This window comes from Hirundo rustica, chromosome 3 (genome assembly GCF_015227805.2).
Source record: "Hirundo rustica isolate bHirRus1 chromosome 3, bHirRus1.pri.v3, whole genome shotgun sequence".
NCBI lineage: Eukaryota > Metazoa > Chordata > Aves > Passeriformes > Hirundinidae > Hirundo > Hirundo rustica.
This window is the reverse complement of record NC_053452.1, coordinates 85,405,397-85,515,781: the sequence shown is the minus strand read 5'-3', so window position 1 is coordinate 85,515,781 and position 110,385 is coordinate 85,405,397. Positions and strand designations below refer to the sequence as shown.

The 110,385-nt window shown below is 39.5% G+C and overlaps 1 protein-coding gene across 1 annotated transcript; it reads left to right on the top strand.

The window, feature by feature from the left end:
* Positions 1-15,522: 15,522 nt before the first annotated feature.
* Positions 15,523-85,638, top strand: CD109 (CD109 molecule). Its single transcript, XM_040060416.2, has 33 exons — positions 15,523-15,627; positions 15,924-16,084; positions 30,331-30,359; positions 33,972-34,202; positions 34,342-34,467; positions 41,000-41,039; positions 41,541-41,625; positions 43,946-44,042; positions 45,077-45,221; positions 46,045-46,154; positions 47,898-48,137; positions 48,467-48,568; positions 48,659-48,721; positions 50,182-50,358; positions 51,213-51,365; positions 52,104-52,178; positions 52,632-52,692; positions 53,202-53,337; positions 54,161-54,278; positions 57,003-57,116; positions 57,316-57,534; positions 58,222-58,366; positions 59,076-59,252; positions 63,284-63,365; positions 64,638-64,866; positions 65,393-65,558; positions 66,641-66,831; positions 69,202-69,357; positions 69,443-69,508; positions 73,741-73,877; positions 77,997-78,153; positions 78,566-78,668; positions 80,588-85,638. Exons 1-33 carry the CDS (start codon positions 15,557-15,559, stop codon positions 80,776-80,778), a joined length of 4,353 nt encoding a protein of 1,450 aa, XP_039916350.1. The 5' UTR covers positions 15,523-15,556; the 3' UTR covers positions 80,779-85,638.
* Positions 85,639-110,385: the final 24,747 nt, after the last annotated feature.

Sequence of the window (110,385 nt, the reverse complement as noted above, 5' to 3'; positions counted from 1 at the left end):
GCCTCTCGGTGCGGGTCTGCTGCGGCAGCTACGGGTGGAGAAGGGAAGGCTCCAGATGCAGGCACTGGGTCTCTTTGTAACCACCGAAATGCCATTTAACAATGAACTGCAGTATTTGCAGCGCATGGTCTTTTTGCTCTGTGCGTGCATGCAGTGCAGAACTCCTGAAGTGAGGTTTTAAAACCATAGGATGTTAAGGGGTTGGACAGGACCTTAGAGATCATCTAGTCCCAGTCTCCCTTGCCATGGGCAGGGACACCTCCCACTAGACCAGGCTCCTCAAGCCCTTACCCATCCTGGCCCTGAGCACTGCCAGGGTTGGGACACCCACAACCCCCCTGGGCAACCTGTTCCAGTGTCTCACCACCCTCACAGTAAAGACTTTCTTTCTATTACATGTGAGGAATGACAAGATTTGTCTTTACAAACAAGCCTTGAGTCTGCTAGTAGGTAAAACTAGCACTGAGAGATAAGAGAAACAATGGGAAGGATTCTACTGATTGGTGAATGGAAAAGAAGATACTTGCGTTTACAAACAAACCATAAGTTTGTTTGTAAATGAAACTGAATATTGAAAGATGAAAGCAACAATGAGGAAAACCCATAAATCCCATAAAAATTAAAAATTAGTGGGGGGTTGGTTATACATTAAAAAGGGGAATCTTAGGTCTTAGGCATTTCAGGAAGTCTGTACCTCTCAAGTACCTCAGCCAATGGGGAAAGAGAGAGGGAAATGTGGCCGGGAAATTAGGATAAAAAGGAGGCTGCGTCCTCTGAAAAACTGAGAGACCCCAGGGGAAATGCCCCATGGCCTCTCCCTTTATTCGAATAAAGTAAAAGGACTCCTCTGTCTCCTTTTTGGACATAAACCTCTGGTGTTGGTGGATTAATTTTCCTAACATACATAACCTAAATTTCCCCTCTCTCAACATATACCCCTTGCTCTTTGTCCTGTTACTACAGCTCCTGACGAAGTTCCTTTTTGGCTTTCCTGCAGGCCCCCTTCAGATACTGGAAGGCTGCTATGAGATCTCCACACAAACTTCTTTTCTCCAGGTGAACAGTCCTAACTTTCTCAGCCTATCTTCACAGGGAAGGTGCTCCAGTCCCATTACAGAATATGTGTGAAAATGCACCAGTGTAGATTAATAAGCATTGTGGGATATGTAATAGAGGTTTTCCTCTTGGAATCAGTGTTTTCCAACCTCAGTCAAAGCTAACAACAGAGTGGAGATCTTCAAGTTTTACAGGCTCTTTCCTACGAGACGCACCTCCACTCATCAGCCTTGTCAGGGCTGAGTGCTGAGTCATTTTGGTGATGCTGCCAGTCATCCACTGAAAGCTTTGCCTTTGCTTAGGTGCCTGTGCCATCCTACTGGCATGTAGGTAACTGCCTGGAAAGACCTGCGTACTGGAAAACAGAGGAACATAAAAGATTCCTGGCAGCATGTTCAGCTGTATCATAGCTAGGTAGATATATGTGTTTGCAAGTATCAATAGAGCAGCTGTGGCTGTGTGCCTATCATACAGTATTACGTCATTATATGAAAACATGAAGCAAAGCAGTGCTTCTGTTCTGGTTCTGACATTTAGTGTGAGGATCTTCAGTGAGTCTTACAACTTACCTGGAAGCCATTCTTACAGCCAAAATTGTGGGAAGAAAACATAATGACAAAAGAAGTATCAAACATACTTTGCATCATTTTATGAGAAGTGGTGATTTTTTGTAGTACTCAGACTTTAGCTTTGCATTTCACACATGCTATACTCTTCTTGGCATTTCTGCATATACCACCAGAGACTCCAGTGCACCAGCACCCAGCCCATGAGGAAGGAAGTGTAGGGGTGTATGGGCCAGGACTATGCGCAGCATGCACAGGATCACAATTGTGATCACTTCCATCCACAGGCTGATGCCCAAGCTCTCATCATAAAATGAGGAGGACGAGGGGCTGCAGTGCCTGGAATGATAGACGAAGCTTCTTCTAGAAGTCCCCTCTTTTTTTAACCTCTTATTTCTTCTTTCTAAGGCAAGTTGTATTTTAAATCTACCTACACTCTCAGTATAGGATAGTGCCAAAACCCCTTTCCTTAACAAGTGAGAGGAATGACAGACTTGTCTTTACAAACAAGCAGTGGGTCTGCTGGTAGATAAAACTAGCACTGAGAGATAAAAGAAGCAATTGGAAGGATTCCACTGATTGATGAATAGAAAAGAAGATATTTGCCTTTACAAACTATAGGTTTGTTGATAAATGAAATTGGATATTGAAAGATGAAAGAAACAATGGGGAAAACCCATAAATTCCATAAGAATTAAAAATTAAAAGGGGGGTTATACATTAAAGGGAAATTTTAGGTCTTAGGCATTTCGGGAAGTCTGTACCTCTCAAGTACCTCAGCAAATGGGGAAAGAGAGAGAGGGAAACGCAGCCCGGAAATTAGGATAAAAAGGAGGCCGGGTCCTCCAAAAGTTGAGAGACCCCAGGGGAAATGCCCCATGGCCTTTCTCTTTATTTGAATAAAGTGATTCCTCTCTCTCCTTTTTGGACGTAAACCACTAGCGTTTGTGGATTAATTTTCCTAACACAAGGAACAGGGATTCCTCTGCCTTGCTGTCTCCTGGGATCATTGCACCAAAAGCAGCTTGATTGTGAGGCTTCAGCCCCACAGCAAAAGGTGACACCCATGAATACAGATTCAGGAGTGTGTGAGGAGCACTTAGCTTTGTCACAGCAGATAAGGATGTCATTCCTTACACCCTGGAGGCTGACTTTCGTGTATAGTTGTGTGGAAACAGGCGTGGTTTGCCTCTGTCCAACCCACCAGGCACTGCTGGTTGTTGGTCTGCTCTGTCAGTATCATACTTGTGATGCATCCTCCAGATGTGGAGGATTTGAAGTATTTTCAGACTTTATTTATTTTTATTTCTAAAAAGGACAGTTGTTTGTATTCAGACGCTTTTGCCCTGGTTACTTGCATTGCTGGATGCAGCTGTGCTCTGTGCTAGGCTGGGGAGGAGGTGGACAGCACTGCTCAGCGCCCTGCTTTCCTTGGCACTTGACTCCACAACATAAAAGAGGAAAACAGCAGAGGTTTCCACTTCCCTCTCTAAATCCCACCCTGACATTTCAAATCATCCGTCTAAAATGACATGCTGCAGCATGTCTCGTATAGAGCAGTAGATGGCTCTCTTTCCTCTGAAGTCCGGTTGAGAAAAGAAACACTGGGTTTTAAGGGAAAATCCAGGCCTTGTTCCCTCAATGCCATGGCTCCTTTGGGCAAGCTCTCATGTTCATTCAACAGTGCAGACGGGATACAGCTGTGATGATGTAGGCATGCATTTTAAACTAATGACCTATATTCAGTGGCTTAGAAGATGAAGAAGGTGGCAGAGGAAAATAGATCAGTGATGCTAACTTAAATTTCCTCATGGAGCAAGATAATACCTCTTCTGTCAGCCTATGAAGTTTTATAGGATATAATAAAAAAGTTGTTTCTGGGTTCCCACTTTTTTTTTTTTTTTTCGGTCTTTCCAAAACTACTCTTAGAAGATACCTTTATTTATTTGTACTTATTTAATCTGGCTTTTGAAATGTTTTTTTCAAGATAAACAGAAGAAAGGAGCAGAGAAATACAGATCGTATCCACAATATAATAATAATTTGGTTATTCTCAAATAATTGAAAGTAACATAAACAGAGTTCAGTGAGTGAAGAGTTGTCTAAGTCTCCTTATACACAGTACAGTATACAGCATTTTAATGTTGTAAATGCCTAACAAGGATATTAGATTTTAGAATGATAATTTACAAAATAGAAGAATATAAAGATATAAGACTGTTTGGACAAGAAAAAATACGCACATGCATCCAAGAAAAACATTTGTCCAGTTTCCCATAAGAGAGCAAGTTGCAGTCAATCAAAAAGGAAAAGAATTAGGATGCCTTAAGCTGGGCAGTTCTCCTACTGTAAAGCTGAATACAAAGTCATTACTTAATCATGCATAAGATGATGCTGACCAAATCAGAAATGGCTCATGTGGCTCTGGCAGTACAATGTGTTTTCATCTGTCTGGAAATACTCTGTCTGCTGCAGATGCCTCCGGGATCCCTGTCACCATGCATAATCTTGCCTGGGGGTTTATATTGGGAGAGGAGACCCATCCTGCCTGCTTTTCTTATTGTTTGTTAGCAGAAGCATTCCATGCTGTTCAATTTTTGACACTGGCCATGGAAGCAGAAAGCCTGGGACTTTCCTCAATTAGCAGCATTGCTTTCAAATGGAAGAAAGGAAGGCGTGTGTTGTGTCCTCCACCAAGTACTCCTCTGGGTTATATGGCAGCGCTCAACTAGATTCAGAGAAGCAGCTTAGGCTTTGTATTGCCTAAATTTTAGTGTTATATTAGCCAGTGGAAGTATAGATTGGAAGTATAGGTAACCTTAATATCTAGACTCCCTCATTTATAGGTATTCTTTCTGAAGGAAATGGGAGTGGCAATGGTGCTTGACACTTCCTATTAAACAACTGGCCTCTGTTCAGCACACTCATCTGTGCATGGAAACATGGTCTCATATTTCTCCTCCATCAGTGGCACTTAGTAACTGTAGTGCATGCTGAACTTCAGGCAAGACAAGGCACTGGGGCTTTGTGGAATCCTCTTTGTTTTTAACTGTAGTTGTTTCCTTGTGTATAGAAGCCATGAGTATCTATAGGAAAAGGAGTAGATTCCCCTCAAGATCTGTAGACTAGTTCTGTATTTTCTGGGTTAATGCCTTTAAAAACTTCACTGTGGAATACTAAGGGATGTTGGATTGCTCACTATGAAGGGCAGTTATTTTGTCTGTGGACTCATAAAACCTGAGGAATAGCTATGGTGTGTTGGACCAGTCAGTGTTCACTTCCCTGCTGTACCCTGTCTCACTCAGCAGTCAATAGCAAATGCTGAGGGAAGGCCTCTGAATAGTCTCTGAATGTTTGAATACACTGACTGGTGACTCAGGCTATTTCTGAACAGGATGTGGTACCTCTGTTCTAAACAGTCCCTGACATTTCTCATATAAGAATTTATGCCATGTGAATCCATGTAAAATTCAGTATTCATGTTCCCTGTGGCAAGGAGTTCCACATTTGAATTCTATACTATGGATACCTTATCCCTTTATGGTCTTTCTGAGAAGAAATGCTTTTTTTTCTGAATCCCTAGTAAATACTTAACCTCTTCCTGTGCACATACCTACCCATAGAAACATTAGCTTTTAAGGAATTTTACTAGTGGAGAGTCATGTTGGACTTATTCTTTCAGCTGTGTGGCTCAGTCTTGCAAAACCATGTCTTTATACCTGCCTCGTGCCAGGTTAGAATGAGTCTTTCAAGAGTTTCCACCCCATTAGTGCTGCATTATAATGTTATAATGCTGTAATGTTGAGATTGTTCAGATATGTGGCAAAAAAAAAAAAAAAAAAATCTGAATTATCCTGTCATAAAAGATGGAATTATGAAGATAAAATATGCTGGTATCTCACATATTTTCTCAAGAATGTTGTCCTGTTTCTGATGTGAAGTTCATTGGTAACTGGATTTGTCAAAGCCTTGAACTGCCAAAGAACATGCTGCAGCTCTCACTAAAGTGTTTTCTTTATTGAATGCAGACTCTGTAGTGAAAGATAACGGTAAGACTTTAAAAAAATTCAATTGGCAAAGACTCAGTCTTAGAAGTGCTGATACATTAAATTATGCACAATAAGTGAGAGATTCTGAAAATTAAACTTATCTTGTCAGTAACTAAGTAAATAATTTTTTCAGAGATCTTAGAAATCTGAATGGAGCCCGTCATGCAGGACAGGATGCTGTGCTTTTTATGCTCAAGGAACCTGATATGCCAATCTAGGTAAGAACCTGTGAATTAGGTATTTTATCATTGCCAGTCTCTTGCATTCACTAGGCATTCTCCTAGTCAATCCAGGAGGTTTCAAAATGTGTGTGACAGTGTGATATCCCTTAGACTGGTTTGGGAAATAGAGGATGACTCTACTCATTTATTGCCATCAGGTGTTTAAGGAAGATGTAAGTTTGAATATTCTCAGATGTTTGGTATCTAGGTGTGCCTAGCAAAAAGAAACAAAGCTGCCTGCCACAATAAAGACACTTTTCCTTTGACAATGATTTGAAAAATTGTTGAATTTCGAAAGAGTAATTGTGGTGTCTTTTTACTAAAGCATTTTTTTTAAACATTGACCAAAATCTGTTGCTCAGTGCTTGAAAATTAAACCTAAACTCATGATAATGATAACATTTTCATAACAGAATATACCTGCTTTTTATTCAGCAAATGTTGGCAGCTATCCCTAGCTATTACACCTAGAGGATGTACATAAAAGCTTTGCATAGAAATGCTGTAGTAGTATTACAAAACAAATGAGAAATACAGAGGAAAAGGAAGAGTAAGAAGCAAAGAGAGGGAGAGGGAAGGAGAAAAGGAGGTGGGCCGCATTCAGCTAATTTTAAAATGCTGAACCTATTTGTATAGCAGTGCTCATGCTGTCTCAGCTGGGTTATATGCAGCTGAGAAGCCTTTTTGTAACTCTAATGTGCTGCACGGTGGCTGGGCACAGAAGCTGCTGCAATACTCTTTGGCTGTATGGCCAGCCATCGCTCAGAGATAGCAGCATCAGGGAGCCTCTGGTGCCTCACTGCAAGCCCTGCCTTATCCTCCTGTGGAGTGGTGGAGCCTTTGGAAAGCCCTTGTCTTTTCTCTCCTGCAAGCTGGCTCCATGTCCATGCTCGCCTCAGGATATCTCTCTGGGATGTTTTTCCAGGTAATTTGCAGTTGTTAATCCCAAGAAGATTTTGGTATATGACTTAACAACTGTCACTCTCTACACTTCAGAATTTGGAAAGTGGTACATATTTTTAAATTCAGCCTTTAAATTTCTCACTTAATAGGCCAATGCGCCCATTACGAACTCTCAGTTTTTTCATGAGGCTTACTTTTTATCTTACCCTACACTTCAGATAGCTGTAGGAAAACTGTTATTTCTGACTAGCATGGAAAAGTCTTCTGCAGTCTTCCATAATTTTGTATGTTCCTTAAATACCCTTCATTCTGTTTGCTAGGGAGCATGTCTCCAGAGCTAGAACTTCTTAAGATATATAAAATATGTCTATGCTTTCTTTGCGGTCCATGTCAGGGAGCAAACCCTGACTTGACTCAGTTGTCAACACATCCATGTTTCTCAGAACCACTTTTGGAACAGCCTGGCCACGTACAAGCTGGATCAAATCCTGGCTTGGTGCCTATCACATCATATTTTGTAGCTGGGTGTGCACATTACTGTACTGCCATACCTCGCTGAGAGAGGACCCTCTGCTTCCTTACCCCCAGGTCTCATTCTGTGTTTTATACTATGCATAATAAGTCTGTGTCCTCTTGTTGAAAGTTCTTTTTAATAGAGAAGGTGAAACAAGACAACAGTAATTCCTGCAGTCAATAAAACAGCAATCTGGTTGTGGTTTACATAATGTCAATTAAGATGAAAATGTGTGAGCATTGCAACTAAGCATAAGTAAAGTGCAGTTGGAAAATTTTAACAGGTCTTTCAGACATAATAAGAAATGTAATTGACAACTCCTGAGCTCTGTGTCACCCAGCCATCAGCTTATTCGTCTCAATCCATGGAGGTTTTCAAGACCTTTCCAGATCAAGCCCCAAAAAACCTTTTCTGACCTCATTACTCATCCTGCTTTAAACAGCAGGCTGTATCAGACAACCTTCTGAGTCCTCTGCCCTGGATTTTCCCATGGTCTTGTGATTCTTTGACCCCCTCTCAGAACTAAAAACATCATGTGCACAATGTGTTTAAATATAGTTAATTTGTTTTTTAATATCCAAAGTAACAAGCTGCCAAGAAAGGAAAGGAAAGGGAAGGGAAGGGAAGGGAAGGGAAGGGAAGGGAAGGGAAGGGAAGGGAAGGGAAGGGAAGGGAAGGGAAGGGAAGGGAAGGGAAGGGAAGGGAAGGGAAGGGAAGGGAAGGGAAGGGAAGGGAAGGGAAGGGAAGGGAAGGGAAGGCTCCCAGAACTGCTGTTAGTGATCAGCAAAATCACAGGGTAGGTCTTTATCATAAAAACATGGCCAAGAGACCTTAGGAAGTTGTCCAATATCGAACATATTTCAGATGTATGACAGCAATGTCCAAACATTGGTTTTTACAGCAAGGTTTGGAAAGATGCAGCTCTTTCATCCACACCCTCTTCATTTAAATAAACATGGCTGCTGCTGTGGGTGGCTGGCAGTGGAACAAACAGTCGCTTTTTGGACAGTGTGAATGAATACCCTATAGTGGCATTACTCAAGGGCTAAGTTTATTTAGGCTGTGGAGTATTTGGTGACTTGAAACATGAAACCTTTACTCAGTTCCTTCTTCATCGCTGAGATCAGACTCCTCACCCTCCCTTCTTTCTTGTAGGTAGTATGTAGTAAGAGTTAGTCCTTAGGGAGAGATAACTGGTGTTTACCTGTGTCAAAACTAAACACAGTTTTGTGCAAGTTTTATAAATAGTTAAAGTGTATTTTAAAAATAATTCTTAATAATTCTGTCTATAGAAGCCATTTTAGCTACTATAGGGACTGATTCTGTAAGGGGCAATTTGTGTAATACAAGGTTGACTCTCATGTTATGTCAAATAGATGTCAGGTAAAATAAAATAGAGTTTTTAAGAGACTTTACATATATAATTAAGGTTGTCATACCTCTAACTATTTCTTCTTGATACCACAGTGGAGTGGGTTGGAAAGGGAAATATTTCTTGGTTTTCTTTTCTTTTCTTTTCTTTTCTTTTCTTTTCTTTTCTTTTCTTTTCTTTTCTTTTCTTTTCTTTTCTTTTCTTTTCTTTTCTTTTCTTTTCTTTTCTTTTCTTTTCTTTTCTTTTCTTTTCTTTTCTTTTCTTTTCTTTCTTTTCTTTTCTTTTCTTTTCTTTATTTTTTTTTAATTTTATTTTTAGGTTTAAAAAAAAAAAAAAAAAAAAAAAAAAAAAAAAGACGAACTAAACTTAAAGGTCACAGTTTTAGCTTTTGAAAAATTTCCAAGCAGAAAGTTTGGGTTTTATTTTTAGAATGAAAATGAGTTGTCCTGCAAGAGATCACATCCTACAACTTCTCATTTTAACAGCTGCTTCTAATCCTGTCTTCTTTTCTTTTTTCAGTGTTGACCTTTTCTGGATGTGAAAAGATGGAGGAAATCAGGACTGAAATAGTATAGTCTACACCACTGAGAAGTGCTTTTCTTTCCCTCTTGACAATTCTATTTAATTTCCTTGGGAGTAGATTCCTGCTCTGTCTTTTCTAGGACACATTCATCTCTAAAGGATTTTGGTCCCTTGACTCAAGAGCAACCTCACAGATTTTTGCCAAGCTGCCTGGAGATCTCCTAGCCTGATCCCTCTGTTACGGAATACAGAATTTCAGCAAGCTGACCCTCTATTTAGCCTCATTGCTTGGTTTAGACTTTTCAAAAGGCATTCAGGTTTAATGGGAAGGCATAAAAAGAAGCAGTAACCACAGCTTTTCCTTAGTAGTGTGTTCAGGAAAATCTGTTGACGGTATGTGCCTCATCTTCAACTTGCATTTGATTGACTTTAATTGCCTGAGCATTAGTTCTTGTTACACTTTCTACCATAGATCGGCACCTGGTATTTTCTTTCTATGAAAGAAACCAGTGTTATGAAGGCTCCTCTCAGTCTTCTCTGACTGATGAATTAAAATAAGTATCTATTTATTCTGTTGTTTTAGGGCATTGTCTCCACACCTTGATTTACTTTTGTGTAAAATGTGAGAAATTAGTTTTGTCTACACTATGAGTTGCTCTCAGGTGAGTCTGCTTTTGAAAGGAAGCTGCCTCTGCCTACAGGGATACACTGGTCTATAAAACAGACTGCTGTACTAACATTCCCTTTTTTATGGGTACATGAATGAAATAAAAGCTATTACAGAAACATACATTCACTAAAAAATCAGTTACTTTTTATGTCCTTAATTTAAGGTGAAGTTACAGTGTATGAATGCACGTTCTCCAGAGTGCTGTGATATACTAGTCTATGACATTATGGAAACACTGGGTTTAGAAGTTCCTTTTTAAAAACCTGTAATTGAAATTTACAGTTTAATTATAGGCTATAGTTTAAGATAATTAAATCTTCAGGGAATTCTTATGTTGTTTAAAATTGAATAGTGTCAATTCACACTAAATTATTTAATAAGAATAAGGTTTTTCTTGGCTGTTTCAGCTGTATTTGCAATAAATAGGTCCTCATTTTCATTCCATTATGTTCCTTCTGCACTACTTTGTTCAAGAGGGCCAGGGAACATGATTACTGAGGATTATCTTTGCTGCTGAGGAATTCCTATGTGTATCATTTGTAGATTTGTCCCTCAGACTTGCACATTTGCCGTAGTATAATAATGCCTAAAAGGCAGTGCTTCATTTTGTTGGGGCTTTCCAAAGCCCATATATAACACTACGTACAATGTAATATATATGTGCTGATTTGTTCGCATATATTTTTATGGGTATTTTTAAAAAGTGCACAGATATTTTAAAATTAAAATATTAAGAAAATTTAAGTATATAATTCCAAGATCTTAAGATTTTTCTATGCTTAAAAAAGAAGAAGCTTTTATCCTTTTTGGACATAGTTTACTTGTTCTTATGCTAGTCTTTGAACAAAATCTAATACCTTTAAACAGTGCCTGATTCAAAACTTGGAAAAATGAATGTCTTTCGTTGAGTTCAATTCATCTTACATGCTCTGGAGATAACAAGGTATTTCAACTACTTGTCTTGATTTCCTGTTTAGAAATGTAATATAAATTGGTGCTTTAAGTATGAGGATTAACCTGATTCATTTAGAATCTTTTGAATGTCTGTTCACTCAAATGCAGGTATTTCAATGAGTCATACAAATCTGTTCTGAAAAGTGCCTACTTCACTGTCCATCCAGTGAATGTAACCAGTTATAGACAATTGCACAGTTCACATTTGATCAAGTGAATCCTACCCACTCTGGGTGCAGTAACAGTTCAAGCTGGAAGAGACTTTATAAATAATATTTTTCACCAAGGGAAATGTCTTCAGCTAATAGGGAAAAAAAGTCCTAATTGTAGTGCAGACCAGATTTTCATAAAGCTCCACCCTGATAGCTCAGGGCAAGTTTCAATGCATGGCACACCCATTGACAGTGTAGTGTAAAAGCTTATGACACATTCCATCATCAGAAACAGCATCAGAGGTGTTCTGGGAGAGCTTTATAGCCTCTGATCCTGTCGGTACTTTCCAGCAAACACAAAATTTTCAGGCTGCCATTCAAGCAAGGAATGTGTCCTCCTACTACCATAAATGATCTTCCACCCACTCATTTTCAGTATTCGCTTTAATTCTTGTCCACTCGCTATGAATGATAAAACAGACTATTGCTTCCTTCCTAGTTCCATGAACTGCTGAATCGCAGTTTCTGCTAGGACCTCATCCAAAGCCTACTGAGATTGATTAAAAGATTTATCCATCCTCGAAATGAGCTCTGCTGCAGGCCTTGAGTTCAGTGATGCATAGAGCAACTGGCTAAGCTTTTGAAGAGAGAATATTATGCTGGAAGAGGCTGCAGTGGTCTTCTGATTCAAATTTCCACGTAACATTCCACATAATCTGAAATCCTTCAGATTTCCTCGAATTTGCCTCATTTCATGGAAACATATTGTTTATACCACAATCTGGAATGCCTGCTGAATCCAGTTGAATATCAGACCATCCAAGTTCACTGTCTAATGCTAAAAGCAGACACAGGGTATTGACCATTCTAGTACTCACAGTTGCAATTTTTGTGGCAATTTCCCCCAATATTTTAAGAACTGTAGTGCTTAGGTTTTTACATTTACCACGACAGTAGTTTTTTACATGTGATGTTAGAAAAAAGCAGACTTGCTGTGCATGTGTTTCCAGCCAATCTTCATACAATTACTAGAGCTTGCTAGATGCTGAGGTCCTTCTAATTGACCAAGGCCGAAGTTGCTGGCTGGACTCATTAAGGAATCAATCTGTTTTTTTGTATTTACTTAAACACACTTTTATTTAGAATATACTTGGGCTGCATCTCAGAGGTGTGATTTCTGCTGGTACTGGTACATATATTCAGGCTAGACTTTAAGTTGTATAGAAGCAGGTGACAGTATAGTTGTTAGCATAGATAGCACTGTAGATAACTTTTGCAGCCTTTACTGGCTCTGTCTGTCAGACACCATGGAGGATTAGCAAAATAAGGTTTCTGGATAGAAGTGATGGTGGTAAAAGTGGAATTTTCATAATGAGGACATTTCACAGATGGGTGTACAACTTGGGTCTGGTAATGCTTGTTTAAATCCAAAATGTGAACATTTAACAGAGAGGGAACTAGCTTCTCTGACTGGCATACTGAACACAAGAGCAACCTGTTTTACCTCCCAAATTGTGTCTCCACTCTATCCACTTGACCAGCTTGGAGCAGTTGAAGATTATTAAATCCTTTCATGCTAGGTTATACTCCTTCCAATTTATTCCTAATATGCAGAAGTGAGGTCCAAAACAAAATTTCCCTTGCATGGTGATCTTTTTGCACAAATTAGTCTTTCAGGTGTTTGTTTGAAATGGGCATTTAAAACCTGCTTAGGCCTGAGATGCTGACAAATGGATGTTTCTATAGTCTTGAATGTGTAGACCAACTAAGGTCTTTTGTTTAGTTAAAACACAGATGTCTTAGCCATTAATTAGTACTAATGTGAGCTGTTCCTTCTGCTTGTTCTGGATGGACAGGAATTTTTTAGCTGAGAATGTTGCACACTCTATAACAGAAACCAGTGGGTATGCAAAAGCTTTTTATGACTAAGTGCCCCTAAGTTTAAGTTTGACCAGTTTAGCACAAACTGAAGCACTGCTTGTTTTTGAGTTACCAGTTCTGACCTAAATCAAAGAGTGACACGTAACTGCATAACAAAACCCTAGTGTAGACAACTGTCAGTGGAAATGAGCAGATCAACAGAGTGCTCAGGAATGTAACAGTCCTACAGCCAGTAGGGTTGTGTGATCAGTTATGCTCACCTGAAACCCAAGTCCAACAGAACAAATAGTTTAGCAGCTAGTGAGCATGAATGGGATAGCAGTTTAGGTAAATTCTGTCTAATTGTGCTAATTTTCTGATTACTCACAACCCATTTTTGTTCTTTGTGTGCAGAGAAATGTGCAGAGTAGGGTTTGGAGAGTTGTGGATTGCAGAGCTGGGAGGGGCTGAATGGAGAGTGGGAGAGGGAGCCATCACACAGTAACACTGCTCCTTGTTCAGGTAGAGTAGTTAGTGTTTGGGCACCAAAGGAGGACCACATTTTATGAAAAAATGTAGGATTTGAAGTGGTGTTTCGGGGAAACCAGAGTGTATATTACAATGAAACTTAGTATCTGCAGAATACTTTTGAAAATCAAGACCTTGTTTAGATGTTGATAAGACATGACTCTTGAAATTATGTCTGAATGGGCTAATGTGTGTTCAAGTTTTCTGCTACCAGAGAACTTACTGAATCCTTACATACCACACTTGATTTCTAAATGTTGAACAATGAAAATCTTTGACATGCTACCTACAGTGTAGTATATTCTGTTTGGAAATGCAATGATGAAAACATCTCTGAGTGAACAGATACATGTGTAAGAAATGGAGCTTGTATGTTATTATAGAATGGACTGTAACATTTCTGTTCCTCCATTTCTTATCTGTTCTAAATCTTTTCAGGACAGAAGGAACCCTAAAATGACAATCCATTTATTCTCTTAATTTCTACTGTATAATTCCTTTATTGGCATTTTTGTAGAAGAGGTCAAATACATATACCAAAGTATCTTAAACTAGCAAGCCTCTAGGAGAAGAAAGGGAAGATGGAAGCTACAATACTGTTGCACAACTGGGCAGAACCTGTGACATTTGCTAGGATTTTCACTAATGAACTTTTGGGCTACATTCACGCTAATGAATTAAACAGTGCCAGCAAATGTTCTTGGGTCTGGAAATTAATTGTCTCTACCCTCAAGCTGACCTTGGCATGGCTTTGCCCTGGCTATGGTGTTCTCTTGAACAATTTGTGGTGCAGTTTGGGGGTTAGCATGGACTACACCTGATAGGAAGTTGGGATGTGACCACTTTGTTTTGGAGACTGAGAGAGCTGATTAGTAATGATAGGTATGATGGAGTGCCAGTGTGGCTCAGTACCAGGACATGTGTACTGTGTGTGGCTTTGCCATCTGAGGCTGGGGTTCTTGGGATGCAGTGCTACTTGTAAGCTCTTCTTCCCAATCACCAAGAAAAGGAGTGGCAGTGACTGCTCATCTTCCCTGGCTGTTTCTCACATGTAACAAGGAGTTTCTAAAACCAACAGCAAACATCTCCCAAACTTTGCCTTATCATGCACCTTTTGCAGGTGAGGAGCTGTCAAGACTTTGCAGGCATCAGTTGCTTGCTGTACTATCACCTCCCTTCCCCAGTCTACAGAAGTGACACCCCCTCTTCTGTCACCACAAAGACTGATGCTCCAAAAAAAAAAATCAGCAGAGGTATGAAAATCTAGAAAAGCAAAATGTAAAAGATATGAAGAGACTGCACGACTGCCTGGCATACAATTAGAGCACAGTGTTTACGCACATTGCTGTTCATATCTGATTTTCAAAAGAACATAGTGTGATGCTTCTGTTTGGGACTATAACTGACTGCATTGGGCTGTGTACCACAATGCAGAGGATGCCACTCCAGCACTTCTGAAGAGGCACACATCAAGAATTGGCTATAATTTCTAAATGTATTAGACTTGTCCTGCAATGAAAGACTAGATGTGTCTAGTCTACACAGTTAAAATGAACATGCTAAAGGAACAGAATCTCACCCAAGCCGCTTCAGTGCACTTTTTGAACTCAGAAGGTAGGTTAGGATTTATAAGTGACCTTCTTTGGCAAGTATTGGGCACCCAGGACAGTTCGGCCAGAGCTGCACTACCAATCGCTTCACATTTAAGTAGCTACCTCTCCTGACTCGCCTCTGAGCCTCAGGCCAGTGCGCCCCTCTGCCCGCCCTCCGGGTCTCTCCGAGTCGATAACGGGGCACCTCTGCACAACAGGCTGCCGCCCTGCTCGGAGCTGCAGGCAGAAATCATTGCTTTCGATGCTGCTTTTGTATGGTGTTGGGTTCTGAGAATCCCACCCGTTTCCCAGCTTCATCAGCCCCAGGCTGTGGGAGCGAGGGCTGAGGGGAGGCGAGACACACCCGGGGGTATCTCTGTGTAGACAGATGTGTTGCCGCCGGGCCGCCCACCCCGGGCCTTGCCCCGGGAACGCCCCGCGGGTGCTCTTGCGGCTGCCGCCGGCGGAGCGTGCCTGGCGCTGGGGCAGCGGCCGCCTCTCCCTTCCCTCCCCCGCCCGCCAAGGCGCCTCCCGCCCGGCCACAGCCCCGGCCCTGCGCACAGCGACGGGCTCACCGGGCAGCGCGCACGGACAGCCATGGCGCGGTCCAGCGGCGATGTCCGCTTCTTCCTCCTCCTCCTCCTCCTCTGCGGCTCCGCGGCGGCCGGGTACGTGGGGCTGGGGCACCTCACCTTCCTTCCCTCCCGGCCGGCACGGGGCTGCGCGGGCAGCGCGGCGCTCCCCGGGGCAGCCGTGCCGAGAGCGGGCAGAGCAGCGCTGCCCGCGCACCGCCCTGCGCGCCCGCGGCAGCCGGGGCTGAGCATCACCTCCAGCCTCCGCAGCGGAGAGCGACAGAAGAGCTTGGCAACGTCTGCCGTACGTCTTTATGCGGACGCGGTTCCTTTTTTTGAGCGTGTGTTTCACTCCCTGCCCTTTTCTCCCTCTGCCCGTTTGGACTTTCCAGACCTACGTTCCTTGTGGCAGCTCCCTGGAACATCAGGCCTGGAGCAAACTTGACTGTTGGGGTAGCTCTGCTGCCGGACAGCCCAGCACAGGTCACCGTAAAGGGAGAAGTGATCAGAGATAACGAGACCATCTTGAGCAGGGAAATGGTCTTTGAGAAAGGTAAGAAAAGGAGTGGACTCGGTTTGGAAGTATTTCAGTTTGCCTTCTCACAGAAATATTTTGTTCCTCCCAAAATATCACAGCTTCTAAATGGTACTAAAATAGGAAATTTATTTTACCAACTAGGAGTCGCTATGGGAAAATAGTCTTGTACACTGCTGGCTCTGTTTGGAGTTGGGCAACTGAGCTGGATACGAGTGATTGCATGGGTGTGCTAACTCTCTGTAAACTCTGAAAATAGTCAAATTGTAGCAAAGTGTGATGGATGTGGGATTTCTGAGGAACCAGGAAGTACTCTGGTCCATGTAGTGGGGCCACTGTGGAAATAGAGGTAGAGAGGTAGAGTTGCTTACTGGTAGCTCCTTAAGCTGCAAAGTGGAAGCATGTGGGAGAATGGAAGGGGTGGAACAAACAAGGTGATACAGCAGCTGGAGCTGCTTCTTCACGCCCTAAGAAAGTAGTGATCTGAGAGCCGTAGGAAAGTGAGAATGACTGTGTCGGACACTTGGAAGAAACAAGAATTTTTAAGGATCAGGAACTGAATTTGGAGATGTTGGGGATTGAAGATAAGTAAACATGAGAAGAGACTGATTTAATCTATGCCACCAGGCAGGGGTAGTGGATGTGGTGGGAGTTCTGAAGAGCTGAAATATCCCAGCCAATGTTCCTTTTCAGAAAGGTCACCTCGCAACAGAAGCATAGATATATCCTACCTGAGATTTGTCTTCATGAGAAAAGAATATTTTGTATGGATAGTCCATCTCTCACAATGCTCTTACTATTAGGCAATATAAATGAGATCTAAACTCTAGCTTTTTATTTGTTAAACGTAGCGAGTCTGAGGGCAGCGTGAGGTACTGAAAAATCTGCCCTGATCTAATGCTCTTTCTCCACTGCTTGTGTAATTCTTCTGTTAATGTCTTGCAGTTAGCGTAGATGCCTTGATTGGAAGCATCACACCTTCGTTTCAAAGCCTTCACAGCCTGTAGAGAAGATTGAGGCTTTGTGTGTGATGGACTGCATTTGAGCAGATAAAAAAGTTTTGATATAGAACCAAAGCAAACCTAAACCAGCCAGCTTTTGTAGTTTTCTTTTGAAGGCAAAAATTTAAAAAAGAAAATAAATTGTCTTCTCCATTTCTTCCTCTAACTATACTGGCTTTTATTTCCTGCTTCTGTTCTGCTTTAACATAGAGTTCAGTGAGCCTTGCATGAGTTTCAACCTGTCTGCTTTTGTCCTTCTCAACATTAAAAGCCAGACAAACAACTGATAATTCCAGGCTTGTGAAAATATGTGGCTGACTCTATCTTCTGAACACACAAAATAATGCTTGACACTGGGAGCTGCTGAAGTTGGAATGAACGGCGGGTTATCAGGAACAGCTATGGCACTGTATCAGACTGGATACAGTGAGGAGAAAGAACAAATGCTGTAGTGAATTACTAACTTTAATATTTTCCAGTCTTTTAAATATGTCTTTAAATTTTTATGCCTTTTTAATTGATAAGTGGAACAAAAAAAAAGGTCCTGAGCATACCATGTATTTCCTCTTTCAAAATTCTTAGCATTTCATATGTGGCCATCAGTTTTTTTCGAGTCAGGTTATATAATCTGTTAGTCATTTGCTTTCTGTGAACAAATGTGTAAGCAGAACCCTTAAGGGCCAGGAAAGGGAACTGCCCTGTAAAAGAGGATGTAGTCTTGAAAAAGGTGCTACAGGTGTGGATCAGTTCTGACTCAGAGAGAAGCAAATGCAGCTTGTCACAATAAGAACATGAGTCTTTAAAATTTTCATTGAAGAACCCAACAATCTTAAGATTAAATATGAAGGGGTATTGTTATAGCTGAGCTTAGTCTGTGACTGAAGGAGGGCCAGAGGTTTTATCAAACCAGCTGTTGCAGTTGAAGGAAAAAACCCAAGCGTATCTCCAGGCACACAAAAATCTTCTTTAAATTACATAATTGCTGCATATATTAGTGCCCAGAAAATGCTGGTATACCTGTCACTGAATACCTAACTAGTTGGACTGCACATTTAGTGGCACTGTTGCCTAAGCTGGCTCAATTATGCTCGTCAATTCCTTGCATGATGACAGCAAAAGCAGGGGATTAACTGCTCTGAGAAACTGATTGGACTGAAAAATAAAGTTTTTATTTTGTTTGAATGTTTTTTTAGGCAGACAGATTTCCTGGTTCATTGTGCAAACATTTGTGCTGATTGGACTGAATTGGAAATTGGATGCTTGAGACAGAGGACAGGCTGAGGACACAGTTTTTGTTAGGGATGTTTAATCTGACAGGCCAAGTTCATTCAAGTGCCTAAGTGTGAAAGGTATTACATACCTGTCTGTCAAATGCTTCTGCAATTGCCTTAAATTAACAAATCAGCCTGGTTCTCTAGCAGCAACTCAGTATGATACATATAGTGATCAAAGTTTCTGAGTTAGCTCCATGAGAGGACCTTATTCTATTAGAGGCATGTATTTTTAATTTCTGTAATATAATTCTTGCTCTGTATAAAAAATAGAGTGTTTGCCCTTTGATGGCTGATAAAACATTTACTATTCAAATATTACTGGAAGTGGAATTTTGATATCTGAGGTGATTCTTGGATAATTGTCTGTTAGAGAAACACTTTACCAGTGGAGGTTGGTTCCCATTATTATTGTGCTTTTTATATAACGAAAGAAAAATAAATATTAGTAAGTGGCTAGTGGGCATTTGGAGCAAAGGAGAAAGTGTGCATGCACATGTATTTAAAGATATTTTGATCTTGGCACAGTATTCCAGAATCTAAATGTACTGTATAGGAAGGGAGATTTTTTATGACCAATATTTTGGTGCAGAAATTAAGTTAATTACATTTAATATAATTGTTTGCAAGGGGGAGGTTGCTGCTACAGGTAAACTGTGTGAGCAAGCACAACCAAAAAAATAGAATGCGTCACCAGAAGAGGATATGTTTCCATTGCCTAGAGCATATGCCAGGAAAACACAAAGCACTAACTAAAGCTGTTTTTGTGCACTGTACCAAGCCTTGACACACTTTCTGAGGAGATGCAGTACCACAAAGATCCTCACCCTGATTGAAAATGGCTGCAGAAGGTAACAATGGCTTGTGTGCAATTGGAGCTGTTGGGTTTTCTGTGTCAACAATAGCAAAAAAGAAATTATGGGAATAACAGACAGACAAGTTAAATTCCCTGCATAATAGCTTGCTCTTCAGTGATTGCAATGAAGAGTGACTCTTGCCATGCATATTTATCCAGTCATTGATAATAAAGATGTAGTATGAATTGGCAGGAAGTGTTTCCTTATAAGAGTTTACTACCCAGACGTTGCTCTGTGTGTTACTGTATGAGACACCTTATACCTTAATTGTGAGAGGTTCTGAAAGGTATTTTCTGTGTTGGTGCTAGAATGATTTCAAAAGAAAAAGTAGCATATAAATTGGAAAAAAAAAGGTATTCAGAAAAGTTTCTGTGTGTAATGAGGTGTCATCATTTGCCCAAGAGCATGAATGTTTTTAATTCTAAGGAATAAAATTCATTAGTTAAAGCTTTTGTTATGTAAGGTACAATGTAAAGTATTTAAGGCATGGTGAATGAGAACTATTTGAACTTACTGAAGATTTAGGTTTACAGTAACATGTGTAGTTTGTAAATTACTTGTACATGTTAATTAATTTGTGCTGCTTTTCTGTATTTCCAGAGAGGAATACACTTACTTGTTAACAGAGGTTACTGAGCTAGGCCATGGTAAATACCCTGCCAGGATTTATGAAGCATGGTAGTTTGTGAGAATGTTTGTCAAGCTCAGGCATGTAGTGATCCTCCACAGAGACAATGGAAAATCTCCTTTTACCAGAAGGCATGTTTTACATGCTTAATAAGATGATTCTGACCACGTCAGTATGAGAAACAGTGAGAAACACTAGGAATAGTAAGTTGTAAAGTAACAACTAAATGGGAATGAATGGCCTAAAACTGTATGTCGCTGTTATTAAACTTGAGTTTTCCCTGTACCTTATGTCAGGATAAAATGAATTCTTGGTGGCTATACTGTCTGTGCTGAAAATCTGTGGGGTGAAAGGTTTTTTTCTGGCAGTTTAGTCGAACATCTCCTTTCTACCTAATTTTTCATCAGTGCCTAAAAAGCCAAACAGTGAGAGAGCAGGAGTTGTGACAGTGATTTTGCATCCATAACCTCTGTATCCAGAAGTATGTGTAGCTGTGCCTTATGAAAAATAAGTTGTTAAATAGTCAGCACATGCACATAGCCTATGCCAAATCAGAATGAAGGAAATGTTTTTTGGGAAGGAGGTGTTGGGGCTGGACCCAGAGACAACTGAGCTGGTAGAGAAGAAGCCTCTTATGGACTTTCATATTGCTGGAGTACATAAACGAAAAACTCAAACTCAAAAAGATCAAAGTAAAGAACAAAACCCAGTAGGTTTCTGTGCCTGTTGTTGAATCCATCCTGCTAACAGGCCCATGAAGTTGTTTGCAGAAAAATGGGATCAGTACTTGAGCTTTATTTTATTGTTTGGATGCTGTTTGAGATATGAGGGAAAGAATCCTGTGACTCAAGGCTTATGTGTTTGTACATGGGGTTTTTCTGGTCACTGTGGTCTTTGTTAATATCCAGATGAGGAGGGTGGCAGATTGAGCAGTACAGGCTGTTTCACAGTACCTTCAGAAGGGTGGGATGAAACAGAAATGCAGACACTGGGGCAACTCATACAGACAAGGGAATATTACATGTCCCAGTGTGCAGTTCCCTGTTGCCACTGTGAACTGGAAGGGCTTTGCAGCTTTTAGGAGGGGGAGGAGAGAGAAGAACAAACTAAAGGTTGTGAATTAGGGAAAAAAGAAGTGATGACGATAAACAGGAATTGGTAGGTAACATGCTATCAGAAACAAGAAGGGAAGAAAAGGGTGAAAATTCCTTAGGGATTCATACTGAAAGGATAAGTGCATGTTACCAAACAGAGCAGTAAGAAAAGAAGTAACTAAACATGATCTAAAGGTACTGGAAAAACAGTGGAAAGAAGGAAAACCGTATGTAGAAACTGTACATGAGATCGGATTACAGAGGAACTTGATGTAGCATGGGTAATGGAGGACAAAACTGGTAAGGCCAAACCATGAGTAGGAAAGAATATGAAGGACAGTAAGGCAGGGTTTTTAAATGCAAGAAAGCTAGCAAAGCATGGGGCTTGCTACTCTGATGAGAAGGGTTGCTACTTCTGTGGCGTGGTACTCTAGTGGGTAGTGACGCTGAGAGGCAGTAAGTGTTCAGTCTTCACTAAGATCAACTAACTCTCATAGAAAAGGCTTTAGATTAAGATATGCAAGGGGAGGAACAATTTAAAGAGTACTTTGGTCAAGTAGAGGTTTAGGCTTGGTGAAATTGTGTGTAGAATATTTAGGGAATTGGCTGAAATCATTTAAAATCTGCTAGTGGAGTTTTAAGAGCATGAGTGAACAGAGACATTCTGGAAGACTGAAAACCTGCAAAGAAAATGTGTTGCACCATGGGTTGGCAAGGGTTGTAGGTGGAGAAGAATCAGGATTTTGTTATATTTTGATTTTACTAGGGATTTTGATGGTCTGGCATGGCACTCTGACAAGCCAGCTGGGGAAGGAGGGACAGCATGAAATTCTTGTTTAATATGTTTGTGGCTGGGTGAAAAATAGTGTTCACCAAGTAAGTCTAAGTGATTCACTCTCAAACTGGAAATGAGCTGCCCTGAAACTGTATTGGTCAGTATGACTGACGTGAATGAAAAAGGGACAATGTTTATTAGATTAGTGAAGGGGTGGTAAGGACACTGAGAGAGAGGATTAAATTTTGAACTCATTTTGGCAATACCAGGAATGATTAGGGGAAAACTGGATTGTGATTCACTAGAACTAGTTCTGCTTTTGTTGATGAATAGAAGAACATTCCTTTATTGGATGGGAAACAAGGTGATGCAGTCTTGCAGAAAAAGGGGTCTGTGTGTAGGGGGTGATGGTTTAAAAGTAACAGAGGGTGAAGGCTTTTAAGTAATATTGTGGTGCTCAAAAAAGAAGGTAAACATTGTGTAGAGGTATACACAGAAGTATTTTCTGTATGCTATGAGAAAGTATTCTAGTAATCTTCACAGCCTAATTAGGCATCCTGGGGAATGCTGTGCTTGAATTTTGGCACTCATCATGGAGCCCATGAACCAACTGGAGAAATGCCAGGGAGAACAGAGGGAAAGATCTCCCAGGAGACAAGTTCAAACCTGACAGAAGAAGATGGGCCTTTGCATGAGATGAAAATAAATTGTGGAACTCCATGTCCCAGTTGTTGTGGATGGAAAACACGATTGCACAAATTCACAAAACAAAAGTCCACAGAAGATTGGCCCAGTATAAAGACACGCAGATTATATAGGCTGGGAAGAGTACCCAAGGAAGGGTCACTGTGTACCTGTTCACTTTTTAAGCTTTTCAGATGTCTGTCCTTGACTGTTGCTGGAGATGGGACCTTAGGCCAAACAGTATTTGGTTTGACCTGGGAGTCTCTTCAACATTCTGGAAAGCATCTGAGGAGAGGTGGGAGGAACTGGGATGAAGTATCAGGAGAAGTGTGCTATAGACCTCCTATGTACTATTAGGTACATTAAAAGTAGCTTTAAAGAGAAAAGGGTGGAACCTACCAGTAGATGGGTCTAAGGTGATGTCCTTAGTGGTGTCTAGTTAGAAGATCCAAGCTGAAGTACTGAGTTACAGAAATATCTGTGGAGGCAGCAAGCAGTTGGGAAATTCATGAGTTTCCGGTCATACAGGGGTGACTTCTCACGTGACCCTTATGACTGTCAGCATGGGCAGTGTTGCTGTTTCCATGCTGTGCTATCCGTGACTACCTGTTGGTGAAGGCAGAGTTGAGATCCTGTCAGCAGAGATTGAATAGCAAGCGTCAGGAGATGATGCTGGTTCACCTAGATTCACTGCAGTCCAGATAAGTATGTGCATGGAAAACATGGTTATAGTGACAGACCACTTCTTCAGCTTCCTGGAGGTATAGCTGTGAAGTCCAGGTGCTTATTTTGTGTGGTTAGGGATTTATATTGCCTTTATTTACTGATGAAGGAAGTCTCTGGTATTATTTTTATATATTCATATAATTCTGTTGCCTCAGAAAAGTTACGTGGCTTTGTCATCACAAACTTTGAATGTGTTCCAGAAAATGGAGGAAAACAAATATGAGAACAAATCTTCTTCCTTCATTCCTTCTAAGCAGAAATTTCAACAGATTCTGAATGCGTTATTTGCAGTGAATGAGTTTGAGAGGTGACCTGACTTTGAAATTTTGCTCCAGTTACAGCAATTGATGTGATGAGGGTGATGTTAATACTGCCAAATGTCTGTCATGTACAGGCTTAGCTGTATTTTGTCCCAGTGTGATTTTCCTGTGTTTTAAATTGTAATAAAAACTGAAGCTGCTTTAAATTGCCTTGATAGTGGCTTTGTCTATGTTTATTTCATGGGTATCAGAATGGATAGTAATGGTGTCATATAGTGCTTTGAAAGCAGGATGTGGAGATGTGAGTCTGTGTGTTTGTATATAGTCACCGAGGGGATGAAGTGTATTTCACATTTAGTTGTGTACAAGGTTTAAGTCTGAGATTATTCTGAATTGTCTGTGTAGTTCACAGACTGGATGTGATGTTAAGAAAAGTTCCTGTGTAGTATTCAAAAATTGCCTCCCTAAGAGCTGTAAATTTATAAGTCATGGCAGTATAGTTGTTAAGGTATGGTATGGCAGTAGTAATGTCACAGGCATGACAAGAGGTCCACGGATGGCTCTCAGGTTCGTCTCGGGAAAAAGAGGCTGTACTTGAGTTCAAGCAGTGATAGTGCCTAGATAGCTCTCAGGAGGCCTCTGATTAAAAAGATTATTTAGTTTTGGAAATACAAAGCTGTTCTGTTTTCCTACCCAGCATGCAGTCTTAGATAAACCAGAGAGTGTTTTCTAAGTATTGTGTTCTTGCAACTGGCTGATCTCTGACTACTCAGCTGTAAGCGGTAATAATAGTATAATCCATGGAGTTGGTTGGTTGACTCTAGATGACTGAGTGAAGAATTAAACGTCTAAATGATGCTTTAAGTTTAAAAAGGACCAGTCAGCAGGAAACATGCTACTTGCTTGGGGAAGGGATCATGGATGTGGGAGGGCAAGGGAAGAGTTGCCCAGCCATCAGCAGTATCTGTTGGTCTGAGAGGGTGGGAGATGGTGGATTTCCTCAAGGGTTGATGTGCCCATGCTGATGAGGGAAAAATGGCTGAATCAGTAGAAGGGACAAGCAGAGGGATACCATGACTCCTTTGCCATGTAAGGTAGAAAGACACAGGGAATGCTGCGGTCAGGGGGAAGAGAAGAGGAAGGACAGTGCCTCTTCTGTTCATACCTTCTGGTAAATCTTCATCTGTTCTGTCCCGCCCAAGAGTGTCTCTGGATGTGCTATGGTTGGGTTTCTCCCACTCTTCTGATCATGGAGATTGGGGAAAAACTTCCGTATTTTAGGTGAAGAAGGGTTTTTTCCTAGTCGTCAGGAAGGTATCCCTACGCTTCCCATTGCAGATTGAAGCTAGAACTTGCTAGCAGCTGCAGAGTTTGGTAAAACACTGCTTTAATCGCAAAAACATCTGTGCATTCTGCTTTTCTTCTGTCCTCCAGGGCTGTGGTGCCCTGTCTCTTGACTAGACCCTTAGGTGATAAACTTTGGTCCAGTTTAGATTATTCCTCCTGTCCCTTTATGTCTTTCTCTAGAGGCAGCATACTTTGCCTCTCTCTCCCCCTCTATAATTTCTAAGTGCTTTTAGCCTCCAGATTTGCAAAAACAACTGAAAAGGACAAGGGGTGGAGGAAGTAGGGAGGAGGGATAGGAAGCGGCTGTGGAGGGAAGTGTACGTCGTGCTGGGTTTAGGAGGCTTTTTGGAGCAAGTTCTACCCCTTTGCTACAGTCCCGTTGGCCTCATTTGGCTTTGGATGTCAGCCCGAATGCTGACGTCCCCTGGCAATCCTTGGTGTGTGTTCGAGTGCTGTATTGCCCCTCCTTCTGTCATCCCGGCCAAAGGGAGCCATAACTTAACAGCGGTGGCTTAAGCTCTGTGTTTTGGGCTATTTGTGTAAATAATCAGTGCTAATTTGGGTGATAGGTTTAGCGTGATAGATGAGGAGTATAATATATTTAAAACAAACTGTGAACTCAACAGATTTGCAGGTCTTCTTTGGAGAATAAGTGTTTTTCACTTCCTGGACAGCTTAGGCCATGGTATTGCTCCTTCCTTTTTTTTTTTTTTTTTTTTGGTTTTTTTTTTTTTTTGGGTTTTTTTTTTTTTTTTTTTTTTTGTTTTTTGTTTTTTTTAAGAACACAAAAATAGTATATATTTTGGATGGGAATAAAAATCTGGAAGGACATTGAAGAACACTCATTTTTATTTATATGATGTGAGTTTTTGAAATTGACTCAGTAGAAAATAACTCCATTTGCCACTGCAAAGAAAATGTTTTTCTGTAAACATTTCTTAAGCATGGATATATATGATCGCATATGCCAGAGCAAAGATGTGGCATAATTTCAGTGAATCAATCTGAAGTGATTCCAGTTATATTTTTTTTCTGTTCTTACACATTAGTAAGAAGGATTGACGACATAGGTAGAAAAGTTTAAATAAGAAAATCTGTTTGTAGCAGTACCTGCCACATGAGCTAGAATATAGAGTCAGTGCTGACTTTATGGAAATGAGAGACTGAAGTACAGCTTTACTGATATATATTGGCATGAGCTCTAGTTCACTGTGCCAAGCCATACAGTCATTTTTCTAGAATCCCTGTCCTTTTTTAGGGGTGGAAGCTGAAACATATATGACTAGTCCTAGTCGTCTCATCTCAAGAAGGGTTAGCATAAGTTTCTGGGTTTGGGTCAGGCCCACGCAGTGGGAAGAATTTAAGATGCCGTTGTTTGTGCGGGTCTCCATAAGTCTAAAAAAACCATGCGTGTGTTTATGCAGATTTTCTTATATTTGCTTTATTAATAATACTACTATTAGACTGACAAACAGGGTAGAAAAATAATTTAATATATTGCTGACAGGTCACTCTCATGTTGTCGATTCCTCTTCTGCTGGACAATCCTAAATGCCAAGTATTCTGAGGAAAAGGGGGCAGGACAGTGTGGCATTTGTTTCCATTGCCTTTCCTTCTAGTTTCTCATTGCAGTAGTTATTGAATGAATATAGTACAAGGCTCAGGAATTCTGTGAAAGAAATGGTTTTGCAAATGATGAGGAGAGAGGTTTGGGTTTTTCTTGTTGTTGTTGTGGGTTTTTTTTTTTGTTTGTTTTGTTTGTTTGTTGTGTTTTTGGTTTGGTTTTTTTTCTTGAAGGCTCTTCAAGAGCCTGTGAATTCTGTTGGGAATTTTGATAGCTTGTTTTTCTTCAGGATTAGTCTGGAACAGTCCACTGATATTTTCATGTCTCCCCCTAAAATAAAGTCATGATTTTCAGCTGGAAGTATTCCCTAACCAATCTCTTGTGGTAGCAGGGACCCATGCTCTTGTTTGCTTGTTCCCTGCTATGTCTCACTCCAGTTGTGCTGGTGACTGCTGCTGCAGAGAGCAGATGGAATGAGTCAGGAGTGTTTTGTGGTTTGCAGTGCTTGCTGTAGGTGGCTTAGCTGTTCTGGGCTCCTTTCTAAACATACTTCTGCCAGGAGTTAGTTACCTGTATTTCATAACTGGAGGGATTCTTTGCAGGGATGTGTTGAAGAAGACTGAAGACTGTTGCCATTTCTGGGGATGGCAGACTTGACTGATCTTGTGAAAGTGCTACACGCTGCATTTGGGTTACAGTCAGCTGCAGGATAGGAGGGCTTGCAGCAGAGCAGTGATATGTGCTACCTCTTGGGCCATAGTTAATTCCTTATGAACCTGAAATTGCTGTATGATTAAATATAACTTTAATTCATCAAGTGAACAGAAAAATTGGTGAATTTCCACTATTCAGCATTGACATAAAGGAAATGTTTTGCCTTATAGCTCTTGCTTGAGGACATCCAAAGTCATCCCTAGGCACAGCTGAGCAGAGCTCCAGGGAGTTGACTGCAGCTTGATAATCTCTCAGAATATGGGAAAATCTTGCATGACAGGGAAATCCACTGCAATGCTAAAGAATTTCAGATCTGCTCAGGCTGCTCAATTCCTAGCAAAATAATTGGGTAGTGACATAAATTGGAAGATTACCTCATGCCCTGGAGCCTCTTTTATGATTCTCACTGGCTGGGAAATAGACAGCGCTCTGGGCTTTATCACAGCAGCCAGAGAGGCTGTGGCTCCCTAGCACTGCCTCAGAAGGTAAATCCTTCCTGAGTTGCACAAATGCAACTGTGATATAAATCTCCCTCCTCCCCAAGTCTTTCCCCATCTGCATTACATTTTTACCTAGCTCAGACCTGATGTTAGATCTCCCAGGCATGGGAACGGGAAAGAAACCCTGCCATAAGATAGCTGGTTTTTTGCATGCCACTAGTTCTCAGAACAGGTGGAGGCAAGCAGGCCTGATGAGAAAGCTTTGGAGTGCCTGCCCTGTTAAGGTTGCTTTGCAAGGTGATGGGTGCTGCACAGGACTATGTGCAGCAGTTCCCTTTGTCACTCTGCCCCTGTGGTATGTGGGTACCAGTGTGTTTCACTGGTAAAGATGGAAATAGAAACCCTGTGGTGTGGGCTATGGTACAAATATCAGATGTGTGCTTGGTGTCTCCCAGTGTACTGAAGTTACTCATGGAGCCATTGCTGTAATTAGCTGTGTGGATTAGATTAAAGCTAGCATAGCAGAATTTAGCCATGTGCATATCCACTCAGACACGTGTTAAATGGTTTCTATTCCTTGTTGATAACCAATTGCCAGCAGTGACAAAGATTATTTTTTTTCTCTGGTATTAGGGGTTGTGGTTGTACAGACCCCAGCTTTGGCACAGCCTTATTTCACAGAGGAAAAGAAACAAGAGAAAGGTTAGGTTTTTAGTGTATAGCAGAGAAATTTCAGGAGGTAACTTTGTACCATCTCTGTTGCTAGTTACCATGCATCTTGCTCCCTCTACAGTGAAATATAATAATCTAAGAAAAATTCTTCCTATTTAATGCTAACTCACTCCTTCCTGAGTTAGGAAGACGTAAGTTTCCTTTAGCTAAAATTATGTCTCTTAGAACATTTATGTCTCTTAGTACAATTGAGCATGGGGTTGTTTGGGTAGATGTTGGGAATAAATGTATCAGTGCATCTAGAGGTGTTTACATTGCCTATGGATCAAGTACTCTCCAGGACTTTGTAATGCCTCTCCTGTGTGCCAGGTAGCCTTAGCCAAGTGTGGGGACTCCCTGCCACTGTGAATTGGGGCAGTTTGTCCTCTCTGCTGGATACTCAGAAAAGTATTTTGCCAGACACTCCTGTCTGGAAAACCTCAAAGGCCAATGGGGTAGGTCAGAGTTAATGAATGGAAGAGATGCTTCTCAAGTGGAGAGAGGGATGATATGAAAAAAAAAAGTAGGTTTAACTGCAACATAAACACATTATGGAAAGAACTGTGTTCCTTAGGCCCAGTACTGCCCATGCCTGTTAAGGTTTTGAATTCCAGAATGGAGTACTGGAGTGTGCTACCCACAGACTTCATTTGTGGGATGTGAGTCATTTGGTTTAACACAGTCTATAATTTGAATAGATGGTACATACTGAGTAGTATTTTTCCTTTAGTGCTCTGGCAGCAGTCAGGACAACCTGTATATTCAGTTCATTGAGGTTCCTTCTGTTTGCTGTTGTCAAAGGAAAGAATTCATTGACTTCTAAAACTAACATTTATTGAAGTTCAGAGGTCAAGTGATTGCTTCATCTTGGAATGCCTTTAGGTCCAGGATCAAAAAAGACATTAATAAATAATGATTTTTTTTTTCCTTACTCTTTGTAACAGTTGAGTAAAAGATAGGTATAAACCTGTGATTTTTTAGGAAATACAAAAAGTTCTAAGTGAATAGAATCAGCAGTGTGCCTTGGCAGCCAAAAGGGGGAACCACATACTTGAAGGGTGCATCAAGCACAGCATCACCAGCTGATCAAGAGAGGTGATTATCCCACTGCATTCAGCTTTGTTGCTGCCTCACCTTGAGTACTCTGTGTACTGGGCCCCACAGTTTTAGAAGGTCCTTCAGTGCATCTAGGGAGGGCCACAAAACTGGTGACAGGGCTCAAAGCTGTGTCCTGTGAGGAGCAGCTAAAGGCTTTTGTTTTCTCTAGTCTGGCTGAGGGGCACTCCCGTTGCTATCAACAGCTTTCTGAGGAGGGGAAGTGGAGACAGAGGTGTGATCTCTTCTGCCTGGTATCCAGTGGTAGGAGGTGTGGGAATGCTTGAGAGCTGCAGCAGGGGAGCTTCAGACTGGACATTGGGAAGCATTTCTTTACTGAGAGGGTGGTCCACTGCTGGAACAGGTTTCCTAGAGATGTAATTGGTGTCTGAAACCTGTCAACGTTTAAGAGGATTTTGGACAATGCCGTTAATAACACGCTTTAACTTTTGGTGAGCCCTGAAGTGATCAGGTCCCTTCCAAATGGAATGTTCTGTTCTATTCTGTTCTGTTCTATAATTCATGATGTAATTAAGATAAGAGCTGTGACACTAATGGCCTCATGATGTAATGATATCCAGGAGTTTAACAGGATTCTAAAAATATTTGAGGCCACATTATCTAAAATTGTTAAAGCAATATTAACCCAAACATACTGATAATGTTAGTTACTTTTCCCCACGGTGACATAATTCCATGAGATTAACTCTGGGTGCTTCTTTGCGTAAGAGTGATAAATCCTATGCATGGTTTCAAAAATTTTAGTCTTTACCTGGGCTGCTGAATCAATGGAAAATAATAACTTGGGTGGCATAGAGGGTTGAATGGATCGTAAAAGTGTTTCTGTCCTTGTGAATGAAAACAAAAATGTTTGAGCAGAAAACATGGACAACAGCCGCCACCAAACAGAGAAGTAACTTTTCTGTAGGTTGGTGTTCATACTTTTGCAGTGTTGTGAAAGCTATCTCACATCTTCCATCAACCATGTAAGGGGAGGAGCACTGCTCTTCTAAGATAATGTTGATGTTTTGGTAAGTTTATGGTAGTTAATCTCACAGATTTCTGACAGTGTGATATTTCTTCTTTTTTTTGTTCAGATACCTTTGGGACTCTTGTTCTTCCGGTAGTAAGTATTTATTTTTTCCCCTCCTTCCTCAGAAATGTTGACTCCCTGTGACTTACCACCCTTTGGTGTTGATTATGTGTTTTGCATGTGATCCCAATTGTTTGAACAGTCTCATTTGAGTGTATTTACTGGCCAATAAATTAAGGGTTTTTCAGATCAAATGCTCTGCAGCTTGTTAGAAGTAATTACAGGACTTGGGAGCTGATTTCCAGCATTGACACAAACTATCATAAAACTTGAATACAGAAATTTGACTTGTGGCTTTTTTTATTGGCTGATATCTACATTTGTATTTTAGATACACCATGAAGGCTAATAACAGCTGAAAATAATGTGCAAAGCAACAATTGAGAAATACTAAAATAAAAATATATTTGTATACAATCTTTGCAAGGCTTTGGAAATGAATATTCAGTGAAAGTACATTTGAAAAAGCCCAAAAGTATATCTTGAAGTGTGTGTTCTATACGAATCCTGAATTTATGATCCTGGATATTCATCTTGAAAACCCAGTCTGTATTTATATCAGGAAAAAAGTTTTACCAAAGTCATCTGTACATCTGGGTATCCCTTTATCCTGTGGGTTTAAGTTCTTATCTCTGATAAACTCTCTCTGATTAAATAATCTGGAAGTATTTGAAAGAGGGATAATCAATGACAATGAGCAGATCAACATTACAAAGATTACTAGGTTGAAATACATCTGTATGAACTATACATTAGCAAACGTAGAAAATTCTGTTCATTAAAAAAACAAAAAAACCCCCAAGTTTCCTAATGTAATCTGGCCAGGTCTTAAAATGTTCAAGCACCTAAAACTAGGCAGGGTACTTTCTTCCCTCTCTCACTGCTATCTGAAGTGATGAAAACTGACTCATTTTTTAACTGCAAGATTTTCTGTTCATTTGTGTGGCCATGGTAGACTTAGATTTTGTCCAAAGTGTAATTTGCTGGTAGAAGAAGGTGGGTAAAAGGTTTCTGGATTCAGCCTCATCTTTTCCAGAGGAAACAGTAGCTGCTTTGTGTGAGGTACTCATGATGGTGGTTGGTGTAGTCAGAAGTACGTGAGATGGCCTTTTTCTCTCTTGTGTTAGGCCTGCCAAAGTGGGGATAGTAATACCATTCATTTGGGATGTTTTGACTAAGATAAAATATTTTCACAGCAAGTTCCTACTACTTAGTGTTAAAAGCTGCCTTGCTCATGTTTGGGTTGACAAACAGCCCTTTAGAGAAGGAGTTGATGCGGCTGAGGTAGTCACTAATGCTGTAGCAATCGTGGAAATGTTGTATTAGTGGAGTTTCTGGTGGCATAGATGTGTGAAACAGAAGGTGGGTTACATTGCACCTCAGCTGTCCTAACACACTGCCATGGCAATGAAAACCTCATTGCCTCTGGCCTTTACATCAAGAAAGGTAGTTTTGTCACTACATTTTGGGAAGGAAAGATCTTTTGAAATACAACGAGCATAAAAATCTAGAGGAGGGAACCCATGCTATCTGTCATTATTTGTGGTAGGAAAGGGATAGAGGAAAATAGATGGGATCTCTAAATTGCATTTACAGAAGATTTACTTTTTTAAAGAAGAAATTGAAGACAATACTTGCAAGCATGTTAAAATAATGCTGTAAGAGTACAATTCACTGCAATGATGAAACAAAATAAAGTTATTTTCCCTCATTTTGATTTTGAATTATTATAATATGTCCTGGACTTCTTGTAGCTAATCCTATCTACTTTTTTAGGGGTAACAGCTTATTTAGAAATAGTAATAATCATAAAAGAATATTTGAGGTAATAATAAGGTAGTATTTGACAGATGCAGTAGCTAAGGTTGTTCTTCTTATTTAAGATATTGCAGAATACTTGGCATGAAATTTGGAGGGTGTTGACATATGTGAATCATTTGTTCTTGGCAATGTGTGTACAAAAAACTGCAGCTGAAGAAAATGCAAAATCCATTTCAGTGGGGAACTTTGCATCTAAAATTTAATTCTATGAATCCAGATTTTAAACGGAGGATGTCTTCTTCCCATGGCATCATAGACCTGCTTATGGATGAAAAAGAAGCTTTTTATTTTTGATTTTTTTCTTCCTCTGGCTTGTTTTTTAAAACAGAAAGTCAACAGAGAGGGATGGAATTGTTGATTCCTCTTTACTGGTAAATACACAGAGATGGAAATGTATTCTCTACAGACATTTGGATCTACCTAATTTGTCACTCCGTGACATTTTGCCATGTTTGTGAATCCCTGTTACCTCACGGTGTGCTGTTAAAATGAGCTTTGACAGCAGTACAGCCTTTCTTTATAGCACTTGGTAGGATACTTTTGAAGTGCTGTGCCTGGTGAGTTAACAGCTGTAATTTTCATTACAGTGCAAGAGGAATGCTTCAGTTCCATATGTTATGCTGAAGAATGCAACGCTGTCTGCTTTAGTTGTCTTAACTTCAGAGGTTTAACTCCAGATTTACAGTTTTAACTCCAAACAGAAGCATGTGACTCTTAAGCTTTTCAGCAGGGCTGCTTGTTGGACTGGGCTGTGTGCAGTGTTAAAACCCTTCCCGTTCTCCAAAGAGACATTCTGGCGGTGCAGGAGCCAGCATCTGGGCTGGGATGTCCCTGGGGTCAGTGGTGGTCTGCGAAGGCGCCGCTCAAGTAAAATTCCGGTGTGCTGCAGCATCTCTGCTTTAAGCCTTTCAACCCCTGTGACTGGGATTCCTCCCAGCTAACTTTAGGAAATGAAGTGATGCATCTGAATTATGAGCTCTAGGTTTCCTCTGTGAGCTGGAAAGGCACAGAGAGAGAAAGAGAGAGGAGAAACCTGTGCATGATTACTCTGATCTTATGTGGTCTAAATTTCCTTGCCGGTGATATCTGCCTCTTCTGCCAGCACTGAAGGAGCCTTCAATGTCTATCCAAAATAAGTTAACCATATAAAATTTATCTTCCTTTATTTCTTAATGTTTTTGGAAGAATAATTATTGTGCTTTTTAAATGAGTCACAGTATGTGCTGTAATTATGAAAGTGAAATGAGACAAAATCGGTGAGGTTGCTATTGAAAAGCAGAACCTCACCTCATGAGAAATAAATTCTATATTTGATTTTTTTACCCCACAGGACATAAAGCTAAAGACTGTAAAAAAACAAGAGCAAAAATGTTCTCTTACTTTCCTGCTCATCTTGCTTACTCATACCCTCTTCAGATATTTTATTATTGGAAAATTTATTAGCAAAAAAGTGATGAAGAAAAATATTAGCCAATTATATCAAACCAAAGTAATTTCTAAATAACTGTAAAGAGGGAGCACAATCTATGTATGTCTAAGACTGTGAATTGCATATGAATGCATAGATACTTTATTGTGGGAAACCTGATTGCTACTTAAAATTAGATGGAAATGTGTTGAAAAGATGCTTCTGATAAGGCATTTTCTGGTAAATATTGAAATAATACATCAAAGTCATTAATAAAATCCACTTTCTCTTTTTGAGAATTTACATAGGTTAACAAGTTCAGGTACGTATAGTTCTTTATGTCAAATGTTTTTTAAATAATAATGTCTTCAAGAATAGTTTTGATACCTAACAGAGAGTCACTATTTCTTTTTAAGCTGCCTCTGAACAGTCCTTCTGGGAATTATGAATTACTGGTGGAGGGCCGTGCTGATGGCCGGCGCATCTTCTCTAACCGTACCAGCCTGATGTACATGCCAAAGAGCAGCTCTGTATTCATCCAGACTGATAAGTCCATGTATAAACCAGGACAAGATGTGCTCTTCCGGATTGTCACTGTCTATCCTGATCTTAAACCTTACAAAGTGTCTCTGAATATATATATCCGAGTAAGTATCCGCAGGAGTTTAGATGTTAGAGTGTGTCATATGTTCCAAATGTGTGACAAATGCAGATAGTATGTGTTGCTGCCGAAGTCTTGCTAGCAAAGCCACTCATATTTAACATGCAGCTTGACTTTTCTCCTAGGATCCTCGGAAGAAATTGATTCAGCAGTGGTTGATGGAGGAGGGTGATTTGGGTGTAGTTTCCAAAAAATTTCAGTTATCAATGAACCCTCCACTAGGAGACTGGTCCATAGAGGTGGAAGTGAACGTGAGTATTAACATTACCAAGTCACAGAGAGATTTATTTCTTCTGCTAGACGTGTATAAATTTGTGTTTATATTGGTGACACCAGTTATGAACATGGATCATGAGATGAGCAACTCCTTCCGTCATGTCAAATATTGTGCAAGATACTATGCAAAGATAATATGCAAACCTCACAAGATTCTCAACAGTATATGCTTTTGTAGGGAAGGATACGAAAACCCATATACATACTTTATCCTAAGGTCTATGTTTTGATTCCAGAAAAAAAATGGCATTAAAAAAAAGTGAGGAGTTGTAATATTAATATAAAAGAAAGATCTCACAGAGTAGAGTGTGTTTTTTCTTTCTTTTTAAGTGAAATGCCCTTACATTTATTTTGCAAACAAATACGTGACAGAAACGTGTTGTACCACGCTGAGCAGCCAGTCAGTGTCTCAACGGTTAAGGAACCAAGACTCTTTACAGATCTTTTCCTAGTTTTAGGTGTATTTCAGCAGCTCACAGTGACCGATGAGTTACTGGGGAAAAAATAACTTTGTAAAATAGAAAGGATGACTAGTAATACAGAACTGTTGCAAAACAAAACTGGAGGAGTCTGTGTGGCATGTTGCTATTGGTAGTAGTTCTCTCAGGCCAATCCTTCAAGCTGTTACACTCCACATACACCATGGAACATGTTTCAAAAATAGCTGGAGGTTTAGCTGCTCAAAACTCTGTGTGTCAGGGTTATTCAGCCTGCTTTTAAATACCTATAATTTGGGAACTGCATTTCCTATTTGGCTTGCAGTGGCTGTTCAGAGACATTTAGCAAGTGTAAACAGGACTGCTTAATGTTACATAATGAGGGAGATGATGGGTAGAAAGGAGAAAAACTCATGTGATCCTGTATTTCTTGGGAGTAACATTTACCAGCACCAGTTATAAGTTTGATAGATTTCTATAGGCTTAGGTATCTGAGGGTGGCTCACAAGTGAGCGTCAGGACTGGATTTTTCAAACGCGTTGTCATGTGGGTGTGGAGTTGTTGCTGTTGTCTGTGTTGGGAAAAATGTATTAAGTTGTTCCTGTGCTCCTCCCTGTGCTCTGCCACTCCTTCCCATCCCCTGACTGCTGTTCAGTAGCCTCTCAGTGAGGCTGAAGCAGCTGTAGTCAGGCTGAGATCTGAAGTGCAGTGGGGAGGTGAACCAAACTCAAAAGCATCTGTGTTTTTCTTTGCCTAGACCAGAGCAGTTCACTGATCCAGCTGACAAGCCATCCCCACTCACAGCTATTGTAGGTGCTTTTCAGCGGCTGGGGAAGTGTGGCTCAGACATGGAAACAAAGGCTGGTGGCAGTGGTGGGCTCCTTCAACCGATCCCATGCCAAGCAAAAAAGCGTTTGTGAAATGTTGCTTGGGGTTTCTGCAAAGGCTTAAGTAATGCTGAAATTAGGAGATAATTGATGAAGAAATTGTGGCAGCTGTTTTCAGGATCTGAATGGGTGCCACTCCCTCCTGAAACAAAACCAAAAAGAAAAAAAAAATTGTAAAGTTGAAAGAAAAATGCCTTGTAAGTTCATAAGGGCTAGTGAAACAGCTGTGAGACAAGTGAAGTGAAACCTTAATAGAGTGTAGTTGATGATATTCTAAATTTTAGTCATGCTACAGAAGGTTAATGATCTTGGAAAAAATATGTCAGAGTGGGAATGTCTCTCAAGTCATGAGTAACAAGGAGAAAGTAAATAGGGAACGGTTTGTTCCTGTCTATTTCAACATATAGCTAAAGGGCATCGGGTAAGGGAGGTAAAGAGTGATTTCAAAATGACTGAAACATCATAACTGAACTGCAGAGTATAGCATTAACAGTTATTGAGAGTATTGAAAGTTTAGGTGGGATCAAAAAGTGTCTGGACAAATTCAAAGTACACTCTGTTGAGAACTGATAGTTAAAAGGGCCTTAGGTGTCAGCTTGAGACACAGTGTCACTCCTGGCTACCCTAGCTGATGCAGTTCCCTTGGTGTTCTCTATTACTTCGTGGTTGTCTTTTTGGATATTGCGTTCTAACAACGCAGATTGCGGGAGTAGCTGAATAGAAGGGAACCAAACTTGTGATTAAAGGAGATCAGGCTAAATGGTTCCTCGTGACATTTAAACTTGAATTGAAAAATACTATAGGGGAGAAAAAGAAAAGTATATTATACTAAAAAAATAGTTTTAGACCTTGGTGTCCAGAAAAAACTGGCTATTCTTACAGTGCTTATCCTTTGGGAATGGAACAGCAACCCAAAGTCCACACAGGAGTACTTATGTTTACTTTCAGGCCCTTTTTTGTTTACACCTGCTGCATTTTAATTTTCAAATTCCACATTGAATATAATGACAAAGCAATATGTGTTATTCCTACAGCATGCGCCTACACAGCATCTTCATTGGATAAGGGTATCATATGCAAGATACATTAAGTGACTATTGCAATATTCACGCTATTAGATTAGGTCTGCCTAGTGTGTTGTCTCACAGACTTACTTTTCTGAAAGTATGTCAACCATTGGATTTATGAAACCCACAAGACACCTTGCAGAATGAAGGAAAAGAACTTTTCTGTTGGGAAACTCTACTTTATTCCCTTGGTTGCAAGGGAGTTTATGCTGTGAATTAGAAGATCATATGGGATGGGATTCAGTTTGAGCGTTAAGGTGTGTAGGGGTCACTGTGTTGGTGTTATAGTGGAGATTTAGCTGGTGTTCAGTGAAAGTAAGTGAGTGACTAGATCACTCCTAATGGATATTCCTAGCTACTAGCTGGATATTCCTTTCTCTTCTGCAGCAGTTCTGCTGTTCAAGGAAGGTGTAGGTTTTATTGTGTCATATATAAAGTTGCATAGATTCACCTCTCTTCCTGATAGGAGAGGTCACTGGGAACTTAAGATTTACTGCTAAGGAAGACTTAGTATATGACTGGGATTTTAATAGATATGCCTTCCTATCCTTAGCTAGTACTGCCAGCTCTGGCTCTGCATGGCAACCAGCACAGCTCATGGATCTGTTCAGGCTTTAGGAACATCTTCATACAGCAAACCCAGACTGATCTATGCATGACTTAGCTATCCTGACGCCATGACACGGACTGTCTAGTTAAATAGCCAGCCTTTCTTTCTCAGTTTCCCTCTTGTCTTTAAGGAATTGTTAAGTGATTAAATAACATTTCCTTTCTCATGATTACAGATCAGTTTCCAAGTGTACTGAGTCTTGATTTTTGGAAGTGCTTCCTCTGAATCCTGTTTTAAATCAGGTTTTGGCTGCTTGCTGCTGTTAAACATCCTGTAGTATTTTTAATAAGAGTTCAGGTGTTAGTACAGCTGTTCCAGGAAAACTCAAGACAGAGTAATTACAGTCTGGTTTCCAAGTCTCTACCTTGTATTTTAGTTGGATATCTTATATTTCCTGTTGCTGCAAAACTTCTAGTTGGTGAGTTTTAGTAGCATGCATCTCCAACCAGAAGTTGTTTCTAGTTAAACGGCATTTTGTAATCTAATTTATGGAAGTTGCTATGTATAAATTTATGGTCAAATATTGAGGAGTAGTAATATTTTAGGTGCAAAAAGGGCTTTCTAAAATATTTTTAAGAGTATTACATTTTTTTAAAGCTTCAGCTGTAAATCAAAGTTTCAGAATCAACCAGTAATGATTATATACTTTACATGTTGAATTTTTCAGCTTTTGAGGTTTAATGTATATTGTAGTGTATCCACAGCAAATTCTGTCATGTTTTACTGCTAGGTCAGTTATGGATTTCCCATTTGATGCGTTAAGTTTATGCTGTATATATAATTGCTTAAAACATGTGTCACACTTCTTCAAAATCAGACCATACATAAAGCCTTTGGCATTGCCATTCAGTAGTTTGCAGATCTGCACAGATATTCAATCAGGATCTGTCAGTATAAACACTGGTGGGACTCTGAATAGTTTCTGGAGACTGCGCTATTGAATTTGAGCAGAATTTAATTTTGGAGTTTGTTTCTTGCATTTGAAAACAAAGCATGGAAGTGATCATGGAGTGCTTCTGTTAGTTCTGTCTAGACAAAAATCTGTTTTATTTAGCTGCAAAGCCAAGGCGGAAGAGTGCTCCTGACAGGGCCTGTGAGACAATGAGGTAGCCCCAGGAATGCAGCTGGTGCCAGCGCTGTGCTTTTCCAGGGCAAAGCCCTGGACCACACCCAGAGTCTTTCCCCATGCTCTAACAGCGATGCCTGTCAATGTCAGAAACAAAAAAGAAAATGGACCCAGACCAGATTAATTTCAGGGACTTTCAGTTGCCAAAGAAGGAAAAAAAAAAAAAAAATCTGTGGGGAACAGCTCCTGTGACCTCACTTGTGTTGGATCAAACCCAGTGAATTAAAACAGGACGGTTCATCACAGCAGAGCAGAATCTAGACTGTAGTTATTAGAGGTTCTTGGATGTCAGGACATGCAGCATCTAAGGCTTCCCTGCAGAAAGGCTCATTCTCATCACCCCAGAACACTTATATGGATCTCTTTTTAGCACTGTTTTCTTACTCTGGGTGATTGGCACAGAATGCAATAGGTGTATTTTAAGGTGTATTCTGCAGTTTAAGAAATGCTGATTTAGATCAAAATGTTAGTCTGGAAGGGTGAGTGTACTTAAGAAGTAGGAGAAGGCATGGAAGACAAAATCTGTACTAGAATAAAGCAGCTCTGGAAAAAATGGAATAGGCATGGTGTTATTTTCCTATCTTAAAGAAAATCCCTTAAAATCTCTCTCGGGTTGTGCATGTGTAACTAACTGACTAACTGCTTGTCTCAAAAGCCACTATTCCTGGAAACTGGTTTAACAACTTCCACTTCAGTATATTTGAACCATATTTGCCAGAGAGACAAGCCTTAACCTGGTGAACTAAAATGATAGAGTGGTTGAAGTGCTGTTACTTGTCCTACTTCAGACCAGCTAGGCTAAAAAATGTGTTAGTGGGAAATCTGGCTTGGTATTTGCATCATCAAGATGACCAAGTAGGGTCTTTGCTTTTCTCTGAACTATGAAGCATGGCTTGATTTCTGTCACAAAGCTTGTCATTTCAGAGAAGATGCAGCCAGAAGTACTAGTCCCACAGTAATCTCTGTTTTCTACTACTTACAGTTACCTTAGTTTTTAATTGATTTAAAAAAAACCCACTAAACTTCTGAGATAATGGGAAACAGTATTTTATTTTCACAGGAGATGCTTTTTAACTGTGCTGTCTGGGGTGACATTTTGTTCAGGGTTTGCTTTATGGCAAGGGTCACGTACATACTTAGTATAGGAAATAAAAGCTGTACAGAGAACAAGATGTGAGATGAATTCACTACAGGTCATTTCCCTAACATCCTAAGACTACCTGATAGTAGTCTGGTTGTGGGCCGATTTATGCATGTCAAAGCTGTAGCATTTTATGTTGCAATTATGATTTGCACAAATATTGTGAAGATAGCTGATTCTGCATTGTATATTTTCAAACCTAGGAATGTAAATATGGCAGCTTTGGTGATCAGCAACTTAATCATGAAGCCGGCAGCAATCTGATTTTTTACTTTGATAGGAGTATTTTGCTAGGAAACGTATAAATACAGATATATAAAGGGCTAGGTCTGAGATGCTTAACTCGCAGAGTTGTTGATCAGGTAACAAAAGTTTATACTTGTTTCCAGTTTAGGTCCTGGTCTTGGAGTTTTTCCCGTGGGAGTTGTCAGTTTATGGTCTCTTGCTACAAACGGTCATTCCTGTCTGATACATCTTGATGCCACCTGACAATTGGTTATGCATATTCGTTCTTCTTTTCCCTCCTGAAGGAAATCAGGAAATAGGTGAAAATTTAGCAAAACACGAAAACAGAGCAGAACACAAGTAACAGCACATTATGTAGCTTGTTTATTTCTTTCCCTGATTTTAAGTAACAAATAGCTGAGACAAGAAGATACAACACTAGGTTATCTCTGCTGAAGTAAGTATGGCTGCAGCCACCTTTTGAGTAAATGTAGAATCATAGGATTATGCAAGGTTTTGAAATAGTCTCGTCCACCAGATAGACCTTGTAGGAGCTTCTTGTTTGTAGAAGTGAATTTCAGATGTGCTAGCAAAGATGGTGCTGGTGTGTCAGTCACGGTTTATCATGATGACTGTGACTACTTGTGCTAGGTAGTTTTATGCTAGCTAGCTAGGTTTTCAGGTTTTTTTTTTTTTTTTTTTTTTTAGTTGTTTTTTTTTTTTAGTACAGAAATCAGGCATCTGTAGATATCTGCAGACTGGAAGCTGCACAAGCTGTTAATGGTAAATACTTAGAGTCTGCTTCATATGAACTTCCATATCCTTCTGTTTTGCAAAGATGTACTACTGGTCTCTACAGGAGCTGATAGTAATTGAGCCATGATTTAAAATCACACCATGTCAGAAATTGTAGTTTTAACTTGAATCTGGGTGGGATTTGGCCAAGAAGGTATGTTAAACTTTCTAATCTAACTACAATTGTATGTATTTTCTCATATTAATTTTTTTCAATAGGGTCAAGTTCATTATCAGAGATTTAAAGTGATGGAATATGGTAAGTGTTATTTAAGGGCATTTAGTAGTGACCAAAATCAGTAGTGATTATCCATTAATTTATACTAGCTTCCCTTGTCTGGCATAAACATTTTAAATACTCACAGAAAGTTTAATTTCCAAATCTTTGGTTTCTCTGAGACTGACAAAAAATACCATCAGCTGCCCTGTTTATCTTTGGTAGTTTTAATGATCACAAAGTATCTGTATAGTATCTGGTTGAGAAGCTTGCTGATGATTCTGTAAAGGCTGAATAAGCTAAATGTTTTATATTTCAGACTTACAAACTTGTATGCAGGCTGTTTTTATGAAGCTTTTTTCTCCTTTCAACAAAAAGTCCTAGTCTGGGGATTGGGTTAAAATACAACTTACCTTATAGTAGGAAATTTAGGACACTAGTAGTCTTTATCAAATTGCATGTTCTACCCTTGTTACATAAAAAAAATGAAATATTCCTTCTGTGAATCTAATGCTTCTTGGTTTTTGTTTGTTTGTTTTTTAGTTTTACCAAAATTTGATGTCATGATCACAACGCCCTTATACTACTCTTTGAGAGATGAAGATGTAACTGGTGTTGTCTCTGCAAAGTAAGTAAATCACTGATACTGTTGTCACCCTTACTGTTAAGAAATGTTTTGTGGGTCTCTAGGTGTCAAAAACTTATATGTGGAATGCTAATAAAGCTCCATCTATTCAAAATTAGTTGGCTAGTATCTGCTTCTCGTTACTGGATTTTGTTGTAACAAGATTCAGTAGATTTTCAGGCTTCTAGTAAGTTCTTTTGGTCTGGTAAACATACTTCTAGACTATAGCTATACCTTTTCAGCTAACTTATTTGAAAATTTCTTAAGTTTCTTGCTTGTAATATGTATTTTGATGCTTTTTTTTTTTTTTCTTTCTTTCTTTTTTTTTTTTTTTTTTTTCTTTTATGGTACTTTCCAATCTACCACATTAAGATCTGTAGGTAGAGTAACTATATTTTATTAGACAACTTGGAAATTAGGCAAACTTCTATGAATATTCTCCTTGTTCCAATAAATCAGCCTTGAGGATTTCAAGTATAGGTTTCTCAAAATACCTATAGCTGTAAATAGGTAAAGAATTAAAAGCTCTTGAGAAATTCAGAAGAGGCTTCAGTGTAGACTCCTCTGTAAATAATATTTTATTTTTCAGCTGAGCAAATATCTAGACAAAAGATTACTATGCATTAATCTCAGAAACTGATTTTAATTTTGAAAATGAGAGCCAGATAGAGCTACCTGACAGATCCATCCAAGAAGTCTGAAATAAAGGGCCTTTTGTGAATTATCTGATGCTGTAAAATACATACCTTCTGAAGAAGCACTCTGTTTACAAGTGAAATGCAGAAATCATTGTTTAGCAAGCTATTTCAATTAAATGTTTGGACTTTGAGGAAACACTTCATTCTGTAGAGTCCATGCAACTGGATATCCTAAACTGTCAATGCCAGGTTGGATGGGGCCCTGAGCAACCTGATCTAGTGGGTGGCATCCCTGTACATGGCCAGGGGGTTAGAACTATATGACCCTTAAGATCCCTTCCATCTCAAGCCATTCTGTGATTCTGTGAATCTCCTAATGGGCAATTTTTAAAAAAGTTTTCCTCGCTTTTTCCCCCCATTCTACTTTGCTTTTGGAATCCATTATATGCCAGCTAATATTTGGTTTCTTAAACTGTTTTGGTCTTCCCCAGGATACTTGACTCTTTCATTTGGTATACTCTTAAGGTGTTTGAAAGTGTACCTGTTTGCTGCAATAAAATCATACTTAGAAAACAGGGAACCATCTGAGGTTGAATCCCAGCAGTGACAAAGTTTTACTGATACATCGTAATTATTTATAGAGAATTACTTCATTCCTGGTGACTGTTTTTATACACATAATGCCTCTTTATACAACTTGTAGATGTCATAAACCTCATTTCTTCTCTGGGGTATTATTAGATCAAGTTAAATACAGGGGTGCTGCCCAATGGCACTATAATTTCAAGGTTAATGGCAGCTTATTGCTGTAATTAGGTGTGCTTAGACTGACTTCAAATGCAAGACAGTGCTATCAGAGTTATTCCTGAAATGATGTGGTTTGATTTTTCTTTCAGCTTTGATATTACTAAAGTGGCTGCATAGTGATTTAAAGTACTTTAAAGTTATCACACCTGCATGTATTACTGCTGAGGACTGAATGATTTTAGGTGTTCTGTCTCTCTTCAGGTCATTCCTTCCCACCTTCACTTCTCTGCCTCAATCTGATAATGTCATGGTTCCTCTTAAGTATGACTTGGAAACATTTATACAAAATTTTATTTTATTGCTGTTCAGTGACTGCAGGTTGCTACTGTCATCCTAAGGAAGGAATTTGTTACCGTTTTCAGATTTGCCACAGCTGGACGTTGTTTGCAATGATTTCTTGAGACTGTGATTACTAAATAAGTAGTAATAATTATGACCAAATATCAAAAATGAGATAGCTCATTTTGTGCTAGCAGTATTTGTTAAGAAGAATGCTTACGCTTCCCATATCCCCTTTTAACTCTACTGCGTATTAGTTATGATGCTACATCAGTGTTCTGTTCAGTAACTTGCTTTTAGCTTAGTATAGTTAACTTTTGAACATCATACAGGCCATAATAATTTTAATGGGTTTGTAGAGCTTGTGTAGTGGGAAGAGCAGCACTGTGTATCTGATTCTCCAGGTTTTGGGCTTCTAGCTTTAGTGTTGATAAACTGGTCTCAGTATGGCAAGTTCCATGTTTCAAAGTAGAAATGTGCTGCACTCAGGTTTGAGGCCAGAGAATAATATTTTAGTAGGATCTTTTGCCTTGAGAGCCCTTCATGAGCCCAAGTCCTGGAGGCTGGTGTGTTGTTTGACTGTGGCTGTTGTGTTTCAGGTACACATATGGAAAGCCAGTAAGGGGAACTGTAACAGTCACTTGCCTTTCTGTTTCTTACTGGACAAACAAGAGAAATATAACAACAACAATGGAGGTGAGTCATCTCTTAGTAGTTTCTTTAAGTCTGTGTCCTGTTGTGGGTTAAATGATGCTTGGAATCATTCCTCAATGCCGAGTTTGGCTGGAGAGTGTTAAACTCTCTTGAATTTCCAGCCTAAAGCATCTACATTCAGGCTGCTTGTTGGGAATGCTACTTGGCACCTGTTCTCCCTTTACTTGTGCCTGGAAGTTATTTTGGAGAGTACCAACTGACCCAGGTAGAAGAATTTTCCAGGAGCTGCACAGGTGCTCAGGAATGCTCCCTGGCCCTATGTCTGCCCCTGCACACTGAGCTCTGTGTCCCAAGGCCAGAGAACACTCCAGTTGTCTAGGTGGAGCTCTAGCATGGTAGAAACCAAAGCATTTTGCTTACTAATTGCCAGCAATTACAACTGAGCTGCTGCAGTAATTGTAACCTGAAGCATGAAATTTATATAGACACACAGTTTCAATCTGAAGGCTTAAAAGAGGTGGCAGATTCATTGCATTCTCTTTGCAAAATCAGACATTTTACTTTTGAGATGTGGACTGTGTTTAAAAAAAGTTAAGTTTTTGCTACATGAAGTGACTGTAATTTTCAGTTTGCTGACTTCAGTGCCTTCAGCAGCACTTAGTCTACAGAAACTCTGCACTCTGCACTTAGTCTACAGAAACTCTGAGCTCAGATGTTGAACACGGTGTATTGCCTCTCCTCAGGCAGGAACTTGCTCATTATATTTTCTGTAAAGCTTAGGTACCACTGCACTAGCCACGTAGAAGTGGATAATTCTAGAAAGTAGGAAAAAAGAAAAGTAACTTTTTCCATAGATCACTGTTGCCTCTAAAAAAGTCGTGAACTTCTACTGGATTTAATAAAAATGGTTGCTGACAGCAAAAGAATAAAGGGTTGGCATGCATAATTTTCTGGTGTTCACACTTAAAAACTTGTATGTGGAGAGAGCTAGAGGACTTAACTAGAAATAAGCTGCTGTAGACAGAAAGGTGTCCTTGGCTTTTCTGGCTCAACAGTTATTTTTTCCTACATTGCAGATAAATGGATCTGTGAATGTAACCTGTAGCAAGCTTATGTTGCAAAACTTGAATGCTGAGCAGTCGTGGCACCAGGGTGACAGCGATTACATAGATTACATAGAGCCGATAGAAATGATCGCCGTGGTGACTGAGTCACTCACAGGTATGTGCCTGTGTGAGGTCTTCTGGCAGAAGCCCAGAGTGCCTTACTGCCGTGTGGAAGAGGCTGGAGCTCTAGGAAAGTATCGTGTACTGATGTCAGCACAAACCATCCACGTTCAAATATATTGGCTGAATGTTGCTTGCCTGGAAATGTAATAGTTTAACCAGCTGTTAACTCAGTTGAATAGAGTTCTATGCCAAATGATTTATTAAATAACCAAGAAACACATTCTGATAGGAGCTTAAAGTCAGTGATGGATCATTTTTGATGAGAAGAGCAGGCATAAAGAATTGCTAGCATAAACCTGAATTTTACAAACTTGACTTCAGTCATAAACATACCTGACATGTGTTTTTAAGCCACATTAGTGGAAAGAGTTCCCTGGTCCTAGGTTGTTGACGGTCTAGCCTCTTCTAGATTTGCAAACTGAGAGGGTTTTTTGTGCACTGCTGTTCCACTGCACCATGCACATTAGGAAAAAAAAAAAAAAATCGTGTGTCCCAGAAATTCTCAGTACAGATTTTCTGTAGAAACCCTTGCAGGTGAAGCTGCCTGATTTGGGTTTTAGTGAGTTCCTTCCTTGTGTCATTCTGACATAGTCCATGTGAGTGGAGCCCTATGTGTTATATTGCATTGTGGCAGGCAGTACCAGTACGTATACCACCTTTGAACTGATGCTTAGCTAGGAGGAAGAATGATAGGAGTGGAAACGGTGAAAAATAGGATAGAATTATTTCAAAGTCATGGACAGTAAATTGTATTGCTGCTAAAGTAATATATGTGTTAAATGCATGTTGTCTAAACACATACAATTATTCAACAGGAATCTCCCAAAATTCAAGTACCATCATATTTCCAAAGCAAAGTGACTATTTTATTGAATTTCTGGACTACTCTAGAGTTATAAAGCCTTCTCTGAACTTCATAGCTACTGTAAGTTCTTTTGTTTGATTATCATCTGTGGAGAAACAAATGTGACTTCTCCTCTATGCTTAGATATCAAAGTTTGTGTTTGATTTTTAAGTGTAATTTACAGATTTGTTTTCAAATTCCCTCCTTTTTCACAATACATATCAGCAAATACCAAACTTGGAGGCATTTGCTCTAGAAAAGGGTAAAGTGGAAGGGAATGCTGTAGTCTTGGCAGGATATATTTGTGTATAGTTTGTCAGTTCTTATGAAAGAGAAATCTTTCCTAGCTGGGTGGGTTTTTTTTTTGTTTTTTTTTTTTTTTTTTACTTTTCTTTGAAACAACAGATTAGTTATTAAGTTTCAAACCTCTTTATAGTATCTGTATATCTAACTGTATATATATATATATGTATACAAATATATATATTTCACTTTATATAGTGAAATTGTGTATTTAAGCAGCTTTTACATAACTCAGTTAAAACTCATCAAACCACATTGCTTTCAAGTGAAAGTGTTGTTTCTGCTTTCTGTCCTGTCTTTTTCATGCCAGCTGCAGTCCACTCATAGAAATATTTCATGATCTTCATTCTGTCCCTCATCTGCATTCAGTAATTCTACATTTTGCAGAGGTTGCATATTGTATCACTGCATTTTGCTTGAAAATAGTCAATTTTACAATTCTTGAGACTTTACTATATAAAAATGAGACCTAAATAACCGTGATTTAGGCTGAATATACTCTTCCAGAGTAGACTGGCTCAAGACCTAGCTTTATGCTAGCCTGATCGTTTGGGCTTTTGGTTTTTGTGCTCTTCATTTTCTTTGCCAGCATCCCAGTTTGAATCCACCTGTTTTGTTCTCCTCTTCCAAAGAAGAACTGAGTGAGAGCTACCTGAGGCAGCTGGCAGACAGGAGGGTATCAGTTATGCTCCCAAAGAAGTGTGAATGAACAGCTGCTGCTGTTATGAAAAAGTGGAGATCTTACAGGAAGAGCATATGCTCGTCAGAGAGAGAACAGGAAAATAGTGGCTGAGGAGGAGTGGTGATGCAGTGACATCTATGGACTGAAAAAGAAAAGGGAAACATTAGTTCAGTGCTTTTAAATATAAATGTTGATTTTTTTTCTGTAGTGTATAATGCAGAATAGGAATGATTTTCTGCTTGATAAAGATGAAAATCTGCTTGAATGTGGGCATAATTATTCTAAGTTGTAGTGCTGATTGATGCATGATGGTGTGAAAAGTTGAACACTCAATTTTGGGCCTGGTTTCAGTCTTCAAATCATCTGATGAATTCATAAACACATCTGACTCCACACCATCTCTGCTCATCTGACTCATTTTCCCACACGATGTAAATGTTAACTTGCCCTTTCTTGTGGTGGTGAAATGCAAGTGATAAAATTAAGTATTTAGACTGTAGGTAGGATATGTATAGCTTACCTGAGACACAAACATTTTCAACTAGAAGAGTAATTGGGAGAGCTGAATTGCACCATGTCTCCTTTCAGTTCCATCTACTTTGCTTTCACTTTTTTTTTTAATTCCCTGGAGTTATGAATAATTTTGTTTTTCCCTGACTTGCCTACTTGCAGTGCTTACTAGGGAACAGAAATAAAGAGAACAGAAATGTGAGAAATCTGAGGATGCATATTTTTTTTTTAATTTGATGCGAGTGCAAATATATTGTTACATGCTATGTGTTGTTTTAGCTTTACCCTGTTTGATGGGCTTGATAAGTGTTTTCTTTCTTCTTGTTTAGTTAAAAGTGTCACGTTCAGATAGCAACCAGCTGACAGCTGAAGAGAGGCAGAATCTTGTAACAATCACTGCACAGCAGTCAGACCTGCTTTTCCATCACTCTTCACTTTCTCACCTGGAAAATGAGGCAACAGAGGAGAGAAATCTGACAGTCCATGTCCTGAACTACACGGTTCCAGAAAATGGAGTAATTGATGTTGAGTTTCCAATCCTGTCTGATACAAAAACTCTGAGAGTTCAGGTACTGCTTTGTAACATGTTGCTTTGGAGCGCTGACACACTGAACTGGTGGGCTGGGATCAGTGGTTTGCTGTCCTGCTATCTGCAACAGCTGACATGTCACCTGTTGTCATTTTTGTTACTTCATGTTACAGCTGGAAAGGAAGTGAGATCCTGTCACATGGGATTTAATGATTAGATCCATGATATCAAAAGGAAAAAACACCAGATACTCAAAGCATAAAGTAGACTTTTGCTAAGGCTACCGTGCTCTTGTAAACTGAACCACATATATGAACATCACAGATTTGTCTGTTTTGTTAAGAGGGTTTTTTTTGCACTGTCTTGCAGGCAGAGTTCCTCAGCAGTAAGACTGACATAGGTGTTTATGATGTGTTCAGCTCCCCCAGTCAGACTTACCTCCAGGTTAAAACAAAGAGCCAGGATATAAAGGTACAGTCTGAGACAAAACTTGCCATGATAAAAACCAGGTTACTCATGGTTTTTCCATGCTCATCCATGTGAATTGTGTGCTTTTGCTAGGCTGGGAAGTCTTTTGAGCTGAGCATTGCAAGCAACAAACCAGTGAGAGAGTATCACTATCTGGTAAGTTACAGGCTTTACATATGGGGACAACCCAAGATGACTTTTTCCAACTTGAGAAACACTCCAATGAGTGGAATGTGATTAAACATTTGAGAGATTCAGCATGCTTTAATTGTGCTTTGTGAAAGAGGAGGCCCAAAAACTTCCTTTCCACTAGGATGGTCCTTTGTGAAAGAGAGCTCTATTATTCTGCCTAGGAGGAATGCCCCTGGCACTGTAAGGAAGTACTTCTGGAAAAAGTGCTTCTCTGATCTGGGTGTTGGGTTATCTCTGCTTGCAGATGTGAGACAAGGCACATCTCTGAGAGAAATACTGTTTCTGGCTGTGCAGAGCATCAGCAGTGGGAGAAGGGACAAGGATGTCCCAGGAGCAGTCCAAACTGTGCCTTTTTCAGGAGGTCCTGCAGATGTGGGTAGAAGCAGGGGCCTGATGGAGCTGGTATGCAGGTTCAGGACTGTCAGGCTGAGCCTGTGGGCACAGGGTGAGAAGAGCCTCCTGCTGAGGAAACAGACGGTTGAGTGGACAGAGGGGCATTGTTAACAAGGGAGATTCTCATAGGAAGCATTTTAAGATAAATATCTTGGCTAGTGGCTTAGTTGCTGAGCTGCTCTACTGTGTCTTAAAGGATTGGAAAGATCTATTATAAATACTATTGTAAGTTTCCCATCCGGTCTTTAACACATGCCTGTCTTGTTCACAGTCTGCATCTTAGTGATCATGGTAGCTAGGATTCTTTTTCTTTCACAGACTCTAGCAGTAAACTGAATTAGGAAAACCATGTAAAATTTAGGCATTCATATGTATTTTCTAAAATAGGAGCAATCTCTAGAAGGTTTAAAATAAATCAGGTCCATGCAACTAAGGGCGGGGAACTGCTCTTCATCTCTCTGTCTTCATTAGTAAGTGTATGACCCAGTAGGAACAAATTTAGAGGGAAAAAATTGATGCTGTGGACCTGAAATCCAGGTATTTGGGGTAGCTTCAGACTAGTTCAAATCTGATCTGTTAAAATGAATGCCTCTATGAATGCTTCTAACTGGAGCACATTACTAGACTGCAGTTCATGGTCTCCATGAGGCAAACCAAGGTGTAAGTGGGGTGTTTTGGAGGTTTGCTTTTAAAACTATATGTCTGATCCAAACTCAAATGCTGTTACAGATAGCCTACATGAGCCAACCCTATTACTGTTGTATTTTTAGGTTCTCGTACCATATGTGTGCACTTGTAGTTCTTCACTTGTCCATAGTGATACAGGAATTAAAACACAGGAAAAAATCTATTATTTAAATATTACATCAGCTACCACACCCATTTTCACAGAGCTGGTCTACTAGTTATTTAAAAAAAAAAAATCACAGCTATGTGTCTCTTCTTTAGCAGCTACTTGCAGAATGGATTGTGGAGCTTACGACATATTGAGCATATCAACAGTTTGAGTGTTTGATTTTTTTCTCTTTCAGATACTGTCTAAGGAACAAATTATGGCTTTTGGCACAAAGTCTACAAAAACATTCACTTTAACAGCAGAAAATTCCTGGGCTCCTTTGATATCTATACTTGTATTCTATGTAGATGAGCTTGGAGTAGTTGTAAATGATGCTCTCACTGTCCCCATCCAACCTGCTTTGGATGACAAGGTAATTGTATTGAGCTTGAGTCTGAGACCATGTTTTTGTTCTTTGTAAACAGTATTTTGGATCATAGGATTGTAAATGTAAAAACTTCTTCATTCAGGATCTAATATGAGGTTTGTGCAAGTCTTTTCATAATACCAGTGCAATTAGGGTCCAGTTTTTGCATATTTGAAAGTCCTTTATACTTTTCTGTCTTCCACGTAAGTGGGTGCTCAGCGTCTCCTGGTGTTTTTAGTGGTTTGGTCAATCACTGAGCCAAAGATTACTCTGGCCAATATAGTGACAAGGTATTGTAAGTGCTCTAAGGGTAGAATTGTAAAAGTTTATTGTTCTAGCAATGCAGTGGTCACATTGTGACCAGTGTTTGTGTTTCATGTGACTATCCATACTTTAACTCAAACAAATTTTGAAGAGTGGGAAAATGCCTATTGCATCATTATTGATTTATTGCTTTTATTGATTTATTGATTTTTCCAGCTTAATTAGCAGGATGAGATTTGGTCCTTTGTGCAAATAAAAGCCTGATTATAACTTTTTATAGCCCGTCTAAAGGCTGGATGGGTTCAAATTCTTTCTGACCTCTGAATATTTTAACACTTATAACCAGACATCAGTAGGGAGCCTGTTTGTTCTGCTGCATGAAAAATGTCTCCATTTGCCTCATGATTTATCCAAGTTACCAAAAATCCTAGGAAAAAGACACCCCTAGTTCCCCAGTGTTCCATAGGTTCTAGGAAAAACAAATCCAGGGTCTTAATTATAGCCAAATAATCTAAAAAACTGCTTCCTGGGAGTTGTTTACAGCTGTAAGTATCACTGTAGAATTTAAATCAGTGCTGTGTTTCACTTTTTTCTAGATTAACATCTCTTGGAGCAAAGATAAGGCCAAGCCATCTGAGAAAATCTGCCTTAAAATCAGTACAACAGAGCCAGGATCAGTAATTGGACTTTCTGTTGTTGATAAAAGTGCAAAGCTTCTGGGAGAAAGTTCTGACATAACAGAAGAATCTGTAAGTATATGGGAAAAGAAGGTTGTCATTATTGTGTGTATGAAAGATGTATGTTTGTGGAAATATTACAGATTATATGCTGAACAAGTAATGTTCTTTGAGCAAGATATTTGGCCTGTAGTTATGCAATTTTTTTTTTTTTTACTTTTGCAAGTCACATGGGTGGCAGAGACTGAGGCTTTAAAGGCAATAGGCACAGCATTTTCAATTCCAATAAATACTTCATTGTTCTTTATTTCATAAATTGTTATGACTTGGCAGTTTCTTCTTTCAGAAAAAAACAAGTCAGAAAAAAAAACCCTAATGATTTGTGCTTTGTGCTATTTAAAATTAATAATATAAAATAAAGAATTTCTTTTCTTGGGAGGGCAGAATAAATTTTTCATATGTTTAAATTACCTTTACTTGCAGAAACTCTACTTCATCTGCAGTTTGAAAGAGCTTACAGTATATATCATTCTTAAAGTGCTCAAAGGACATAGCCTAAGTGCCATAAAATATCAATGGGCTGTAGGCTCTATTCCAGGCTTGTATACAATCTTGGTCTTCTTCCATTAATCATAAAACCACTACAACCTAACCCCCTTCATCCTGTCACAGATTATTTTCTCTTTGGCTTGAGAGCTAAGCAACCTACAGCTTGTGGTACAGCTGTGTATGAATTAGCAACAGTGAAAGTTCTTAAAACTGTGAGTTGGCATTTAGTCTTTCGATGATTTTAGTGTTTTGTTTCCTTAGGTCCTCCATGAGCTCAATTTATACAGCACAGTGCAGTATTTCCCCCTGGTCAGAGGTTCTTATGGTGTATTTCAGGTACTTTTTCTTTTCATAATTCTAGGCTGTTTTTTTTTTTTTTTTTTTTTTTTAACTGCTTAATGATTTTAACATCAATTGCTAGAAAAAAGTGAACTTTGTAACTTTTGCAACTATAGACAATGTAATGTTTTGGTGGTTTACATGAGTTTCAATTGTGAATTTTGCCAATATGTAATACTCTGAATATCAAGGAATATATTTATACTTCCATAAGTACAGGTTGCTTTATGCTTGATATAGTCTTCACTTTGAAAAGTTTTCAGTCATTATGGCAATATTCAGATTCATAGCATCTCAGTTTTTTAGGTTTCTGTATATTATTTGCTTTAGTTTTATGCTTGCTTTATGACTTTATTTACCTAAAAAGAAAGAAGATTAAAAGAAAATAGATAAGCACTGTTGATGTCCTGAATGACCTGTATTGAGATATACTGTATAAATTTTATCCAGAAATGCAGCCTTTGGGTATCAACTGATGCAGTTCTTGAGGAGGATAAGGAACATTTTCTTTGTAAGTAACACAACAAATGTAGCCAAATCTCATTTACGGAGTGGGGAAGGAGGTCCTTGGGATGGGGCCCCTATGATGTGTTCCTGTGCTACATACAGGTTGCATCCAGCCTTGCAAATCATTACCATTTCAAAGATTCAAGACATGCACATTTCATACGATCAGCATTTCAGAATTTTTCCTTTTTTACTGTAGTGACATTACCTCTTAAAAGCCAGAGGATGAGTGAAGGTTTTGTTGGCAGCTCCAGTTGATATATATTGTGGTGGTTTGTTATGTGTATATTACACCAGTTTCATCAGCACTCCACAGAGGCTATGTAGAAATTTGTGTGAAACTTTTTTTATTCTTAAAATAAAAAAGTTCCTAGTTCCCAGAGTAGTCTTATATGTAACAAAACTATAGATTAGACTCCAAACAATATATTAATTTGACTTTTCTTAACTGTATTTATTTGCATCTTCTAAATATGGATATTTGGAGATAGGACAGCATTTTTTATTTTGTAGATGGTGGAATGATACCTATAGAGGATGGTTTTGGTGATGATATGCCGGTATCTAAAAATGGACCTCCTGATTTCAGTAATCTCTATGTGAGGACACATTTTCCAGAGACATGGCTTTGGATCGACACTAAAATGAGGTATAAGTTAGAAGCAAAAGGAAACCAAATTGCAATTTGCACTTGCCGTTTTGTTGTTGTTGTTTTTTGGTGGGTTTTTTTTTGTTTGTTTGTTTGTTTGTTTGTTTTTGGGTTTTTTTTTAAGGTTTCAGTAGCAATCTGCACCGGTGCTAAAGAGCACTGCTTAAAAATGTAGATTTATGTTCTGCTACCACCTAGAGGCCACAAGTGAGATTGGAGATCGAAAAAATGAGTTGTACAACTGCACAATAGAGGATTATGTGTGACTGAGGGCCTAGGAGTTTCAATAGAAGCTAGATAAAAATCCTGGAAACAGAAGAAATAAACTCTTTCAAATGGGAAATAATGGATAGGGAGACCTAGCCTTTTTCTCTATAGAACATAAAAAGATGGTCATTGGCCCAGAAAGGGAAATCTATTGCTATCTGCACCTAATTCAATGAATAGATCAAATTGTCAAATGATGGTGAAATCTGACCTGCGTCATGAAGCATAAATATGGTATTCTTTTACAACTGAGAAGTTCAGGAAGCAACCATCATCTGGAATTGTTTTAAAGGACCAGTAAAAGTGGATTACATGTAATGTGATCCAGTGTAATTATCTTCAATTCATGTAGTTTAAAATAATTTAAATTTTTAAAATAATTTTGATCCCATCTCAGTATTTCTAAATGGTTAGAAAAAGAAAAAAAATGGATAATGGCAGCTTTTCTTTCCAGGAATTTGGACTTAATTTTTCATGCATTTTAAACATGTGTGTCCACTTACCGATGTCTGTGAATGGACAGTTTTGAAAGTCTGCTCTCCCCTTCTGCCATCAGATCCGACACAGAAACCACAATGGATGCCATTGTACCTGACACCATCACATCCTGGGTCGCCAGTGCTTTTGTGATCTCTGAAAACGGCGGGCTTGGAGTGACGACTGCTCCGGTGGAGGTACCAACTCGCTAGAGAGTTCTCCTTTAAGGCTGGTAACACTGCAGGTTGTTGCTGGACTCTGTTTCATTTCTAACAGCAGCATCTCCTTAAACTAATGAAGAGATTGAGAGGCTGTGTTTGTTCAAACTGTAGAGAAAGCAACATCACTGAAGCCATACATGACTCTGTATCTGCCTTCCCTTCCTGCTCGTATGAATATCTAAGACTCCACACAGATATTTGGATGCCTATTTCTGCTAGAGTAGGTTTTTCTCGTAAAAGTACTTCCTGGATGTGCCCATTTCAGAGTCTTTGTATGTAAAAAGGGGGAATGACTATCTGGGAGCAGTGTTCCATGTTTTCTTGGCTCTGCCCAGAGAGCAGTCCACGAGTTGGTAATGCATGCGGTGAGGTTTGCACAGACTGGCAGGGAAGAGGCGGCTGCCACGTGAGAGGCATTTGTCTGCTGCTCTGCTAACACTTACTGCTAATGCTCACCCCAGGAGGGAGAACAGGAGAGCTGATTGAAACCTAAATTCATCTGTCAAAAGCAGTCCTGGAGTAAACACAGGTACAACCTGCTCTAGGTAAACTTGCAGGGGGCTTGGACCAGATGTCACCCAGAGGTCCCTCCCATTCTGTGATCTGTGATAGGTGCTAAGTTTTGGACGATAGCTTGAGGAGCAGAGTGGACACTGAGAACTAGCCTTGGGGTGAGAGTCTTGTTGCTCCCAAATTCCTGTGTCCTGAGGCTCTTTTCTTGTTTCCTAGTGTTAGAGGAGTTTAGTAATTTGAGCTAAATTCAGCAGCCTTGAGGTTTGATCTCTAACCTGAGATTCTCATTTTACAAGTGCAGTTGTCCTAGGAACACTCTGTATTCAAGGAATCCACTACTTTGAGGGTTGTTTAACCCATTGAAAATAGGAATTAATTCTTGAAGTCTCATTTAGCTAGTATTTTACATGCACAGAATAATCTATTCATTCATTAGGTAAAGATCTTAGAGAAACTATGTTCCTATCAGAGACAACTCCACTTCATACCTATGTTTAGAAAGGTTTAGACTGTAGTAGTGGGCTGTAGATTTCCATCTAGGTTCCTAGACTAGTGTAAGCATAGCCTGAAGACAGACAACTTACCCATTTGAAGTCTCATGTCCTCAAATTCTTGGGGAGGGGCAACTTTTGAGATCCAAACTGAGATCTAAGTTCAGATTTCATGGTTGGCTGCTATACCAGACACAGAGCATGTGCTTTGAACATCCTGGTCGGAACTCCACTAGAGAATTTGGAGCCCAATCTGGATTTTGTGGCTAAGGCTCCTTTGAGACTGGAATCTTGATTCTTGTTTCTTTCACTTGGCTTGGCAGAGATGGGACAGAAAGAGGAATAGTTTTCTGATTAAAACTGTGTGGAAATACACAGTTGGCCTCTCATCCTCAAATGTGAGATGGCTCCAAGTAGAACAGATGTTGAGATAATAATTTAGCTATAATCCCCCCATGCACTGTACAGTACTTCACTATTGTCGGGACATTTAGGTTGTGTTTAGAGTTCCATATGGCTGAAACATGTTAAATCAGTACCATGCAGAGAGGCAAGTAAAAGAAAGACATGAAAAATGTAATGGGGGAAATAAATGACATCTGCGTGCTTTATGTCATGTACTGCTTTGCATCATGGTTTTATTTTGACTTCTCCTACACAGAGTGTCAGTAATTTTACTGAGTTGTATTTTATTGTAATATACTGGCATATGCCTGAGTGTAGAACTTCAGTTTTAAAGAAAAGTAAAACAAAAAAACCAAAGCAAATAGATACATAGGGGAAAACCTTTACTATGAGCTAATCAAAAAGTCTCCATCAGAAATTCTCTAATGTTTAATATCTAAAGAAGTTTATGACACCGAGAGCTTTAGCAAGCAACTTTTATTTTTTTAGGAAAAGCATTGGAATATTTGTTAGCTAGAAAAAAGATTTTTGTTTCTGAAACTCAAAACACTTGGAAGATGTTTTTAAATGCAAACTGAATGAAAATAATTTTTAGTTGACATTTTAATAATAAAGGATATAATGTCTTAGCCATTCTTATTGTACAGATGTTCATAAATGGTGCCATTTTGATTCCATTCAGCTTGATGAGACCTTACCATAGACTTCTTAGAGCCCAGATTTCTTCCAAAGCCCTCTGTTCTCAGATAAAAGAAACTGTTTTAATTTTAATTAATATAGTATATATTTTTAGAAGTAGAACTAAAGAACTTATGTTAAGATTAATCTTACTAAATAAAAAAAAAATCATTGTAAGATTTTGCTGAGTTACAAAATTTGGGTGAGTCAGTTATTCAGTTACTCTTGTATTGACACGAAGATAGGTCAACTGATGTTAATCCATTATTTGTGTACTCAGAGCAATTCAGTTACCTTAATGAGAGCTCATGACAGATCAAAGCTTCCAAACTTGCCAGATGATAGACTCATAGTCCTAATTCAGTTGCCTCTGTTGGGACTTCCCTGTCAAAGCCGTCAGCAGCTCTCATCTGGATGGTGTCTCTAAAGGTGCTAATGACCAGAAGCATCTTCCCCTTCTGTTTCAGCCCTGCAGTAACATGTTCTGTCAGTTGTAGAGTACGACTAAACATTACTCTGTCATTGAATTTAAAAGTGATTGGAAGACACGTTGTGTAGTAATTTTCTTTCTGGTCTCTGGTTGTAAGGGTTCATGACTGATTTTGTTTTGCAGCTAGGAGTTTTTCAGCCTTTTTTCATTTTCCTGAACCTTCCATACTCCGTCATCAGAGGAGAACAGTTCATTTTGGAAGTGAACATCTTTAATTATTTGAAGGAAGAAGCTGAGGTAACGCAACAATCTGTTTATCTTTGAATGTTGCTAGACATTGCAGCATTTTCATCACTGGTGGAGACCAGGTCTTTCTTTTTGAGAAACTGGCATATTTTCTTTAGTGGGCAGACCTATTACACTAAACAGGTGGCAGCTTATGAAAGCACCTTGTCAAAATTAACACTTTGTATTCCAAATATTGCTGTATTTACAGGTTGCTGTAATCCTGGATATGACTGATGCTTTTGAAATTATTCTAACATCCAATGAAATAAATGCTACAGCAAATCAACAATCTATATCTGTACCAAGTGAAGATGGGAGAACTGTTCAATTCCCAATCAAGCCAAAACAGCTGGGAGAGATTCCCATCAAAGTGACAGCAATATCATCTGCTGCTTCTGATGCTGTTATCCAGAAAGTTTTAGTAAAGGTAAACAGTCTGCAGCTTGGCATGTTCCTGAAGTAAACAGTTCCCCCAAACAGGTAGCATAGTGCAGCAAAAAGGCAAACCAATGTACCTGTCTACCCCTTGCTCTGTATGATTGGTTTGGGGACAGGTGGCTTTAAGTAGAAAACACTTCTTATAAAACAGTTTTTTAAAAGTCCTTTAAAATTCTTTAGATTCCTTTAGATCTTTAGATTCCAGGAATGAACACACAGATCTGTTTTACTACAAATAGTTTGTCCAAAGTTTCTTGAAAGCAAGGGATTTGTGTATCACTGAACCCCTGGTGCTGCAGCTAATTTGACAACCTTTGGAGAGTGAACCTGCGTTTCAGATAAGTGCAGTTGATTTTGCCATACATATGGATTTCATTCAAAGCCTATTTTAGATTAACTTTTCTGTATTTTGCTACAGGTGTAATTTTAGCCCCCAGACTTTCTGATAAACCAGACCCTGATAAAACTTGCCTAGCTTTGGATGTCTAAGTCTGATTCATGTTAGGCTCTATTTCAGTGGAAGATGGTAGACATTTGTATATCTCACCCTACAGTAAAAGCTTACGATGATAGGATCAAAGAATGGTTGAGGTTGGAAGGGAGTAGCATGACCTTCCTGCTCAGGGCAGGATCAACTACAGAAGGATACTCAGAATCCCTGTCTTTATCTTTATAGGCTGAAGGATTGGAACAGACGTATTCTCAGACAGTCCTTTTGGATTTGACTGGGAATAAACGACAAGCAGTATCAAAAACTTTGGAATTCACTTTTCCTTCTGATGTTGTAAGTGACAGTGAGAGAGTGCAGGTCACTGCTGTTGGTAAGAATTAACTTACTCTGTTTATATCATTAGGGAATTAATTATGGCATTAATTTTTATTTAACTGCAATATAAGTAGGTTGAATCATTAAGTCACAGTAATTTACCATCATGCGTTAGGCTAAACATAGGGAGACCTTATGGATGGAGTGTTTTATTCCTTTAATGTGTTTAATTTATGACAATAGGATGTTTGTAAGGTATTTTCAGAGTTAAGGAGTTGGATTTTGGTCAGGAAGGTCCTGCAGAGTTTGCTGGTATCCTGTTCTAACTATGCTGTCTGCAGAATGATAACTATAACCTGACTAATAGTTGTTTATTGTGACACCTAGGCTTTGGTAACTGTAGGTGAGAGAAGAAATAAATGAAGTTTCAAATACATACCACTATCGAAACGTTTTCCTGGAATAAATAGATTTTGGCTAGGTGGCGTTTTGTTTGTTTGGCTTTGGGTTTTTTTGCTTTTATTTTAAGGGTAACTGTTTGAAATTACTCTGTGGTTGGAAATGCCTGTAGGGGACTGTGTCACTGGGCATAAAGTTGTATCAGTAGATGAAGTGTCTTTTCTGCCTGCTTAGTGGTATTTAGTAGAAACATTCCTAATATATCATATTTTCTCCCGATTTAGGTTATACTACCCTTTATGTGTGGGGTATGCATTTATTTGCAATAAGCTTTAGTTGATTTTGGTTGAATTTTTATCTTTCAGGTGATTTACTTGGGCCTTCCATCAATGGCTTGTCATCATTGATTAAGATGCCTTACGGCTGCGGTGAACAGAATATGATCAATTTTGCTCCAAATGTTTATATTTTGCAATACTTGATTAAAACCAGGCAGCTGAGAGAGGATATTAGATCAAAAGCGGTATCGTTTATGAGAAAAGGTCTGTATGCATAAAAGAAAGTTGTTCAATTTTTTTAAGAACCCTTTCTAGTGAAAGGATTTTTGTGACTCTGCATCTGGTGTTTGAAATATTGCTCAGTTTATGTTATGAGAACTGGAAGAGAAACCCATTTTTTTTCCTCTTTATTCTGGGCTGATAGAATTAGACAGCAAATTATTTTCTTTACAAGGGCAAGTTTTCTCAGAAAAAAAAATTGTTGGTTTTGTATAATTGCTTTTTTTCAGATGAGAAGTGCATTTTAGAAGGTAATTCACATGGATTTCCTGGATGGTTATTACTTCTTGTTTGATAAAACCACATGTGAGCAAACATTTCTGATCTCTGCCTGAGGCACAGCACTTTAAAATGAGTCAGTGAGCAGAGTGAGCCATGTTCATCCTGTGTCTTCAGTGACACCATCCTGACCTGACATGTTCTTGTGGAGCTCAAGGAGTGGTCTTTGATCTCATGGCTGGCTTTTTTGCCCACACAAATTCTGGGCTTGGTCAGAGGTGAAGTCTGTGCTAGAAATCAAAAGCTGGAAAATGTTAGTTGGAAATCGTTGTATATTTGAGTCGGGAGACGCTCCAGAACATCACAAAGTTTGGAGACCACAGTTGCGCTCTGGCTTTTGGATCAGACAGTGTCTAACTGTGGTGTCCCACATTTGCCACGTGTCAGTCTCCATGCTGAGCCTGGTTCTCAGAGAGCAGTGACACCAGCCCTATGTGAGCTACACCCCTACTAAGGCATTGTGATGACATTTTCAATTTTTGTTTACTCTCTAAGTCTTTTTTGTTTGGTTTTTTTTTAAAGTTGTTGACATTTCCCTTGGAAAAGACACAGCTCAAAACAAATTTTCCTTTCATCAGGATTCCAATTTTCTGTCAAAGCAGTTAAATGATTGGGTTTTTTTAAACCCTTCCTACTACATGGTTTAGTTGAAAAGTACGGTGGGGAGGAAGGGATGTGTTATGTAAACAGCTACTCTGAAGTTTGTTAGCACTCTTTTAAGACTGAGCTTTGGTACCATAGTTTTCTGAAGTTTTCCAATAGTGGATTTATTTATTTCAAAGCAAATGAAAATTACCATTTTAAATGTCACTTACATACAGATTGTATTGTGTTCTTAACTTCTTTCTGAGGCTTTGAATTGAAGTATGTGTTTTTAACGCTGTAGGTGCCGAAACATTAAGTATGCTGAGATATTTGTAACCTTAACATAGAAAAGAATCACAGTCTAAAAAATAGTCTGGTTTTTTTGCTTTGTTTTAATAATTGTTTTCTGTTGTTGCACTGATTATTTTTTCAAGTGTAATCTTTAAGTTGAAATTTATCTTTAGCGTAAGGTGTCATTTTTATAGGCTCAGTTTTTGAAAGAATTGTTATGAGGTTTAATTTAACACAGCCTATTTTGCATGTCATAATTCACAAGTATTTAAAAAAGTAACATCAGAATCTGAAGTAAATACAATTAATTTATGGCTAAATGCTTGTGGGAAGAAGGGATCATATAGCTAGCTATATGATCTTTCATTTAGCAGTTTTATTTACTTAGAACAAAGGCAAATCCAAAGAAAAGTTGCCTTTAAGCACATTTCTTAATTGTGGTAATGACAAATCCCGTTTTTAAATCGCTTTTTTTGAAATGAAAAAAACCTCAAAACCTGATGGGTCTGAAAGCTTTGTTGTTAGACCCAAAGAGGGCAAAGATTTTGAGCATAATTTCCAAGCGGTTTAAAAGTTGAGATCCTTCAGTCTTTCGCATCTTTCTGAAGTCCTTTCCATCCTGATAAATTCCTCTTTCAGCCTCACCAGCTCTTTTCAGCGAGCCTCCTACATCTCTTGGGTTCCAGCCAGCCCTCTGAGAACAGCAGCGGACATCTTCATAACAGGATCCTTCTTTTCCTTGCCTTTCCACTTTCATGTGTTGACATCTGAAGTATCATTTTTCACGTGTGATTGAGTGTCCGTTGGACGGAGCGCGGTGGTTCGCAGCCTCCAGGTCTCCCGTTCCAGTGTTCCTGCAGGCGTTCCCATGTTAGATACGCTCGTCTTGGGAGACTTTTGCGTGACTGCAGCAGGGCTGGCACTGAGACGAAAGCAAACAGAATGTAGGAAATAGCTGAGTGATCGCTCTCCCTCTGGTTCTGCTCATCTTTCTGATCCCTCCCAAGCTTACATTCTGAGATTAATTTGTGCCTGTGTAAGGGCTGCTCAGCAGTCTTTGTTAAGCAGGCTGAAAGTTGTGGTATAGTGCTTTTACACTACCAGCAGGATGGTGATTATAATACTTACTGTTGTATATTGACAGTTCTGCAAAGAAGCAGAAGACCTTATTTTCAGGCCTTGCAGTCAGATACTTTTGAAGAGGAAGCAGTCTATTTGTATATATACATGTATTGATGCTCCTCATAGAAAATTATTTGGAGGATTAAACTTTGACAGTGGCTTTTGCTTTTCTTAGGGAAAAATGCCACTCTTTCCTCCTTTTTTTCCCCTTCCATTTAAGACTGCTATACTTAGTATCGTTAACTGAGATGACGGGTATGTCTGTTTCTGGAAGATTCACCAGTTTTAGTGATGTAATTAACCTCTGTCATGCTAAATACATAATATACCCCTTATATTAAAGCAAAATTTTCGATTGCAAATTCTTCTAAAGAAGACCCAAAAGGTAAATTTTTTGCTACTGGGGTAACATGAAAAGGTACCCAGATATAGTTAAGCAGATTCACAGCTTAATTTCTCATTTCTTCTATTACAGACAGACCATGACTAGGAATTCATCTTACACTGGCACTTAGATTTGAGGGACCAGGCCATTTGTTCCTCAGTAATTAGGAGTATGGTTCACTCACTGTGTATCTACAGTCAGGATGTTATGGAAGTGGGTGATTAATCCTTTATGTGTGAAAGCAAGGAACATTTTTCAGGGTTGTAGTTACAGCGGTGGCTGGATGGACCTCATGGGATGTATTTGTGTAAATTCATTCATGTAGGACTTACTGATGGTTTACTGAGAGTTTTCTTTCTGCCTGTGTGATACTGTATTGCGTCTATCAGGTCTTCTTCGATTAAGGAGTATACTTTCTTAATTATAATAGCTAAAATAGTCAAACCAAGGGAAAAGTGGAGGGAAAGAAAAGATGTGTTATGAAATGCTATAAATAGATGCTGTTAGTATTCTGAATTCACAGATGGTAGGCAAAATGTAAGGGAAGAAAGGCTTTAGATAGGAAAAACTACAGCATATCATAGGAAGTTCTTAATTTCTAACATGAATGAACACTGGTTCTGTACAGAAGTCATCATCTACGAGTAAGAATGCAGTGGTTGTGAGCAGCCAGTGAGGCTTTGAGGGCCTTTTATTATGGATGTCCTGCAGTCAGGAGATAGCTGCACTTGTTCAGGATATTGAAAGAATCTTTGGATAACATTTTAAATGTTTCTTCTCAGGATTTCAGGATCTTCAGGTCTTTTCAAATTTTTCACTCATTTCAGAACAACTTCTTCCAGCTTGCTTTTTCTGATAGCAAGCCTACTGTTTTGGCAAAAGCCATCTGAAGAGGAGCCCTGGTTTTCCAGCAGCATTTGTAGCCTTGACCTTGCAGCTGGAAAACACTTAATTTTTGTTCTTCCTTCTGCTGTGAAGATAGAGCACTTCTGTAGGTCCACAAGATCCCAAAAATGATGAAGCAATGAACTGTAGCTGCATCTCTGCTCTCACTGCTCTCACTGCTCTGCTCCTGGAGCACATCTCCGCACTGTTTGGGTGGCTGATGAGCGGCCGCAGGAGTTTCTGGTTCTCCTTTTGTAGATGGATCCTTCGTGTTATTGCTCACCATTTTCTACATGGTTTTGTGTGTTCCTGCATATCTGGGAAGTTTTTTAAGAAATACAAGCTTAAGTTGTGCCCTTCTCAGCCTTAGGAACTGCCTTGCTTCGTATCAGCAGTTTCAGTTCCAGTTTGTGCTGGAACCCTCATAAGAGGAAAGTGTTCAATACCTGTCTCTACTTTTCCACTTCAGGCTACCAAAGAGAGTTGCTTTTCCAGAGGGATGATGGCTCTTTTAGTGCCTTTGGAAATGAAGATCCCTCTGGGAGCACATGGTGAGTAGTTCTGCCAGAATCATTGTGGAACTTCGGTATTTTAGTTATTTTCCCTGCATCTGAAAAGTTTTTGTGAAGCTGGTAAAAGTTTCCAGCTGTATTAGCCTTCTGCCTGGTTTTCATTAGGTGTTTAGGCCAACTCTAAGGTCTTTCTTGCTGGATACCATATTGTCAAATGCATTATTAGGGCAAGGCTTTCTAATTTTGAAGGAAAAAAAAAAAAAAAAGTTGAATTATTTTAACCAGGGAAATAGTTTAGTCTGAAAGGTTATTCTGTTGCTTTCCTCAAAGGAATGAGGAATAACAATTAAATTAGTTATTCTTGCATTTGACTGAAACCGTTTAGGGCTCTGTGATCATCACTGCTTCAATCAGATTATCAGTTACCTCCCTACTGGAAGATTAACTGAGACATATTGTAGGGGATGAACAGAGTTGCTGGTGGTAAAAATTTGTTCTGTTTGCATCTGTCATGCTCCCTTTTGCTGAGACTGTAAACACGGCTGAAAAAGTCTTTTCAGTGCTGAGTTTCACTCCAGGAAGCATACAGAGCATTGTTGTGGAAGCCAGAGAGATAACGGAGAGAGGTTCCAGCACTTTGTTCTGCTACCCCTTGTTCAGTTTAGATGCACTTATGTATGTCAGCACATCTGTCCCTCTTACTGTGCCGCTGAATGAGACTTTCTTCTGGAGTCAGCAGGCATCTTTCATTGACATCAGGAGGATTTGTCTTTGACTCGGTATTGATGGATTGGAAGATGATGATTATTTACCCATACTGGCCACTCTAGTACTTAAGTAGTGCAGTGACACGTTAGATGAATGCACCTTTGGAAAGAAGGGAATCGACAGATAATGTGGGATTAATAATAAAACAACAAAGGTTCAAGGATATTACAGGGATAGTGGTGGTAATTAACATCACACTCGTCACTGCATTACTTTGTAAACTAAAACTTCTATCTAGCAGCAGAAGGCAGGAGAGCAACGTTTGAATAAAGATATACATGTGCTGGCAGGCTCAGAGTCTGCCATGTTTATTTTTGAAACAGCAGCTGCAGAAGGGGTGATCTTCAGGAAAAAGGACATGTCTTCATTTTTTGGTGGATTAAGTTTAATCTACTTGCTTATCTGAGTGAGGCATGCATTTTGCTCTGCTTGGAAGGGGTGTGTAGAACACTTGATGATTTACAGTATACTTATATCATCTGAAACAGAGGAAGCTGTAATGCGTGGCTAATTTTGACTTACTTGATGAACCTTTTCCCCAAGGTTATCAGCTTTTGTATTGAGATGTTTCCTTCAAGCTCGTCCATTCATAGATATTGACGAAGATGTACTCATGGATACGGCTAAATGGATTGTCCGTCATCAGAAATTAAATGGAGAGTTCCAGGAGCCTGGGAGAGTGTTACACAGTGATCTTCAAGGAGGCACCAATAACCCAATTACTCTCACAGCTTACATCGTGTCATCCCTCCTAGGGTTCCCAGATAAACAGGTATTGGAATTCATAAATATGATTCATAGTTACAAGAATGCTTCATAAATTTTCATAGTACCTGGCAAACACTTGGTAGTTAATAGAAATAGAGGGATATTTGAACACAGGCAAATCTTAACCTCATTTTGTTAAACAACACTTACCTATTCAACACAATGCAAAGTTGTGTTAAGCCCTTCAGTTTTACATTTGCAAAACCTAAAGGCAGTTTTTGTTAGCAAGAATACCGGCGTGACTTTAGTCCAAGAACTTGCAAAGAAATTTCTTGGGGGGAACTCGTCTTAAAGATGCTAAGCCATTCCAATTTATTTAATTGAAATGACTCATTTTCATAAAGACAGTGCCAGATAAAAGGCTTGCCTTTGAGATTCATCTGTGATTCTGAAAGAGATTTTCATTATTTCCTGGCTGTGGTTCGGGGCTAGTAATTTTTCTGGTTCAGTACAACTTTTTCTTTTACATTTCACTATTCCAAGATATATTTTATTTGCTGTCCTTTCTTCAATATTTTCTTCATTTCCAGCATGCTTATGCCATCAAGACTGCTACAAACTTTCTAGAAGATAAATTGCAAGAAGGCATTTCAGAGAATTACACATTGGCACTTGTGACATATGCATTGTCCTGGGCAAAAAGTACAAGAGCAAAGGAAGCACTGAATATGCTGAACGAGAGAGCAGAACGCCAAGGTACTGCACAAGTATCTTACACAGTTGCACAGACAGATTTTTTGTCAAATTTAAAAACGTCTATCGTAAATCTACAGCTGTGTGTTCAGAATTCAAATCTGTTCAGAGTATGATAGAGAGAATTAGCTAAGAAGTTCCAAGACAGCCTTAATGAGAAATGTCCATAAATGAGAGACAATTCAGTCTCAGTTACGGTGTTCCTGATAGGAGCATTGTGATGCTGTTGAAGGACATGACTTGTCAGTTTCCCTATTTTTTTTATTCACACTCGTATGATCAGGCTGGCTAAAGAGAGATAGATAGATGGATGAAGTTAAGGATTCCAGTGTAGTTTGGAGAGATCAGGAGGGTATTTGAGAGCAATGAGTATTGGAAATAAGAGATGAAGTATTGGATTTCTGTAAGGCAATACAGAAGTCTGTTGCACTTTCTCTGGGGACCTGTCATCTCAGTATATTTAACCTCTTTCAAGTTCATCTGAATGCTTTTTCCTAATTTGGGGGAAGAACAGAAATGGAAGTTTTTGGCTCAAAATAGTAACTGTTGTCTTGAAAAATCCAAAGAAATTTGTGTTGCAGCCTAGCATCAGAGACTTTTGAGTGTCTGTCTATGTTTACTGAGTTAGGCCTTTTGGACAGTCACTTCTGGGAGGAGAAGAAGTCATTTTTTGGGGAAGGATTCACTCAAGAATGAGTCTATTGAGTAACTGTGCTGCCTGAGGTGCCTTGTCTAGTCCTGAGAGAAAGGAGCACTGGAACAAGGTGGCCTTTTCAGAAGGGCTCCTTTATGTGATACTTGATGTCAGCACTTAAGGCTGACAAGGAGAGGATCAATGTGAAGTTCACTGAAATCAGTTGAGTGACTATTTGGACTCCAGCTTTTCTTGTGTCTAGCTTCAAACATTGCTGAGGAGTTCTGAAGTTAGTGCTTTATGGAACACATGCCTAAACATTAAGACAATGTCCTAGATCCTTGCTGGAGCCCATGTGTAAGTGCTAATGAAGAGGCTTCCCCATAGACTTTCTCAGAAATTAAAAGACTTCAGTGTGTGAATCTGAGGTTTTTATTGGTTCCTTTTACAGGAGAATTTCAGTTTTGGGTAACACCTGCTTCTGAAATTTCTGACTCATGGCAGCCACGGTCGGTTGATATTGAACTTGCAGCGTACGCTCTGCTCTCTCACTTTCATCAAGACAGATTAGCTGAGGCGATCCCTATTATGAAATGGTTAAGTCATCAAAGAAATCACCTTGGGGGATTTTCATCTACTCAGGTAATATCTTGTCTTAGGGGATTTCCCTATACTTTCTAAACAAGCAGTGTATATTTAAAATTTAAAGAGGACCATTTTTACATAATAATTACTGAGTTTTGTTTTGCTGTAACAGCCTTGGTTATGTACAAGCTTGCACTATTGGCATCTTAATCCTGAACTGTCAGTTTTAGTATTTTTGGCAGGTCTAATAAAAAAGAGAATTAAAGGGAGACCTTCTTTATATAATGTGCTAATAACAAATTAAGAAGAAATAGTAGTGCCCATGGAAAAGTAATTAAACATATTTTTGAAATAAGTGTGATGCTTACTTTCTTTCCAAGGAGAGAAGCCTCTTTTTATTCTTACATTGTGGTTCCTCAGACTCCTGAAAGGCTATTAACTTAGCCTTTAACTAAAGAGAGTAGGTTTTAGCAAAACAGTCTAACCTAATCCCTCAGTTGGCAGTTGGACTTAACTGAATAATGTACTGTGTCCTTATTATTGCATAGATTTTTGATGGGCCATGAAATTTGGAAAATTCTACACTGTCTCCAGGAGGTTTCCATGTTATTGAAGCCACATCATGTAAGCTGTGCTGCCATCTAAAAAAGTTAGATAGTACTTTGGATGCATTGGTTTAAACTAGCTTTTAAATTAACTACAAATGCTGGTCACAGTAAAATGTCACATTTCATCATGCTGCTTGGTACCAAGGTGTACAGGCTATCCTTCATTATTTTCAGATGTTGGTTGATATTAATTTGAGAGAAATGTGTTCTGAGTAAAATGCAATTTAAGAACCAGCCTGGTTCCCCTGAGGTAATAATGCTTTCCTAATGTGTTAATTCTTACTTATTATTTGCAGAGGTTGATTGAAGCACTACATGAGTTTAAAAAGCTTTTCTCTGTTCTCCAGAAACTTATTTTACTTGAAAGTTTGAAAATCTAGCAACATATCATTTACCCTTGAGGGTAAAATTAAAAAAATAATTTAATCCTTTTGTTCTTCCAAAGTCTAAACTGTTTTGATTTCAAAACTACTCCACTGTCTTGCCTTTTTAAATTTGTAGAAATGACTCTATAGATTTTTAATTAACTTGTAAGGTTGCTTTAAAAGATAATGTTTGGAGTGTTTCCTTCCATGAGTTTACTACATAAGAAACTTAACATATTGTTGAACAATAAGGAGGAAAGTATTAAGTTGCGTGCGTGATGCTTTATAAGTTAGGGTGTAGTAATTCCCCATAATCTGTATACATGATATGGCTTACTGTGAATTTGCAGTTGCTAAACAGCTGATATTTCTGCATTTTAAGAAATCAGCGAAGCAGGTCATCTCAGACGAGGATGTGGCATGGGAAGGAGAGTGGGTTTTTTGTCAGGTAGAGTGAACAGTCAGCACATGCTAGCCCCTTAAGGTGTGGCACAGTCTGTTGTAGTGATTGAATTCCTGTTATGCTAGCATTTTGTTACTAGAAGTGGCCTAATAATAAATAAAGTATCTGTATGCCAAGCCTGAAAGGCCAATTTCTTCACTGACTCTGCACCTAAATATAGGTGGAAAATGAACTGCATGTAAAGTAAAAAACCCTGAGAAGATTAGACTCATATATTTGATTATTCTATTTCTTCCAAGAAATTAATGGATGTTAAAATTCTCATTCTGGGCCACGCATTCAAACACTGCCTCTTGTATTCAAAATATGGAAAGGTAAGCCTACAATCACACACAAAGATGAAAAAAAAAAAAATTAGGTACATATATGACAGTGTGTTTGTAAGTATATAGTGCAGTGGTTAACAATTGCACAAAACCTTTGGATCAAATACGGAGGGTAAACTGGGCTGAAACCCTTTGAAATTGTTGCCAAGTATCTGATAAAAATTCATTTCAGCCTTTTGTTAAAATTAGTGTTAATAATTTTTCAGACCTGTAGCTTTTGCATCAATGATCAAGACACCCTGATCAAGATTCCTGTGCAGCACTGAGTACTTAATGCATACTCACTAAATAAATCTAGGAAGTAGCAATATTGTTACTTTCCTCTGTGTCTTTCTTTTGTTGGTGTGATGTGTAATTCTGACTGTTGTGTCTTTCAGCTTGTCAGCTGTTGCACATACCCTTGCCAGGTGTTGCACACAAAAGGAAAACTTTCTTAGCTCTCTCCAACCTCATTTTCCATTTCCACAGTAGCTAACGTCTTGTGTTGCTCTCTCTCCTGGGCTGGGACCTTCATGCCAGGGAATCCAGAGATACTGAGGTGGCTGCAGGAAGATCCCAGCATAATCTGGAATGGGTCAATGCAGGGACTGAGCTCCCCAAGGCATGGTCTATGTGCTGCACTGGCTTCTTCTTTTCAATATTGAAGGGTTTGTTTCTCTCAACAGGACACAGTGGTGGCTCTACACGCCTTGAGTCTGTTTGCAGCTCTCACTGCGGCAAGCAAAACAGAAATGGATATAACAGTCACTGCCCCTTCCTTGGAAATGCCAGAAACATTCTCAATTGATACTCGAAACCGTTTCCTGCTTCAGGCTAAGGAGGTACTGTAAAAAGTGAGGAATACTTTTGTAAAGTCTGCTGACTGGAAGTACTTTGAAAATACTGGTTTACTCATCTTTCTTTCAGATTCCCCCTGCACGAGAAATGACAATTACAGTGTCAGCAGAGGGAATGGGATTTGCTGTCTTTCAGGTAGGCAATGCAGGCAATCAGGTAGGTACTCTTGCTAAAGATATGCTTTCTGTAAGGAAGGTGTATTTTGGAAACTATAAAACATGTTAATAGGACCAGTCTTCTGAAATGTCTTAAATCACTAGTGAAGCACTTCAGTAATTGAGGAATGCTGTGAATAAAACAAGGATATATTCCTGTCTGTTTCTGACCAATGGCCTGGCCTTTTAAGTACTGCTGGGTGACTGACATTTTTGGGGCACTTCCGTGGGGCAGAGCTGTATCAAAGCAGGCCTGTCTTCCTTCAGAAATGCAATTTCTGTTTGCAAGACAAAGGACTGCAGTGGTACACTGGCAGGCACAGAGTTCAGAATAAAACAGGTGTGTAGACTAGGCAGGAATGCCTCATTGAGAACCTGTGGTAAACAATAATGAGGCACAGATCAGTACAGAATTAGATTGCATTGCTAGTTATTGTCCTTTCATTGAAGTAGAAATCAACAAAAACTAAAAAGAGATTATTACAGCTAGGATCTCCAGCAGTTTTTACAGTGTTCTGAAATAGCATGAAAAACAGAGTCAAGGGATCCTGCAAACTACAAACAGTAATAGACACTTAGCATCAACCAAAAGTGTGGGCATGGCAGAAAGTGGAAGGAGAAATACCATATCAGAAGAAAACAGGATTTAACTTGATATGGCCAGCAGTGGATCTCACTTCCCTAGTGCCCTCTCCATCACAATTGGTTGTGACCACACAGGTGAAAGAGCAGACCTTGGAAAAGCTAGCAGAAATACGAGTCTCTGAGCATGAGAGACTCCTTTTATTGAAAGTATGAACTTACGCTTGCTGATTGTATTGCAAAACAAGAGTTCCTAGTGGACTACTAGTCATACTTGAGAAAACTGATCCAAAGCCACCTTTAAATGTCCCCAAGTTTTATGCCAGGTCAGATTGCATCTCAAGCGCCATCCAACCTATCCTTCACTTTAGTGTTCTTATGCATCTGGGAAGCAAAAAACGCCTGGTGATGGTTGATAAATGTACTTTGGGATAAAAGACTTTTTCAAAGTAATCTTCACAGCTGCCTATCAGCAGTGAACAGCAGCTGGAGATACATCTCACTCATTCACCACCAGTCTGCAAAACACACAATGCCATAAATCACAACCCGTTTTTCTTAATTCCCAGAAGTACAAGCAAAGTTTACAGCAAAGTTCAAAAGTTTCAGAGGATAATTTCTATTCAGGCTTGCAGGCCAAGATAGGAATGAACATTTCAACAGGACTGTGTTCTCACATCTGTGGTTTCAGTGTGCCCGTGTGTGTGTTTGTGTAGAATGTAACAAAGTGGGGCTCCAGAACAGTTAAGACTACTTAATCCTAATCACTGTTGAGAAATAGTCCCTGATATTAAGTCAGCTAATTTGTCAGGACAGCTGATCAAAAACTTTTCAGCAAATTATTTTTTGCTGGAAGACACTGATTTATTGAAATTAATACCTTTTGTGAAAACACATTGGTTCCAATTTCATTATTTCCAGCAAGAAAATTTCACATTTAAGCCAGCCTGTTCTGGTGAAGACTGAGCAGAAGTCTTCTCCCAAGAACAGCCAGTTGACTGTGGTGGGAGTACTCCCTGGGGGTGTATAGCACCAGGGTTTAAGTTCCTGGTTTGTTGCATGAGCATGGAAATGTGCTCACAAAGAACTGCTGTTCAGGAGCCAAAGCTGAATTACCTTGCTCATTTAGGTCACTGTGCTATTGCCTGTTTTCCTGAAGCTTTGTGTCAGAGATACTATGACTTGATTCAGAATATTGCTCTTAACGCTCTGGAGTAGTTCCTCCAAAACCTTGTCTTTGCTGAGATTCTTTCCTTCCTTTGCTAGTTCTTTCCTTCTGTTTCCTTTGGCAGGTCTGGTATTCTGAAAGAAAAGAGTACTGAGGACATTGAATGAGATTTCTCTTTTTCCCAGACACAGGCTAGGTCTGGATCAGATTTAATAAATCAGATAGCATATGACATTACAATCATATTTCTTCAGCTGGGTTTCATTGTCTTGGGCCTGTCAGAGTACAGTGGTAAGAATCACTGTTCTGGGATTTGATTTTATCGCCAAATGTAGTGTGTCAAAACAATAATTCATTTCAATATCACACAAGATTAAATCTGTTAATGGAAGCATCGTGCTTTCCCAACAGAATGGATTCTTAAAAAAACCCCAAGGTGGTTTCCCAAGGTGTGGGTGTTTTTTTTTTTGTTGTTGTTGTTTTGTTGTGAAATCTCGCTGTCTGTGTGCAAGTTGGCAGTGCATTCCCTCCTCACCCTTAAGGATCTCATAAAATGTATTTATTTTGGATATTATGATTGCAAAGGCAGACATTTACTTATAGCTTTTTGGTCCTGCTGTCAACAAAGTTTCCTAGCTTGTCTCTCCATTTTGTGAGTATATCCCATGCATGACCTGACACACTTATTCTGAAGGAGGGAAGTGAGCATGGGTTAGAATATTATGAAAGATGCTCTAGAGAAAGGAGTCAAAGAAGCAATCTTCCCCAGGAGGCCTGCTGAAAGTCTTAAAGAAACATCTCTATGCTGTCTAGAACCACTGTGAACTGGTCTTGACATATGACTAAAATAATTGGCATGGCCCATGCCTTCTTGGAAGGAAGGAGAATGCCACTAAAATCTAGAACTAGCAACAATGGAAGGGCGGACAGGCTCAAACAAGGGTAGGTATGGGCAAAGTGGATAGGGTGAACAAGATCTCCTTGATCTCCTGATCAGGTGTAGAGAGGGATGAAGAAAAAAACCTCAGAATTCCCTGCTACTCATTACTGGAAACACTGACTGTTCTTTCCACTCAGTGTATTTTTGCTGGACTTAGGCAGAGGACTGAATGTTATTTAATGTGACGGTACTGAAATAGGTACATGACGAAATGCACACGTATTTCTCCATTACTGTTTGAATGGATGTTGGGTACTCAGAAAGGGACAGAAAATATAGTAGATGTTTGATCCTCAGTCAAGCTCATTTATGCTGCTAGTCGAAGAAGAAATAGGATAGGCATTGATTAGGGGATTATAAATATGCCCTAAATATTTTTAGAAGTGTAGTGCAGTTGATAGTGTCAGCTACTATTAGAAGCATCACTCTCATGCAGAACACTAGCTTTTAGATTTCTCTCCTTGGGCCTCTCACCAGAACTGCTTGCACTATACACAAGGCTGGACAAGTCTGCCTTTAGCTTTGGCAGTTGCCTTTTAAAAGTTAAGAAATGCAGTTGCTCATTTTGTTAATTTAACCTGAGTTTCTGTATAATAACCTTCTGTCCCCAAAGGGAGTGTGTATACAGAAGAAGGCTTTAATTAAACTCTGCGTTGTGAAAAAGTTTTCCTTCATTGTCATGAGAAATAGGGAAAAGAAAGTCAGACCATAACATCAGTAGCTTATTCCATGAAAATGCTAGCTGATTGACCTGTTCAGTGTGTGGTTTCTGAACATCCTGCCTTGGCAGTAAATTCCCATTCATTAGCTTTTTCTGGCAAAAGTTAAACCAGTTTTGTTTCTATGATGACAAATTGTTGAGGCACTGCTTAATGTGTGCCTTCAACTGGCAGGCTTTCTAGATTGGTTTCATCCTTGGTACTGCCTTCTCCTGTGGAGCAGTTGTATGTGATAAATCTTCACAGTTGCACCATGGTTGTCCTGAGTGCCTCTATGGAATTGGCTCTGTATTTATACATGCTAAATTCAGCAGTGTTGGGCAGGGCAATGGGATTGAAAGAAGGAGCATAATTTTTTATACCAGAAAGTGAGAGACATTGCAGCAAAAGCAAAAAATCAGAAATGAAAGACAATTCCTTCGGTCATCCAGGTAGAACACATAGCATGGCGAGGCTCTTAGTAGAAATATAAGAAGAAAGTGGCTAAAATAATTCCCCTTGCAAGACCCCAACATACATTTTGCTTGGCTAAAGAAAAGGAAATGAAAAGCACTTCTGGAAAGTAACAATCCTTCTACAATGGTTTCAGGTAGCAAATGGAAAATCATCAGTCCAGATTTAAAGGCATGAGAGGGGCTTGTCAAAATTACAGGTTGGCAAGCTAGTTATAGGCTAGCAGGTCTGTGCAAATGTGTGTTTTCTCATGTGAGCACTCCTCTGGCATTGTGGTGTTAGCAACTTAGTTTTTAAACCACACTGATTTGCTTTACATGTCACCTGATGTCTCTGCTTGCAATCCACAGCTCAATGTTATGTACAACACGAAGCTCACTGATCAGAGGCTCAGATCTGTCCAAAATCATGAAGCCTTTGACTTGAATGTTGATGTAAAAGATGATAAAGATGATAAAAACCATTTGACTTTGAATGTGTGCACAAGGTAGGTTAAGCACTTGGAGCATCTCATACATATCTTTGTATATACCAGCTTAAGATTACTTAAATAAAACTAAATTATCTGTTTGTTTGTATGAATTTACTGATGTATGGGATATAAATTGTAACTGAAGAAAATAAAAATTACTTTGCACAAATGGTAGTAGTTAAACTAAGAATCAATTAGTAAGTAAATTATTGCTGGCCAGGTGATTTTTTTTTTTTTTTTTACTAGTATGTGTAAAGATGGAGGTACCCTAAATGTTAGAGGTATGTGTGAAATACAAGAAAAAACTCAAAGGTTTCTTTGGTGCGAGTGCTTTTGAGCTATAGGGATGAGTATGGACAAACTTGAAAACTGAATCAGTATCTTTGGATTCTAATTTGGGTAGCAAACTGGCAAGGGCCTATTACCTTTAATGAAAAGAATTCTTTGCTTTTGATACAGAAGTAGATACTTTTTTGTTGCAAAGAGAGAAGGAAGTCTGAGGTGCTGAAAGCACCATGAAGTAATCATTCTTTGTTCGTCTCTATAATTAACTTCATTCAGAACAATTTTGGCAGGAGTCAAAATCCATATTTACATAATGATAAATTCACATTGCCTTATTGTGCAATTTTTTGGTGGTCTTTAACTCACCAGTTCTTACGAACTTGGTAATAGAGTACAATACAATACATTATTACAGATTTGAAAGAGGTGCTAAGTTTTCCACCCAGGTTAGTTCTGTTCTTTTTGCTGAATAAGCAGGAGGGGGCAGGAGGATATGGGAGAATGTGTGCATCTGGGGTGATGTTTCTTGTTCAGTAATCAGCTACTTAGAACTGAGCTAAGACTGCTCAAGTATCATCTCAGGGACCACAGAACAGCCACCTGGTGTTACCTGGATAGAATTTGCATCATATGAGAATAGGTGATATTGAATTGCCTATTCCTAGTTAATCAAGTTATTTTTTTGTCTGCTTTGGTTGCTTGCTGTGGAAGTGTTCATGCACATATTTTAAAGGTATATTTGAAGGTGTTCATTTTCTTCCGTATGCATTTCCTGTTGTAGTTAAAGACCACTGTGTATTTCATACAAAACCCAATAGGACATTTTATCTCCCTCTCGCTATATATATATATATATATTAGTCTTTTATCATTTATTATCCACAAGAATGTTGTTGAGATTACGTCATTTGTTGTATTTGAGGATTGCATCTGTTTGTGAATACTTCCTCTGTTTTCTCCTTGTGACATTATACGTATTATATATGTAACATCTTGTTACATTCCTTGTAAATGCAAGATTTGCAAAGAAGCACCTGATCCACTGTGATTACTCTTACATGCCTTTCATCCACACTCTCTTTTTGCTGTTTATTTAAACTTTGTACACCGTATGCCTAGAACTATTCTTACGCTCTGCCTACCACAAGGGAGCTGTGACTGGAGATGGAGCCTCTAGGTGACACCATCATACAAATAATCAGCTGTAGAGAGTATGATTTCAGTACAGAGGATTGATTCAATCTGGGAAATAGCCAGCAGGCATAAAGCCAGAGCTCTTATGTTTCTAGCATCCAGTTCAGTGACACAGATGGTGGGCAGAGATGCTAGAGTACATGAGAACTCTTGAAACAGAAGGGGCTTGTTCTCTTTTAAACTCCTCTATGAAGTGTTAACAACATTCTAAAGTCTAGCACAAACTCCTGACATGTAAAGGGCTTACATGCTGGGTTTGGGGTAAGTCTTTTCTGGGGTAAGTGTTTTCTGGGCAATCTGACTCTCTAGCTGAGACCTTTCACTTAAAATATGGAGAAGTGCTCCATCTCTCTGGGAAGCCTCTAGGGTTGTGATGCTGTAATTGCAGAGTGTTCAAAGAATAGGGGGAAATCTAGTGACATTGAAAAGCAGCGTCAAGAGACTATCGGAATATTTAGTTAGTTCCAATATCAGTTCCATCAACTCTCATTGTGGAAAGTGGACCGGTACTTTGAGTAAATCTGTTTAAATTTCTGAAGCTACACCTTCATCTCTGATTGCTGAGCTTGATAGACTAGTCATCTTCCTCTTCTTTTCCCTATAAATTATATATAATGTAGGCCTTACCTATATTCCTAAATTAAAGTTGGCCTACTTATGATCTTATAACATGATGTGACCTTCTAGTAGAGAAACCAATACAGAAAGATTGCTGAAATCTCAATGAGCGGGTATGTATAGTCTAGCTCTAGGTATGCATCTAGCTGTGGATATGGATAGTTAGGTACTGAAGGCTTCAACTTCACAATTTTTTTCTTTTCTTTAATATGGAGAAAATCCACCTTCTCTCAGCCAACTTGATAGTAGTTGGCTATGGTCATCTTAATTGGGTATTATTTATGACACTAAAGCAGATTATATCTCATTCAAATTGAAGTGGATGTTGGTTAGAGGAGCTAACTCACTGGGAGGCAAATACCCAGGACTGCTAGTTTTTTATACATCTTCTTGTCCACATACCTTTTCCAGACATGGGAAACTGATCACTGATGGTTCTATTTACTTTCTCATTTCTGCTTTCTGCCTACACTAGCTTGGTTTTGTTTTCTCTTTTGTATTATCTCTAAGAGGGTCTCACCCTGATCTCATATTGCTGAAGAGCTGAAATACAAAGTTCAACTGAAAATATTATCAGTTTTCTTCAGATACAGGTTTCAAGTCTGTCTTTCTCTTACTGGTCATGCATGATGATTTTTTTTTTTTTTTTTCCGTTTTTTAAGAGACCATGGAGTTGAAAAGATGGTACCACAACCTACCGCCAAGGCTGCCTCTCTTCCTTTTTTGGGAGCCAGATCCTCATAAATTCTAGGGATATAGCTAATTCACTCCTTGACAGTACCCAGATAGTTGTGTTTTAGTAGCACCCCAGGCTGGCTAGACAGCTTGGGTATTTTACTCTCCTTTTACTGGTAATTATGCAGAAATAATTACATCCAGTTCCAATTCAGTTATTTGTTTTCAATAGCAGCTACTTTGGCACAGCACATCATCGAACAGATGGTTTCGTTTGTTTCTAATCTTGTGAGCCAACTGAAGTCAGCGGTTGTGCTGTATTTCTTTCAAAGTTGTATCTGCCTTGAATCAGCCAGGCTTAACAGCATTGCTTTGAAAGCAATTCTTCTCTTTTATTTTTTTAACTACCCAGCTCTACAAAGAAATAGTTTAATTACTTTCAATACTGCCAGGCTTTCGAAATGAGGATCGGAGACACTTCTATTCTAGTGGAACAATAATCATTTACCTTACATGCTAAGGCTGGGGAAACTCGTCTGCTCCCTGCTTTATTTAAAGCAGTAGAGTCTTTCACAGGTGATACTTGTAGCATAGAGCACCACAAATATATTTTTATACGTCTGTTATGCACCATAATGTGCAAGGCTTGCCCAAAACAGCAAACTTTTACTCTAGCATCTGGTTTTCACATTGGAAGAAGATATAATAAACATTATTTAGGAAAAAAGAAGGGACTCATTAAATCTTTTTCCAAATGTTGATTAATAAAATGGCTATGCATTCTAAAACTGAAACTTAAAGAAATAATTTGGTGATGACTTTGATAATGGAGCCATCAGTCTCTGTGAAGGAAATATGAAAAGGTTTGGGAGACTTCTTTGGTGTATACACCTGTATCTTGGCCTCCAGAATGAATAAAAGTGAAATAATTAATCCATAAGAGGAAATACATGCATTTCAGTACGAGAATTCCTACAGTAGTTTCTTAATTGCCTCTTTTGAAATATGCTTGATTGCAATAATTTCTGCATATTTGTAATATAAACTGATACTAATAGATGATGATTGAAAATTCCTCGTGGTGTCGATGTAGTCTCTCACATGATTTTTGTATTGCAGTTTTCTCAGTGCTAATTCAGCTTTTGCATATGTGGCTAAAATTAGCAGGAAAAATAATTGAGAAATTACTTATTAGCTCTTTATCATTAGAAATTTTCTTGTCAGTATTTTGTTCCATTTGTTTCCTAAGTATTCTTAAGCATTATTACTTCATTAGTTGGGACTTAAAGATCAAATGTTTTCTTTGGAGAGTGGGCTACTGTATTTCTACTAAAAGTTTCTTTGTCTCTGTGTTTTGAAAAGGTACTTTGGTTCTGGCACGGCTCCCAGTAGTGGTATGGTCCTCATGGAGGTTGGCTTACTCAGTGGTTTCTCTGTGTCACCAGATTTTGTTCCATTAGACAATACAGTTAAGAAGATAGAAAAAGACAACGGAAAAGTCAACCTGTACTTAGACTCTGTAAGTTGGAAATAACAAAGAAATGTGTTTGTGGTGATGTTAATCTTGACTCTGACATTGTTAGGCTTAAATTTGGAAGGACATTATGATTGTATTCTTTGGGGAAATCAACATCTGCTATTTACATGGAATTAATAGTTCTTCTGGTTTTTAGTGAGGCTGATTGGATAGGTGCAACTCAATTGTATTTGTAATTTCTAAATAAGGTCTCCTAAAAATCACACATAAGAAGGCTGATGTTTCAAGAAGTCTATATTTTGACCAAAATGACTGTAAATGAGATAAGCATCTTTATATGCATCCTGACTCTTAAGCTTTTAGAAATGGACTACCACTGAGCTAAAAGTGCTCACCTCTTCCATGAAGCCACCATCCCCAGGGTTCTCAGGATGTTTCTCTTCTGTTTTTCTAGCTAAATGAAACACGGGTTTGTGTGGATATTCCGGCTGTGAGAGACTTCAAGGTGGCAAATATCCAAGATGCTTCAGTGACTGTAGTGGATTACTATGAACCTAGTAAGTGTCAGTCATTTCAAATGGTACTTAATTATTCAGAAGTTTAAAAGAAAGTTTCTTCTTGTAGGAATAGGGGAAATTGTAGTGGAGAAAAAGCTGCATTGAACTATAGTCTTTTTGGACATTAGCATGCCTGATTTGCTAACGAGTGATAGTGTTTTCACATATCTATTGTCCTAATGGGTTGGTTCCTCAACTGTTGCAAATTGTCCGGCCCAATATCTTCCCAAAACTATCAATATTAAGCAAGAGCTTCACTGTGATTCACTTACCAAGTTAATAGTTACCTCTCAAGTAGCTTTGCCATCTGTTTCTTACTTAAGCTAAGAGTCCTTCATGGGAGAAAATGTCAATGTTTTGACTTCTGTTATTACCTAAAAATAGGTGTACATTGGAAAAGCAATTTCAAAGGGTGTTTTTGGAGGGAGAGGTGGATTTGGGTTGGTTTGCTTGTTTGTTTGTGGTTTTGGGGGCTTTTTGTTTGTTTGTTTCTGTGTATGAATGTATTACATGTATTATGTAGTATGTGTTGTGTGGAGTGTGTTTAGGCAACAATGTACAAAGCTCTTTGGCAAAATTAAAAGAAAGAAAATATTACAGGCTGCTGGAGAATATACTAGGTTACATGACCCACCTGGTACATTATTAAGGATTTGGGCTTGGTTTGAAATAAGGCACAAAAAAGTGGTATCGGCAATTTTTTAATGCTTTTTTAGCACAATACAAAAGACAATCAACCATGATGTGTGCTACTTCAGCTAGATGAAGATCACATTTATTCTATATAGGCTGAAACTCTTGTTCATTCACAGAACTTTAAAGTAAAATAGGAAATTATTGGTTTTAAGTACGTTGTCCATTAATTAAGAGCATGTTTGAGCATGTTTTAAGGGCTAGTGGTTTAAAAAATTACAGCAAGTTTTTATTTGAGAGAAACACGTTAAGACTTTGGCCATAGATTTATGGCTGAAATGAATTTCCAGTTCCTGGGGAAGAGCATAACCTTTTATAGGAATGGACTGATATCAGGTCAGGATAGGACCTACGGACCTAATATTTTATAAGAATGCCATTAGAGAGGCTAATAAATATGCTTGTTGTAAAGTCACAGGTAAATGCACATATGTAAATATTTTCATTATTTAAATAAATTTAGTCCATAAATTCTCAGTTAGCAAACTAATTGTGTCACTAGTGGACAAAAGTAAATACTCACAGATTTGACTCTACACAAAATGAAGGCTGAAGAAGGAAAGACCTTCATTGTTTACAAAGACCACTTTATAGGTTTTGAAGAATGACCAGCGATTGGAGAACAAGGCTACCACCTCTCCATCCCACTGGCCAGGCTAGAAGTCCATCAGTTGGCTATCATCAGAAAGGAATGTGGAAAAACAAGATGTTTACGTCAGGAAACTGTGAGAAAATTCAGTCAGAGCTGTAAACATCTCAGAGAAGCTCACATAATATGGCAACATCTGATATTAAGGACCAACATTTATATGATGTAATCAGTGCCATAATTTCTTTAATTTCATTTACGACCTTGCTCTTAAATGTTATAACCAACAACCTGCCAGGTAAAGCATCTGAGTTCCTTTGTCATGTAGGTAGGGGCAAAATACCTTTCAAAACGTATGTCCAAGGTTTGTGGAGCAGGTTGTGTCTAACAGTTGAGATTGAGTCTATGAAAGTGTGCCTTTCACCAGGCATTGGCCTGAATACATTGAGGTGTTCTGGGTGAAGTAAAATGAGTAATGACGGGGCTTAAATACCAACTCTGGGAAGTGTTCTGCAGTGTATGATGAGGTCTACATCAGAGATTAGTGCGTCCATTAAAAATGATTTATTTTTGAAGCTAGGTTCTTGGTTAATTTTCAGAAGTTCATTAACTAATGTTAAATAACCTTTCTGAACAGGGAGAAGAGCAGTGAGAAGCTATAATTCAGAAGTAATGCAAAGTATAACATCTTGTGACTTCTGTGAAAGTGACTGCAACCTTTGCCAACGAGATGGTTCTGCAGCCTTGCTTCAGCACTCTTCATTGGCCTCCTTGTTCTGTGTGCTCTTTGTCCTTCATGTAAACTTGCTGTGCAGTTGGATGCTGTAAAAGGAAACAGATTATGTTTCACATCTAAGGTTTCCATAAATTATCCAAAGAAAATTTTATGTTCAGATACCAGCCCGTCTTTAGTGATTACCATGACCAAACTCCTGCTGTGTTCAGGGAGAACTGGGCTGGCCCATATGGTAAATTTCTGGCTGTGCCAGAAAACTTCTACAAGTGTCTGCTGGAAAAGCTTTCCAAGTGTTAGTTTCATACTGAATTTATTTTCTGAAGAAGCACAGAGTTACTGAGAAAGCAGTGTGATAAAAAGTAAACTTAGCTCCATATTCCCACTTTGGTTATACCCCAGCTTCCAACTGTGCTTGTTTTTTTAGGGATGCATGTTATTTTATCACACTTTTCCAAAATACTATCTGCATCTCCATTAGGGTGTTGATAAGCTTGGTACCAGAGCTCACTTTGTTCTTTTCTGAAGATGTGACACTTAACATTAATACTGAATTTCTCTGTGTGCTCTCATATGCAATAATATGAAAAAAAAAAAAAAAAAGGAGCTGGCTTCAGAGCAGATCCAAGAGCCAAAAAAGTACTGCATTTACAAACTGCTGAATGCTCCAGAAACTTGTCTGTCTTCTTCTTTTTTTTAACCATAATAGAGAAGATAGACAGATTTTTTTTTTTGTCAATTCATAAGCTAATCATGCTTGAAAATAAGGCCTCAGGATGTTTTCATGCATTTTACTTTGAAAGGCTTTTTACTGTAAATGATCAGAGATAAAGTCTGATTTTCAGACTTCATTTTTCCAGGGTTATTCAGAAAAAAATGCAATTCTCTTTCCATGTGAGAATGCTGGTGTCAGCTGGCATATATTTATGGCCAGATGAAGGAAGTTTGCTTTGAACCTGTTCTGTTTTTTCGATGTCTCTAGAAATGTCACTCTGGGGCATCATTTATGTCTTGTGCTTTCAGTGTCATCTCATCAACAGTGCAGGTGGCATAACCCCAAATAGTTGTTTACTGCTCTCAGTGCCACATGAGTTGGTGGCCCTGGATGCCATCTGTGCCCTTTATCTGGTGGTGGGAGAGACTTTTAGGAGGCATGGGCTGCATAGGCATTCAGTCCAGCCAAACAATTCACATGCTTACTTAACTTTAACCACGTCCGTTTATGCTCAAGTGTTCTGCTGAAGTGGAATGGAGGAGGGGAAGGGTGAAAAGTCGCAGGCACTTTTACACCCAAACCTGCTTTTTGCACATGGGGAGAAATACAGATCTCAGTGAGTGTGGAAATTTGTGAGTTTAGGAGCTCATTGCTCCTGGGTGAGTGTATGAATGCCTTCCTTGTCTGGCAGCCAATCTGTGCTTCTTGCGCACTATCTGTAATATCTAATGCTTACTTCTTTTTGATAAGGCAGCCAAGCTGTTACACTCATAGTTACTAAAATGAAGTTAATAGCTCTCATGCTGACTAAGAGAGATGGAAATCATAATTTCTATTGATTCCCTTTCTTTCATACCTTTTTGAGACGGAGTGTGTTTTTGTGCACATGTAATAATATGGGAGTCACTTTCCTTGAGCAATTTCTAATTCTTATTCAATTTTTGCTATTGCTTAAAATGTATATTTTTCTATTTATGCACATCTATAATGTTGTTCACAAAGGAAATTTTGCATAATAGCATGGGAAGAGGCCTGAACTTCCTGAACTGGGGGTGCCTTCTAATACCGATGTATAGGTTTTAACTGCAGAACTAGTTTAGATGGAGTTATTTGTTTAACTTCACCTGGTTTTGGAATTTACAATGTTTTTCCACAAATTTGGGGTTCTGTCCTGTTCCTCAGGCAGAGCTTAGGCCTGGTTCTTCATGGTCATTCATGCTTTTCACTTGTCCTGGGTGTGTTTTGGATTTAGCCTTCTGAGTAGTTAATTAGTGCCTGAGCAGAGTGTGTGTGCTGCTCTGACCCACATGAAGTAATGTATTTATTGAAGCCAAACACACTGCTTAGTTAGTAACATGCAGGATCTCACCCTCTGTAAGCCATTCACTTGGTTACGTGGGTCCAAAGCTGAGGGAAACGAAGATACAGACTTCAACACATCTCTGCATCTCAAATCCTTTATTCATTTATGGGAGCATAAATCAAACTGTGCCAAGTGGAAGATCTGGAAAAAAAACCTCGTCTAAACTGGGATGCGTTTTGCTGTGGGTTTGATTTTCTTGTGACCTATGAAAGTTGGTCTGCTCTTGTCTTTGAAAACAGCAGACTTGATATGTCATTTGCCTCCCCCCAATATAATTTCAAAAACCCAAAGCTCACATACTTCCAGGTTTTACTATATGCAGAACTTGTAATAGGGACATTGGTACCTGATTAATGATAGGATAAAGGGGCTTATTTTCTAGACAAGATGTACCAGAGATAAATTGCTCTTGTGCAGTAGATAGTAGGAATAAATCAGTTCTGCTTTGCATGCAGTCCGATCTTCCTGAAAATCCTCCAAGAAAAACGGATTTAAACTGAGTTGAGTTTTGGACAGTGCAGCTTTTACTAGTATTCTCTTACATTTGTTTTTGAGACAAACAACACATGTTCTTAAATGACTTTTGGCTGTCTTGCACACTATATTAAGAATCATCAGTCATAATGCACCATGTCAGGGAAATTGTTGGAGTCAGTGAATAAACATCCTCTTTTATTTTACTTTATTCTATACAGCAGGCATATTATTGCGAGCTGCAATAATCCAAATCTGCATCTGTATCAAGCTATTTTAAAGGAACAGTGTACTTTGTATGACTTCAAACAAATGTTTACACCAGGTGGCCTTTAACATTCCTACATCAGTGCCTTCAGTCGCTTTGCAGTAGTGGCTGGTGCTTTGAATAAATTGCAGAGGATAAAATTTGTACTGTGTTGGCAGTGAATGGAACAGCACAAATGGAATATTATTTGGAATAGTGATTTTTTTGTTTTGTTTTCCTCACTGTTGTCTAGGAACCTTTACACAAATGCTCAGCATATCTATTATCCCCATTGCTCTACAACATCCCTTTTGGATGTTGGGGGGGGCATGCTCCCACTGAAGTTAATAGGAAACCTTGTAGCAAAAATTCTTTTGGAACTCTTTAGCAATAAGGTCTACAAGGAGCTTTAAGGAGTGATACTAAAAACAGTCATGAAAAGGTATTTTGTGATGGTTTGTATTGTCTGAACATTTCTGCTGTTCATTGAAATCTGAATGTACTCTGGTACTTCCCATGCCCTTTACAGCCACAGGGTGTCGATGGACGTGGTCTGTCTGGGGTCCTTAATATGCTATTGAATCAGTAAGAGATACTTACTTAGGATTGAGTCTAAAACAAAACTGTAATGTATTTGCAAGGTGTTCCCCCCAAATTCTGCTTCTCCTGTCATCCATGATCTTAGCTGAGGGTTTCTTTGCAGATTTCAATGTAAGTGTCATTTAGAGACCTATGCTAAATGCTGTTGTACAGAAGAGTTGTACAGAATGAGTGCTGCTTAACAGGTTTAGAGCACATCAGAATCTGCATGCCAGGCCAGCTCCATGGCTGGTTTGGTTCCCAGCATGGCACCACCATAGAACTGTTTATGTTGGAAAAGACCTTTAAAATCATTTGGTCCCACCATTAAGCCAGCTTTGCCGAGTCCGTGACCCTTTGCTGAGTCCGTGACTAAACTGTGTCTCCAAGTGCCACATCTACACTCTTTCTAAATGTCCCCAGGGATGGTGACACTGCTGCTCCCATTGGAAGCCTGTTCTGATGCTTAACAGCGAAGAATTTTTTCCTAATACCCAATCTAGACCTCCCCTGGCACAACTCTTATCAAACACAAGGAGGTATTCCCGGTTAGCTTCCATCCCACATGCTCCAGTTCATCAAGCATGTGCATAGTACATAGCCATTATAGTGTTCTGCAGTGTGGAAACATCTGTTTTTAGGAAAAAATATATTAGGAACACAACTAGTACCTTGTGGCATAATTTTTATGTCTGAAATGCTAAGAAAGAGGATTCAATAGTAATTCTAATGACTAATAATAATTTTGTTATAAAATTTCTTCTTCTACCATAAATCCTTTTGCAGTGAACCAACTCTATGTGATCTGAAGATTTTGAAATTAGATGCTTAACTGATCCATCAAATATAACAGTAGATGTTTTCCCCATGTCAAAATATTTCACTTACATATTATTTCCTATTAATTTTAATGTATTTTTGTGCCAAATGGAAATACCATTGTTCTTTTGCTATTCTAGGCAATAAAGGCTGATAGTGTGCTGTATTAGATTAATCTAATGACTGTTTTTTCCTATAGATAGCTTGTTTTCAGATAGGTATGAGCATGAATTCCTTATGTGCTGCATTTGAGTCACCAGTACTCCAGTTTAGGTTGTACCTTTAAATTTAAATAATTATTGTATTTCTTAGTAGCTACCCAAAAACTTCATCAGCATTCTTATATCTTATAATGTTATATTATGACCTGGGTTGTTTTGTTGTGGTTTTTAGTTTTGTTAGGTTGTATGGGATACTAAATACAAAGAAGAAAATAAAAATATAGTGGCTCAGTGGAAGTATAAGCAGGTATAATGTTCTACTGACTGGCACGTCTCTTCTTTTTCCATATCAGGCCTTAAACAATTTGGATTACAATTCTTGATTGCCATGAGACATAGTCAGATACCCAATTTGATACCCAATTTGATTTAAATTAGGATCATCATTCACATTTCCACTTTTCATCAAATCAGAAATCATAGAAAAAGAATGCTTTTATGAGCTGTTCTGAGCAAACAGAGGTGAACTAACATGTCGACTGTGCAAATAGCTTGTCTTTTAAAGTAATAAAGCAAATGTTAAGGAGCTAGCCTGTTTCAAAGGACTTTGGAAGACTGTAATTTGTTTATTTTTCTTCAAATAAAGTTTGCAATAGCTATTTTTAAATGCTATTAAAGATGAATTTTAATAATATATGTCTAATGTTTGCTTGTTTAACAATACAGCTTGTAGTAGATCACAGTTTCTGTACACTGCTGACCACTACCCATCCTCAGCACTTTTTAGAGGTTTCCTCAACTGTGTTTTAAAGCTCAGAATTAAATAATATAAATAAAATAAAATTTTTAAAAAGTGTTACAGCCGTGGCTTCCCTGGTCGGGCTGTAAACAGTCACATCAATATAGTCTTATGTGATGAGCTCAGTTCCAGGTAGGCCCCTTGTGGTGATGGAGAACATTAGAAACTGTACTGTTGTGTGAAAAGGAGAAAATGGTCTCAATACAGAAATAATTGCTGAAGTGGAAGTAGAAGTGCACCAAGAAATTTTTATGCCAAAATATTTGATAGAAACATAATTGAATTGATGTGCAGATTTTTTTTCGGGTGAACCTGCTATTTTGACTGCCATTTTTCGTGGATTAGAAGTTTGGTCTCCATGACACTGTGTTTTCCTAATTTGCCTCATAATTCCCTTGCTGTTCCTCCTGCCTGCCCTGGAAAGATCTTCCTGGCCCATTTCAACTCTGAGGTCCGGATCTGCTTAGCCTCACTTACCCCTTTTGCCCTAACTCCTCACCATCTCGCCTATAAATTCAGTAGCCATTTCTGTCAGTGGCTCATGTGTCACAGATCTACCCTTTCCTTCAGAGCCTTTATGACCTGTCAAGACTAAAATCTTCTTTGGTCTCATGCAGAAGTAGCTATCAGCTCAAACCCAGGCTGAATAAAAAGCACTTGGGACTTGTCAGTAGAGATTTATGAAGCTAAATAATCTTTAACCAATCTTATGGCTTTCTGTGGTATGAGGATTGGCTGTGTGTGTGAGGAGGAACTGTGGTTAGACTTTTCTCATAATTTTTTTTCTGTTTCAATGTTGATAACAGTCCTAAATAAAACAAATTAAGAACATGAGATATTCTGATGATAGACTGGTCTCTAGAAAAGTGGTCTTGGAGCAAGCTACTAGGTAAAATATAGAAGCAACCAGAGCTCAAGTGTAAATATTTCTGCAGACATCCCATCCCTTCCTACACAAGGAGTGTCTGGCAGATGCATGTATAAGTAGGCGCAGCTGCTTAGGTAAGTGAGGATTTTAATATGTCTGAAGCAAACAATGAGAAATCATATCCCTAATAAAGAGGAATAAAATGACACAAAAAAGATCTGACTTTCGAAAGCCACCGACCAGGGAGACTGTATGGATTTTCCTGGGGATTCTTCTGGCTCACACTGGTGGAAAGGGAGGACTGAGCTGATGGACACATTAGGTGGACAGACATTTTGCTGGTTTTTTTTGGTTTTTTTTTTTGTTTTTTTTTTTAGATAGGAATGCTCAGTTTAAATGCTGGATCAAGGAGCAAGGATAGCAATATAAACACATGTGGAAATAATGTACTAAGAAAGCTTTGTGGTTTCCTATGCAGAGAAAAAGATAGAAGCCAACTCTAGCTCAGTGGGCAGCTAATTAAGCCAGAGGTCTCTCTGTACATTGTATTCTGAGTTCAGTACAAGAGCATGTATCAGCAAGGTACCATGTGATTTTTCCCTTAGAGTTCACACTTTGATTTCAGGAATGAACTATGCAGCATCCCCATAGTGATTATTTAAAGATGGGGTGGCTGGATGTTCGATGAGTGTGTGATATGATAAATGTGTCTTGTTTGTGTGGGTGATCATTGTCCTTGATCAGTTGTTCACATGCAGTTTAGGTCTGTTGTTTTTTTGTTCCTGATTTTAATTTAAACTTAGTTAGAATAATAAAAGTACAAATGCTTTTACTGTTCAACAACATGAAGTTTTATTGAGACAGTTCTAAGGAGTGATTTTGCCATTCTGCTTGCTCACTTACACGTTCTGCTTGCTCCACTTAAGATTGAATGCTACAGCTTTCATGGTTCCTTTCTCAACTACATCCACCATTTTTCCAGTACACAGAGACCAACCACAGTCTAAAAGATTTTTATTACAGGATACAGGAGAAGCAAAAAAACGTGTGAATTCTTTGTGAGGAAGCACAGCGTGTGGTCTCAAAGTGGTACCTCTCACCAGAGGAGTATGAGACTCCACATTATACTGAAAACAAAGACTGGTGTGATCAACACAGCTCTGCCTCAGCTGCTTCTCTGGTTTCATTCTTTTTCCACTCATTCATAATGACTTTATTCTTCTGCTTTTGCAAGAAGTAGAGCTGGGATAAAGCTGCACAAGGTCATATGCAGGAACACTCTCTAACGCAATCCTAAATTTCAAGTCCCTCAAGATTAGCACATTTCACCTGGCAACCAGTGGGGCACATCTGGCTTGCAGGAGGTTTGAACATAGCCATTTTCCTTGGAGGTGATTGAAAACGAGTTCTGTGAACTGCAAGCAGAACAGGGCAGCGGCAGGCACGAGGTGACAAGGAGAGGGGCAGAACAAAGGCAGCTGCCTGGAGCTGGAACTGCCTGGCAGAGAGCACTTGTTTGCACAGTCTCACCCCAATGCCCAAGCACGAGAGTGGCTGTCTCCCACCTGGGGAGGCAGCCAGCCTCTGTGCCTGGTCTCTGGCCAAAACATACCTTTGGCAATGGGATGTGAGTCTGTCGGAGAGACATGGGAAAGCTGGCTGTGTGGAAGAAGGAAAGCAGGAGCGGGAGAAGGAGCAAAACTTCGTTGCGCTTAATGTTGGACTGTTGATGCTAGATCAACGTACAGATCGATATTCTGTGCTAGGGGCAGCAAAACTGACTCCCCAAGCTGACATCTTGGTTCACAGGTCACAAAACATTGTGAATACACAATACACTATGTGTATTCAAGGTTCATTTTCTTGGCCTGAACACAAACCTCTTGCTCCGTGTCCCATGCAGGGCATGTGCAGTGTGGATGGCTCTGGGGGGGATGTTCAGGAACCCCTCGAAGCTCCGGGAAGTAGGGGTGTGATTAAGATATTTCTCTCACAGCTATGTCTAGCTGTTTCAAAAACCCTTGAAAATTCAGGAGAGTAATTATTTCACTGTGAGCATAACAGGTAAATTAGAACTAGGTGATTAAATTGCAAAAATAACGTTTTAGTTTAAACAGCAGGGAGAACCTTTCTAAGAGGAGAAACAAACTTTTAGGCAGGCTGCTGTGGGAGACAGCCTGCATCTTTCTTCAGAAAGAAGAGCAAGTTAGCAAAACACCTTCTTGATAATGACCTGGGTCTGTGAGACTGTCTAGGTGGCGGAGATGGAATAAGTAACCTCTTGATGTCCTTCCCAGAGCTGTTTTCTTATGAGCTGATGTTTGCAAGCTCTGCTGTTATCACACAGTTTTTACAAGAATCCTCCTGAAATTCACTAGACGTAGCATTCTGATGATGCTAACAAAAGTGCTGAAAAACTGCTTTGAATTTACTGGAGTTGTAGTGGAGTTATGTAGTAATTATGAAAATCTAGGCCATAATTCCCTCCAAAAGTCCCTGCTGATTCTTAAGAGCAAAGTAGGACTACCCAGATATTTGATCGGGTTCACAGTATATGCAGAATGACAGTCAATCTTGAAAAGACTTCATTAGAAAGCAGAGGCTTGTTGGAGTCCAGGGCATTCCTTTGGTTGCCCTGGAGGGTCAGGGACCTGGGCAGGGGGGTCTGGGACCCCAGCCCAGAGCCCAGAGCTCAGAGAGACACTGGCTTTGATTTCAGTCCATGGGAAAAACTTCCTACACTGAGAGAAGGTTTACATGCCACAAGAATGTGAGAAATAGTTGTTTAGCTTGTCACAGAATGAGAAAATAATAGTTTTAGGTTTCTAGCATTGAAGTGAATAGGGACAAGATGGAGAATCTGGGGCGTTGTCTCCTTCTCCTTCTCCTTCTCCTTCCCTCACTCCATTGCTGCGTTGACGTGGCACAAAGTAGTTAGTGAGGATTGGGTCAAAGTAAAAATGACCTTTTTAGTAATAGTGATAGACATTAGTAAGAAATAGTAAATAAAAAATACGTAGTAATTAGTATAAAAGATAAGGACAGCCCAGCTCGGGGGGAGACGTGAGGAATCCATGCAGCTGCGAACATCTTGTCGGACTCCGAGAAAATTGTAAGATAAGAAACAATAAACGAAGTATGCAACCTTGAAAAATCTAAACCTGAGAACTCCATCTCTTCCTTCGGCTCAGCTCGGAGCTGCGCAGGGGAGCAAAGACCCTGAAACCACCTCAATGTTGGGGTAAGCCCCCGACAGAGGCTCAGATGGTCCTTTAAGAAGGGTTATCACATACAGTGTTCTGAATTTTTGAGCCTTTCAGGGGTTATCTTAAAAATAAATAATTGTGACCTGGTGTGGGAACTGACAGTGGTCAGAAATTAGATTTTAGGCTCCAGGCAGTAGCCTGAAGCCTGTGATAAAAGCCAAGTACATAACTCTCTTACCTGGGCCTAGGAAATCATAAGGAGGAACCCAAAACAATCCGTGTAGATATCTTCTTCCTGACACCTGGTGCTTTTCCAAGTTGTTTACTGGTAAAGATATTTACTGAGAGGCATTGGTCTGAAACAACTAATAACATTCATAGTACTGAAATACTGGATAAAAGACCTTGTCTTTCAATAAACCTTTGCTATAAGCCCTCTGAAGAAACCGGAGTTCTCCCTATCGTTATTTGAGCTGCCCCGAATGGTAACGATAACACGGCAACCTAGCTACAGATTGGAGCCTGCAGCAACAGGTGCTGTTCTCTCAGGCTGCTCCTAAGGTCAAGCCAAATCACATCTTAGGTTTTGTAGGTTTCAACACCCAGGTCCTCATCATTACAAAGAGATTTAAATGTGGTGGTTACAGTTATGGTGTTAGATTACAGCTTGCAGATTCAATGTACAGACTGCGAGCAAGTTACCTAGGGAGTGTTTTCATTAGTGGCTGTGATTTTGTGCCAAGATTTGTCCTCCGTATCATATTTCTTCTGAAATTTCTGCTGAAATTTCTTACTTCTTCACCATTTTCCTTCCCAAAGATAAAATCAAAATGCCAGAGGTAACAAAAGTGGAAAAATCCTACCAAATTAAGTGTGTGCTGAAGGCAAGCTGTTAGGCAGGTCTACACCTAGTGCCTTTAAAATACGCATCTATAGATGAGGCTGGCATGGTCTCAGTGCTTCTATTATTATATTTCTTGCTGTACTTAGAGTTTTGCTGCATTCAGTGACTGACTGTGCAATGGCCTTGGTCCAGGTCTGTAGAAGGCCCCAGGGTGCCTCAGCCTTAGGAGTCCTCATGAACTTTCTTAGTGATTAGCTTTACTCTTGCTATGCCCTGGCATCAAGGTGCTGAGGAAAAAAAAAAAAATTTAAGCAACCAAATATCTGTCACGTATATGGTGTTCACTGGTGTGCTGGGAAGTGCAGTGCAATGGGTTGTTGTTCTGTGTTTACCAACAAACTCCTGCTCCAGCAAAGACTGTGTTGAGGATTGAACCTTGAAGGGATCAGCCATGTAACAGACTGCTGTAGGGCATCAGCCTCCCTGGGGGACATCTGCTGCTGGATGTGGCAGCTGACACCTTGACAAACCTGATGACTCAAAACAGAAACAACCTTGGGAGGCAATATGTTGATTTTATGGGTTATAAAACAAGGGATTTTTCCCTGGTGATAATTCTCACTACCTCCATAAGGGCAATTCAGAAAGAGAACAAGCAAGGACAGAGAGATGTCCTGACATCGTTAAACTTTTAAGCTCTTGAAAAAGTTCCTCAGAAGTACACTGTGTCTTTTCAAATATGCCATTAACATTTACAGAGGGAAATCTGTCCTAGTTGTTCAACAATGCTGCTTGCTAGAGCTGCTAGTGACCATTCAAAGGACTGAGAATTACAGAGTGTAACCAGTAGAACATATTTATCAAGGAGAAATCAACCAAACCCAACCTGCAGGGTTATGTGCAAGCAGCTGTAAGTATAGGGAGAGATTTTTCACCTCTGCAACTTACAAATTTTGCATATCCACATATGAAAAGAAGTACAGAAGTCTGTTATTTTCTGTTCTACAGCCTGGCAGCTGCATATATAAACACTGTACCTTTTAAATCCTCCCAAAGATGTGAAATGTCCAATGGTGTAGGTCTGATACCCTGGCAGTTCAACTCAACATCTCCAAATGAGTGTTGAGGAGGTATGCACAATCATTTGATACTTTCTGGATTTCTGTTCATCTGGGGTGCTGATCCTGTGAAAGAAGCCATGATGCTGGATCACAGCAAATACCAGAATTGCTGCCCTTGAGTAATTTTAGCTTTACAGTCTAAGAAAACAGTTGATTGCATCCATTTAAAAAGTCAATTCCTGTGTTATTAATTAAAAAAAAAATATTAGTTCTTAGTGAAGACAGTAACCATTAGCACAAATGGGTGCATGCCTGGTAACACGTAGAGCACAGACAGAGCCAGGCATGGACTTTTCTTTGGAGGCCACCAAGGAGTCTCAGCTGAGGCACCTTTTCAAAGTCCTGATGTAATGCTCATCTGCCAGCTGTACATATTTTGACTTTTTAGTCTGCCTTCAAGTACTTATGTTGAATATTTCAGAATCAGAAATACAGATGACTTTCAGCTCTTGGTTTCTGAAAATCTCTGAGTCCCAGGGAGCTGTAAGTGATCTGCTTCTTTGAAAATGAGCTCACTGCTCTTCAGTGGCCTAACTATGATTATAAGAGCTTACTGGTAAGTTAAGATCGAGAAAAAAAATTGCCAATAGGCAAAAAAGAAGAAAAAAATCTGCACACACAGTATTTACATAACTTGTGTAATGCCTAGTGGGTGAGCCTGGCAGGGTCTGAAAACCAGGTGACAAAAGATATTTCTAATTCTTTTTCTCCTGATGCCAACAAAGAGCTCGGTGTAATTCTAGTTGTTCTACTCAGCTCTCAGCATGCTGTATTAGATTTTATCTGGTTTTATTAGAGCAGTCAGTTTTTGTGCAAGTCTTTCCATACGTGAGTTAAGCAGAGAAAATAAAGGAGGTAGAAATATTAAACGACTACACTGTTAGATTCTTTTTTCTTTTATTTACAGCAGACCAAACAAAGCTTATGTACCACCATTTTTTATGAAGGAGGTTGATGCTCAGGTAGAAGAGGTTTACATTTAATTTGTGATTTAAAATCCCCTTTTTTTTTTTTTTTTTGCTTATTTGGAAAATGCTAGCAGTTTGGAGAAGGTACATGTTTAGCCACTGTCTGTTTCCACTAGATCCTATGCCCAACCCATCCTATTACAAGGTTCCAAAGCCGCAGGAACTTACCAAGTTTCCTTTCAATCTTCCAGATGATCTGCAAGTATTTCAGTAAGTCTTGTGTAGAATCCTAATACAAAATTATGTCCCTTAATTAAATAAAGAACATGCGGATCAGTACCCAAAGAGGGTTTTTTTAAACAGGATTTTCTTTAAAATTTAATTTTAGATAGAATTTATAGTTGGTTTTATGAAAGCATATCAGACAAAGTATATCAGATATATTAATTAAAAATTTTTGCAAACAAAGAGAATATCTTCAAAAGCTCAGGAAACGGTTTAGTCCCCAGATGCTATGAATAACAAATTCCCCTTTTGAAAAATCTCCTGTATGTGATAGTAACTGATGTACTAATTTTTTAAACAGATTTTATGCAAACAGATTCTACTTCGGATCAACCTTCTGGAAAGCCTTTCAGGTGCTAAACTAATGTGAAATTTCAGGCATGCACACACAATATCCAATTTCAAACGGTGTGGTGTAGGAGCAATCGGCAGTTTAGCATGCTCCAGTAGGTCAGGACCTGGTGCACATGCAGTTGCCACTGGCTGCATTGTGAGTGTTATTTAGCTGGGACACCTGAGAAGTCCTGCTCAGTGGCCCTGACCCACCTGTGCAAGGCATCGTTCAACCATGGAGCAACCATACAGTCCCTGCTCCAGACAACAGCATAGAGCAGGGAGGACACAGAAGGATGTGGACAGATGAAGGGACATGAAGAAATAGTGAGAGAGCCACAAAGCAGCAGGTAGATCAGTCTTGATTCCTAGTATGTGTCTGGTAGAGCCCTGGTGAAGACAAAATTCTGAACCAAATCCTTGCATCTTCTCTTTGAATCTCATTAAAGCTACAAAACATCCACAACTATGAACTAACTTTTACTGTGTCATTAATTAGGGCTTATTCTGTTTTGCATGACAGGTACTTTAAAGGTATGTAAAGACCATTAGGACTATTTTGATTGGGACCTGTAGTGGTATAATGATTGATTTTAAGGGTCGGTGGAAGGACTGTGATGGGATTTGAGTTCAGCTACAAAATTTTGAAGGACATGCAAATTTGGGTATGAGAGATTGCCTCCTTGTTTAAATGTTTTAAAAAAACCTTTGTTTTTATTTGTCCCCTATGAAATTAAATAGTTATTCTGGAAATATCATTAAAATGGATTAAAAGGAAATATTATTCATAAAAGAAGTTTCATCATTACATTCTATTTTCTCCATGGAAAATAGTAGGTTTTTAATGTAGTTGAATGTCAAAGCCCTGCAGAAGTAATTGTTGTGCTTTTGAAAGGAAAACATTAATTAAATGAATGTGTCACTCCATGGATTATCTTTTCTCCCTTTTGGATAGTTACTATACCATCTCTTTTGTGCAGAAGCTGAGAGTGAAAAAGTCACACGGAAAAACTGGGAAATGAAAGAAATTAAAAGCACCCTAAAATTGTTGGCTCTATCTCCTCTTCATCTAATACTGTCTTCATAAATAGAAAGGATGACCACAGTATTCTGGAACTGCCTTGCCATGCAGAAGGTGATTCAGAAATGGAGGAGATCCAGAAGAATGATGGGGGTAGTAAGGAGACAGGAACAAATCCAAATTTAATAACATTGGAAAATTTGAATCAAACCTGAACTTCATTAAAGCTACCAAGCTCCTTTTCTGAAATTTGGAAATATCAGAACAGTGCAATTTCTCCAGTCTTTGTATTTGACTTTTTGCAGCCAGAGAGCTCCTGCACCTTAGGCATGTATGTTGCTGAACACTGGAATAAAGCCAACAGTTTATGCCTCCAAGAGACTGACCTCCTTGCAAGGCCTTAGGAAGCGAAGCATTTTAGGGCTGGGAAAATCTTTATCAGCCAACTACACAGGGAAATGTTTGGGTCTGAGTTACAGGTTACGTACAGTGGTGTGTAGCTAAAAAGGAGAGGTGCTTATCTGTTGTACTTCAGCATGCTTTATGTACCATGCTCTATGCAGTATGTAGTATGTATGAGCCTCTGGAATTAGCAGATAGTATTTTTGATAGTTCATGCTTTGATAATTTTGTACTTTGTCACAGCTGGGAGGTCTATTAAAAAGTCTTGCAAAAGCTGAGCATTTGTAAGGGTTTAATTTTGAAACAACAGAAAAGTAAGAAGTGAATGTAGATTAGAAGGGACGTTTTATCTGCCAAGCTAAACCACAAGCACAAGAGTCTCCTGAGCTTCCAGTTTTGATAACTCAAGATGGCTCAGATAGGTGTTTGGGCTTGAGGTTTGTTATTGCCAGTACACTGGGGGAAAAGAAGGAATATTGATCATGTTGATATTCTAGGAGATAGGTGCACAAATGTCTCAGAATTTCTTGGTTTTGTCTTTTACTTCTTTTCAGTTTTGATGCTGAATGTGAATCTTCAAACTAAGATATTCTTGAGAGATTTCTATTTTGAGGGTGTTTTATGATGAGTGCATTACATATCTTTGCAATGTGATAATTCAGCACTTTATGGCAATGATTTCACTCTGTAAAATTTGTAATTCAAAAAGCTAGGGAAAAGACCATAAAACTTTGCTGGAATTGTAGAAGAATTGCAAAGTCTAACTTACCTAGCAGAAGCTTGGAAATTTCAGTGAGCTGAATTTCAGATTTGATCCAAATATCCCAGATTCACTGAGTTGTGATAGTTTTCCTTAAGTGATCTTCCTGACCTCATTTAATAAAAATTATTTTAAGAGAAATAAAACTCAAAACTCATTTAGTTTTTGATATCTCAGAACCTTGGTGGAGGACAGAGGTGTGGAAGTGGTGTGTATGTGGCAGGGGGGGAGGGGGGGGTGTGTATTTGCACTTCCCTGAACCCTTTTGATGATATTGAAAAAGTTACTATTTTTCTCAAAGTATCACCTCAAAGAGTCCAGTTATGGCAGTGCATATCTCTCTTGTTGTGAATTAGACAATGGTATGATGGAGACCTAAACACATCTGTTAGGTAAAAGACTGAGTGTTATGACCTACATCACATGAAATGTGCATCTCCTGATAAATACTTAAATATGCAGCTATTGTTATGCTCTTATGGACTGATTTTATATGGACATGAAATTTGAATTGAGGATTAAAGAAACTTTTTTCCTCTTTTTTTTTTCTTTTTTTTTTTTTTTTTTTTTAATTTCTGAACTCTGAGTAAAGAAACTATAGAGTCAGAAGTCATACCTTATAGTAAACTAAATTTTTCGTTGTCGCTAATAACCTCAAATAGATCAAGATTTGCACCGAAGTCATAAAAAACTGTAAGAAGTGGCATTCAAACAAAAACCAGGCTTTGGATTCTGGTGGGAAGCAATATCGAGTTAGTTGCTTCAGAAGAAAGAGCTACTGAAAACCAAAACCTTAAGCCCAAAACCTCCCAAGGAGAAACAGCTGGTTTTGGCTTAGTATGTGTTTATCAGTCCTTAAAATTCCAGTTTCATGGCTCCAAACTCATAAAACAATGAAGAACACTTTCAATATTAGCAGATGAATATGTTGTTACCAAAAGGCAGCCCCAGTCAAGCTGTTGATGAACTGTGTGTTAGAAACTGGTTTAAATTCTCTTTTTTGTACCAACAGTACGTAACAGCACGATCTGGCTTCTTGAGAGTGTGAACGAGGTAGTGCTAAATTAAGATTTCTAACTCCATTTAGTCCCTGCACAACAAAATGTTTCCACCCACGCTAGTAATCACATGGATCACATTTCAGGACTAATGTTATGGATTTGCTAAAGCAAAGGAACTCCAAACTGGATTTTCTTGCACACAGATTTTCTCGCTGATTCCCACAATATGAATATACTTATGTGCTGAAAATGGGTTTGGCACTATGCACACTGTCTGGTAAAATAGTCCTTCAGCTGTCTATAGACTGAAAAACAGACTGACAAAAGTTTAACTATTGAGAAGGCAGGTAGCAAAAGAAACTTGAACACTTAGCTGCAAGTGTTGTGATGAAAGACAACTATTTTGTTTCAGGAGTCTTTATGTCCGTTGATTATAGCTATGACTCATTGCTTAGAATTGATAAACTGAATATATAGAATAACATTACAGGATTTCTTTCTTTCTTCCTTCCTTCCTGAACTCATATGAAATATCATCACTTACTTTGAAAAACAGCATTTTAACCTCATAACATATTGAAGTACTGAGTCTATTAATTTTTTTCCAATGTTAAAGAATGCCTAGCAATAAAGTTGTTTAACACATTAAATGGTCCCAGTGAGCCAAATACCAGCCTTGGCCACTCAGTGGGAAGGGTGGTGTGTTCTCCAGAAGACAGTGGATCAAATTGTCATGATACATAGAGATTCATCCAGAGATTCTGGGCACCCTTAATTCCGAGGCATGCCAGAGGGGCTTAGGAGCACACAGAAATTTGTAACTTGTGAAGCTTCTAGATGAGGTCCTGGCATAGTGGTTATTCAGACTGATGAGCTCTGTCTTCCTTTTAGGGAGGCATGAGACCTACCACCTAGCTCATGAGCCATGCTTCCCTCCTGGGCAACATCCTGCCACTTACAATTCCAGAAAAATGAAATTCGTAGCCTCTTAGTAAATTAAAATTAAAAAAAAAAAAAAGAGAATTGGTATTTTTAAGTTGAAAAGTTGGTGATGTTTTCTTCATTGCACTGATCAGGTTCCAGTGCAGCTTGTGACCTGGAGACACTGCTGGCCTGAGAGTTTGATATAGAAGCAGCAAGAGGGATTCTTTTCTCTATAACAGCCCTTAGTTCATTAAGTGTTGCTAGAGTGCCTGAAAATTTTTCAGACCTGAAAATTCACTAATTCTGTATTGTGGGCCACAAGGCTGGTGACATTTTGGCTTGTCTTCATCTCCATAAAAATCTGATATAGTTCCGATTAATCCAACCTTAAGTTGACAAGGGTGAGTCAGCCTTCTCTAAGGTCATCTGTCCTAGAGGGGTAATCTCTAGTGAACATTTACCTGTTTTCTACTCCCTTTCCTTGTTGACATTTTTCTACCCAGATCTTTACCTACTCAGCTGTTGCTATCTGCCAGGCTTTTCCATATCTCTTTCCTTCCAGGGGCAGGTCAATCTAGGGCTTGCCCTGAGGACTCATCTGCAGATTTCCTCTTCCTCTCCTTCTGCCTTGATTTTGTTGACTTCACTGTTGGAGTTTCTGCTTCTCTTGAGAGAGTTTATGACCATACAGAAATTACCTCTGCTAGGAAATTATTCTTTTCCTTAAAGGAATGTGTTCTTAAAAACAATACTAACCTTTCGGGGTAGACTCAAGGGATGAGAAATATTTTGGCGTACTCTCAGCAGTTCATATTCTCTCCTCTTTCTCTTTCCTTTCAGTTCCATTTTGTGGATTTTCAAACTCTCTTTAGAGCATAATTGGAAAGTATATCTTTGTTTATTCCTTTTACCACACTATGTTTTTTTCTCTTGAGCTCATTTTCCTGCTCTGGGAAAACAAAGTACTGTGAACCAATAACAATAAGCAGTGCTTTAATGACCATTGTCTTTAATTTCTCTAGGTTCTGTCAGATAATGGTTTTTGTCTTCCTGATATTTTGCCATCTGTGATGAAGACGATGCAAGCCTTAGGATTTTTCAGTAGACATCTGTAATAATTCTCCACTTTCCTTCTTTCATCTGCAGAAATTGAGCTCAGTCAGAATTAAATTGAACTTTTCAGAATTTGTGAAGAGGGCCAGAAGATTATTGGGATGTCACCAGTCTCCTCTGCTAAGCTGCAGAATTGCCAACTTGAAAAGGTTCCTGGATGCTTCTCTTTCCCAGCACACACTGTTCTACTGTTCACACCATTTATTCTAATACTTGTCAGGCATGCAGTGCTTTTTTTTTTTTTTTTTTTTTTTTAAAAAAAAAAAAAAAAAAAAAGTAATCAGCCTGAAGAACCCATGAGGATGTGTGTTAGTGCATTTTCAAGGAAAACATATTCAGAATGATTGATTTCTGAAGGACAAAGGGATGAAAACCTGCTGACTTCTAGAGCAGTTAGTCTCAGAGGTGACTTCAAGGCCAAGTTTCCAGCAGTGCTGACCTCCTGTATCTTGTGCTGCCTTTGGTTCTGCTGCCTTTGGTTGGGATGCGAGGAGGTGGCCTGGTCCATGTCTGCCTGGGGACAGCCATGTGGAGACTTGCACTGGCATGAGGCATCCCTGTGACCTCGCTGAGGCCAAGAGAACGCTGGGGAAACAGCCCTGTAGGAGGCTTTCCAGATCATTGACCCAAGACCAGCTGCAGTAGATAGTCTCTTCTGGCAGCTGACTAGACTCTTCCAAGATCAGTCTGGGAGCCCACTTTGTTTGCTGCCATCTCCTCCATTTAGTGTCTGTGTTGGGAGTCTCATTTACATCCATACTGTATTGCTCATTAGAACTTTTCTTCTAACACCTAGCCTATACAATCTATCATTTCTGCATATGGGCTGAGCTGAAGAAAGCATGAAGAGATGATCACCAACAGTGTATTTGACTGGCTTTTTTTTTTTTTTTTTTTTTTAAATGGTTCTTCAACGCTTCATTTTTTTTCTAAAGAATTAAATGATGTTGTTTGTCATGATTACTTTTTTTCATTTTCATCCAGAGGTGAACCTCCTTTTAGCATGCCACTTTATCTCATCTCATCAGCTCAATGCTGTTGTAGGATGCATGAAGTACATCACACTTTCTGTGGGACAGCTGCTCTTAGGAGCACAGAAGCACAAGTGGCTCAGAGACAGAGACATGCTTTTAACACAGCGACTCCATCAAACTGCCATTTGGAGAAAACAGCGGAGGAACAAATGAGCTCCAGAATAGTTTGGGTAGCTTGGAATCATTCAGTGATCCCACATGAAATACCACTGCCTCTTTTATTGCTCTGCTGCTGGGGATGTAAGCAGCACAGGCAGGTGGATGGGAGCCCCAGGGAAGTAAAAAGGGAAGGCACTGTCCTTCAGGACCCTTTGACAGTGCCATTCCTCACTGTGGTCCAAGATCAGCGAGGACAGACCTTTGGGGCACAGTGCAGTGTGTCCCATAGCTGGCAGAAGGGATGGGTAGTTTGCTGTCCAGTTTGCTCTGCACCTGTTGTGCATGCCTTTCTGCTTGGCTCACTTTCCTTTTCCTTGATCTGATGTAACTTTTACGGATGAGGCATTCATGGAAAGATTCCAACAGACCTCTAGTAACTTTTTCCATTGAATAATGCTTTATCCTTTTAAAATAGTTTCAAATAAATATGATAATGAATAGAGATAGGAAAAAAAATTAGGAACATAAGGCATTTTTGGAGGATGAGCAAAGACCTCCCGGTATATCACATATTTCCCTTACCCACGTATCTTCCCGGCCCAGCTCTAGCCAATTGCTGCACAAAGAGCTCTAATATTACAATCCTGTTTTATTGGTTGTGTCTACATTTGCCACAGTCATAATTAAAATTTTTGCTGTACTTGTGACCAAAGAATCACAGAACATCCCAGAAAAGATAGAAATCAGGGCTGCTAGGAACTTTAGCTGATCATTATTTCCACTGTTTTGTGACCACTTGACATGCCTGACAGATATTTGTCCAACTTGTTCTTAAAAGCTTTGTGTCTGCCATTGTACTGCTTTGGTCTCACAGCTAAAACATTGTTGCACTTAATAAACACCCCTCAACCTCTGCTGTCGCCTAACAGCAAGAGTTCTTGCACCCAAAATTCTTGCTTTCCGCTCTGTGCCTCTAATGAAACTGGTATTGGGATGATATTTGGAACTGGGGATATGTTTTACTCTTTCTGGATAAAAAAAAAGTCACCCCAGAATTTCACTGCATAAAGCCCACTGACACAAATTAGAGGTATAATTTCTCACCTATGCACTCAGAAGGAGATTGTTTTGGCCAATCACAGTAGCAGCAAGGATAGTCTTGAGAACCTGCTCCTCCTTTCTTTCTATTCAAGGCTTTTTATTTATATAGGTGCTCATAAGAGAAAGTGCTTCCAGTGCTCTGGCACCTTTCCCAAACTCTAAGTGTATTAAAATGATCACTTTCGATTTCCTTGAGTGTAGCCCCGAAACAGCAAGATCAGAAGGAAGGAAATGAGTTCAGCCCTCTGCCATCTGCAGTTTTATGTCCCTCCATTTCTCACCCACCTCCTTGCAGGAAAGGAATACAATTCCCACTCAGAGACTAATAACGATGTGAATTTGGTGGGGGTGGGGGATATTTTCTGAGATATTGTACTCTAATAGAGAATTTCCTGATATGCTTCTGCTCCTGCAGCAGTGGGTCTCAGCAACAGCAGGTTGCTAAGGCAGGTCTGACCAGCTGCTATGGTGAAAAGATGATGTCTCCCGGGAAATGCCAGGCTTCTCAAGACTGTTTATAAACCAGGTCTGGAAGATAGCCCATTGCCAGCACAATTCTGTGGAGGGCCCACATTTGGTATCTCCATGAAAGGAAATGCTTCATCAGAGGTGAGAGACTGAGCTGATTAGCTGCAGCCTCTGAGCAGAACCAAACCACGGCCCTGTGCAGAGCACAGCACCATCATCTCATCTCCAGATGACACAGGCTGTTCCTGCGTTCCAAAGTTCATATCCAAAAAAAAAAAAAAAAAAAGAGCACAATCCTTTAGCCATCTGGTAAATGGAAAATTCAAACTTTGCCACGGAGGTTGCTAATCTCCTCCTGGCAGCTGGGATGCTGACCAGACACCCTGACGCAAATCCAAGGAGCAGAAGGCAAGCACACACCTGTCAGGAAACGAGAAGAAAGTGTGGCTCTTCTGACTGCTCAGCACAAGAGCCAGAATCACCTCCCAGACCAAACCCTTCACATCTCAAAATGCTACGTAATGCAGCTGGCAGCTCCAGTCAGTGGAGTCAGTGCTTTTAAATCAGACTGTGGCTGGTGTATCACCCTCGTCAGATCCCATGGTTGTTCACTGATGTGGCCTGCATTCCTTCCAAGTTGTGGATGCTACACAAACCTGAGAATAATGCTGGCAGGGCAACTTTTCATCCCCTCTTTTATGAGCATCCTATCCTCAGCAAACGGGCAGTGAGCAGGGAGAGGAGAGTAAAGGAGACAAGTGGGTTTTATTTTTCCATGTCTACAGGGGAGCAGAGATGAGGAATAGAAGGAAAGGCAGCAAGCAAGTGAACTGTTGTTCCTGTTTTAAAAAGAAATATTTAGGTTCCTATCTCTGGGGATCTGGGCTATGAGTCCTGAAGGAGTGGGGGGAAATCCTAAAATCTCAAGGCTCAGTACCAGAAGCAATATGGGAAGAAGCAAAATGCCCCGACCTGAAAGCCCTGACGGCATTTGTTGCTTTCCCACTCCATGTCAGGTTTTTTTTGAAGCTCCTGCCAGCTTACCTCATGCACTGCATGGTGAACTGAAGTTAGACCCTTAAAACTTTTATCTTGTGAGGCTCAGAGCACTCTAGACCCTCTCTGGACTTGATCCAGCACATGAAGATCTGATGAGGAGTGGACAGACTGGACTGCCTGACAGCCACAATCCAAGCCATCGATAGGAAAGCAACGCTAGGCTGCTTTCAGTCCAACAGCAAACCCAGCCTGTTTCAAAGTGCTCTGAGGAACATGCCAGCCTTTAGACCAAGGCTGGCAGGTGGGAGCTCTGGGCTCTGCTTGTCTTCCTTTGCTACATGGGGTGGAGCTCAGGGTGACAGGAGAGCTCTGCCAAGCCCTGAGGCTGTGTCTGAGGGGATCCCTTTGCTGCTGCTGGCAAGGCAGGCAGGGCTGGAGCTGGTGGTCCCTGCTTTTGGCCAGGGCTCTGCCCTCTAGAACTGCATCCAGTGGGAAGCCTGTCCCAGGCAAGAGCTGTGCAGCAGAAAAGACTCATCTGCTTGGCCTGGCTCTTCCATCAAGAAGGGATTATTTTCAGCGAAGGGCTGTGTCCACAGGTAAAAGGAAATGTAAGACTGGATTGCCTGACTTGAGCCCATCTCAGGTGGGAATGTTTTTATTATCAGTAGTTAAATGCATGGCAGGCAAAAAAAAAAAAAAAAAAAAAAAAAAAAAAAAAAAAAAAAAAAAAAAAGTGAGATATTTCCTGTTTATAGAGTTTCACTTTAACAAAGTAAATTTGCTTTTCCTCCTTTTTGCTTCTTTCATCTCTCTCTAAATGGGGATTCTATCTGTAGCATTTTGCACTTATGAAGGATGGAGAAACAGTTCAGAAACTGGCATTTTGTTCCCTTGTTTTCCCATCCTATTCCCATGGAGATTTAGGGAGGAACTGCTCCAGACAGAGCATTTGGCAGGGTTTGGTCTTTAAGTTTTTCTGAGCCCAGAAAGCTGTTTCTGTTTGATCCTGATGAGGCTGGTGTTGAGGAATTTGCCACCAGTTAAAAGGCCACTGAGCTTTTGGGGAGGATGAGAGCACAAGCATTTGCTGCTGCTCCTGGATGAGAAAGGTTGAGGGCATGCACAGTAGCCTTATTTAACCTGTGTGCTGCCCCTCAGACATCCTGACATCAGAACCTGCCGCGATGGCAAAACGGCGCTGCTCCGAGTCTGCGAAAGTCATCAGGATATTCTGCTGCTGCAGGGACCGAGGCCAAGCAGCAAAGACAATCTGCCTTTGAATGCAATCAAACATGAGTTTCTGCTCTGAAAGCTGGAGGGGAGTGCCAGGAGGACCATTTGAGTGCTAGCAGGATGTCTGGCCCCAGGGCCAGGCAGCATGCCAGCCTGCATCAAGCTGCTCGGCCACCACCACCTGCCTCTGTCCAAGAAAATGCTGGGTCATTTTAAGAAGATTTGAAGCCAAGACCTTTGGTCTTCCAATATTTAAAAGATACCCAAACTGTTACTGTAGCTACTATGGCTAAGGGCACAAATTTATATAAAATTCTAACAAATATAATGGCTTACCTTGAATTATCAGGATCAATGTCTAAGGGAAAAATGGCAGTGTTCCAGTATTATCACTTTTGTTTATGGTTTAAAATGAATTCAACATAGATTTAGGATATTTTCAGGCTGAAGTAAAGAAGGTTTACAAATGCTAACAGGCTGGGCACCTGTTAGACCTCTTGCTGGTGTCTATCCAAGCTTGGATCCAATGGCTTTTCACCATCAAGGTGAAATTCCAAGCTGCAGCAGTGCTGGAAATTTGCTCCTCATCAATTTTTCCTCTAGTTCCAGGAATGAAATAACACTATAAAAAATGCATCAAAACAAGCCTGGAAAAATATTTGCTGCAGTGCAGAAACCAGGAGATAAGGAGATTCACGGACCACAGCTGTTCTGCGCATGTGAGTCCTGAAGGACTCATATTGAATGACCAAATGGAATGAACTTTAATTGGCAATTATTATTATTTCTTGCAGACTAATTTTTCTACAACAGTTGAATTACTACATCGTTTGCTCTAATCTCTGTGTTTTTCTGTCTAGGACAGATCTTATGTGTACTCTCCTCTAGCCCAAAGGACGGTAATTGTTATACATGATGTGATTTATCGTGTCAGCCGCTCTTCAACAACACAGGCTTATAGTTGGTCTGCCGAATAAATTATTTGTTGAATAAATCTGAGGTGTGCAAAACAACTCAGTGAAACTTCTCACCAATATTTCACAGTCTCCTGAATAAAGCTCTTTTGCTCAGACTTTTGAACAGCTGAGTCCGTATATTTCACAACCCTAGCATTAAATATATTATTTCTTTCAAGCAGAGATCCCAGTGAAATAAAGACAAGTGAATCTGGATTGCTGGCATTTGCAATGGGAAAAGAGCAAAGCAGCAAAGAGCCCTCAACGAGTTTGTGTCTCAGCAAGCAGTGCAGCCGTCCCTGTGGCTGTGCCCAGAGCTCACTGCCTGTGGCTCTGGCACAGGGAAGGGCAGACAGCTCTCAGTCCTTCCCCCTGTTTTACACCCAGGTATTCAGGTCTCCTGGTTCATGCCCTGCACTGTCAGAAACTGGGTTGCTTCGCCACCTGGGTGTCACATTGGGTGTCATTGAGGATGTCCTTTCCCTGGTAGAGAGAGGGACTTGCTGCCTTATTAGTTATTCAGGAGTGACCACTTGCTGTGGTTTAGGAATGGTACTCCCCAGTTCAGTGCTCTCACCGAGACTCCAAACCACCTGCCTCTCTTGCTCGCCTGCTTTTCCCTCCCCCTCCCCACTACACTGGGATGGAGAGGGGAATTGGAGGCACCAAAGGCAAAGATCACAAGTTTAGATAAGAACAGCTTACTGGAAACAGCAATGAGATAAGAAAAGTGAACAGTAACAGCAACAGTATTAATAATAAAAGTGTACAAAGAAGAGAGTGACTCACATGCCCCAAATTCACAACTCAAGTGCAGCCCTGATTGCAAGAGAGCCCTTCCTTCTGGAAGCAAACTCCCTTCCCCCAGAAATGTTGTGAGTTGGTATAGAATAACCTTTGGGCCCCAGCCATACCCCCTCCTGGCTCCTGCAGAAAGGTAATGCTGTCCTGGACAGAACCAGGACACTATTACCAGCCTGCTCTTCTTCCAGGCACAAAGATATTTCACCAGCCCAGCAGATCAAGCCAACAGACATATGGCAGCCAGTCACAGCTCCCATTTTAGAGCTGGGGGTGAGGGCAAGGAGGACTTTCCTGCTGTCTCACCAAATTCCCATGGCCAATCACAGACCTCCCAGCCCTTTACCTTGTAGCTCTGCTGACTCCTCTCCCTTTCCCTTGCTTAGTTTCTCTCATGGTTTGACGGAGTAAAATCCTCCCTGGAAAGCAAGAACCCCCAAACCATTCCTGTTTGCAGATGTCAGGGAAGCTGAGCTTTGCCCCTACAGCATGTGTTGTTCTCCTGGCTAGTGGTGGCTGTGGGGCTGGTCCAGCATTGCCACAGCAGGGCTGAGGGGGAGCACAGCCAAGCCCCCCATCTTGCCTCGGAAAAGGGCTTTGAGAGGGAAAACCCATTAATAAACCATGGGATTAATCACACCTGGGGCAGGAAGGGCAGACTGGAAATGCAGAACAAAGTGAGAAGGTGGCTTTGATTACAAGGATTCATAGAGTCATCAGTCAGAGAAACCTAGTGCTTGGGCAAAGACCATGTTGCTTGGAGAGGGAGAGCAACAGAGGCTTTAATTTTCACGTGTTTTTCTTGATTCACAAAGCAGAGCTCACACAGGGAATGCCACACCCCAGCCCCACCTCGCCACACACCAGCTGCTGAGACTTTGCCGTCCTGCTCTGCCCGTGAACATCTCCCTGGGGGATAAGTCCTTACCCTCTTCACAGGCATTTCGGTCCAAACTGAAAGACTGAAAGAATTAACCAAATGGCTTTGTGTGTGAGAAAAGGCAATCACTTGTACAACTGTGATTTTTCTGTGTGCAGGGACCTTCATTCTGTTTCCCTGAACTGTAAGAGAGAGGATAAAGATTTACATGGTAGAGCAGCACATGGATGCCTCAGAGGGACAGAGACTGGAGAGGTAGCTGCTTGGAAAATTTCTGTGTGAAACTGAAAATATTAAACTTCAATTAAAAAAAAAAAAGAAAAAAAAGAAAACTTCAGTTTAGCTTTCAGCCAAAAATGGCAAATGATGGAAGGATTGTGGTTTCCTATGAAAAGTAAGAGAAAAATTTCCAGGAAAGTTTTTGTCTAGTCAAAAATATTCTGTTCCATTATAAAATAAATAATAAAAAAAAGATTAGATCAGACAATTTCTTCCCAGTCCTGGTTAGGCCCAGCATTCCTAAGAGGACAATACCCACTAGATGTCAGTGTATTGCCATGCAATAAAAACAAATGAGCCAGAAATGTCATCAGGAGTTTTTGGGATGAGGATATTTCCACTGAGCTGTCCTCTGTCAAAAATGTTGCCAATAACTCCTTAATTTCTATAAAATTCCTAAGCTTTGTATTTCCAGAGTTTTTCAAGGCCGTTGCAACACATTCCATGGACCATGCCAGCCAGATATTTTTCCACTACCACATCTAACCCCCAGCTGACCTTTGAGTCCCCAGATCTTAAAAAAACTTTTAAGCAGCATTTGAACAGCATATACAAGAAGTGGAATCCCCCTGACTTCTCTACCACCACTGCTTCTTCCTTCAGTTCATGGTATTGCAGATTTTCTAGAGACAGAGAAACAAGAACTTTATTTAGCTGAGGTGTGGGTATACAGGAAAAAAAAAAAATCCATTTTGCAATATTTTAAATAGCTGAAGCAAATACCTCTCACCTTGAGATCAGCATGTGAAGAAAAACAGAGTACATTCTATGAAACATGGATGTTAAAAAAAATGTTATGATTTTTTTGGTCTCAGCAGTCATTCAGTCATTTGGGGATTCAGGTATTCCAATCAAAGGCCAAAAAAACCCCTTTGAGATAATGACTACAGAAAAGTTTATTCTTCCCACAACTTCTGAAAAATGCTATGATACTGCAAAATTGCCCTCCTTCACTTTCATCCCTGAATTGACTTCAGTGGAATTGGGGACAGTAGCATCACAAGAAAATGGGGCCAACATTTTCTAAAAGTTCTGGTCTGGGTGGTGGCTGTTTCAGTATATTCTGCTGCTTGTGTCATCATCAGTACTGTTTGCATCTTCTTCAATATTTATTCTGTTTCAAGAAAAGTATACAGCATTTACCTCTGGCATGGAATACAGTAGGAGAAAGAGTTTAGGCCTTAGATCAGAATGGCACTTTCTTTCCTAGCTGCAAACTTCCATTTTAGGGGACTTGCTCACATATGTCTGCTGCTGAATTAGAATTTGAATGTTCAGAAGATCAAAACTCCCTTTCACATACACACACAAATATGAAAACAAGGGCAATTCAGATTTGGAGTGTTTTGCATATGACAAGCCAACATTTCTGAATAGCACATGGAGACACCTGAGCAAAGTTTTAAGTACAGAATCTGTTAGGGCCTCTGGGTTGAAGTATTTTCTTGATGATCAGTTGTGATCCCTTCATTCTCAGAAAAAACCTCTGTTTCCTAAGTAATTTTTTTTTTTCCTGAAGATTTTATTTTTTTTGATAGAATTATTTTGCACCCAGTACTTTCCCCCGAATTCCGTGGTTTTACATAGCTCCTATGCTTTTTAACACCAGATTATTGTGAGACAGACTGTCAATTAGGAAAAGAAAAAAAATACGTGTATCAGATCTGTGCTTGCAAGACCAGACAAAATTGGAAAGAAAAGAAGAGCTCTCTTAGTCATAAAACTTCAAAGCCTCACTTTTCCTTACAGAATAGAGAATGCAGGCGTGAAAATTGAGAAACATGCCTCCTCGTGTTAAATACCCTCCTGCTCTGCTTAGTGGTGGGCATCAAGCCATGCTTCACAGTCATGCTTGTGGGAGAGACCAAGGGACAATTTCAGCTGGCTACCAGTCCTGTGATGGTAATGAGAGGAACACATTTAATTAGAAATACTGAAGCCTCCTCTTCTGCCTAAGAAACTGCTGTGGCTGACCTGTACAAACTAAACTAGTGGTTGGTATAAGAGAAGTCTAAAAAGGTAGTGAATAACTTAAGTTCCTTGGTGTTTATTGGACCTTAGCGCCAAAAAGATTGTCAGTAGCAAGACCCATGCACATACAATTCTCTGAAAAGGAGCCTGAAGAGATCAGCAGCAACAGCTTTGGGGAAAGCACCAGCTCTATACATGTTCTGACTGGCAAGCACTATTTCCATCCACATTTGGCTTTCATTTACAAGTCAAGCTTTGCACATGGGGTCTGTCTCACAGGTGTAGCATGTTCCAGACAGCAGAAATCAAACGAAATTGGATAAATCTGCCTATTGAGACTTAACACATGATGTATACTGGAAGGTATGATACAACACCTTTGGTCCTCTGTAGTTACTCGTAAGTGGGAACATGCTCCTATTAAAAGAGATTTACCGTAAAACTGCTGTTTTATTTGCTGTAGCCTAACACCTTCAAATCATCATTTGGGATTTTCTTTGCGACTGAAACAGTTTACGTGAGCTGTGACATCTCAGGTGGGTGGGTTTTTTTTCATCAGGTCCAGGCTGATTACACTGTTTGCTGCTGACAGGACTTTGGGAACACACAGTAATTAAGCAGTTGAAACAACAAGGGAGACAACTTGCTCTATTCCTTTGCAATTGCACTGTTGTACATGCTCTAGTTTAGAGGGTCACCAGAAATCTTTAATTATTCTAATGATAGTCCAGACCTCTCTAATAGACGGGAAATAATGTTTTTGGCATCAAAGTTTGTTCAACAAACTGTAACAACAAGAAAAAAAAAATGTCCAAGGCTGTTGTTTTTCAATTTTGTTTTGGTTTGATCACTCATGTGGAAAGAATCCTCTAGGAAACGTGTTGAAAGCAATCCTTCTATATGATAAATCCTGTTTTTACGGTCTATTCTAATAACCATTACCCTGAAGAGAGTCCTTGAAATAGTGTGAAGGCTTATACAGTCCCATAGTCTTAGAAACTGTGTGGTGTGGGTTTTTGCTTGTTCCAAGGCTTAGGTCATTGAAAGAATTAGGATGAGATAAAGATCCTTCCTTGGATGACCCAGTGATCCTTCAAATTGTGAACAGAAAGATGAACCATCATCATGTTCTTGTACAGAAACCCAAGAAGTGTTTCATCCACAGAACATTCATGTTCTCCACAGGTAGTATTTTATTTAGAAATTATTCTGCTATGTAAGAATTCTGACACTAGGAAGCAGAATAAAGACAGAGGAGCCTAAGAAAAAGCAAACTATTGCAAATGAATAGGAATGGATCTCTTAAGTGTTAGTAATGAAAACCGAGGTAAAGTACTGCCCTTGTACTGAAGAGAGGTGGCTGGTTGGAAGGTGATAAGTTTCAGTCAATCTAGGGAGGCTTCCATAAAGAAGAGCATTAACTGTCTCTTCTGAAAGAGAAATGTATTTCTACAGTGGAAGCCATTTAGCAGCAGGTTGATTTGCTTTATTCTTAAAACCATTCTTGAAAATGACATTTAGGACTTGCTACATACTGGCAAGCAACGTGAATGAAGAGACTAGATCAGTCTCTAAAATGCCATAAATGCTGCTTTACAAAGCCCTGAGAACGATATCTGCTCCACAGGAGGAGTTAAGGAGCAACTCCAATGCCCTGAAATGCTGCATCTTGACTTGGTGTGACAACCTGGGTGACCAACAGGAGTCAAGAGGGCTCCCAAGTGAAAAGCTGCTGACCACAGGATCCTTTTTTTAAGGCCAGGAAATTCTGAGTCAGAGTTGTCCCTAAAGCACACAAAGGTGACTGAGTCCTATACTGAATGGGGACACATAACCTTCACTTTTCTGCAACAGGTATTTCTGGACAACTGTTTGTTTGGGCACTCTAGAGGAACCTGTAAGGGTGCCACGACCCCACCTCTGAAATGTCACAATGGA

Coding starts and splice junctions, on each gene's coding strand:
- CD109 (XM_040060416.2), top strand. CDS start 15,557: ATGGCGCGGTCCAGCGGCGATGTCCGCTTCTTCCTCCTCCTCCTCCTC. Junction 59,253..63,283: donor GGTATCGTTTATGAGAAAAG/GTCTGTATGCAT, acceptor TTTCCACTTCAG/GCTACCAAAGAGAGTTGCTT. Junction 63,366..64,637: donor GATCCCTCTGGGAGCACATG/GTGAGTAGTTCT, acceptor CTTTTCCCCAAG/GTTATCAGCTTTTGTATTGA.